The 127,808-nt window shown below is 44.4% G+C and overlaps 5 protein-coding genes and 2 pseudogenes across 25 annotated transcripts; 5 read left to right on the top strand and 2 right to left on the bottom strand.

Annotated features, from left to right (window-relative positions):
- Positions 1-6,170: 6,170 nt before the first annotated feature.
- On the top strand, positions 6,171-9,596 carry Foxn3-ps1 (forkhead box N3, pseudogene 1; annotated as a pseudogene).
- Positions 9,597-23,409: 13,813 nt separating this feature from the next.
- LOC120099502 (U2 spliceosomal RNA) lies at positions 23,410-23,587 on the bottom strand (annotated as a pseudogene).
- Positions 23,588-25,095: 1,508 nt separating this feature from the next.
- Positions 25,096-27,354, bottom strand: Ndufb11 (NADH:ubiquinone oxidoreductase subunit B11). The gene is made up of 3 exons (NM_001106756.1): positions 26,860-27,354; positions 25,487-25,617; positions 25,096-25,318 (listed from the first exon to the last, which is right to left on the bottom strand). Exons 1-3 carry the CDS (start codon positions 27,058-27,060, stop codon positions 25,195-25,197), a joined length of 456 nt encoding a protein of 151 aa, NP_001100226.1. The 5' UTR covers positions 27,061-27,354; the 3' UTR covers positions 25,096-25,194.
- Positions 27,355-27,610: 256 nt separating this feature from the next.
- On the top strand, positions 27,611-59,740 carry Rbm10 (RNA binding motif protein 10). 10 transcript variants are annotated; one of them, XM_087600645.1, is made up of 25 exons: positions 27,622-27,849; positions 29,811-29,951; positions 44,547-44,730; positions 46,273-46,506; positions 46,642-46,763; positions 48,340-48,409; positions 50,133-50,206; positions 51,771-51,857; positions 53,815-53,875; positions 53,991-54,167; positions 54,553-54,710; positions 54,884-54,981; positions 55,144-55,231; positions 56,238-56,421; positions 56,519-56,658; positions 56,774-56,891; positions 56,975-57,066; positions 57,167-57,331; positions 57,996-58,145; positions 58,248-58,313; positions 58,391-58,579; positions 58,665-58,739; positions 58,998-59,104; positions 59,182-59,311; positions 59,395-59,731. In XM_087600645.1, exons 5-25 carry the CDS (start codon positions 46,674-46,676, stop codon positions 59,518-59,520), a joined length of 2,445 nt encoding a protein of 814 aa, XP_087456771.1. In that variant the 5' UTR covers positions 27,622-27,849; positions 29,811-29,951; positions 44,547-44,730; positions 46,273-46,506; positions 46,642-46,673; the 3' UTR covers positions 59,521-59,731. The 10 variants fall into 10 exon arrangements, with proteins under 10 accessions (NP_001401325.1, XP_087456771.1, XP_087456770.1 ...); XM_087600644.1 differs by having other exon boundaries at positions 54,553-54,713; XM_087600643.1 differs by lacking the exon at positions 46,642-46,763.
- Positions 59,741-69,516: 9,776 nt separating this feature from the next.
- Positions 69,517-91,451, top strand: Uba1 (ubiquitin-like modifier activating enzyme 1). Of its 6 annotated transcripts, none has more exons than XM_087599825.1 (27): positions 69,517-69,622; positions 70,348-70,446; positions 77,515-77,631; positions 77,774-77,832; positions 77,918-78,086; positions 78,174-78,308; positions 79,322-79,428; positions 79,667-79,757; positions 79,864-79,996; positions 80,489-80,586; positions 80,821-80,967; positions 81,095-81,271; positions 81,368-81,472; positions 81,559-81,639; positions 81,747-81,902; positions 84,337-84,502; positions 84,735-84,931; positions 87,016-87,080; positions 87,317-87,512; positions 88,125-88,199; positions 88,321-88,510; positions 89,571-89,659; positions 89,888-89,980; positions 90,103-90,294; positions 90,659-90,760; positions 90,856-90,956; positions 91,120-91,451. In XM_087599825.1, exons 3-27 carry the CDS (start codon positions 77,515-77,517, stop codon positions 91,253-91,255), a joined length of 3,177 nt encoding a protein of 1,058 aa, XP_087455951.1. In that variant the 5' UTR covers positions 69,517-69,622; positions 70,348-70,446; the 3' UTR covers positions 91,256-91,451.
- Positions 91,452-95,445: 3,994 nt separating this feature from the next.
- Cdk16 (cyclin-dependent kinase 16) lies at positions 95,446-107,390 on the top strand. Of its 7 annotated transcripts, none has more exons than XM_087600843.1 (17): positions 95,446-95,650; positions 95,982-96,229; positions 101,016-101,223; positions 101,715-101,848; positions 101,947-102,072; positions 102,158-102,214; positions 102,301-102,415; positions 103,056-103,150; positions 103,245-103,307; positions 103,547-103,670; positions 103,876-103,996; positions 104,076-104,173; positions 104,259-104,364; positions 104,446-104,488; positions 104,641-104,731; positions 105,967-106,044; positions 106,125-107,390. In XM_087600843.1, the coding sequence occupies exons 3-17, from the start codon at positions 101,022-101,024 to the stop codon at positions 106,160-106,162; spliced, it is 1,491 nt and encodes a 496-aa protein (XP_087456969.1). In that variant the 5' UTR covers positions 95,446-95,650; positions 95,982-96,229; positions 101,016-101,021; the 3' UTR covers positions 106,163-107,390. The 7 variants fall into 7 exon arrangements, with proteins under 7 accessions (XP_087456969.1, XP_087456970.1, XP_087456968.1 ...); XM_087600844.1 differs by having other exon boundaries at positions 95,446-95,765; XM_087600842.1 differs by lacking the exon at positions 95,446-95,650 and adding an exon at positions 95,783-95,849.
- A 3,305-nt stretch (positions 107,391-110,695) lies between these two features.
- On the top strand, positions 110,696-126,873 carry Usp11 (ubiquitin specific peptidase 11). The gene is given in 21 exon segments (NM_001008861.2): positions 110,696-110,856; positions 118,446-118,555; positions 118,728-118,858; positions 119,025-119,142; positions 119,513-119,658; positions 119,800-119,861; positions 119,982-120,081; positions 120,426-120,599; positions 120,689-120,847; positions 121,188-121,412; positions 121,533-121,616; positions 121,710-121,804; positions 122,995-123,201; positions 124,080-124,129; positions 124,320-124,598; positions 124,683-124,753; positions 125,008-125,120; positions 125,408-125,557; positions 125,642-125,757; positions 125,945-126,033; positions 126,115-126,873. Coding segments are annotated over 21 exon segments (2,766 nt in total). The 5' UTR covers positions 110,696-110,704; the 3' UTR covers positions 126,250-126,873.
- Positions 126,874-127,808: the final 935 nt, after the last annotated feature.

Raw genomic sequence — 127,808 nt, 5'->3', positions numbered from 1 at the left:
ACACTCTTATAGTTTGGTTATTTGACAGACCAAATCAAGAAATGGCTTGAGTTCAGTTCTGGGCCAGCCTGGACAAATATAGCAAGGTCTGAGGCCCTGCCTCACCACCACTACTTATTGTACAAGTACCAAATTTTATGTGACCTAGTACTTGTCATAATAGGATAATAACAATAAGCCAAGATTGGGAGAGGGAAGATAAAAGTATATTTACCAGACCAAAATTGAGATAACTGTTGTAGTAAAGACTATATGCTGGGGTCATCAAGATGGCTCAGTGGGTAAAGGCATTTGTAGTCAAGACTGACAATCTGAGTTTCATCCTCAGAACCCACATGGTAGAACCCACTGCTGTAAGGTGTTCTCTGACCTCCAAATGAATGCTGTGACATGCATGCGTGCATACACGCATATGCACACAAAGAAAGAGAGAAAGAAAGAAAGGAAGGAAGGAAGGAAGGAAGAAAGCAAAATTTTTAAGATGACTATTGTATAAACTGACAACATGACTGATCCATGAGAAGATTTTTAGTGTAGATATGAGAGAGAGGTTAGCTAGAGACATCTGGAAGAGTCCAGAGCAGACAGAGAAAGAAGTAGACTGAACCTGATCAGCAGACTGGACCTGGCAATGAGAGAAGCAGAAGCAGAGACAGAGAAAGGAACTTAGAAAGAGGTAGAGTAGGAGAGCAGAAAGAAGGGAAGGAAGAGAGAGAGAGAGAGAGAGAGAGAGAGAGAGAGAGAGAGAGAGAGAGAGAGCTGCTGAAATAGGAGGGCTATAAGAAGACAGAGTACCTGGGGAGCAGAGAGGAGTCATGTTTCTAAAATACTGCTGTGGTGCAGGTCAACAGGGATAGAGCAACAAGACTCCATGAAGACAAAATGTAGGATTCTCCAGTCAGTCTTGGAAACAAGGTCTTCAAACTGGTGGGAAACAGCCTTGTTGTGTTCCCCAAAGAGGAAATTTGTCTTAAAAAAAAACTTGGTTTACTTAGCTTTAGATAAAGTTTAGCTTTAAAGAGTTTAGGGGGAGGGGATGAGTTGAAAAGAGCTGGGAAGCTAGAGTGGACTTTGGACTGTGTCACAGGTACTTGTGCTACTGAGGGAGCCTGGAGGCCAGCAAGCACTTTGGTATGCTAATAGGCACCACAGATAGCCACTTGTCCCTTCTGCCTTTTGGAATTTGGGGAAATGGAGTTGCTTTTAGACCTGACAGCTATAGGCTGGGGAAAGACTGAAACAAGGCAAGCTTTAATAGTAAACACATTAAGGATAACCCCAAAGGCACCAAAATGCATCCAAGAAATGTGACACTTCACAGAAATCTTTAACAAAGTTTACAAGGGAAGTTTACTGAATATATGTTGGCTCCATGGTGGCTCACAACCATCTGTAATGGGATCCGATGCCCTCTTCTGTTGTGTCTGAAGACAGCTACAGTGTACTCATATACATTAAATAAATCTTTTTTACAAAAAGTGATTGGAGCTATGCCTTTAGCTTAGGTTGTAAAAGCTGATTCATGGGAAATTCAAGGTAGTATGTTGCTCTCTCTTTTTTTTTTTTCTTTTTTCTTTTTTTCGGAGCTGGGGACCGAACCCAGGGCCTTGTGCTTGCTAGGCAAGCGCTCTACCACTGAGCTAAATCCCCAACCCCAGTATGTTGCTCTCTTAAAGGAATGTTAAAGACTTTTTTAAAATATTGTTGTTTGTTTGAGATAGGGTCTTGCTATTAGCTTTGACTGCTCTGGAACTCACTATATAGATCATATTGGTCTCAAATTCATAGACATCCACCTGCCTCTGCCTCCAGGCCACACACCACTACACCCAACACACCAGGTTACATTTGAGCAGGCTGAGTACACAGTAGAAGAGGTTAAGTGTTCTAGAGCAATTATTTGTTGTGAGGTCACCCAAAAATTCAGTCTTTGGGAGGGTGTGTCAAGAGAGATTGTAGACAATTTGTCATATTGTATGTGCCTAGTGCAAGAGAGATAATAGGGCCTCTCAAAGGAAATAGAGATCTTTTATATAACAGTTAAAGGAAATGAAAGAGCTCCTGTGTCATGCGCCATTTGTATGGGGATATCTGTGCAGGTCTGTGCTTGAATAGGTAAGAAACAAGCATCTCACTACTATGTTAAGATAAAACCCTTTGCCTGTCCTGAGACTGGACATTTGGAGTTCATTTGTTATCTCTTTGTCCCTGATGTGGGTTTTCTCAGAGCAACTAGCCTGTTTTTGGTTCTTAGTAATCTTAACTAAGAGTGCCAGAAGATCAAATGACATTATAGCCACCCTGAAATCCTGCTATTTTTTAAGACAGGGGCTTACTATGTATCCCTGGCTGGTTTGGAAGTTGCTGTGTAAATCCAGCTGGCTTGGATATGTACCTGGCTCAACCTACAGAGTGCTGGCATCAAAGGCTTGCACCACTGGAGCTGTGGAAACAACAGCTTTAACCTTGTTGCCTCATGAAACAACAAGAGTAATAAACATGGACAAGGAGTGAGCAGAGGCAACATAGAGTTATTAAAAGAAACTGAGGGGGAAAACTCCTGAGAGTGGGAGGGACTTTGAGGGAGAAATACTGATGTGATGCCTGCCAAGTGGCCTTTCATAGATCCTAGGGCAGAAAGTAGTCTGCATCTTTTTGTTGGAGAATTGAGATTTTTGATGGTGAGAAAAGTCAATGACCAGTGATTGTTCATTTCCTGTTATTTTGTTATTGATGGTGGTGATTATGGTGTGCATATATATACATATATATTCCTAATATAACCTGCTCAGTCTATATAGTTTTACTTATATGTGTGTTTTCAAGGCTGCCCATTTAGCAGTGAACAACCAATTGCTGTGCTCCTTCCTGAGGGAACTACCTCCCTGCCCCAGCTTTTCTCAGTTACCTATGGTTCTTTGTATATGGTTGACATCTTGTGCGCTTTTTCCCCTCCACTTTCGCATGCCTGTTAGAGTCATCCTTGTTCAGTTCATGTTTGAGCAGTCATGCTGGTGAGACTTTGTGGATATAACATCTGATACTCCTTATAGATATAATTTCACAATAAACTCTAATATCCTCTGGCTCTTACAATGTTTCTGCTCCACCCCTCACTCACACATCCACACACCCACACATACTTTGTGATGGTCACTGAGCCTTAGGTTTAGGAGTAGTATGTAGATGTATCCATTGAGACTAGGCTACACAGCCCTGCATTTTGACTGGTTTTCTATAGTCCTATCCATCTATTGCAAAGATAATTTTAATTAGCGAATGGTGAGAACTACACTTATCTGTGGGTATAAGGACAAATATGTAGAATTTAGTTGGCGATTCTACTAGTTTAGTAAAGTGGTTGTAGATAGGTAATTGTTTAGGTTTCAGGTATCAGGAATGATTTCCCTCTTATTAAGTGGGCTTAGTTTTATTTGAATTACGATTATATGTTTGTTTGGGGATGTGTAGCTGTAGAGTGCAGGTGCGTGAAGAATCCTGGAGAAGGCATCAGATACCCTGTAACTGGAGTTACAGGCAATTGTGTTCTAGGAACCAAACTTAAGTCACTTATAAAAACAATCCTCAATTGCTGAGCCATCTTTCTAGTCACAAGATTCTTTTATTCTAATCATTTTAAGTATATTAACTCTCAGATCACATAATACATACAATATAGCAAATATATACACATACATATATGTGTGTATATAGATATATATGTATATATGATATAAAAGTTAGAGTAGTTGTAAAGATTTCAGCAGAGTTCGAGAGTTTGTCAGAACTGAGAAGCACAGAAGCTGATGGAAGTTCAGATAAAGTCTGTATTGATAAGGTATCAACTGAACAAAGCTGAGAGCTACCTGCTGGCTACTGGCCTTAGATCTGAGCTACCGGATCAAAGATAAGCTGTAGAGTTTAGTGCTGCTGTGCAAGTGAAACAGTCCAGTTAGCTCAGAAGAGTGAACAGGCAGATGGATGAACAGATGGCAGGTTTGGATAGGTAAACAGGAGGTTGAGCAAACAGCCAGTTAAGAAAGCTATATCAAGAGTAGGAACCAAGGGGAGTTTGTGTTTCCAGGACAGTGAAAAGTTCTCTGCCCAGCAGTCATTGATACACATACCAAGTAGCTAATAATAAGTCAATAAAGGCTGTCACCATCTCATGCTAGGTGTTTACTCAGTGTTCTAGTGCTGTGAAGAAATACTATTCCAATCCCTGACCCCACAGAGGCTTATAGCCACATCATAATGTAACAGTGCATTCAGTCCAACTTCAAAAGATGCCATAGGCTTTTACAGTTTCAAGACTAGTTTAAAAGTCTAAAGTCAGGGTTGGGGATTTAGCTCAGTGGTAGAGTGCTTGCCTAGCAAGGGCAAGGCCCTGGGTTCGGTCCCCAGCTCCGAAAAAAAGAAAAAAGAAAAAAGAAAAAAAAAGTCTAAAGTCTCCTCTGAGACTCATGGCAATCTCTTAACTGTAAAATCAAAATTAAAAAAAAATCAGATTACATTCTTCCCACATACAATGGCATTACCATTCCAAAAGGGGGAGAAAGGAGCACAGTGAGGAAATCCTGGACCAAAGCAAGACTGAAAACCAACTGGGCAAACTCCACACTCTGCATCTCTATGTCTGTTCTTCAGATCTCCAACTCCTTTCAGCTTTGTTGACTTCAACACCTCTCTGTCTCTCTCTCTCTCTCTCTCTCTCTCTCTCTCTCTCTCTCTGTCTCTCTCTCTCTCTCTCTCTCTCTCTCTCTCTCTCTCTCTCTCTCTCTCTCTCTCTCTCTCTCAGGCTGCTCCCACTCCCTGTTAGCAGCTCTCCTTCGTAGGTACCCCACAATTCTGGCATCTCTAACATCTTGGGATCCTCAGTGGAATCCAGGCTTCACATTCACAGTATCCCACAATAGACTTCACTCAGGGACATCCCTGATACACAACCGGCTTCAGTAACTTTCCTTTTCCACAGAGGAAGATTCTACAACCCTTGACTCGAAAGCCAGAGCCACATGGCTGAAGCTGCCAAGTTCTGTTATGTGTGGGGAACACTGTTACAGCAGCATCAGCTTTCTAGCTTTGACGAGTTCCTTCATTGCTTCATCTCTGCATTAATTCCTTTTCACAAGTTGGAAGCTTAGTTAGGTGAGTTATTGTCCTGTGGTCAACACTCCCTCTATTCCATTTAGCATCAGGCTTTTCTTTGAATCTTTTATCTCCTTGAGTGCTGGATTTAGTTTGGCTGCATTCTACTTCCTGGTGCCTGTTTTCTCCTCAAACTGTATATTTTGTATTTTTCCTTGCTCAACTTGCTCCTTTCTATTATATCAATTTAGCCTCGGGCAGGTTGATTTTTATTTTATTCTATTTTATTTTATTTTAGTGGAACACAGGATGAAAGCAGCCACAATATTCACCAAAATATCACAAGAACAGTTTCCAGGCCACTTCCTAATGTTAAGAACCTCTGAAACCTCTTAAGATAGATCTTTATAACCAACATTGCTCCCAACACTACTAGTATGGCCCATTAAGCCCTGTTTAAAACATTCAACTGTTTTCCTAATTCAAAGTCCCAAAGTGTTCCATATTCCTCTACTAAGCATCATGGTCAGACCTATCATAGCAATATCCTGCTCCCTGGTACCAACTTCTGTCTTTGTCAGAATTCTATTGCCACGACCATGGCAAATGTTGAAAAGGACAGGATTTAATTGGAAAGTGCTTGCAATTTCAAAGGTTTAGGCCATTATCGTTGCAGGAAGCAGGGTGGCATGCAGGCAGATATGGTGATCTAAGTCCAAATTTGCAGGCCTCAGGAGAAGAGAGAGAACATTAGGCCTGGCTTGTGCTTCTGAAACCTCAAAGCCCACCTCCCCTTTCCCCAAGTTACACATTTCCTTCAACAAGGCCACACCTCCTAATCCTAAGTAGTGCCACTCCCTGATGTCTAAACATTCAAATACACGAGCCTATGTAGGCATTCTTATTCAGACCACCAGTGTCCAGTTCACTTAAGTTCATTGAATAGCACCCTTTTCACTCCTAGGAATAAGCTGTTTATGGTTTGTGCTATGTGGGTAGTGCAAGACGTATGTTACTCTTCATGTTTCCACCTACGTGCAATCTTCCTCCTCCTCCAAATGGATTCCAAAGCTGCTTGTAAGATGAACTCCCTCAGGCCAGCAGACAACTCACCAGGTAAGTGTTTGCCATACAAACCTAAGAATCTGGGTCTCATGGTAGAAGGGAATAACTCCAGGATCTCAAGGAAAACACCAACTCTTCATATGCTCCCACACTCATATATATACATACTACACACACAATAAATATATATTAAAATTTTAAATAAAGTCTTTCCAAGTATTTAACAGTCTGAAAAGACTGCACACAGTGTGTAGTAACTTGGAGCATTGCATAGCTTTATCTCAGCAGAACTAGCTAGGTTCTGAAAGGAACTTAGATTGGATTAAAAGCATAGCCATAATATGGCAGTCTTAACTATGATATTTTATTGCAAAGTGGACTTTTATAAACAAATAGGCCAAGGGACTGAGGTATCTTACCCACAAGCTTTAAGAACCAGTTTGGGTGTGGTGATGCAAAATGTTAATCCTAACACTATGGAGGGAAAGACTCTAAGTTTGAAGGCAGCCAAGGCTACATAGTAAAAGCTTGTCTCATAAACAATAAAAAAAGAACATATCCAGATTTATGCCAACAGTGTAGAATAGATTCAGGAATAGTGAGTGCCCTTCGTAAGTAAGATTAGTCACACCCAATTGGGGCACACAAATATCCCTTTAAGACAGTGGTTCTCCACTGAACTGAGAATAGGACCCCCGTTGAAGGAATCAGAGAAAGAACTGGAAGAGCTTGAAGGGGCTCGAGACTCTATATGTACAACAATGCCAAGCAACCAGAGCTTCCAGGGACTAAGCCCCTACCCAAAGACTATACATGGACTGACCCTGGACTCTGACCTCATAGGTAGCAATGCATATCCTAGTAAGAGCACCAGTGGAAGGGGAAGCCCTGGGTCCTGCTAAGACTGAACCCCCAGTGAACTAGACTGGTGGGGGGAGGGCGGCAATGGGGGGAGGGTTGGGAGGGGAACACCCATAAGGAAGGGGAGGGGGAGGGGGATGTTTGCCCGGATACCGGGAAAGGGAATAACACTTGAAATGTATATAAGAAATACTCAAGTTAATAAAAAAAAAAAAAAAAAGACAGTGGTTCTCCAACCAGAGCTTCCAGGGACTAAACCACTACCGAAAGACTCTATATGGACTGACCCAGGGCTCCAACTGCATATGTAGCAGAGAATAGCCACGTTGTGCACCAGTGGAAGGGGAAGCCCTTGGTCCTGCCAAGGTTGTACCCCCAGTGCAGGGGAATATGGGGGAGGGCAATAAGGGGGATGTATAGGGGGAATACCCGTATGGGGAAGGGGGAGGGGAGTGAATGGGGGCTTATGGACAGGAAAATGAGAAGGGGAATAACCTTTGAAATATAAGTAAAGAAATATATAATAAAAATTTTTTAAAAAAAGACAGTAGTTCTCAAACTTCCTAATTCTGCAACCCTTTAATGTAGTTCCTCATATTGTGGTGATCCTCAACCACAAAATTATTTTCATTGCCACTTCATAACTACAATTTTTCTATTGTTAAGAATCACAATGTACATATTTGTGTTTTCTGCTGATCTTAAGAGACCCTTTTAAAGGCCTGGTGGATCCCACCCACAGGAGTCATGACTCATAGGTTGAGAACCACTGTTTAAGGTATCCTGGTAAATCAGTAAAATTAAATCTTTTCTAATGGTGCCACCTACTGGACAAACAAGTTCAATATGCCCTTATTCAGTAATCTAATTAAGCTGTAACTCCACCTTGGAATTCCTGTCAAGAACTTGTTGGGAGAAATGTCACACTCATTAAGCCCAACATCTTCCTCTACATAAGACACTAAACAGATTAAGCAGAACCTGGCTACTCAGGTGGTTCTGAAAAATATATAGAAAGTTTTGACATATTTCCCCAAATGATGAACCTGTTTTTTGAAAGGTATTATTATGATAAAGACAGACCTTGATGGCCTGAGAGAACTAGAGTGCTGTACAGATGATTAGCACATGCTAGAGGCCAAGTATCCTGTAGGGTCTAAAGAAACACCGGGCCAAGATGGGATTGTGACATTGAGGACAGATCAGAACACTTAAGATGGTGTGTAGATATGTTAAAGTGTAATATTGTGTATATAGTTGAAGGACTAAAGTAAAATTAGTAAGTCGTACAAAACTGGCAACTTATTCAGGGACCTGACAGTAAAATTAGTAAGTTGTACAAAACTGGCAACTTATTCAGGGACCTGACAGAGGCAAGCAAGAGGTGGGACTACAGGGGTGGGAGAGACAAGGGCAGGAGAGAAGATGTGTGGACAGATGGCAGTGGCTGAAGGTCCCATGTGGCTCAGCGATCCCAGTTCCCTGACCTCCAGCTCCTGGGGCCCACCTGGGTGTTCCACTGCCCTGGGTGTGGCTCCTTTGTGGGACCACCAAACTATGTCTACCAGGAGCCCTCAGAAGTTGTCTGCTGCCCTGAAGAGCAATAGCGATAGTGTCCTGCAGTCTTTGAGACCCCTCTTAACCCAAAGCCTTCAAGTCAGTGAGTTCTGTCAGTCCTACCTCTAAAAAGCCTACAAGGTCAGGAACCAGTGAGTCAGGCAACATAGTCAGTGCCATTTTGACACTCCTGATAAGCCTGATAAGTTAGAAAAAAGGACTTGGCGAAATGAAGAGCTGACCAGCCTGGACTGGCTTCTCAAATGCAAGAAATTTAAGTACTTTGGGGTCTGTTCCAAGAACTAGACCGTAACACCCCACAGGTCCCCACCTACTCCCTTGTACACTGTAATGACAGTCGGAACTTTAGCTGCAAACCTTCCTGTTCCTTTAACTGCCTCATGTTTATGGCCATCCAAGACTCTCCAACCTGCCAGTGAAGGATATCTACATTTGGATCTTGGAACATTTCCCATTTTTTGAAAATGCACCAATTAGATGGGAAAACTGTAAGACATAATTTATCATTAAATAAGTGTTTCAACAAAGTAGACAAAGAGACAAATCAGAGTATAGGTGAAGAGTCTTTTTGGTACATACACCCATCACAGAGACAAAAATCTAATTCTAGCTTTGAAAAAGACACTTTAATACCCTCTTCCCACTCCTCAGATACATCAAAGGCCTACCCACCTGTGAAGAAAGTAGGTTTTTCAGGAAGAGCAGAGCCTTTCTGAAAGTTCTTGATGTTGATGCCGCCAATGTCATGAAACTTTTGAATACCCACCCTGAGATGTCTGCAACTCTTTCTCCAGGAATGATAGAAAACAAAGCTGACTTTCTGAGCAGAGAGTTGTTTCCTGGCATCCAGTTATAGCCAGTGACTCCCACTTGGAGGAGAACAGCTTTGAGGAAAGGGGTCACCAGACACCAACCAGGTAGGGACTAAAAACAAACCATCATGTGGCTTCAAGGTGGTCAGTAGAGACCCCAGGGAGGACCACAACTATAGTCACCTTACGTAGTCCTCCAAAGCCCTGGACATCTCACTCACCAGTGACTCCTCCTCCTCCTCCTCCTCCTCCTCCTCCTCCTCCTCCTCCTCCTCCTCTTCCTCTTTTACCACCACTTCCACTGCCACCACCACCTGCTCTGTTGATAACCTGAAGGGGAGCTTCCAACACCATGAAAGCCACCACAGAGAAGATGAGCAAGAAAGCTAGCCAGGAAGAGGAAACAGGTGCTCTGAGGACAATGGGTGCTTTGAGAACAGGTAAGGCCAGCACCTTGTGAAGGCTGGTAGGGTTCTGAGAGCCTGGTTGCCAGTCAAAAAGGGAAAAAAAAGATGCATAGACCCCACCCCCGGCCCCTGAGAGTGACTATGAGCAAATGAAAGAGGCAGCCTGGTCATTTCTGCTCTTGGCTGGATTATATTGTGTTTGAATAATGTCACTAATCCAGATGGCAAAGAGATAAAAAGGGGGCAAAAGGACAACATAAACAAGATGCTAATTTGTTTTGAGCTTATGACCATTTGATTTTATCATGGCAGAGATTCTAATAGTTTGTGATAAGATTGGCAATGTTTTCACGGGTTAGTTTGTTGTTTGTTCTTTTTAAAAACTCCCCCTCCTATGTTTCAGACCTTCAAATATTTTCTGTTGAGAGTGCAATCATAGACCTCCTTGACAACTATTTTTCAAAAGTTTCTCATTGTCTGACGACAAAAATCACAATCACTATTGTTTCCTGCAGCCTGTCACAGGGATGTCAAAGTTAATGCCACAGGAATTGATGGCACATGCAGCAGCCAGAAGGTAACAGTGCAGAATCATTCAGCCTCAACTTGTAGGTGTAAAAGACCAACACAGCAAACTATTAAAGCACATAGGTTAGAGACTGCCACATCCATCAGGAAAACAAAATGGACCCCTCTTACAACCCAGAATTTTGTTCACTAAGGACTGATGAGACAGCTTGGTAGGTCAAAGCATTTGTCACCAAGCCTGACAACTTGAGTTCAATCCCCACGACCCACAGTCAAGATATGGGGTCTGAGCCTTTCTTAATTGCCAAGGTCTTCATTACCACTTCAATCTCATTCTTTGCTATAGGTTGTTTGAAGGATTTTTCTATCCCCTTGAACTAATTTTATTAGAGCATATGTGCCTACAAATTTGTTACCTCTAGATGTTCTAGTGTATTGGTTTTTTTTGGTTTGTTTTTTTTTTTTTGGATCTTTTTTTCGGAGCTGGGGACCGAACCCAGGGCCTTGCGCTTCCTAGGTAAGCGCTCTACCACTGAGCTAAATCCCCAGCCCCTAGTGTATTGTTTTAAATACACATTCTCAGAAAATATTCATGCACAATCCTCCAGATTTCATTGTCATTTATTGTTCCCCTTTTCCATATTTACTTTAACAATTTGGGCCTTCTCATTCTTTTGGTTAGTTTTACTAAGAGTTTGTGAATCTTATGTCTCTCTTCGAAGAACCAATTCATTGTGACATTTATTACTTTTATTGTTCTTTCAGAATTTCAAAATACCTCGATCTTTATTGTTTCCTTTCTTCTGGTAGCCATTGGCTCAGCATGTTCCTATTCTAAGACCTTAAGGTGAAAGAAGGACTTATTTATTTAAGTTCCTTATGGTATTTTAAAATAATTTTTAAAGATTTTTTTGTTTTTATTTTATAAGTATGAGTGCATGATATCACATGTGTGCATGCCTGGTGCCCACAAATGTCAGAAGAGAGCATTAGGTCCCGTGGAGTTGGAACTACAAATGACTGTTAGCTACCACATGGACTCTGGGATCTAAACTCAGGTCTTCTGCAAAAGCAATGAGTATTTTTTAACTGCTGAGCCATCTCTCCACCCCTTTCTCTTAAAAAATATTATTACATTTATTTGTTTAGTATGTGAGTCTGTGTGTGTGTGTGTGTGTGTGTGTGTGTGTGGTGTGGTGTGTGCATGTGCACATGCACCATAAGAGGTTTTTGAGGGGATTGTCTTCCTCCATGTGATTTAGAGGTTGAATTTAGGTCATTAGACTTGGCAACAAGTCCTTTTACCCTCTGAATCATCTCATAGGCTCAAGTTCTCTCTGAAGTTTTGATGCAAGTACTCATAGCCAAAAACTTCTCTGTTAAAAGAAAAACAAAACAAAATTGCTTTTGCAGGTCATCAACATGGCTCAGAGGATAAAGGGGGCTTGCTGCCGACCCTGTTGACCTAAGTCCTATCTCACATACTGGAAGGAGAGAACCTACTCCCACTGGTTGCCCTCTGACATCACATGGACATTGTGACAAGTATACATTCATATACACCAATAAACAAACAAACAAATAGAACAGCTTTTGCTAGACAAGTATGTTGGTTCACACCTGCCATCCAGAAATTGGGGGGCCAGGGTGGGTAGGCAGCTAGGCAACAAGGAATTCAAGGTCATCTTCAGCTATATGACTTGAGATAGGGCATGAGACAATGTATCAAAAAAGAAAGAAAGAAAGAAAGAGAGAGAGAGAGAGAGAGAGAGAGAGAGAGAGAGAGAGAGAGAGAAAAGAACTGCCTTTTGTGTACCACAGATATTCTGATAAGTTCCATTTATTCTATGATTTTTTAAAGATTTATTTATTTATTTTATGCATATAAGTACACTGTAGCTGTCTTCAGACACCAGAAGAGGGCATCAGATCTCATTTACAGATGGTTGTGAGCCACCATGTGGTTGCTGGGATTTGAACTCAGAACCTCTGGAAGAGCAGTCAGTGCTCTTAACCACTGAGCCATCTCTCCAGCTCCTATTCTATGATTTTTAAAAGCTTCCCTCCCTCTATTTCTTCAATAGCCCACTAATGGTTCCTGAGTGTCTTTTTCAGTCTCCATGCATTTGGACAATTTGTGTTGCACTTAATTTTTAGTCTTATTCCATTTTAATTTGGTAAACATATAAGAAATCATTTCAATTGCTCTATATTTGTTAAGATTTGCTTTATCCCCTAAGGAATGATCCATTTTAGAGAAATACCCATAAGCTTCTGAGAAGAATGTGTATTCAAGCAGCTGTTGAGTGATTTTTCTGCAGAATTCTATGAAGTCGTTACAGCTACAGTGCAGTTTAGCACTAGAATTTCTTTGTTGCCTTTCTCATCTAAATAGTCTATCTTTTGATGGCAGTAGGGGTATTGCCACCCACTGTTACTGTACCTGAACCAGTCTGTCCCCTTGTGTCCAATTGTGTTTCTTTTATGAAATTGGGCTACCAATATTCAGTGTATCTATATTTACAATTGTTATATCTTCTTGATGTGATTATTAATATGCAGTAGCCATCTTTATCTCTTCTGATTAATTCTGACCTGGAGACTACTTTATCAGATACATGGGTATACCTGTTTCTGCTTATTTTGGGCTTCTACTTTCTTGGTATATCAGCCTCTAATTTTTCCCTTTTTGTCAGTGATCTGTGTTTCTTTCACACAACAAACAGTTGGATCTTGTTCTTTTTTGTTTTAAAGATTTTTTTATTTATAAGAATACACTGTAACTGTCTTCAGACACACCAGAAGAGGGCATCAGATCCCATTACAGATGGTCGTGAGCCACCATGTGGTTGCTTGGAATTGAACTCAGGACCTCTGGAAGAACAGTCAGTGCTCTTAACCACTGAGCCATCTCTCCAGCCCTGGATCTTGTTTTTAATCCTACTAGCTAGTTTGTGTCTTTAAAAAAATAACCAATCGGCAGCAGCTCTCTGCTCCCAGACCCCGTGGGAAAGAGACCTCACCGCCTGGTCAGGTGGGCACTCCTGAGGCTGCAGAGCAGAAGAGACCACCAACACTGCCCACCCCTGCCCACATCCCTGGCCCAAGAGGAAACTGTATAAGGCCTCTGGGCTCCCGTGGGGGAGGGCCCAGGAGCGGCAGGACCCCTGCCTGAGACACCGCCTGAACCTGAAGGAAACAGACCGGATAAACAGTTCTCTGCACCCAAATCCCGTGGGAGGGAGAGCTAAACCTTCAGAGAGGCAGACAAGCCTGGGAAACCAGAAGAGACTACTCTCTGTACATACATCTCGTACGCCACAGGAAAACACCAAAGGCCATCTGGAACCCTGGTGCACTGAAGCTCCCGGAAGGGGCGGCACAGGTCTTCCTGGTTGCTGCCGCCGCAAAGAGCCCGTGGGCAGCACCCTGTGAACAAACTTGAGCCTCGGGACCACAGGTAAGACCAAATTTTCTGCTGCAAGTGACCTGCCTGGTGAACTCAAGACACAGGCCCACAGGAACAGCTGAAGACCTGTACAGAGGAAAAACTACATGCCCGAAAGCAGAACACTCTGTCCCCATAACTGACTGAAAGAGAGGAAAACAGGTCTACAGCACTCCTGACACACCTAGGGTTTTGAATAACCCTATTCAAAAATGGGGTTCAGAGCTAAACAAAGAATTCACAGCTGAGGAATGCCGAATGGCTGAGAAACACCTAAAGAAATGTTCAACATCTTTAGTCATAAGGGAAATGCAAATCAAAACAACCCTGAGATTTCACCTCACACCAGTGAGAATGGCTAAGATCAAAAACTCAGGGGACAACAGATGCTGGTGAGGATGTGGAGAAAGAGGAACACTCCTCCATTGTTGGTGGGATTGCAGACTGGTACAACCATTCTGGAAATCAGTCTGGAGGATCCTCAGAAAATTGGACATTGAACTGCCTGAGGATCCAGCTATACCTCTCTTGGGCATATACCCAAAAGATGCCCCAACATATAATAAAGACACGTGCTCCACTATGTTCATCGCAGCCTTATTTATAATAGAACCCAGATGCCCTTCAACAGAGGAATGGATACAGAAAATGTGGTACATCTACACAATGGAATATTACTCAGCTATCAAAAACAACGACTTTATGAAATCCGTAGGCAAATGGTTGGAACTGGAAAATATCATCCTGAGTGAGCTAACCCAATCACAGAAAGACATACATGGTATGCACTCATTGATAAGTGGCTATTAGCCCAAATGCTTGAATTACCCTAGATGCCTAGAACAAATGAAACTCAAGACGGATGATCAAAATGTGAATGCTTCACTCCTTCTTTAAAAGGGGAACAAGAATACCCTTGGCAGGGAAGAGAGAGGCAAAGATTAAAACAGATACTGAAGGAACACCCATTCAGAGCCTGCCCCACATGTGGCCCATACATATACAGCCACCCAATTAGACAAGATGGATGAAGCAAAGAAGTGCAGGCTGACAGGAGCCGGATGTAGATCGCTCCTGAGAGACACAGCCAGAATACAGCAAATACAGAGGCGAATGCCAGCAGCAAACCACTGAACTGAGAATAGGACCCCCGTTGAAGGAATCAGAGAAAGAACTGGAAGAGCTTGAAGGGGCTTGAGACCCCATATGTACAACAATGCCAAGCAACCAGAGCTTCCAGGGACTAAGCCACTACCTAAAGACTATACATGGACTGACCCTGGACTCTGACCTCATAGGTAGCAATGAATATCCTAGTAAGAGCACCAGTGGAAGGGGAAGCCCTGGGTCCTGCTAAGACTGAACCCCCAGTGAACTAGACTGGGGGGGGGGAGGGCGGCAATGGGGGGAGGGTTGGGAGGGGAACACCCATAAGGAAGGGGAGGGGGGAGGAGGATGTTTGCCCGGATACCGGGAAAGGGAATAACACTCGAAATGTATATAAGAAATACTCAAGTTAATAAAAAAATAAAATAAAATGTAAAAAAAAAAATAACCAATCAGGGTTGATTTTCATTTTATATATCTCCTGTATAGGGGCGTGGAGACATGATTCAGCTGTTAAGAATACAGGGGTTGTACATACACACTCTCCCCTACACACACACACATACACACACACACACACACACACACACACACACACACACACACACACACACACACAAGCCACTGGTTGCTTATTCAGAAGACCCAGGTTTGATTCCTACATGTTGGTCACGACCATCTGTAACTCTGAATCTCACACCCTTTTCTACCCTGTGAGTGCAATGGATACATGTGGTGTACATATGTATATGCAGTCAAAGCACCATACATATAACATAAAAACAAAATAAAAATTGTGTGTGTGTGTATGTGCCCCAACACACATGTGGAGGCCATATGATAACTTGTGGGAGTTGGTTCTTTCCTTCCACTCAAAGATCCACCTGCCTCTGCCTCTGCCTCTTGAGTTCTAGGATTAAAGGCATGCATTGCCACCACCTGACTTACTTGGATATTACAGCATCCAAATATATATATTTGGAAGAGCATTTGACTGTATATATGTTTAAATGTTGTGTTTTAGTTTTCAGAATATTTTCTAAACATACGAAATAAAACGATTGGTTTATAAGTAAACTAAATTGAATGAAACTTACTTAATACTAATAATATTTCTCCTAATGTAAGGAAGAACCCTAATCTGTACTATACCAAGTCTTGCTATATAGCCTGGGCTGGCTCTAAAATTGCTATACTGACCTTGAATTTGCAACAATGCTCTGTTTCTGTCTCCTGAGTGCTGGGGCTACAGGTGTAAGTTACCATGCTTACCATTTTGTGTGGGACAGGATACTAGAATTGAACCCAGGCCTTGTACAAGCTATGGAATTGTTCTACCATTATCTATATTCCCAGTCCACTGATAGAAGTTTCATGAGCTGTCATCTATGCTGGAGTGGGCTTTTGTGACATTAGCTGTCTTTGAGTCATGTTTGCTTCTTATTCTTACTTATAAGGGATTACTTATAAGTAACACCTCACAGTGTTTAACTTGGAATACATGTGGAAGCCAGGTAATTAGAAATGAGACTTCATGGGTAGCTGCATTAAAGGATAGAGAGTAAAATAAAAGAACTAGGGAGAACTATACTTTTTATTGTAAGTATAATTTTTGTTCATAATTGCTTTGGCTATAGAAGGTATTTTGTGCTTCTATATGAATTTTAAGATGTTTTTCTGTTTCTATGAAGAATATCATGAGGATTTTGGTTGGTATTACATTGAATCCATAAATTATTTTAGGTAGAATGGTCATTTTCACCATATTAATTCCACCAATCCTGATAGAGCATTAATGTATAAAATATATAAAGGACTTTTTTTGCTTTTTTTTTTGTTTTCAATACATACCAACCTCAGTTTCCCCTCCCTCCTCTCCTCCCTGCCCACCCTATCTCTCCTCCAGATCCATTCCTCCTCTGTTTCCCTTCAGAATAGAGCAGGTCTTCCAGGGCAATCAAGCAAATTCAGCATTACAAGCTACAATTAGACTAGACACAAACCCTGGGTGAGGCAACTCAGTAGGAGGAAAAAGGGTCTCAAAAGAAGACAAAAGAGTCAAAGACACCCCAACTGTTGTGGTTGTTAGCTTGGTGGTTTTCTGGGACTCCTAAAGAACCTTTTTTTTTTCTAAAAGAAAAATGCCCATAGTCCAATCAATATATGGTATTTAGATCTGAATGCATAGTTTGCAAAAGAAATACAAAAGGCTGAGAGATATTTTAAGTCTTCAACATCCATAGAAATCAAGAAAATGCATATTAAAACTACTTGGAGATTTCATCTTACCCATCAAAATGGCTAAGATTGGAAAAACAAAGCACAGAAATTGCTAGCCAGGTTCAGGTGAAAGGAGAACCCCCATTCACTGTTGATGCTCACTGAAGTCAGAGGAAGGTCTCAAATCCCCCGGAGCTAGAATTATAGATGATTGTGAGCTGTCCAATATAGGAACTGGGAAAACAACTCTGATCCTCTGGAAGAGCCATCTCTTTCCAGCGCCTCAAAAATATTTTACTACATGAGCAATTTACTTTTAGTTCAGTGGGACTTACATATTTACACTTCCATATCATCGTTCATCATCAAAGGAGATCAGAATAGGAACTCAAACAGGTCAGGAACATGAAGGCAGGAATTGAAACACAGGCCATGGAGGAATGCTGTTTACTGGCTTGCTCCCGGTGGCTTGCTTATCCAGCTTTCCTATAGAACCCAGAACCACCAGTTCAGGGATGGCACCATTTACCATTGGCTGGGCCCTCCCACATTCATTACTAATTAAGAAGATGCCTTACAAGCCAGATCTTAAGGAAACATTTTCTCAACTGAGGCTCACTCCTTTCAGAAAACTCTAGTTTCTGTGTCAAGTTGACATAAGATTAGCCAACAGGGGCTGAGCACTTACTTGTCCTTTTTAAATAGCAAGGCCTCTTGGAGCTGAGTCTGCTGCAGTAATTTGTTTAAAATTCTTTTATATTGCATTGATTTTTTGTGTGCACACACATAAGCTACAGTGAACTTGTGTAGAGGTCAAAGAACAACTTGTTCTCTCCTTCTGCTGCAGGTCTGAGGAGTCAAACTCAGGCCATAAGGCTTAGAGGTAAGCACCTTTACCTGCTGAGTAATCTTGCCCACCCTGTTGCAATATTTGATGATGGTTTTTATCAAGGGACTGGGTGTTATTGATATTCTTTACTTCTGTATCGAAGTTAAAGCATTTGAGTCAGGTACCTATCTTGTCTGATTATTGCCATTTTAATATCTGTGCTAGTTAGGATTTGGGTTCCTTTGGTTTTGGTTTTTGGTTTGTGGTTTTTTGGTTTTTGCCAACCTGACACAAGGTATCAAAAAAAGGAACCTTAGTTGAGAAATGACTTCAGCAGATTGCCTGTAGGCAAGTCTGTGGGGGCATTTTCTTGATGAATGATTGATGTGGCAGGGCCCAGTTCATTGTGAGTGGTTCTACTCCTAGGTAGGTGGAGTTATATATGAAAGCACACTGAGCAAGCCATGAGGTTTTATATGCTTAAACTCCACCTAGTGTGACTCATTCCCTTGCTGCCAAATCTCTCTCTCTCTCTCTCTCTCTCTCTCTCTCTCTCTCTCTCTCTCTCTCTCACACACACACACACACACACACACACACACACACACACACACACACACACACTTTCTTCTCCCTGTCCAAAAGGAAAAAAACTGAGAATCAAAACAAGCAACAACACCAAAATAAATAATAAGACAAATGGTACCAAAACAAACCAAGAAGCACATATAAAGCATGAAATGCATGATATACTGGCCAACTACTCCTGGGCATGAGGCTTGCCCTGGGGTGCTTCAATTACACCCAGTGGCACTCCACTGGAAGAAATGGACTTTACCTTTCTCAACAGCTACTTATTGCACATAGCTTCTTGCTAAGGAGTGATACTTTGTGTCCACTTACCCTTCCTGTTGGGATTTAATTTAGTTTGAACTTCTGCAGGTCTTGTGTGTTGTCACAGTTTCTGTGAGTTCTATGTGCATCACCCTGTTGTGTGTGATACTATTTCCTTGGAGTCTTCCGTCCCCGCTGGCTCTCATAGTCTTTCTGCTTCCTCTTCTGAGTATATACTTGAGCCTTGAGGGGAAGAGTTTGATAAAGACTGAGTGTTCCAGCCTCTTTCTGAACATTGTCCATTCTGAACTCTTTCTGAGTCTCTTTCTGAACATTGTCCATTTGTGATCATGATGTTTTCTCACAGTAATAGGAACTAGAAGCTCTAACACAGGATTATTGCCAACTGTGTTGGGGAGTGACAGAAGCAAACCGAGAACAGAGATCTAAACTGGAGGACCAGACTCAGTGCTTCCAAATACTGTTTAGCTTTGAATAAACTGTGGAAGACAAGAGGCTAAAGAAGCAGTTTTCCCTCTTGAGTCCCTGAGTTCTCAGTCCTGCTAGCAGTGAATCATATGGTGGATAGGTGGCTGTAGAGGTCAGACCATCTGCTAACCTCACAGGATTTTAAGTCTTGGCAGTTACCCTCAAGTAATGAGATCTGATCCTTGTTACTGAAAGTGGAGCTACTAACCATCATGCCCTTCACTGGTTGAGCTTCCTACCACCCCAACTTATAAGAACCCTCTGCCTTCTCACTAAAGGCTGGCCAAAGCCAAATCTTTTTATTTTTCTTAATTATTTTATTGTGTGTATGGGTGTTTTTCCTACATGAATACCTGTGCACCACATTTGGGCCTAGGTGCCCACAAAGTCCAAAAAGAGGGCATCAGATCCCCTGAAACTAGAGTTGCACACAGTTGTGTACCACCATGAGAGTACTAAAAATAGAACCCAGGTCATCTGGAAGAAGTCCAAAAGCCAACACTTTTACTTCTTTACCCTCAAACCATTCTGATAGCTTTTTCAACATGAACAACAGTCTCCTTGAGATCCTCAAATTCAGTCTTGCAGTCCTGAATGACCCGAAGATGTAACTACATGAGGTCTGCCTTCTAGGCTGTGTGCATCTTCAAGAAGCAGCCTCGAGTCCTTCTGCTGCAATCATTGGTTTGCTGGAACATTTTGCCTATAGCTTCAGGTTTCAGGGCACAAGTCACTAGCATCTTATGAAATAGTCAGACCACATCAAACCATGTCTAGCCAAGGAGCACTTGGAAAACAGGGATAAATCTCATGCCTCCTTCAATATCACACGCATGGCACTCACAAGCTAAACAGACCCACAAATGGAGTTTCCCAGCTCCCAGCCTCCTAATGTGTGACCATTCTTCTCTTGTCACTGCCTCTCACCAACCCTGGTTTGCCTTGGTGAGCAAGGCTTGGGTCTGAACCCTGGCTAGGGGCTTGGAGGGAATGAAGAAAGAACAGACATACATACAATAAGTTGGAAAAAGTGGGGCTCTCTAACTACTGCAATGGGAAACAGTGTGTCAGGTACAGCATAGGGGGAAGGACTAGCTAGTCTCAGTAGGAGGTCTCTGTAGGCAAGCATTCTCAGGCTGTAAAATTCCTAGAGGAAGGTGCAAGTTGCTAGTTTTTGCACACACTGATCAACCATTCATAAACCTTCATACTCAGACTCCCAGGAAAACTTTGCTATCTCTCTTGAGCTAAGCCCATATAGGTAATGGCTTTGCAAATTTGCCATGGACCAACTGGCCTCAGAGTTCTGGACAGGACATGCCTATGTCAAGAGTACATGCTCAGGACTTCACTCACTCGGGGCTTCCTCCTCTCCACAATCTGGTCTTTGTAGGATTCCTACGAAGTCTCAGAACTGTGTGGGCTTTCCCTGAAGCTTTATGAAGGCCATAACATCATAAAAGACTCCATTCCCAAATATTTTTTCCTGGGGAGGAGGGCCACCTACACTGAGATGTAGCAATTTGACACAAATTACAAAGCAAAACCAAGTCCTTTTGGATCAGAAGAGAAGAAGGAGAAGGAGAAGAAGCATGTTCATTGAAGCATAGCATTTGCCTAGCATATAAGGTCTTTGGCTCCATTTCCAGCATAGAACTACTCATAACACATACACACAAAAGCTAACCCAAATGGCCAGTAACATTTGCATGGACATGATCTCTTTGTACAGTGAAATAGAATATATGAATGAGGGAAAGGAGACTAATATATGTAGCAACAACATAAATAGACCCCACAAACACTGCTTTGAAGAAAGACAGTGATCACAAAAAGTAATCCTATTTATAGGAAGTTCAGAGCCAGGCAGAGTTGCCTATATTTTAGAAGTCAGGAGAGTAGACCTGCAGGTGGCTAAGCAAGCAAAAGTACTTGCCATGTAAGCCTGGTGGTGATCTGAAGCCTGGAAGCCACAGTAAAAGGAGAGAATCAATTTTATAAAGTTGTCCTCTGGCTTCCACATCCTGGCCATGACATGCATTCATGTGTCCACACTCACCGGCTTGTACAAATACACAATACACACATGATGATGATGATGATGATGGTGGTGGTGGTGGTGGTGGTGGTGGTGGTGATGATGATGATAGTAATAATAGTAATAAGTTAACCTCATGTTCTGTTTCTTTATCTGAGAGCTAATCACATAGGGACATCTAATTTGTGAAAAGAAAATTAGCTTTGTATACATTTTTCTCTACATTAAATTTCCTTATTTAATTTTACTGAGCCAGGATAGTGTCACACTGTAATTCTAGTACTTAGGAGGCTGAGGCAAGAAGATCACATAATTCAAGGTCAGCCTGAGCTACATAGTGAAAACCTGCCTTGACAAAGATTTTGCTGGAGCTGGAGAGATGGATCAGGAGTTAAAAGCACTGGCTACTCTTCTAGAGGACCTAGGTTTGACTTCCCCAGGTTAGGAGTTTAGTCTCTTTAATTCAGCTATCTCAGGAACAAATTCCACCTTGCTGGCAGGATCAAAACTGAGCTCATGTTCCCAGGCCCCAGAACCCAATGCCTATCCTGCTTCTTCAGATGTTTCCTGTTTGTGTGTTAACCAGTAATGGATGTGAAGATGCTGCTATCCCATCATCTAAACTAAGGCACACAAGTCATGAGCATGTTGCTTGACTGTGTATGCTGCTTGCCCACTTCTTTGTTCCCTTAGCACTCTAAATTCCAGACTATAGTTCAAGGGGGGACCTGACTGCAAAAGCTGACTTAAGGACCCTGAAACCATATAACCTGGATAAGGATAAAGCCCAGTCATTAATGGTAACTTCCTTGCTTAACCCCATGTGTCAAAATATGATTGTTCAATGTAACAGCCCACCCCAACCCCCTTGCTTTTTGCATTTGCCTTCTATAAAAATGTCATAAAGTCTCCCTTCAGGGACTCAGTTCAGATATTTAACTGGCCATCTCCCTGAACGCTCAGAAAATGAAGCTTTCATTTTTTTTTTCCTTCGGAGCTGGGGACCGAACCCAGGGCCTTGCGCTTGCTAGGCAAGCGCTCTACCACTGAGCTAAATCCCCAACCCCTGAAGCTTTAATTTTTAAGCTTCAATATCTGTAGTGATTTTTCTCAGTTCATGACCATCTGTAACTCACAAAAGAATGTGGTACACAGACACACATACAGTAAAACGTCCATATACTTTTTAAAAGTTTACTGGGAAAAACTGCACTTTGAGCATGAGAACAAGAAGATTGCTTTTCCCATAATGAATATGTAACACTTTTTTGATTTGACATTTCCTTTCAGTGGATATATATTTCATTGTATGATTGAGTTTTGTCCATTTCTTTCAAGCACATCATGTACTTTGACCATATTCTTTCTCCCCTCTTCCCCTACCAAACCAGTGTAGTAGACAAGAACAAAATGGTTACTGTCAACCTGACAGTCCACTGAGAACTTGCCTTTTCTCTTTTTTTTATTGCTAGAGCCATAGAGGTAGATTAAGTAACTTTTCATAGCTAAAAAGCCATGGAAGATATAGTGGATGATATTGTTCACTGTCTATATATATATGCATATATATTATGACTTATGGGGGTGCATGTTTGTGGGTGCAAATGTGTATATGAAAGTCAGAGGTTAACCTCAGGAGCTGTCAGTGTCTCACTGTTATGAATTGGGTTAGACTGGCTGGCCGACCTGTGAGCACCAGAAATCCACCTCTCCATCACTAAGATTATAAGTGTATGCCATCGTGCTCAGGTTTTTTTTTTACCCGAGTTCTGGGTATTGAACTCAAGAGTCTTGTGCTCTCCAACTCTATATTTTAATTCAATTGCCCAAAGCAGACAAGCAGTATAGCTGGGCTGCAATGAGCAAGAGGAAGTGATCTTTATAGCCAGAATAGAAGGGCCTAGGGATGGATTTTAGGATTTAGTTGAAGTGTAACTTCTAGATTTTAGGATTTAAGTCTGGCTAGAGTGAAAATCTCTCAAGGGCTGAGAGCTTGATGAAGTAGGGCTTGGGAAAATGGAAGATATTCATTCTTGATCTATAAATCAGAAAGGCATAGATTGATGTCACACAAGAATGAACATAACCGCCTGCCCCCCTTCTGCAATGAAGGCACCATTCCTAGTGGTCCTGTAATACAAGATTCATGCATGGAGTGGACAGAGCAAGCTATTCCATCTCCCTGATCAAAAAAAAAATCATGTAATATATTTTCCTCAGATAAAGGATATCTTTATCTGATAGATACAGCACTTTATCTTAGCCAAAAGGCTGAGAAGTATTGGTGAACCAAACATTCAAACACACAGCATGCTGAGCACTGCTTTGCATAGAATGTATCTGAACACCTGTCCCTCTAGAATTTTATATCCTCTATCCAGAAGAACCCTGAACACTTCTAAGAGAGTGGTTCTCAATCTGTGGGTCGGGACCCCTTTGGCAACCCCTTTTACATTACATTGATTCATAATAGTAACAAGATAAAAGTCATAAAGTAGCAATAAAAATAATTTTATGGCTGTGGGTTCACCACAAAATAAGGAACTATATTGAAAGGTCTCACCATTAGATAGGTTGAGAACCACTGCTTAAAGAAGCCCAGGTTAAAGGGGAAGCCCTTGGTCCTGCTAAGACTGAACCCCCAGTGAACATGATTGTTGGGGGGAGGGCGGTAATGAGGGGAGGATGGGGAGGGGAACACCCATATAGAAGGGGAGGGGAAGGGGTTAGGGGGATGTTGGCCTAGAAACCGGGAAAGGGAATAACATTCGAAATTTAAATAAGAAATACTCAAGTTAATAAAGAAAAAATGAAAAAGAAAAAGGATGACCAAAATGCAGATGTTCCCACTCCTTCTTAAAAGGGGGAAAATATCCATAGTAGGGGATATGGAAGCAAAGTTTAGAGCAGCGACTCAAGGAATGGCCATTCAGAGCCTGACCCACATGTGACCCATATATATACAGCCACCAAAACTAGTTATGTTTGAGGAAGATAAAAAATGCATGTTGAAAGGGACTGGATATAGATCTTTCCTGAGACACACATCCAGAGCATGTCCAATACAGAGGTCAATGCTAGCAGCAAACCACCGAACTGAGAACAGGACACCCTTGGGGGAATTAGAGGAAGGACTGAAAGAGTTGAAGGAACTTGCAACCCCATAAAAACAACAATGCCAACCAACCAGAGCTTCCAGGGACTAAACCACTACCGAAATATATACATGGACTGACCCAGGGCTCCAACTGCATATGTAGCAGAGAATAGCCTTGTTGGGGCACCAGTGGAAGGGGAAGCCCTTGGTCCGGCCAAGGTTGGACCCCCAGTGAGGGGAATATGGGGGGCAATAAGGGGTTATATAGGGGGAATACCCGTATGGGGGAGGGGGAGGGGAGGGAATGGGGACTGATGGACAGGAAACCGGGAAGGGGAATGACCTTTGAAATGTAAGTAAATCTAATAAAAATTTAAAAAACGTTAAAAAAAAAAAAGAAGCCCAGGTTACTGTATTGAAGACTGAAGTGCCAGACATCATTTATTCAAACCTTGACTCTACAGACCAGAAACACTTCTGATGACTTTAGCCCTAGCTACTACCTAATAGCAATTACCTGAGATTCAAGAGGAGCCACATACCCTTGCTATACAATCCACAGAGTCATGGACTACAGTATTAAGCCACCATACCTTAGTGTTATATACAGTAATAGACAAGAGAGGCAGCAGTGGCTCTTGAAAGCTTGTCACACACTCATATCCTCTTCAATAACAAAAGCAACAGTAACCAGTCATATTTTCAATTACTTTAATAAGGTGTTCTGAGGAACCAGGAAATTAACAGAGAGGGGCGAATAAGTAATGCTTCTTAAGCCCTGCTCAGTATTTCGTCAGTCATCTTCTGGTAACTGGATCTTGCTGGGATCAAAATAGTTGGATTCCATGATGGGGAGGCCGTTGAGTTCTCGGTATTTCACAAGTCTCTCAGCTTCCCGGCGGGCCCACTCTTGCATCCTAGAAGCATCAACAAGTGTGGTGTGATGTGAAGGGACCTCACTAGACAGCAGCTCCCCAGCTCAGCACCCTATACCCCACCAGTATAGGGCAAGGATTCTGATCAGAGATGCTTCCAACCTCTACCTCTGCCTCTGCCCTCTCAACTTTCTTGGAAAACCTCTATACCTGTAATCAGGCAGGTAAGCCACAAAGGTGGTACCAAAAACCAGGACGATGGAAAAACCAAAGAAGAAGACAGCTCGCATATTCCAGACGTCCACCACAGGGTCACTGTCATAACCGTGAAAGTCTGGGTTCTGAGGAAAAAGAGAGGTCAGTGAGGGGTTCCTGTGCTCTATAAAATGACCTGGTCTCTAATCTGCCCTCTAATCCTAACCAATCTCTTAGCCCTCATTAAAGTCCTTTCCCTACTTTTAGGGTACATGAAGTTCCTTCCCATCACAGGGCTTTGACATTTGCTGCTTCGAGGCCTACACAGTTCTTCTTCCAAATCTAATCATCACTGAATCCATCACCATCTCCTCATCCAAGATTTTGACTTTATTTTCAAATGAATAATTGTCCTTACCTACTTGTTTGGGAGTACTCGCCCTGTCTGTTAAGCTGCACCAGAAAGTGCTATTTATAAAGGTTAAAAAATGTTTGGATGTTGGCAATTTCCTATGGGTTCACTTAATCTATAGCACCCTATACATTTAAGATCCTCAACTAGAGGTTAGGTACTTATATATTAGGTCTTTTCAAATACACAAACCTCCTAATATGCCCAGTAGAGAGGAAATGGCAATAATAAACACCTTATAATTCTGAGTATTTCTGAAGTAACAAGAGCTGCTGTGACCATTCTGACTCATTTAATGATATGAAGAATTCCTATTATCTTTTTTAGCTGTCCTATTTTTCTCACTTTACAAAGAAACCGAGGCACCAAAAGATTAAACTACTTGTCCAAGGTCATACAAGTGAATAATTTCCAACCCAGGATGTCTGTCTGACTCCAGAGTCTCTGCTATTCATAAAGCACAGAATTCAGTTCTGAATTCAAATATCAGCTCCATTACCTACTCAAGCTGTGATCTTGGGTAGCAACTTATGTTTCAGTATTCTCATCGCGTTATTGTAACAGTTACAGTGTCTACTTCTGAAACAGGTAAAAGTGCCTACTTCAAAATCGTGCTACTTTAGAATTTAGATGAGTTAATTGATACAAAGTGTCGAGCACAGCCTGGCACCGCACACCTGGCACCTCAGACTTTAGTATTACCCTAATTATAATGTTTCTAGCATGCTTTGAGTGCTGCCCACTTTCAGTGTGATTTCTGTCTACAAATAAAGCAAATCCCGCTTCGAGTCCTAGGTCAAAAATGTCAAAACAAAAAACAACAAAATAAAGGAGGAAAACAAGCTATGCAAATTTCCTGAATATTTGAACATCTTGTCCACTGCGCAAGCCTCGAGCCGGAGAATGTCCGCTTCGACACTAGTTTCCCTGTTCCAGATTGGCCCCTAAGGCATCCCGTTTTCCCCCTCCCTCTCACCTTCGCGTAGAGGTTTTCGTCCTCGGGTTCTGGGTCCTCCTGCCATACCATGGTCGGTTCTCTTTGCCGCTTTCTCTCCACACCGGACGGGGCGATTACAGCCCTGGAAGATTCCCAGCGAACACGGGCAGCCGGGACCTCTCGTATCGCCGCCGCTACTGACAGGCGGCGAGCATACAAGCTTAACAGCCGGGCCGCCATGACCGCTTGTACTGAGGAGTCCAGGGGGTGGGGGCGGGGTGGGGAGCCGGAAATACGAAGTGCGCAACTGCGGTTGATCCCAGCGCGAATTTTGTCACTCCGCCCTTACCTCGCTAAATAGATCCCGGGTTTAAGTTTGTTTTCGAGTGTGGCGAGGTGTGGACTCTATTTTACCTTCCACGCCGCGTCGCAATCGAATTAGCTTTATTGTTTCTGTTAGGCTGGAAGAAATTTGTTTTTAAGAGGTCTGTTCATTTTCTTCATAAGAAGAAAGCGGTGACATCTAGACCGCCCTGTAGGGAAAGAGGTGGAGCTTCTACTTGTCTTTCAACTTCAAAGGACAGCAAGCTTCTAAAAAGCGGCCTCATAGGGATAGCCAATAGCTACTCTTTTTTCAGGACTCCTGGGCCATTCTCACGGGGAATGGGGAGGTAGCATATGCTTGCCAATCAGAGAATGCCAGGGCCAGCCCATAGTGGCCGGCAACCAATCGTCAAGGCCGGCCAGAGCGCGCTCCCTTAGTAGGTGGATGGTGGTCGGAGCGCCGGCTCTCTTCTCGTCGCCATTTTGTGTTGGTGACTGTGGCCGGCTGGGAGGAGGCGGCACTGAGTTTCCTTGGGAGGGCAACGCGTTGGGCGCGTCTCCCTTCCCCCTGTCCTCCCTTTTGCCTCCAGTCTTGGACTTGGTAGTTGCATGCATTGGCTCCCGTCGAACTAACAGTTCTGAAGGAGGTAGTGGCGGGCGGAGGTGATGCCTGGGAGCCCTCCCTTGACAGCCCGGGCCGAGAAGGTGAGCGCCGTTGCTGGTCGTGGGGACAGAGGTTAAGGAGCTGGGCGCGTGGGAGAGGGAGGGGGCAGGTGTTCATAGAAGAGGCGCGGGGACGGACTGCACGCTCGGAGTTCGCACAGAGCTGAGGGATGCCTGCACCTGAGAGGGGTATGGTCCCCCCCCACACACACACACACCCCAGCTTTTTCTTATGAAAGCAAAAGCGCGTGCGCGATTGGAACGCGGGATGGGTGCACGCGGGTTGGGGGAAGGGAGGGACAGATGGGAGTGGAGTACTGTGACTTAAACTGTATTTGTCCACCGAACTTTTATCTTTTGGAACGCGCATGTTTGCGACTTTGCGGAGGTGTTCTTAGAGCCGAGGTGTGCTGACTGCCTTGTGTTGCTTAACTATCCACTCTGACTGCGGCCTCTATTCATTTATGTGGTGGGGATGAGGGTGGCGAGCGCGGAGAAAGAAAGTGACTATGTTTTTTTATCCTTGGGGTCTGTATCTGACTTCTGATACTTATCAGGAAGCAGTCTTGTTACTGATCGACCCCAACCTAGTTAGTTTGGGGCAAGGGTTCAGAGAATATATATCCGGCTTTTCTTTCTTCTTTTGGGAGTTGTATCTGTGACACTGACGTTCATGTTAAAAGGGAAATCCGTTTAATTGTGTTTCTTAAAGGTATCCTGTGATCTTGGCCCTTGGTTACTTGGAGACTCGTCTGTAACTTTGTTTCTTTTCTGTGCTGTGCAACAATGTTGGACACATTCTTTTGCCATTGAGCATTTTGTGTTAGATTCTCAGCCCCTGGGGTTCCTCGTTGCGATTCTTTTCCCCATCTGGGAGAAGTTACCTGGTCCAGTGGCTTGAGGTGGAAGAGAAAATAGGTACCTGTGTACTTAGAGGAAAGGAGAGGAAAGGTGGGGTGGCAACCTACCATTGGGCAAGTTACCCATTGGGTGGTTACCTATGTGGTTCCTGTACGATAGGTGACAGCTAAAGATTCAAGGATAATTCTGATCCCTGGTTGAGTCATATCACTCTCAGGTCTTGTAATTCTCATGGCAGTACCAAAAGTTGGATGAAGTAGTAGCTTGCTTTCACATAGTAGAAGAAGATGTTTTGGAACCACTTGGGAAAGAGGCCCCTTTTGCCTCTGGAAACCTTAGCCTAAGATCCCTGGGGAGAGATCCACCTGGGGAACTGGCTACACATTAGGGCTGAACTACTTGCTGTGTTGAGGACCAGAGCTGTGTTGGCCAAAACCCCAGGGTGGTGGCAGCTGTCTTGTTGCCAAGTTAGCACCCCCCCCCCCCAAAAAAAAGCCTTTCAGGATTTCTGACTGCCTTGTCAAGGGTATAATTGGTCTCTCGTTGTGAAGTTGAAATACTACTTTGACCCATGGGAAGGGGTCTGGGATTTCTTCTGTTGTGAAATCTTTTGCTACTGTTTTGTCTTTTGGTGTTTTGCTAGTTGTTTTTATGATGCTGGGGATGGGACTTCAAGACCTTAAACATGCTGAGCAAGTGTCCTACCCCTCAATTATACCCCATCCAATTTTTGTGAACATCTCATTTCTTTGACTAATGTGCCTAGTCTAGGCAAATCATTCAGCACTTGGCCTTCCCTTCCCAGCAACCAACCATGGGCCTACATGTGTCTCCCGATCTAAGAATGCAACGCCTGGGTAGTACAGCCAGTGGTTCCACCAAATCTCTATATCTTTGTTTGATGAGGGTTTTGCTGTTTTCTAGGATAGTGGAGTCTTGTCTCGAGCTTATGGGGAAAGGAAGGGAGAGAGCCAAGTAGGGGGTTGTCTTCCTGAACTGCTGCACAGGAGCACAAGGAAGTGGGAAAAAAAAAAACAATGTCCCTGGGCTATAGGACAATAGGGAATCTTGGCAATGACCATCTCCTCAAGGAGACCCTCTTTGCTCCATCTGCCTGAACCCCTTTCTTCCATTCTCTGCAGAGTCTCTGCAGGAGGTATCACCCAGACTGACAGATCATGCTGACAGCAGCAGGGGAGGCTGAGAAGTGAAAGGAGCCAGCTACTGAGGAGGGGCTCCAGTAGCTCCTAAAGATCCTATCAGGACATGGAGTATGAAAGACGGTGAGTTATCCCCTCCCTCCCCTCCCAAACACTATAGGTACATCCCCATGTGATCGCTGATTAGGATGTTGAAGGGCTGGGGTTGGGGATTTAGCTCAGTGGTAGAGCGCTTGCCTAGCAAGTGCAAGGCCCTGGGTTCAGTCCCCAGCTCTGAAAAATAGAAAAAAAGTATAAAAAAAAGAATAACGGGCTAGGATGTTGAAGGGCCCTTCTAGTCAGAAGAAATAACACAGCAAAGAAATGGACTCTCTTCAACACATGTGTATCTGTGCTCTGAGAGGTGAATGAGACATAATGACTGTAGGTCTCCCCTGTAAGAGACTGTCTTGCTACGTATAGTGTTACATAGAAGACCACATAGTTTACAGATGATTACCAAACAGCCTGATGAGTACCACGACTGGATGTGAGGGTGGGTTTTTTCTTAGGATGGGTATGGAGGCCAGAGAGTGGTGCCAGATGTCTACCTCATTTGCTCCTCCACCTTATTTTTGAGAATGGGACTTTCATTGAGCCCAGAGCTCACAAGACTTAGTGAGATACTGGCTGGCTAGCAAGCCTGAGGGAACCTCTTTTCTCTACCTCCTCAGCACTGGGATAACAGTTATGTGCCACACCTGGTGTTTTTATATGGGTCCTGGGTAATCAAACTCGTGCCCTCATATACCACAAGCAGTTTACTGATTGAGGCATCTTCCAGGCCTGTTTTTGTCTTGAGACAGTTTGTCTTTATAGTGGATACTGGACAACTTGTGCTTCTGCTGCCTCAGCTTCCTAAGAGCTGGGGTGACAGGTGTGTTCCACCACATCCAGTTCATACAGAGTGCTTTGTTTTTGTTTTGAGATGTATCTTGTTCTGTTATCTAAGTTGGTCTCAAAATCCTGGACTCAAGCTCTATTTCATCTTCCTGAGTAGCTAGGAAACAGGTTGTGACATCTCATGGCACATATAGTTTGGCTCTACAGCACTAATACAAAAAAAAAACCATTTAGCACACTTGGTAAAATTTAGAGATTGGGCATAAGTATAAGATCCTTTGGCATGGGCTGGAGAGATGGCTCAGCGGTTAAGAGCACCCGACTGCTCTTTCAGAGGTCATGAGTTCAATTCCTAGCAACCACATGGTGGCTCACAACCATCTGTAAAGAGATCCGATTCCCTCTTCTGGTGTATCTGAAGACAGCTACAGTGTACTTATATATAATAAATAAATAAATCTTTAAAAAAAAAATCCTTTGGCATTATAGTAGATTCCTGCCCCAAGGGATTCTGAAGTAAGTGACTTATCTACCATATTTTTTTTCCTTTTTTTTTTTTTTTTTTTTTTTTTGGAGCTGGGGACCGAACCCAGGACCTTCCCAACCCCTTATCTACCATATTTTAAGAAAACCCAGGAAGGCAAACCAAACTCTTACAGAAACCTCTTAATAAATTTGCTGGACATGGTAGTGTGTACCTAATCCTAGCACTTGGGAGGTAGAGGTAGGAAGATCAGGAATTCAAAGTCAACTTGTGCTACTTAAAATCTCATCTTGAAAAAACAGTCAATAAAGTTATGAAACATTAGAGAGAAAGCAGGTTTAGAAATGTCTTTGTTGGCCCAAGGAGCAAGGTACCGGGAGTTGAACCTACGGCCTTTCACTACTCAGCAAATGCTGAGTAAGCACTTGTAAGAAAATGCTGTGATATTTTATACCTTTACATTTTATTCTGAGATAGACTAAATTTTTCAGGTTGTCCTTGTACTCAATCTGTAGCCCAGACCAGATTTGCAGACATGACCTTGCAACTGTCCTATGTCAGTCTCTTGAGTATCTAGGTTTACAGGCCTGTCTATACCACTAGACCCAGCTTATAAATGCCATTTTACTTATTTATTTTATGTGTATTTGGCTGTATAAATATCTTTGTATCACACATGTTACTGGTGCCTACCATTGGATCCCCTTGAACTGAAGTTTTGAGTGAGCCACCATGTAGGTGCTGGAAATCAAACCTGTTCTCTAAAAGAGCAGTCAAGTATTCTTAACTGATGAGCCATCTCTCCAACCATATTTACTTATTTTTGAGATCAGGTTCCACTATGTAGTCTATATCAGCCTAGAACTCATTGCAAGTCCCCTAGCCCATCTCAGCCTTCCAGGTATGGTACTAACATATGCTACCATGGCTGGCATTGACCTTTTAACTGTCTTTTGAAAGGCATTTGGTGACTGGATATATACTCAATGGAAAGATTGATTTGATTGTAGAAGATAATCACTACAAGTAATATGTGATTGAGCTCCAAGTAGTTGTTGCCAAATAAAGATAATTGGTTTTTGTTTGTATTTTTTGAGTTGTTTTTGTTTGTTTTTAAATGATAAATGAATAGGTTTATTTAAGTTAATCACATTTTCCAGTTCTACAAATGTCTTACCACAGGTCATCCCAAGGCCTCCCATTACCAGGTTTATTTTTTTCCATTTATTCTCAATTCCCACCTCTGTAGGCAGCAGCTCTGTTGTGCATAATTTGTATCCTTTTAAATAGTGTTGTCTCAAGTATCTGTTTTCAGTTCTCATAAACAGCATAGTGCTACAGTCTTTCTTTTGTTTCCTGAACTCCACACTGCATATTTTGGGTGTCTTTATTGCCATTTGAATATTAATGTTTCATCTCTGAACTGTTGCCAAGGGCACCATGAGCTATGTCTGTTATGTTTTACTTAATAGTGTGTGACTACCAAAGATAGATAATGTTCTTTTTGTTATTGTTGAGACAGGATCTCACATTATAATTCATGCTAGCCTGAAACTTAGCATAGCCCATAGTCTTGTGGCAATTTTCCTGCTTCAGCCTGTTTTAAACAAGTCCTTAATTTCCTTGCCTTTTTTTTTTGAGATAATCTGATTGTACAGGAACTCCTTATGTAGACTGGGCTGACCTTGAACTCACAGGCTTCCACCTGTGCAGAGATTAAAGGCATTTGCCTCCATGGCCAGCTCTTCCTGTATTTGTGTTTTTCCAAATCTTTTCTTTTTCCTATCCCGAATCACATTCACATCTTTATTTAGTTCACTTAGAGTCCAGTTTTGAATATGGTGTAAGATATGTTTTAGATCTTTTTCCTTCACATAGTGGGCAGTTTGCTGAAGTAGTAGTTCATTCTTGCTCAATTTCCCTCCTTTACTTAGTTATACCACAACCTTACTGTTTTCATTACTATGAATTAATACAGTATCTTAATAGCTCCCTCTTTGTTCTTATTTTTTAAAGTTGATGTAACCATTTACGGAGATTAATTACATGTAAAAATTCATCAAGGGGCTTGGTGGGAAAGAGTTTGCTTAGTATGTGTGAGCCCTAGGTTTTATCTCCAACATTCCAAATAACGAAAAAGAAGTCTCTCAAAACAAGGTTTTGATCAAGATTATATGAAATTTCTTTATTTGGTGAGGGGGAAAATTGTCATCTTTGTAAGTTTATAAACGTCTTTTTCTTAGAACTGTAATGAAACAAACCGAAATGGCATAAAAATCTGTTTAATATCCTACTCTGTGCAATTCCCTAGGAAACTGGAAAGACAGATGGCTTAACTTTTAAGGGCACTTGATGCTCTTTCAGTTCCCAGCATCCATGTTCAGTAAGTGCTCTTTACTTCAGAGCCATCTCTCCAACCATAAGTGATTTTATTTTTATTTTTATGTATGTATGCATGTATGTATTTATGTGTGAGTATATATGTTTGTACCCATGTCAGCCTATGTGTATATGTGTGAGGGGCTGTGCATGTGTATATACATATTTAGAGGTCAGAGGACAGCCTTAAGTACCATACTTGAGTACTTTCCACCTTTGGTTTGAGATAAAGTCTCTCATGAACCTGGAAGCAAGTAGGCAAGCTTAGTTAGCCACTGAGCTCCAGGGATCCACCTTTCTCCTCTAGGCTTGCCACTACTGGATTACGAGCACACACTACTACACCTGACATTTTATCTGGATTCTGGGGACCTGAAGGGTCCTTATGTTTTAGAGGCAAGAGCTTTACTGACAGAGCCATCTCTAAAGCCATATACACATGGGTTTTTGGTTTTGTTTTGTTTTTTGGGGGGTTTTTTTGGTTTTGTTTTGTTTTTTGTTTTGTTTTGTTTTTTTGAGATAGACTTTCTCAGTATAATAGACCTGGCTGTCCTGGAACTCACTTTGTAGAGCTGACTCACCTTAAACTCAGATCTTGCCTGCCTCTGCTTCCTGAGTGCTGGCCACTATATATGCCACTACATGTGGCTCACGCATGAGATTTTTATAATAAAGGGTATTAGGTATAGTAGTGCATGGCCTGTAATACAAGCACTCAGGAGGTGAAAACAGGATGAATAGGTGTTCAAATTACTACATAGTGACTTCCAAGCCTGCTGAAGACCCTGCTTCCTATAAAACAGAACAAGGCAAATGAATACTGAGGGCTGACTGGGTGTAACTCAGAGATAGAATGTTTGCTTAGCATGTACAAGGAAGGCCCTGGGTTCTATCACCAGTAAAATGTGGAGGGGAAGCAGGGAAGAGAGATGAGAGTAGTAGGTGTCAAATTCAGTAAATAGACCATTGTCCATAGTCTTAAAGGGACATGTTCAAATGCCTCTATTTTTTCCCTTTTTTTCCTTTTCTTTGCTTTTTTAAAAAAATTAAGACAAGGTCTCACTATATAGTCCTTGGCAATGCTCTGAAACTACATAGGCCAGGCTGGCCTTGAACACATAATAATCTGCCTGCCTTTGTTTCTCAAGTGCTAGAATAAAAGGTATGTGTCACCCTGCCCAGTCAGAATTTCTCTATTGACTATGATTCATACAGGAATATTTGAAATAGAGCTTTTAATAAATCAAGAAAATTTTGGGCTTAAAGTGATGAATCCTATTACCCTACTGTCTAGACGCTGAGGCAGGCGGATCCTGAGTTTGAGAACAGTTTGGGCTATGTTGTTAGACCTGTCTCAGAGAACCAACTAAATAGAATTGTGCAGTACATTGAGCTAATATGTATTTTTAGTCTTCTTTAATCTGAATTATTCACTGTTTGTCTTCCATCTTTTTAATGTTTATTAGCATATATTTTATGTAACAATAGGCTTTGTGTACGTTCATATTTCATATTCACTCTTCTTGTTCCCTTCCTACTCTATTCTTGCTAATCTCCTGCCTTTTCTCAACTGTACTGTCTTCTATTTTCACATATTTAGAAATGTACATCTATTTATTTTGCGGGGGGCATAATTGTGTGGAGACTCAGTTCTTTCCTTGGGAATAAGTGCCTTCACCCTCTGAACCATCCTGTGTCCCCCCCCCCCCCAGTAATTTTCATTACGGTTGTTTACAGAGGCATTGGCACCTTACCAGTAACTATACCACTGAAGAATACCTTTCCCACCATCAACTATTAACTGCCTATAACCTTCATGGAGGGATGGGGACTCATGAGTACCTCCACTCCTGTAAACAGGGTGTGGTGGGCCCAATCATAAGGGAATGTTGCTCAGATGATCACAGCTGTGAGTTAAAAAAATGCAATGGCCATGTCATTCCCTGCTCCTCCCCCCAGCCTATACATACCTTCTACCTAGTATTTTTTTGAGACAAGGTCTCTCTTTTTTAACTCTGGCTATCCTTGGAACTCACAAATATCCACCCAACTCTGTCTCCAGAATGCTCACCTGGCCTGGTTTTTTTTAATTCTTAAAAAATGAACAATGTATTCATTGTTCATGGTAATGTTACATAAGGGCATTTAAATACAGGCATATAATATATGTTGTGCATGTTCTCTGCCCTCCCCCCTTTCACCTTTTGTATTAGTCTATCTTATTTCCTTAGACAATTTTGCTTCTACTTTCTTTTTAAATATATGATTTTATGTATCTATATAAAATATAAAAACCACAGAGAAAGTATGATGTCTATTATTCTGAAATTGGCTTGATTCACTTAATATGACTATACCCAGCTGCATCCATTTTTTTAAAAAGAGTCTAATTTCATTCTTTGTGGCTGGAAAAATTGTCATTATGTTTATATAGTACAATTTCCTTACCCATTCCTTTGTTGTTGGACACCTAAGTTGGTTTCATAAGTTACCTGTTGTGAATGGTCCGCAATAAACATTGGTGTGTAAGTGTCTCTGTGATTTGTTGGCTTACAGTCCTTCAGATAAATAGACAACATTGATAAAGCTGGACCTCAGGAGAGATGTATTTTTAGTTTTGTGAGGAGCCTCCATACAGAGTTACATTGTAGCTGGACTAATTTACATTCCCAGCCACAATCTTCCTGTTCTCCAAGTCCTCACCAGCATCTTATTTTAAAACTGCTAAATTAGTAATTGTATTAGTTTAGTTATTTGTATCTGTGTTGTATTTACCATTGGATCAAGGTGGCCTCATGGTATTAGATAGCCTTTGCTGTTTTTGGAGAAACTTGTAGAAAAGTTACTGTTGTGGTAGTGCATGCCTTTAATCCTAGCATTTCTGAGATAGAGGCAGGCAGATCTCTGGGTTTAAGGCCAGCCTGGTGTACATAGCAAGTTAGGCCAGCCCTAGTCAAGATCTTGTCTTTTAAAAAAAAGTTACAGAGCTGGAGAGATGGCTCAGTGTTTGAGAGCACTAGCTGCTCTCCAGGAGGATCAGGGTTCAATTCCCAGTACCCACCCACCCACATGATCGCTCACAACTGTCTAGAATCTGATATCCTCACCCAGACATGAATGCAAACAAAATACTAATGTACATAAAATAAATTATTATTTTTTAATTATTCTAACCTTAAAACTTAGTAGAACTTACTTTCGAAGGCGTCTATGGTCCTTGTTTTTTTTGCAGTTCTGGAGAGAGAACCCAGAGAGCTCTTCTACTGGCTATGCTCCAGCCTTTGATGCATGCTTATATGTGTACATGTGCAGTTGATGTGCAGATACATATGTGTGCATGTGTAAGCTAGTGGTCAACTTTGAACATTGTTTCTCAGGAACCTCCTACTTTTTCTTCTTAATATTTGTGTGTGGGGGGTGCACACATGTGTGCATATGTCATGACATATAGGTGGAGGTCCAGAAACAACTTTCGGGAGTCTGTTCTCTCCTACTATATGAGTTCTGGAGATTGAACTCAGGTTGTCCAGCTTGGTGGCAAGTACCTTTACTTTTTTTGTTGTTGGCGGTTGATTATTGTAGGTTGGTTGATTGGTTTGTTCATTTGTTGAGGCAGAGCCTCTCTCCACATAGCTCTGGCTGTCTTGGGATTCACTATGTAGACCAGGTTGGGCTCAACTCACAGATAGGCCTGCCTCTGCCTCCGCCTCCACACCCAGCAGATAGCAATGAGGTCTAGAGCGTCTGCCTCAGCTGCCTGCTTTGTTATATTCGTGTCGGACATCAAACACAGGTCCTTATGCTTATTCAGCAAGCACTTTATTGACTGAGCTCTTTCCTTCAGTACACAAACACATCATAGACATGCACCATGCCCAGCTGATTCTTTGTTCTTTCAGTATTTTATTATGAAAATGTAAGCATATAACAAATTGTAAGAATTTTACAGTCAATACCTCTCTATCAACTAGGTTCTGTCATTTGTCACTAACTCATCACATGCCTGTTTCCAAGTTTATTTCTGTTTACATGTTAGCTATTTAACTTTGACAAAGTCATACAGACCCATTGGGGTTTGTTGTTGTGCTGTTTTGTTTTTCATTTTACAACTTCTGGGTTTGGTCTCTTTTTCAAAAACAGTTAATGTGTTTAAATATATGATTTTATTTAACAGTACCATGTATGTGCCTGGTACCTGCAGAGGCTAGAAGTGGGCATAAGGTACCCTGGAGTTACAAATGATTATGACCATTCATGTAGTACTAGAAGTAGATCCTAGGTCCTCTGAAAGAGTAGCAAGTGCTATTAACTGCTCAGCCATTTCTTTAACTCTCAAGGTGTCTTAGGTGCTATGAAGAGACACCATGACCAAGGCAACTCTTTTTTTTTTTTTTTTGGTTCTTTTTTTCGGAGCTGGGGACCGAACCCAGGGCCTTGTGCTTCCTAGGTAAGCGCTCTACCACTGAGCTAAATCCCCAGCCCCCCAAGGCAACTCTTAAAAAGGACAACATTTAACTGAGGCTGGCTTACAGGTTCAGAGGTTCAGTCCAGTATCATCAAGGCGGGAGCATGGCAGCATCCAGGCATCCATGATGCCGGAGGAACTGACAGTTCTACATCTTCACCTGAAGGCTGCCAGCAGAATACTGACTTCCAGGCGGCTAGGTTATTAAAGCCCACACCCACAGTGACACACTTACTCCAACAAGACCATACCTCCTAATAGTGCCACTCCCTGGCCTGAGCATACACAAACCATCACACAAGGATTTGGTCTCTTTGCCATGGGAGACTTCATTTTATTGTTGTTTCTTTGTGTGTGTGTGTGTGTGTGTGTGTGTGTGTGTGTGTGTGTGTGTGTGTCCTGTATGCAGAGAGATCTGTCTTCTAAATGCTAGGATTAAAGGTGTATTCCTCCACCACCACCACCTGGCAAACACAGACTTTTTAAAATCCTGTGTTAAAAATGTCCTGGCTTTGAGCTAGCCTAGGAACTATTAACAGTTAATGGCTTCTTGGAAATGGAGAGTCTATTTTCTATAAAGGTATGGCTTCTGATAGGCTAACCACTCTTCAGTGGAGGACCCCACACCTATAAATATATAGGCAGTACAAATTAGAATCAGTGGGCTATTTAAACAACAAAAAAGAGGACATGAAATTGGGGGTTGTGTGGATCTGGGAGGAATTAGAAGTAGGGAATGAATGTGATCAAAATGCATTGGATGTATGTATGAAATTATTTTTTAAAAAAGCCACAAAGTATTATATTAGCAAAAGGTTCTGCCACAGATCTTCCTTAAAGAAAGCCAGGCATGGTGGCATATACCTTTAATTCTAGCACTTAGGAGGCAGGTAGGTAAATCTCTGAGTTTGAGGCCAGCCTGGTTGGCATAGTGAATTCCAAGTCAGTTGGGGCTGCATAGTAAGACCCTTTCTCAAAAGAAGGCAAACAATGGAATTGGGGGGGGGGCATGTAGGAACATTCCAAATAAGATAGATACATAGATATTTCTCACCAGGAAACATCTTAATTCTTCTCTTGAGTGTGAGGTGTTTTTAATGACTCTCCTCTAAGTATGGAGGAAAGAAAAAATAGAAATTTCTTTTTGAGATAGGGTTTGTAGCCCAGCATGGCCTCAAATTCCCTATATATCCAAGGAGCATCTTATGGTCATCTGCCTTGGACTCCCAATTGTTGAGCTTACAGGCAAGTACCACCATCCTTGGTCCTTACACAGGGATCAAACTGAGGGCTTTGAACATGTACACAAGTACTCTACCAACTGAGCTATATTCCCTAGTCCCTGGAAACTTATGTGGGTAAGAAAAATGAAAGATACCACCTTAACCACATGAAGGTTAACATCACCAGAGCTAAGTCATGCTCCTGCTAATTGATAATCCGGAGAACTCAACTTTTGTTATTGCTTCTCAACAAAACAAACCCCAAAACTTTAAGACTCATTAAAAGATCACATCAAATAAAACCACTACAATTCTTAAAAAGAGAAAAATAACTATAAAGAGGAATTTCTGTATATTAAAAACCTTTCACAGGCTAAGTGGTGGTGGTGGTGGTGCACGCCTTGAATCCTTAACACTTGGGAGACAGAGGCAAACAGCTCTGAATTCAAGGACAGCTATGTCTACACAGAGAAACTGTGTCTCAAAAAAAATAAAACCAGACAAAAGAACCTTTCACAGATCAGAGACAACTTTGACATCCTTCAAACAAGACATAACTGCAGATGGCTCAGTGATTAAGAACACTTCCTGCTTTTCCAGAGGTCCTGAGTTCAGTTCCTAGTACCCATGTTGGGTGGCTCACAACCATCTTTAACACCGGCTGTAGGCAAATCGGATGCTTCTGGCCTTCACCAGCAACTACACTCACATGTACACATACATGCACACACACTTAAAAACCAATAATAAAAATAAATCTTACAAGATGACATGCTGGTATGAGAAAATTGGTGAAATCCCAATGAAAGCTGTTATTTAGTTGACTTAGTACCATGGTTCTCTGAGTATTAGGGGAAGCTGGGCAGAGGTTTATTTGGGGTTCTTTTATCTTTGAACTTCTCTGTAAGTCAAAACATACTTCAAAATAAGTTTAACTTTATTAAGATTAGAAACTTTCACATCAATAGACACTCAAGATGAAAAGAAACCTCACAGAATGGGAGAACAATCTGTGGGTATCTGATAAAGGATTCCTATCTAGAACGTGTAAAATACTTTTGTAGCAAGAAAACAAAACAAAACAAAAAACCATGCCAACTCCAAAGTGGTAAGGGCTAAGGATATAGCTCAGCCACTGACTATGTCCTTAGACCTTTAGTTATTAAATTCTCCAGGGCTGGCCTTAAATTTATGATCTTCCTGTTTCAGCTCTCTTGAATGCTTGATTACAGGTATGAATCTCTGGACTATGTTTTCTTTCTTTTATATTTATTTACTTGTTTGAACTTTTGTTATTTGAGTCTTGGTGTCCCTCTGTAGTTGAAAATGGCCTCACTGTTTCCATCTTTCTGCTTCAGCCTCCTGAGTCCTAAGATTACAGCATGTATCACCACTCCAGTTTACTTCTTTGCATTAATTCATTTTTTTTATTTTCAGTGCTGGTCACAGGACCTAGGCCTTTGTGCAAGCTAATCACCATAGGCCTGCATATCTAGCTCTTTGTATTGTTTGTTTTTAAATGTAGCTCGTGATTGTGGATAATCTTAAATATTTTATTTTTATATAGTTCAATTAAATCATCTTTTTTCTATGCCTTGGGATCTGGGTTATTACTTTTTCCCATTTAAGGGTAGGGCTGAGGGTCTAGCTCAGTGGGTGGAACATATAAAAGATTATTAAGGGGCTGGAGAGATGGCTCAGCGGTTAAGAGCACTGACTGCTCTTCCAGAGGTCCTGAGTTCAAATCCCAGCAACCACATGGTGGCTCACAGCCATCTGTAATGGGATCTGATGCCCTCTTCCAGTGTGTCTGAAGTATACTCATATACATAAAATAAATAAATAAATCTTTTTTTAAAAAAAGATGATGAAGACTTTATTTTGTTCCTTATTTCTTTTTCTGATTTGCAGCCAGGGCTTTGTACATAAGAGACATGGTGTGTGCTCTATTGTGGAACTTTAGCTCCAATCATTTGGTTGTGGTCATAGGACAGCTTTGTGGCATTGGTTCTATCCATCCACCTTCGTGTAGATTCTGGGAATTGAACTTAGATTGTTAGACTGCAAGGTGGGCAGTAAGCACCTTTATTTGCTAAGCCATCTCTTCCTTACTCCACCTCATCCCCTTTGGTTTTTTTTTTTTTAAATATAACCCAAAATTGGCATCAAAATTAAAATCTTCCCTCCTTAACCTCCTGAAGGCTGGAATTATAGGCATGTGACACTACATCTGGCCCTTGAACTTCTTCTCTTATGGTTTAATTTCTTCCATCTACATCTTTGATCCAAGCTGGCATGGTGGTCCATGCCCATAATCCCAGAATTTAAGAGGCAAAGAAAGGACCCCGAGTTTCAAGCTAGTCTTGGCTACATAGTGAGTTCAAAATCAGCCTCAGATAAATACCAAAAAAATAAATAACCAAGTTACAGTGTCTCATGCCTTTAATCCCAGCACTCATCAGGTAAGGCAGTCAGATCTTTGAGATCAAGGCCAGCCTACTCTACAGAGTTCTAGGATAGCAAGGGCTACACACACAGCCCTGTCTCAAAAAAAAGAAAATAAAACCCCAATACAAACAAACAAAAGGTAGATACGTATGTAAGTAAATCATATATGTAAAGAATAGTCATGAGTTTTTACATGTGCATAGATATTTAATAATTAAAGATTTAGTTTCATTTCTGTGTATGTGTTTGCATGTGCGCATACAGATCCCAAAGCAGCTGAAGTTATATGCTGTTGTGAGCCACTGTGTGGGTGATGGGAATCAAACCAGGGTCTTGTGGAAGAGCAGTCAGTGCTCTTAACTGCTGAACCATCTCTTTAGCCCAATATTTAACCTTTTAGATGTAAAATCTAAAACCATTGTTTTCTAAACAATGGTTATTTGAATATAAACAAAATATGTATTTTGTATATTAATTTTATAGCCAGAATCTTTATTAAATTTATGTGTGTCTTTGTGAATGTATGCTTACATGTGTGCCTGTACCCCTGGAAGCCAGAAGTGGGTATCACACCTGGTGAGTGTGAGCCAACTAACATGGATACAGGGACTCGAACTAGGATCCTCTAGAAGGGCAGAAAATACTCTTAACCACTGAGGCATCTCTCTAGCCCCTGATTTTTTTTTTATCATCACATTGCTGTTAGTATTGGGGGTACTGAAGTTAGAACTTAAGCCTTGAATGCGTTGTTAGGAACTGTATACCCTATTTAGTACTTCTAATCTTCCTTTTTTTTTTTTTAACATGATTCATTTACGCTTTGCAGAGTTATTCTCATTGGCCACAAATAATGGTGATTTTTACCTTCATAGGTTTTTTTGTTTGGTTGGTTGGTTGGTTGGTTTGGTTTTGATTTTTGGCATTTCAAGACAGTTTTTCTGTGTCGCCCGACATCCTGGGCCTCACCTTTATGGTTCTTAATGCCTTTCCTTCCTTCCCCTTAACATGATTGTTTTAGCTAATGTCATTAGAATAATGTAGTCTAAGAGTGGTGTCAGTAATAGACATTCTAATGTGTGACTGTTCATGAGTGGAATCTTGTTGCATTCTTGTAATCGGCCTCATTCTTCTTGCTTGACCATGCTCTTTTTTACATCTTTTTTTTTCCTTCAATACTAGATATTAAACCCAGGGTCTTGTAGGTAGGTGGTCTAAGCCATAATAGCGTATTTCCTTTTTAAATGAACATGAATTGGTTCTTTTTTAAATACTTGTTTTTTAAAAACAGTCTCTTATAACCTTGGACTCACTTTGTACCTTGGCTAACCTTGAATTCCTGATCTTCCTACCTGCACCTCTCAAGTGTGTGATTATAGGTATGCACTGCCACGGGTATCATCACCACTGACCCCTGTGTATTAAGCTTTGAGGAGTAAGGTAGTGAGTCCAGCAGGCAGGTTCTATCATTTCCTATAACTTGCCTTTAAGTCATTTAAGGTTTTTTTTTGTGATGTGGGAAAAAGAACCCAGTACCTTTTATGTGGAGGGCATATGCATCACCACTTTATTACATCCACAACCCCAATTTTCTTTAGATGTGTGGTGGGCGAGTCTCACTATGCTGCCTTGGGGTCAAACCTCTTGTCTCAGTACCTTGAGCAACTAAGACTACAGACCTAGTAATTTTTCTCAGTCTGAGATGGAAACCAGCAATTTTCATATATTAGCCAAGTACTCTACTACTGACCTATATCCATAAAATTACTATCAGACTGTAAAGATGGCTCAGCAGTTAAGAGCACTGACTGCTCTTCCAGAGGTCGTGAGTTCAATTCCCAGCAACCACATGGTGGCTCACAACCATCTGTAATGGGATCCAATGCCCTCTTCTGGTGTGTCTGAAGACAGCTACTTATATACATAAAATAAATAAATCTTTAAAGATATTACTATCTTTTAACTCATCAAAGATTTACAATTAAGTCATCTTTGATGTAATTATTTTATAGTTAACTATAGTTAGAGAATTTTTATTTTTAAGTATGCGTATGTGCTTCTGTGTGGTGTGTGTGTGTATGAATACAGAAGTTGGAAGAAGACACTGGAGTTGGATTATAGGCAGTTATGAGCTGCCCAATCTGCGCACCAAATACTCACATCCTTCACAAGAGCTCCACAGTTGGAGTACTTCTAACTGAAGAGCTGTTAGTTCTAGCAAGATGGCTATGAAGTGGATAGTGACGTGCAAAGGGCAGACAGATAGAGTTTTGCAGAGACCTTACCCTGTAGGCTTGGTGGGATCTTGATGAATATTTGGGTGTTTATGTGTTTATTTAGGCAAAATTACTAAAGCAAATGATATGATTGGGTTGATTAACTTTATCATAGATAGTATTCATGTTTGGGTTTTTGGATTGCAGACACATAGCCTATGTAGGGGTGAAGAATTCAGTCAGGAAACTACACCTGATGTACATGTGGACTAGAGGTTAGGAAGGATGGCAGTAAGTGACTTGGCTTTAAAAACCTGTGATAGGGGCTGGAGAGATGGCTCAGCGGTTAAGAGCACCGACTGTTCTTCCCGAGGTCCTGAGTTCAAAATCCCAGCAACCACATGGTGGCTCACAACCATCTGTAATGAAATCTGATGCCCTCTTCTGGTGTGTCTGAAGACAGCTACAATGTACTCATATATAATAAATAAATAAAAAAAAAAAACCTGTGATAGTTAGCCCATGCAATGAAGTGAGACTGAGGCCGTAGAGAGAGGGTTGTGGGTTGACTTCCATATCTTGAGCTTTTTGGAAAAGATGGTTTTCTAATTCCTATCCTTCTAGAGGTGGTCGTGGTGACAGAACTGGCCGGTATGGAGCTACTGACCGCTCACAGGACGATGGTGGAGAGAACCGCAGCCGAGACCATGATTATAGAGACATGGACTATCGTTCATACCCACGAGAGTATGGCAGTCAGGAAGGCAAGCATGAGTATGACGACTCATCTGAAGAGCAAAGTGCAGAGGTGAGGGCAAGGCCAGGCCTTGGGGGGCAATGCTCCTGAAAGGCCTGTGTGTCTGGCTGCAGCACCAGGTGTAGGTAGCGCTCTGCTCCTGTGCCTTTGGACTACTCAGTTGCTTTGCGTCACCTAGGGGAGGGTCTGTCCCTGATCCCTTCTCTGAGGGCTCTTCTCCTGAGTTGGGTCTCCCTGGCTTTCACACTGCTTGACTCTGTATTTCTCAGGGCTCCTAGCCACTACTTCTTTCCCTTCTTCCCTGTTGTTCAGTTTTGGCCTTGGATTCACTGCAACCTCTATACTGCACCAATTTAGGGAACTCAAAAGGATCTTTTCCATGGGACCTAGTATCTAGGATTGAGAGGACAACCTGAGAACAAAATTATCAACCAATCCATACAACTCTGGGAAGCTAACACTGTTTCTGGTCTTGACAAAACCTCTAGACAGAAAGGAAGGAAAAGATCTTTGGGGAAGTCAGTCCCATGTAGGTAGTTAACCTCTAACCTAAAGGATAAGGCATGATGCTCACTATGAGAGAACCCACATCTGAGGGTTAGAAGCACCCTTGTCTTAGGGAATTTCAGTCTGAGGACCAGTCAGAGACCTAGTGCAAGCACGTAGGCAAGTAGCTCTCTGTCTAGTAGGATAGAAAAGGGTATACTTTTGTAAGCCCAGCCCTGAGGAGAAATTGTATTTAAACTATCTTCTACCTTCTGGGTATTTGAGGGACTATTTGAAGATTCCCCTGGTAAACTACTAGCTTTGTTTGGTTAGCCAGGGCTTACAGGCATCCAGGCTTCTCCATTGCCTGCAATTGAGCAGTATCTTTTAATGTCTCCATGGGTACAGTGGACCTTGTGAATGGACCATTGACAAGTGTAGAACACAACATCCAGTTGTCTGGACCTGTCCCCTACAGGTGGGAGGGTGTAGGGTCATGCCTGACCTGTTTAGTATTGAAATTAGTAGGTTGAATAACAACTAACAACTCAGCAACCACACTCTGTGTGAAGGAAGCTCATAGTAAACAAAGACTTTTCTAGGCCTGAGGACCAAGGACAAAGGAGGAGCATAATGGCCCATGAACTCCTGCTGGCTGCCTCAGGCCCATATCTGAAACTATTTCTGAAACGCTGGCTTGGTTCCAGGGCCCAACCTTAAGCTGGGAACTCTAGGAGACAGGTGTTTTTCAGTGGCACAGTAAACAATTGTACACACACCAGCTGAGCTGCCTAAAGAAGACAGTGAAGGCAAAGTCTAGTTTGCTGACCCCAGGCTAGTTTATCCCAAGGAGGTTTAAGCAGTGTTTTTTGTCAGCCTGCCTTTGGGAGTTCCTCCTCCACACCAGTACTGCCATTCCTTGAAGGCAGCTCCTAAAAGTATCCTGTGGAACATTTGCAGCCTTAAAAAGCCTGAGCCTTTAACCGGAGCCCGCCTGCCCACCCCTGGCTTTCAGAGCCCGCCTGTCTCAGAGAGCCAGCGGCCAACCACTAGGCCCACCCAGACTGACTGCCCGTCTGGTGTCTCTCATCTCATTCTGTCGGCCAGGATTCCTACGAGGCCTCCCCGGGCTCCGAGACTCAGCGTAGGCGGCGGCGGCGGCACAGGCACAGTCCCACTGGCCCGCCAGGCTTCCCCAGAGACGGCGACTATCGGGACCAGGACTATCGGACCGAGCAAGGGGAGGAGGAGGAGGAGGAGGATGAGGAGGAGGAGGAGGAGGAGAAGGCCAGTAACATCGTCATGCTGAGGATGCTGCCACAGGCAGCCACTGAGGATGACGTACGTGCCCCCCCAATGGCCCTGGGCAGGTGGCAAAGCAGGAGTCCAGGCTGGGTCTCCTCCAGGGCCCTCAGCTTCTCTCCACCCATCCTTTGCCACCAACCACAGCACCTTTCCTCTCTTCTCCCCCACCAGCTCCTGTCCCCCAGCACTATCCATCCTCCAGGATGGTCCCATCAGTTCCTGGTCTGGAAGGGAAGAAGGCAGCAGACAGGCTGGCTTGGCCCAGGGGCAGTAGCCGTGGGTGTCCGGTGCTGGTGGGTGTGAGAGAAGAACATCTCTCCTGCACATTCCATTGGCTTTCACCCTTTTTGTATATGTGAATGGAGGCCAGGCCCAGTGTCTGGTATTCTTCATGGCAGAAACCCATGAGAGTGAGATCTTAGGGCCCATGGGCTTTTCTGAACTTCCATATTCCTCCCCTTTTGTCAGCAGTGACAGCCTGGCCACAGCTGCCCATAAGGTGGCTCTTTGATAGCTTCTCAAGCTGTTTGCCTTTGTGACATTCTCTGCCTTCCATCTTCCTCTCTTCACTCGTTTCCTTCTCACGCAGATGTCTTATGGCAAGCTACATTCAAAATGCAAGAGTATTACTCAAGTTAAATTTTGACTATCCTCCCTGATCTTTGGTACCTCTCTCTACCCTCACCCCTAGTCAGTTCTCTACACAGTGCTTCCTTGGAAGCCTGGCAGCTGCCCATTTTCTAACAGTAGTAATCCCACCTAAGAAATGTGAGGGCTTTCAGGATTGGACTGATCGTTGACATTACCCGTGGTTTTATGGCAGGGTAGGCCACATGCCAAGCTGATTGAATCCTCAAAGAGGCTCTTTCTGGAAGGTATACATTGTAGTCAGTCCCACATAGCCCCAATCAGCAAAGTGACTTGCTTCATGTTCCAGCAAGTGGCAGAGTAGAGTTGGGGTCTAAACCTGGACTGCTGGACTCCAGAGTCCAAGTTGATATTTTACAAGTCCTCCCTGATTATTTGCAATCTTGATAAGATTTGTGTATCTTGACTTTTCATCTTCCTACGTACTTATGTGCATAAGACTTAATTTCTTGTTTTTTTTTTAACCCGGGTAGAGAGCAGATACCCAGAAGCACAGAGAGAGACTTTTACTGAAAAGTGTCTGGCATAAACTCCCCATTCACCAAAAGAGGTACTGCCAGCCTAGAGACTGCCTCACCTGGGCTCTTAAGTTGCCTCTCTAGTGTTCCTCAGGTTCATTAACTCAGGAAGCTGTCCAGATCAACCATTGTGCTATTTGTCTTTAAATTTCTCCTGACATGGCTGGAATGGCTCCGGCTCCTGTCCTTCCCTGTTTACTGTTTGTGCCATAGGTAGTAGCTTTTAGTACAAGTCACGGGGAGGGAGCAGTTCCTCTGTGATGGGCAAGAATTGTATTCTAGCTTCTATGCTTCATGGCTGCTACTAAGCCTCTTGTCAGATCACCCTGCCCACCATTCCTGATTTGCTGCCTCACTTGCTCTCCTGTTGCCTTTGTGCCCTGGGGGTCATCTTGCTGCCATCTTTTATTCTGTACTATGTTTTCTGTCTTTGTTTGACTCACTTTCTGCAAGTCTAGAACTGGAAGCGAGACTGAATACTAGTGTAGGCTGCAGTTGTTGTTACTGGGAAAGCTTTGAAAGAGGTAGAGGAAGTAGGTGTGTGGGTGTGGATGTGTGTGGGTGTGTGTACATGTGCGTGCATGCTCAAATGTGGGTGTGTGTTTCTTTCATGACCCCTTGGGGCTCAGAGGCCTTGAGTTGGCCTCACATACTCAGCCACTTTCTTTGCTGAACCTATCCCGCTTCTGTATTTTCTGAACAGATCCGTGGCCAGCTGCAGTCCCATGGTGTCCAAGCACGAGAGGTCCGGCTGATGCGGAACAAATCCTCAGGTGAGCTTTCGTTCCCAGTGCCCTCCCCTTCTGATGGCCAGCCTGAGCCTCCAAATCTCCCTCTGCCTCTGCCTCTGCCTCTGCCTCTGCCTCTCCCTCTCTCTTCCCTTCCCTTCCCTATTTCCCTCCTGCTACAGCTGGGAATGGGCAGCTTGCGGGGGTGGGGGTACCCTCTCATCTCTCTCATCCCCTACTCTCACAGCTCCAGCCAGCAGCCTCTACAGGGTTGCTGTCCTGAAGGGGATGCAGCTCTGGGCTGAGCTGACTACTCCCCAGGAGCAAGGTCAGAGCCAGGCTCTGGAAAACCTCTTCTTTGGGACTTTAAGTTTCTGAGGTGGTAACCCTTCCCAGGACATTCATTTCCTCCTCCTTCCTCTGCCCCTTGGTCTCCTCCCCTCTGACAACAACCTCTAACCAAAAGTAGGTCTGACATGAACCCACCCATATGTCCCAAGAAAGGGAGGGCAGGGATGGCTCTCATCGAAAGTGTATCCTAAGGAGCAGCCAGAACTTTCTGGCCTCACCTGTTCCCTCCCTCCCTCTTGCAGGCTGCTTGGAGCTGGCCTGGGGTTTTAGCAGGGTGGGGGGTGTTGTCTCTGCAGGACTACTGCCCAGGCTCCCCAAGGCTGACACAGTGGGGCCTCACTCTGCCTGGGCTTCTCCTTCAATCTCAGTCTCTTTCTCTTTCCTCCTTCTACCTCCTCCATCTCTCCATCCTCCCTTGCCTGTTTCCCTATACTATTCCATCCTCCCATGCACCCTGTCGGTGATTCTTTTGGAGATCAAGCATGCCCCTCCAGACCCCCACATCTAAAACCTCCTTTCATGACTGTCTGAAAGAGTTACTTTCCTACAACCTTAAGCCTCAAGCCCTTTCTCAGCCCTGGCCAGGCCTGGAGTCTGTGTCAGTGACATGTAGGTCTTGCTCTGCTTTACTCTACTTGTATCACTCACAGAATCTGTGTTTCTTTCCCTAAGGAGGCGTCCCAGGTATGGCCTCTCAGTGACTTTGGACATTTCTTCTAGGTACCTGCTGACTCTTACCTATAACATCCTCTTGGCCAGCTCCAGCCACCATCTGCCTATTTAGGAGAACCTTGATTGTCAGTGGCTATGGTCTCCCCACTGTGGCACTGAAGTGAATCCCTAGCGATTATCATCCCCTTCCCCTACACCAAGGTTAAGCTGAGATTGTGTTCCTAACCACCCCTAGTTTCCTATATGTTGGCTGGGAACCCCCAATAGCCTCATAGACCAGCTTAGCCTGGCTTCTCTTTTGCTCTTTTTATTAAACACCTGTTTCAAGACGCCTCCTGGCCTTGCTTTAGGCTTGTCCATGAGTTGTTTACTCTGGACTATATGGAGTCAAAGCAACCTCTTCTAGAGACAGATCTCTGCTTGTATCCCTTCCCTCTCAGTTCTCCATCTGTTACCCCAAGTTAACTAGACTGCCTGAGACCCATCTCATTACACACTTACACTGATCTGACTCATGCTTTCATTTTCTTCCCTCCCCTTTTCCCTCTTTCCTGCCCTTCCCCACCATCTACCTTGACTCCTGCCTTCCCTGTTCTTTCTCTCATCACTTTTTCTCTTCCTTTCTCCTCTTCCCCCTTTCCCTCTCTGCCCCTGGTCCTCTCCCCTCGGGTTCTGCCCCCGGGAACGCCGTGTGTCCAAAGCTGTTGACTAACCCACTGCGTCTGTATCTGAATGCTGTCTCCAGGTCAGAGCCGGGGCTTCGCCTTCGTCGAGTTTAGTCACTTGCAGGACGCTACACGATGGATGGAAGCCAATCAGGTTGCTTTGCCGCACTTGAACCCCCCCCCAAACAAATACTACTTTATAATCGAGCGCTCCCCATCGCCTGAATCTTATGGACACAGTTCCCTGCCCTGTGTCCCATACCCCTGCCCCTTTCTCCCCCCCTCCTGACCCCCACTATTTCCTCTTCCCATCTCTCACTACCCACTGGGCTTCCCATTTGGGGCCCAGTCTCAACACCATCCCCTGGCCCCCTTCCTACTGCCAGGCACCAGCGCTCCCTCACCTCTCCTGGCTGAGCTTTCAGAGAAAGAACTGCCAGGGGGTTCCTTTCCTAGCTTCCCACACCCCAGCAGGACCCTTTTGCTCCCGAGTCAGCAGAGCCAGAACTTGGTTATGCTCTCAGGACCACTGGAAGTCCTGTCACTGGGGGAACACAGATGTTGGCACATAAACTAGCAAGACTTGTTTTGCCAGTTCTCTCCTGCATGTGAATTTGGCCCTCTGAGTTCCATGCAGAGGGACAGCACTACTTTTGGTTGAAAGTTCCAGTCAAGTATGATAGTTTTATTGACACCCTGGGCTCAATTCACTGGCCCCTCCCATTCACAGCACCCTCCCCACCCACAGGAGGCTCCACCTCTACCTTCTCAATAATGAACTGTGCTCTGTCAGCAGTAGAGGGAGCTGGCTCCCCTAGCCTGGCACTAGGTCCCAACTCAACTGCGTTGGGACCTTCTAAGACTCAAGAGTCTAACCTGGCTACCCAACCTTATCCTGTCACTGGTATAGAGCACTAGAGAGAAGTGTTAGGGGAGGAAGGGGCAGCCATGGTGAAGTGGAGGGTCCTGGCAGAGGCAGCCCTGTGGCCGGCTCTGTGGGTCGGGTCAATAGGCTAGTGCGGTAGGCCCAGGACCCGGCCAGCCTTGGGAAGGTGGCCTCATGGCGGGAAATCTCCGTCTATTAAATTGGCTTTCTTTTTCCCCTTCTCCAGCATTAGCGCTCGTGCGCTCTTTCTCTTTTTCTCTCCCTTCCTCTCTCTTCCCTGCCCATCTCCCCTCATTCCTAGTATAGCCTGTATAGTGCTGGCCCTGGGTATGGCCTGGCACTGTCAAGGGCCAACTTGGGGTGCATTCCCAACTCAACAGTCGTTGGTCAACCAAGTACTATGTGCCTGACTGTGTGTGTGTGTGTGTGTGTGTGTGTGTGTGTGTGTGTGTGTGTGTGTGTACACACGTACGCGCATGCACACGTGTGCTCGTGCAAACGCGCATTTGTGCGTGCATTTGTGCATGTGTGTCCGTGTGCGTGTATGTATGTGTGTGCACTCATGTGCATATATGTGTATGTGTATGCACCTGTGTGTGTGCCTGTGAGTAAACAGCAAACAGCTGCGCCCTGAGAGCTGTGGCGCTTTCCTTCCCTCGCTCCCCCCATCCCTCCCTCCGTTCCTTCTTCCCTCCATCAGTTCTCCAAACTCCCTTCATTCCCTGTCCCTCATCCATCCAGCTGAAGGGCTCGCTCACTCTTTTCTCCTTTGCTGAAACGGTATGTGGGGCACTGCTACCTAGGTCTTACTGTGTTCTGCTTTTTCCCACAGCATTCCCTCAACATCCTGGGCCAGAAGGTATCCATGCATTACAGCGACCCCAAGCCCAAGATCAATGAGGACTGGCTGTGTAATAAGGTACAGGGGTGGATGGGTAACCAGTGCTGGGGAGAAAGTCAGCTCCAGCAGCAGCAACAGCTTATTCAGTCAGAGAAAGTGTAGTCTTGGAGACAGGCTATCTAACCCCAGTCATTTAGGCTCTGTCCTCATCAAACACAGCCTTGCCTAAAGCTCCAATTGAATTGAAAGAAATAATAGCATAAGTGACAGCACAAGACACACACATTGTATAGGACATGGGCTTCAGAGCCATGGTGCTTGTAGACTGTCTCAGGTCTGCCTTGATGCTGGTCAAGGTGCTTTTCCTATCCCTATATCACTTTTCTCATCCTAAGTGAGTAAACGCTAATTAGGTGTTGAGAGAATGAAATGTGGATGGGAAAGTAACACATAAAAAGCCTTCTGGCCCACATTCAAGTCTGTAAGTGGTTGCCGTTACCTTTGAAAAGAAGCAGAATGTTCTGAGGGTAACTCAGCCTTGATACAGAAGGTCCCTGCAGGTTGTCTCATCATCACCATATTCCCTAAAAATGAAACGAAGGCTCAGGTGGAACCATGCATGAGCTTTTAGCTCACAGGGCCACCTCCTTCCTTAGGTGGCCTTAGGTCTGCCCTGAGGTCAGCATTGTGATTCTACAGCCCCATCTCCTGGGGCTATCTATAGTCTTTTTTTTTAAAGATTTATTCATTTATTATATATAAGTACACTGAAGAGGGGATCGGATCCCATTACAGATGGTTGTGAGCCACCATGTGGTTGCTGGGATTTGAACTCGGGACCTCTGGAAGAGCAGTTGGTGCTCTTAACCGCTGAGCCATCTCCCCAGCCCTATCTATAGTCTGAGGAAAGCTGAAAGCTAGTGGAGGACCCTGTGTTCTCCCTGATGAGTCTGGTTAGTGGGAGAGTGGTATCTGTCATCTTTATATAGGTGCTCAGCCTTTCTGGAGGGAGAAGGACAAAATGATACTGATACTTTATCTTTTTTCATATTTTCCTTGAAGCTGGTGTTTGCTTTGTGTTCTCCTTTTCGTTCTACATGTCTTTCAGTTACCAGATCCTGTCACTTGCATTTCAGAATAGTCACTTTCCTTTGCTATTCTTAGAGTTCTTGCCAATTCCTAACCCTCCCATCTAGTTCCCACAGAGCCCTTTTGTTATGTTAGCCTCACCCCTTTCTCCACCTTTACTTGTAGCTCTGACTGTCCCTTACATTCTCTGCCTAAAATTACTAGTTTTTAGCATAAGTCTCTCCTTTAACTGTCACCGTCTTCTCTTGCCAGCCTTGGTTTTTCTCTCTCTACATGCCCCTCCCCACCACCACCACCCCCAGCTATAGAAAGTCTCTTAGTCCCTCCGAGCAAGACTAAACCTCTGGATTTCCCAGCTCTAACCTCCCTGCTTCTATGAAGCCCAGCTCAATAAGCTGTGGCCTTTTCAACCCATTCTCTGCCCCTAACTCCTGTCAGTGCAGTTGAAACAGACTGCCCTGAACATATGTTGTTGGGCCTGACACAGTAGTAGTGCTTAGTAACTGACTGGAACAGAGATAGAATGTCATGGAAGCTGAACAAGGTCTTTGGTAGCTGGAATGTCTAAGAAGAAAAAAGCTGAAAGTAGCAGAATTCAGCCTAGGCCTAGCAATAAGGAAGGAAATGAATCTGACTAAAAGAGGCTGGTTTTCCTTAGGAAACAGTGAAAGTTTCTGGTAGGTAAGCAGTCTCAGGAAGAAGGGACTGTGAGATAACATGCTGAGAGTTGATAGTCCCAAGAAGATAGATAGAGAAGGGAGGCAACTGCTATAGCATGTGAAAATTGCTGATTGCTGAAGAAGGAAGGTTGGTGCTGGGAACCAGTTGTCAGAGGTTTATAGGATCGAAGATAATAAAGTTCCAAAACTTGTGCCACCCCTGACCTTCAAAGTTCCCTTCCTCGAGATTATTATGTTGTTAACTCCCCCTGGCCTATGCCTCACAGTGTGGTGTCCAGAACTTCAAGCGCCGAGAGAAGTGCTTCAAATGCGGTGTGCCCAAATCAGGTGAGCTACTACATGGGAGTGGCAAGAGGCATGAAGGCCAGTGAGGGCTGGGGAGTATGACCAGCCGTGCATCCTCCACCTTTGTCATCAGCATATCTCCCACCATTCCTGACAGAAGCAGAGCAGAAGCTACCCCTTGGCACTCGACTGGATCAGCAGGCACTACCGTTGGGTGGGCGGGAGCTAAGCCAGGGCCTACTCCCACTGCCGCAGCCCTACCAGGCCCAGGGAGTGCTGACCTCGCAAGCCTTGTCACAGGGCTCAGAGCCAAGCTCCGAGAATGCCAATGACAGTGAGTCAGTTGTTCTTTCCCCCTTCCTTTATACCCTAGGGCATCTGGTATGGGACCTCTGAGGCCAAAGAAATGGTAATGAACAGTGCTTGATCCTTATTGAGGGAGAGTGTTTGTACCTGGTGTGGGGATAGATATATGCTAGAGAGAGAGAGCAGAGGGAGGAACTGTCCACACACTGATTTTAGGGCTATTTGAGAGGGTTCCTGTAGTTGAGAGACTGCTGACACCTGGGCTGACAAGCAGAGTTTATTCAAGAGGAAGAGTGAGAGGAAGCAAAGGGTACATGAGTACAGAAACAAGAGAACAGGAAGCAACAGGGATCTCTAAGTAGGCCTGAACAGACTATCAGAGGTGCTTCCTAACACTGGACCCTTTCCCACAGCCATTATTTTACGCAACCTGAACCCACACAGCACTATGGATTCCATCCTCGGGGCCCTAGCACCCTATGCGGTGCTGTCCTCTTCCAATGTTCGTGTTATCAAGGACAAGCAGACCCAGCTGAACCGAGGCTTCGCCTTCATCCAGCTCTCCACCATCGTGGTGAGGGCGGCACAGGGGGGGGGCCGGGCAACCATGGTCCCGGCCCCCAGGGTAGGGAGGGGGGACCTTTACCCCACCCTCACCGCGGTCCCAGTCTGGAAATGGGGCAATGGAGCCGGGGGGCCTCCCCGGGCCTGACCCTTCGGTCCCTGCCACCTCTCCACCCATAGGAAGCAGCCCAGCTGCTACAGATCCTTCAGGCCCTACACCCTCCGCTCACCATCGATGGCAAGACCATCAACGTGGAGTTTGCCAAGGGCTCTAAGAGGTCAGAGCCCCACCTAAGCTCCCTCACAGCTCCCCCCATCTCCCTGCCCCCACCCCTCTTATACCTTGGGGGTCCCTGTTTCACAGTATCCCCCTAGCCCACCCCACCCCCGTGTACCTTGGGGGTCCCTGTTTCAATTCCAGTTTCTACTGTCCTCCCCAGGGATATGGCCTCCAATGAAGGCAGTCGCATCAATGCTGCCTCTGTGGCCAGCACTGCCATTGCTGCTGCCCAGTGGGCAATCTCACAGGTACTTGGCCTCTGCCCCCATCACCCTGGCATCTAACTTTCTTAACCCTTCTGTATTCTTTCTGCAAACAACAAAGTAGACTTGTTAACAAACTGTTGTGCCCTGTTACAAGTGTTGTAGGCTTTCCTACCTTTACTCAGTTACTCCTGCCTTTCTAGATCCATCCCTACTCCATCCCTTCTGTCATTCCCAGTCACTTGTTAGACTTTTTTTCTTCTTTAAGATTTGTTTTTACTTTATTTTTATGTGTATGAGTGTTTTGCCTGTACCTATGCATGTGCACCATGTGTATGTGCAGTGCCTGCAGAAGTCAAAAGAGGGTGTCTGATCCCTTCAACCTAGATTTTTGAATGCTTGGAATAACCATATAGGTGCTGGGAACTGAACCTGTCTTCTGAGTCCTCTCTCCATCCCTGTCTCCTGCACTTTTCTTGCTAGCATTCCCTGGGTTGGTTGTCTATGCTGTTGGGGAGTACTTTTTTTTTAATTGTTCTCAGTTGGTCTAATATGTTGCATATTCTTTGAGTGTGTGTGTGTGTGATTCATCGTTTAAGTATATGTGCCATGAATAAAAAGGAATTTATAAGTATCTAAAAAGTACTTTGGGAGCCAGATAGAGTGATAAACACCTGTAATCCCAGTTCTTATGAGGTAGAGGCAGGAGGATTGCCAAAGTCCCAGGCCAGCATGGGCTACATAGGTGTAGGTGGGGGGGGGGTAAAGGAAAACAAAAGGGAAGAGATTAAGAGTGTCTTGCTTGGTATGAGGAGTAAATAACACATGTACCTTATCAGTATCAGTCTAGTGTACATTTGGACATGTAGCCTTTTCCTGTCTCTTTTCTTGTGACTGTTCTCTTATGACCAGGACCCCTTGATTTTTACTTAAGACTACATGCTTTTCTGTCAGGTAGAAATCCTAGCTCCACATGTAGGGACGGGTACTTTTAGCAGATTTCTTTATTTATGTTCCCTCCTGATCTAATGATCTCTCTTCTGCCCCTCAGGCCTCCCAGGGTGGGGAGAGTACCTGGGCTGCCCCCGAGGAGCCACCAGTTGACTACAGCTACTACCAACAGGATGAGGGCTATGGCAGCAGCCAGGGAACAGATTCCCTCTATGCCCATGGCTACCTTAAGAATACCAAGGGCCCTGGCATGACTGGGACCAAAGGGGACACATCTGGAGCAGGTGAGCCTCATCCTCTCTTGCTGAGCCTAATTGTGGGGCCTAGAGGCCATATGCTCTGACATTCATGGGCATTCATTCTCCTTGGTTTTCTTTTCAGGTCCTGAGACCTCCCTTGAGGGTGGGACAGACTCTGTGTCACTGCAGGCTTTCTCTCGAGCCCAGCCTGGTGCTGCCCCTGGACTCTATCAGCAATCAGCTGAGGGGAGCAGTGGCCAGGGCACTGCTACCAACAGCCAGGTGAGAATGGCATTGGTACTCTGGGGAGGCTGGTAGGCTGGCAAGGTGCATCCTGAGTGGGCAGGGTGGTATTAACAGACACTGAGTCCTGTTCCCTTATGTGACCCATGAGTAGTCATATACCATCATGTCACCTGCTGTGCTCAAGTCTGAGCTCCAGAGCCCTACTCATCCCAGCTCTGCCTTACCACCGGCCACCAGTCCCACTGCCCCAGAGTCCTACAGCCAGTACCGTGAGTATCCATAGCCTGTGGGTAAGGGTATGGACTTCTCTAAACAGAGAGGAATTCCACAACCTTGCCTTTGCTCCCCACAGCTGTTCCTGATGTCTCTACTTACCAATATGATGAGACATCTGGCTACTACTATGACCCCCAGACTGGTCTATACTATGATCCCAACTCCCAGGTAAGTGATAGGGTAGCTTAGGGAAAACTGGAGTGTGGCTTTGTGGTAGCTACCTCTACACATACTTCCTCACATCCCCTCTTCCCATTCTCTCCTTCAGTATTACTACAATGCTCAGAGTCAGCAGTACCTATACTGGGATGGGGAGCGGCGGACCTACATACCTGCCTTGGAGCAGTCTGCTGATGGACATAAGGACACAGGGGCATCATCAAAGGAGGGAAAAGAGAAAAAAGAGAAGCATAAGACGAAGACGGCCCAACAGGTGACCTTCCAGCCATCATCTGGTTGTTTGGAGTCTATGTTCTGTCACTTTTTGCTCTCACCTGCTTTAGAAAGAAGGGTGGTGGGTAGGTATGGACAGGGATAGTAACTGTTTCAGATAGACAGTACTCCTGAGCTAGATCTCTTTTGAGGGTACTATAGCAGGACCATCTGAGTGAACTCTGACAGCGTTTCTCTATCCTACAAAGGAACCTTCATGCTGGTGGTAGATGTGTATTGATCCCAGAGAAATTCTCATACCCTATAAGGAGTTGAGTAGGAGAAGAAACACTGCAGGGTTTTCTAGTAGAGAAAAATTAGAAGGAACCTCAGTCTCTGTGGAGAAAAGGTATGGCATTGAAGCAAACAATAAATATTCTCTCCACCTGATTCTCAAAATGTTTCATGCCCCAGGAAAACCACAAAACATTAATGTGACATGATGTCACATGCCTTAGTTAGGTTTCTGTTGCTGTGACAATCACTGACCAAAAAAAGCAGTATGGGTATGAAAGTGTTGATTCCATCATAAAGGAAAGTCAAAGGAGGTACAGATTTGAAGCTACAGAGCAGGAAGGGTTCTTGCTGCAGGGGCCATGGGTGAGAAAGTAGAGAGCCAAGCTTGAGGAATTCTGGAAACTGTAACCTCAACCCTTAACCCCTAGATTGCCAAGGACATGGAGCGGTGGGCCCGCAGTCTCAACAAGCAAAAAGAAAACTTCAAAAACAGCTTCCAGCCTATTAGTGCTCTACGAGATGATGAAAGGCGGGAATCAGCCACTGCAGATGCAGGCTATGCCATCCTTGAGAAGAAGGTATATTGTAACTATCCATCTGTACCCCACCATTCTTTAGGTTCTCTTACCATTCTTTAGGGTTCTCTGTGGAGCTTTGAATTTCTGTTTCTTCTGCCTCAGGGAGCACTAGCTGAAAGACAGCACACCAGCATGGATCTCCCAAAGTTGGCCAGTGATGACCGCCCTGTAAGTTTCAGGACAAAAGGGGTAGGGGTCCCTGATCTTAGCAGGTGTGACTGACTGCCCACCCTTACCCTCTACAGAGCCCACCTCGAGGGCTGGTGGCAGCCTATAGTGGAGAGAGTGACAGTGAGGAGGAGCAGGAGCGAGGGGGTCCTGAGCGGGAAGAAAAGCTCACAGACTGGCAGAAGCTAGCCTGTCTGCTCTGCCGCCGCCAGTTTCCCAGCAAGGAGGCGCTCATCCGGCACCAGCAGCTCTCTGGACTCCACAAGGTGATTGAGGAGAGAGTTGGTAGGATAGCCCGTGTCTAGCCCAGCCGAGCCTAGTTGCTTTACTCTATCCTGTCCCCCTTTACAGCAAAACCTTGAGATTCATCGACGGGCCCACTTGTCAGAAAATGAATTGGAAGCACTAGAAAAGAATGACATGGAGGTAAGATGTGACCCACTCATTGGCTCCATCTTGTCTGTCCCCTCCCAAGTTCCTGTTCCTCCAGCCAGTGGGACTTGAAAGTTCCTTAGCCCTCTATTGCTGTGAGGCTTCTTCCTAGTTCCCGTTCCATCATGTCCTGACCCTCAGGATCAAGGACCAGGCCAGACAAAGAGACTTGCATGGCCCCTTACCCATCCATGTTTGTGTTTGCTGAAAATAACAGCCAATTCCAACATCTTCACATGCGTAAATTTGTAGCAAATGAAGTATCGAGACCGTGCAGCTGAACGCAGAGAGAAGTATGGTATCCCTGAGCCACCAGAGCCCAAACGGAGGAAGTACGGTGGCATATCTACAGCCTCTGTGTGAGTGCAGGGCCAGGTACCAGGTAAGGTGGGGTTGCTGCTGGCAGACCACTAACACTATATGCTGTTCCCTGCAGGGACTTTGAACAGCCCACTCGGGATGGATTAGGCAGTGACAACATTGGTAGTCGAATGCTCCAGGCCATGGGCTGGAAAGAAGGCAGTGGTCTGGGCCGCAAGAAGCAGGGCATTGTGACACCCATTGAAGTGAGTCTCTATGAGCCCTTCTCATCCCCAACAACTTCCAGTGCACTTCTACCAGCCTGACTAAACCTGCTTCCCTTACACAGGCCCAAACACGTGTTCGAGGTTCTGGCCTGGGTGCCCGGGGAAGTTCCTATGGGGTCACCTCAACAGAATCCTACAAGGAGACACTGCACAAGACAATGGTGACCCGCTTCAATGAAGCCCAGTGAACAACTTTGAAAGCAGTTTCTACAGACAAGGGGTATTCATCCAGGGACAGAGAAGATGAGGTCTGGAATGGTCTGAGGAAGGCTCTTCTATCTACCAGCCTGCTGCCCAACCAGAGAGGCCCTCACCAAATTAGACTTGGAGTTGCTGACTTTTGCTGGGAAATTGGGCTCAAATCATGTTTCTTTTGTAATAAAATCTAAAAAGCCTGCATCTTCCATTACTACTTTCTCATGTTTTTTCCACAGGCACAGAGTGCATAAACAGCTATTAGGCTAGGCTGGATGGCAGTGGTGACTATAAATACCTGTCAAATATCTAGCCAGCAACCCCAACTGGCAAGGTTCTTGTTATGGGCCATCCCTTGTCAGAGACCTGAAGTTGGTTCAGAACCTGCATTGGGAATCTGCAGTCCTCTAGCCTCACTTAACCCTTACCTGCTCTTAGCCTGTGGTGCCTAAATTCAGCTTTGCCATTCTGGGCTGGAGACATTTCAGGCATCTCTATGTAAAACACAGTAGGTTATTAAGTCCTGGTTGTCCTTATACCCTCAACATGTTGATGACCCCAAAGGGATACAGTAATCTTTGCCTGTTTAATCCCCAGCCCAAGGATGTCTTCATGAGCATCATTCAAGTTCACTTTTGTTCTCTTCGTCCACAACTGTAAACATAGTGCCTCACTCTCTATGGCCTACAACCTGTGATTCCCAGGTTATGTTTCTGCCGTTGGCAGAGGCTCTGAATGTAGTGGGACAGGAAAGTTGCATTGCCTTCTAAACCCCAGTGAGCGGAGCTGCAAGCTAGGAATGTAGGCCTACTATTTCCTTCCTAACCTAGAATCCCTAACCTATTAAGATCCCCAGGGAACCCACACACCTCAAAGGCTGTAGGGTAAAACAGTATGGCAAACTAACTTCATATGAAGTTAAATATGCATGTGCCCTGTGATCCAGCAATTCTGTATCTAGCCAACACAAATGAAAATACATTAACAAAAGGTTTATATACACATTTCTACCAGTTACATTTGTAATAGTCCCAACTAGTCCAAGACTCCAATAAAACAAACAAGCTTGATGTTTTGTAGAATGAAGTATAGCAAAAAGGAAAAAAATACTGGTAGTCAAGTATCAACAAATGAACCTCACCAGTACCACTAGGTGAAAAGTCAGGCACAAAGGAACATATATTCGATGACTCCATTAATGTGAAACTCAAAACAATTTGGTGACAGTAGCTGCCAGAACAGGGTTGAGATAGAGATGGCATTTATTGTATTATACATAGACTATACAGCAAGTTAGGAAAAGACTACCAAAGTAAAAAGGAAAAGAAAAAAATGTCCCTTATTGACAAAAAGTTGGTTTCAGTATATTATTGCTCCCTAACACCTGAGCCAAAATGCCAGGATTTCCACCTGAAGTTTTTTTTTGAGACAGGTCTCACAACCAGACTGGCTTTAGATTGGATATGTAAACAAGGATGGGTTTGAATTGATCCTTCTGCTTCTACCTCTTTTTTAAAAAGATTTATTTTAATTATATGAGTACACTAGCTTTTTTAGACACACCAGAAGAGGACATCAGATCCCATTACAGATGGTTGCTGGAAATTGAACTCAGAACCATCTCTCCAGCCTCCTGCTTCTACCTCTTAGGTGCTGAGATTACAGACATGTGGTACTATGATCAGCTGAAGTTCCTTATACAAAAATGGTAAGAGTATGGGGTTGGAGAGATGGCTCAGCAGTTAAGACTGCTCTCCCAAAGGTTCTGAGTTCAATTCCCAGCAACCACATAGAAGCTCACAACCATCTGTGATGAGATCTGATGCCCTCTTCTGGTGTGTCTGAAGATGGCTACAGTGTACTTAATATAATTAAAATTTAGTCTTTTAAAAATGGTAAAGAGTATTTGTATAGAACCTGTATATACTTAAAATTACCATGGATGATTTGTAGTATCTGATATAATACATATATGTTCTGTAAGTAGCTAAACAATTTTAATTAGAGAATGAAGAATGAAAAGTTTGTGAAATGTAATTTCTCCCCTAGTTCTTTTATTCACTTATTGTCTGGTACTGGGGACAACCCAGTGCTGTCTTTGATCCTGCCAACTGTCTCCTGAATATTTTCTGTCATGGTTGAATCTGTGCATGAACTCATGAATATGGAGCACTAAATGTGAGCCTCCATGAAGGTGCTAAGAACCAAGCTTCAGTTCTTTCAGAGCAACCAGTGCTCTTAACTACAGAGCTATCTCTCCAGTCCCCAAAATGTACTTAGTACCGAGGAAAAAATAGCAACTGTACAGGATAGAAACCTGACAGGTACCATCTTTATGGTATATTAGAATTCTGTTTTCCAAAAAGATTGGGTAGGAAAGACACAGCATCATCTGATTGAGTTCCCTATCCAAGTCAGATGACGTTAGACAAACCCAAACAGGAGTGAGCTACAAAAAGGCCTATAATCTTCAAAAGCATCAAGGCCAGGAACATCAAAGACAATCTGAGCATTCTAGCAGTCCCTCCCTCGTGAGGTCTGCCCAGGCTTCCCCATGTAAAATTCTTGAACCTCCCCTCTGTTCCATTGTGCTACTTTTCACAACTCATGTAGTCATATAAAGTCTTATGTTTCCATATTTGTTGTTCTATTTTTGCTTGAATTGTAACAAAAGCACCATGATGTAAGAGACTTTTGTCTGTCTTGCTTCTTACTCTGTTGCCACTGCTGAGAACAGGGTTTAACATGTCAGACCTTAGAGGCAGGAGGAAATGCACACATCTCGACTTTCTGAATCCCTCTCATTCTCAGAAATCTGTTATTTTGTGTCTATGGTGTTTGAGGTTGAACCCATGCTATATAAGTGTTCTTACCACTGAGCTATAATGCCACCCCTAGAACACCATTTTGAACAAGGCTTTAGTTGAACATGGTAGCATACACCTGTAGTCCCAGCCACTGGGGCAGTGGATGAGGGAAAGTTGGGATGGGCCAGAGGCTTACTTGAGCCCAAAAGTATGAGGCTAGCCTGAGCATCGGAGGATGACGAAGACTACATTGGGAAAAGCAAAGAGGCAGGGAGGAAAAGTTCTGGTTGATATATTAAAGGTTCTTAGGGTTCCAGAAAGAAAAAAAGTCTCGAGGAGGCTATGAAGATACAGACACATTACTAGAGGGGGTCAAAATGGCATGGTATTCTTACCTCCCAATCCTGCACACTTTTCCAATTTCAGTTTGTCTTGAGTTGTCTCTTATAACCAATGCCCTTGCTTTGTTGTTGTTGTTGTTGTTGTTGTTGTTGTTGTTGTTGTTGTTTTGGTTTTGTTGTTTCAAAAAAGATATTTCCTCTGTATAGCCCCAACTGTCCTGGAACTCATTCTGTAGATCAGGCTCAAACTCAGATCTGTCTTCCTCTGCCTCCTGGGTGCTGGAAATAAAGGTGTATGCCACCACCTCCTGGCTTCCACTTGCTTTTTTTTTTTTTTAAGATTTATTTATTTATTATATATAAGTACACTGTAGCTGTCTTCAGATACACCAGAAGAGGGCATCGGATCTCTTCACAGATGGTTGTGAGCCACCATGTGGTTGCTGGGAATTGAACTCATGACCTCTGGAAGAGCAGTTGGGTGCTCTTAACCACTGAGCCATCTCTCCAGCCCTTCCACTTGCTTTTGTGAAGTCTAAATTCTGCTTCAATTACTGTATATGCAATATGGCTGTATATACAACATACACTATATCCTCAATGCATCTCCACCGGCAAAACTGAAGACAAAAACCCAGTCACTCGCATGGTTTCAATTGCCAGATCTTCTGGTCTTCAAATTCACATCCTGTGAATTTCAACCCTTATGATTTTTCTTCTGTTTTATTTTTTAATTGGATATCATGCAATCCAGGATAGCCTATAACTTCCTTTGTCATGGAGAATGGCCTGAATTCCTGATCTTCCTGTCTGTGCCTCCCAAATATTAAAATTGTATGCATTTACCTGGATGTTTTTGAGTCTCACAGTAAATAGCTCAGACTGAAACATAATGGTGTAGCTGGCCTCAGACTCTCCAGCAATCCTCCCGCCATAGCCTCCAGAATCTTGATAGTACAAGTCCGAACCACCAAGCTTGGTCTCAACTCTTCTCTAAAGCAACATCTCTCCTTGGATGTCTAACAGACATCTTGAGTGCGATACAGGCAAAACCAAACTCTTGGTCTTGCTCCCTGTGCCTGTGGATGACAATTTTATCCTTCCAGTCACACAGGCCAGAAACTTGGTGGGTCATCAGTGTCTTTATTTTTAATATCCCAAATCTGACTAAATTTAGCCTGTTTTAGTTTGAAATCAGGGGCTGGAGAGATGGCTCAGTGGTTAAGAGCACTGACTGCTCTACCAGAGGACCTGAGTTCAATTCCCAGCAACCACTACCATTTGTAGTGGGATCTGATTTCCTCTTCTGCTGTGTCTGAAGACAGCTACAGTGTACTTATAATAAATAAATAAATAAAAATAAATAAATAAATAAATAAACAAATAAATAAATCTTTTAAAGAAGTTTGAAATCAGTCCAGAATTGGATCCCTCCTCTCTGCTTCCATTTTATTGACTTGGGCTGCTCTTCTAGCATTAATTCTTAGATTCTTGACAGTTCACTTCCAGTGGTTTTCCTTCACTACTTCCTGTTGTAAATGTTCTTTCCACATCCCCAGACTGTTTTGTGAGTTGGGGTTGGGTGTGATTGAGTTGGTGGAGTGTTTTCCTAGCTTGTGTAAAGCCCTGGGTTCTCTCCTTAACGCTGCAATAAATAAAATTTTTTTATTACGTGGTTCCTACTATAACTGGGTATGGTGGGTCATGCCTATAACCACAGAATTGGGGTGGGGGGTAAGGCAGGAAGATTACTGAACATTCTAGGTCTGCTCTGGCTATTTATTTAAGGGTGTTCCAGGCCAGCCTGACCACAGTAAAATGCTGTTTCAAAAGCTAAAATCCTATTACGTATCTTATTATATGTGTGTGATGTGTGTATATGTGCAAGTGTGCAGACCAGTGTATGCATGTATGGAGGCTAGTTGGCATTAGGTATCTTTCTGTCACTCCATCTTATTTTAAATTACTACTACTACTACTACTACTACTACTACTACTACTACTACTACTGTGCATGTCACATGTGAAGGTCAGCAGACAATTCTTGAATTGGAATTGGTTCTCTCATTTCAATGTTATGTGGATTTCAAGGATCAAACACTCATCAGGTTTGTACGCCAAGCATAGCACCTTTACCTGCTGAGCCATTTCACCTACCTCATGTTATTATTTTATTCTTTAAAACAACTAGTTACATCATTTCCACCTCTCTCCATTCTCCAATTTATCCATGACATATACATATGCATGGGAGTTAATTTAGTGTTACTCATAAGGCTGATCACTTGGATAACCTGTCAAGGGGCATGGCCCAGAAGAAAATTGATTCTCCTCTTAGCAGTCACTGATTGTCTGTAGCTCTTCATCTAGGGGTGGGGACTTGTGAAATCCCCACCTCCATTCACATTGCCATCTGAACTGGTATTGTCATTATGTACACCTTGTTTAGGCAACCATATTGGGATTTCATGGAGGCAACTTCCCTGTCCTATATAGAAGATACTATCTAGCAGCAGGCTTCCTGGTCTTCTGCCTCTTGTAATCTTTCTACCCCCTTTCCCTGATTTTTTTCCTTAGGTGTATGAGTTTAGTTACAGATGTATCAATTGAGTATGAGCATCCAATAGTCATATTTCTGAATTTTGACCCGTTGTGGATCTTTATAATAGTCTCTGTTAGGGGACCCATCCCATATACAGATACCAAACCCAGACAATACTGTGGATGCCAAGAAGTGCATGCTGACAGGAGCCTGATATATCTGTTTCCTGAGAGTCTCTGCCAATGCCTGACAAATACAGAAGTGAATGCTCACAGCCAACCATCGAACTGAGAATGGGGTCCCCAATGGAGGAATTAAAGAAAGGACTGAAGGAACTGAAGTGGTTTGCAATCTCATAGGAAGAACAACAATATCAACCAACCAGACCCGCCAGAGCTTCCAGGCACTGAACCACCATCCCAAGAGAAACGGGGATGCACCTATTGCTCCAGCTGCATATGTAGCAGAGGATGGCCTTGTCTGGCATCAATAGGAGGAGAGGCCCTTGGTCCTGTGAAGGCTGGATCCCCAGTGTAGAGAAATGTCAGGGTGGGGAGGTGGGAAGGAATGGGTGGGTAACTGAGGGAGCACCCTCATAGAAGCAGGGGAAGGGGGGTGGGATAGCGGGTTTCTGGAGGGGAAACCAGGAAAGGGAATAACATTTAAAATGTAAATAAAAATATCCAATAAAAGAAAAAAATAGTCTCTGTTGCAAAAAAAAAAAAAGGTAAAGCTTTGGTGTGTGTGTGTGGGGGGGGGTGTGATAGCTACACTTAACCTGGATATAAAGGTAAGTGTGTGGAATACAGAAACTATAGTGACACCAGAAAAATGACAGTAGTAGGTTCTCTTCTCTCTAGCCACAGATAGTGGCTGGTTTACAGTACTAGGTATGAATTTCCTCACATAGATTAGACAGCTAGCTATTAGTTTAGTTATCCCCAAGATATAAGTGCCACTACTGTACCCTTGTAGTTATCTTACTAGGTTGGTCATTATAGTTCATAGGCTTTTCAGCTAAGTAGGACTATTCTTTTTTTTTTTCCTTATTAGATTGCATAGCACCTACAGATAGTGTGAGAACTAGTCCTCAGGGAGGGAACTTCTAGGTCAGTCATTCTCAATCTGTGGGTTGAACTCCTTTGGGGATTGAATGACCCTTTCACAAGGGTTTTATAGCAGATATCCTGCATATCCAATATTCATATTACAATTTGTAACAGTAGTAAAATTAGAGTTACGAAGTAGCAATGAAATACTTTTATGGTCAGGGGGTCACCATAACCTGAGCAATTGTATTAAAGGGTTGCAGCAGTAGGAAGGCTGAGAACCACTGGTCTGGGTCAATTTCAATCTAGTTCCTCCAAGTCCTGCATCTGAAGTATGTGGTATCTTCAGCATTAGGTCTTACTTTTAAGTTCCCAAAGGGCAATGGCAATGGCTTTCATTTGGGGGATTCTCTTGGACAATCCCCCTCCTCCCGACCAAACAATAAAAGGGAAGTTTCATTGTTTGGTGCTGGGGTTTTTTGGTAGTCTATGGCTCTGGGGCAGAGGGGATATCATCACTCCGTGTGGCTTACCTCCATTACAATATGTAAAGGTATGTATTACATATATGTATATATCACACACATGTGAGTGTGTGTATGTGCTAAGTATGCTTATAAAATAGTGTATTTCCCTATGGCTTTTTCAAACACCCTTAGTATTATTTATCTTTGCTTCTGTATTACCCTCCTTCCCACACACATACCTTATTTTTTAGACAAATTGCTTCTTCCTAAACCTGCAACTACCCGTTAGCTAAGCTGGCTGGCCAATGAGCTTCAAGTATCCTCCCGTTTCTACCTCCCAATATTGCAATTTACAGGCCCAATGTTGTATGCATGCTCAGGTCCTGATCAAACCTGGTTTATAAGAACCTGGTTGGGGCTGGAGAGATGGCTCAGCGGTTAAGAGCACCCGACTGCTCTTCCAGAGGTCATGAGTTCAATTCCCAGCAACCACATGGTGGCTCACAACCATCTGTAAAGAGATCTGATGCCCTCTTCTGGTGTATCTGAAGACAGTGACAGTGTACTTATATATAATAAATAAATAAATCTTTAAAAAAAAAAAGAACTTGGTTGATGGGTTGGGGATTTAGCTCAGTGGTAGAGCGCTTGCCTAGCAAGCACAAGGCCCTGGGTTCGGTCCCCAGCTCCGGAAAAAAAAAAAAAGAACCTGGTTGATCTGTCCCCAAACCTCATCAAATGCCCCTCCTTCTTCCTCTCCAACTCTACAAACCATTGTGTTCTTTTTCATATATGCCTTTTTCTTAAGGCTTTTTGCTCCCAATATTCTCTCTACACAACACCTTTCTTCTGTTCATATGCAAGAGATGAATAAGGGGAAAATATCTTTGGAAAGAATGTTCTTGACTACTGCAAGGATGGAATCTTTCTTGTGTTCCCAGAATTCTGTATTAAATAGGTGTTCAAGAAATCTTTCGGCCTGGAGAGGTGGCTCAGTGGTTAAGAGCACTGACTGCTCTTCCAGAGGTCCTGAGTTCAATTCCCAGCAACCACATGACGGCTCACGACCATCTGTAATGGGATCTGGCACCCTCTTCTGCTGTGTCTGAAGACAGCTACAGTGTTTTCACATATATAAAATGAGTGAATCTTTAAAAAAAAAAATCTTTCAATGAGGAAATGTGAAGGTCATTGGCAATATTTGAAATACCGAATCTGAGGTGATAGAAGCATTTTACGTTAAATACCTTTGCTTACACATCACCACTGTGCAAAACTGCAACCTATCCTAACAAATTCATTTTATTATGATCTATTTTTCTCCATAGCATTTAGCAACTATCATGTACAATGCTGTATGAACAAAAAGTATATTTGTCTATTCCCAAAAAATTAAAATGAAATTGAAAATTTCCTGTTATCCAGCATTTTGCTTCACATTACTACTACTACTACTAACTACTACTACTACTACTACTACTACTACTACTACTACTACTACTACTACTATTCTGAAGTGTCAAGGATCAAATCTAGGGTTTGCACATTCTACACAAGCATTTCACCACCAAGCACATCCAATATTTTCTAGCATTTTTTGCTGTAGTTTTACTATGCTTTGATGCAAAAAATACCACTAGTCCATTTTGTGTGTGTGTGTGTGTGTGTGTGTGTGTGTGTGTGTGTGTGTGTATTTGTAGCCTGGGAATCTTGGGCTAAACCATGCAACTTAGATGAGAAAGGTTGTGCCATTTAGTTTTATATAATTCATGCAAGACATTTCTTAGAAACTATCACTACTGCACTATTGTTAAGGGATGTACAGTTTGTTAGATTCATTAGCTATATATTATACAATATATACAATAGCTGGATATACAATGTTCAGTCAGTCATATGGTTATATATACAATGCATTAAATATAAGATACATTTGATTCAAACAGATGTAAATAATTTACATATTAACATTTGCAGCTGGGCATGGTAGTACATGTCTGTAAATAATCTCGGCACTTGGTGAAAGAAGGAGAATCACATGTCCATGATCAGCCTGGGCTGTACAGCACGTTCTGCCAGCTTAAGTTGCATAAAGAGTTCCTGTTTGATACATGCACACGTATTTATGTTCATACATGGTCACTTATGTGGTCACAGACTTATTATAATGCATGTGTATATGTGAGGCTATTGTTTGTTCTTATTTGTTATGTTTACGGGCTGTTTCTCACGATAGAATATTGTTCCATGAGGGCAAGGAAGAAGTGCCCGCAACTAGCCCACATCTTTTTTTTTTCCAGAGCTGGGGACCGAGCCCAGGCGCTTGCTAGGCAAGCGCTCTACCACTGAGCTAAATCCCCAACCCCCCTAGCCCACATCTTGAGCTCCACAAATGTGAAAAAAAAATGAATGAATGCTTTTGGCCACCGGAGTCCCAGCCTTCCCGCGCTTAGGTTGGATGTATCTTCTAATCTGGAGGCACTATCATATTTCGTTCTCTTTTCCCACCTTCACAGAGCACACAGTTATAGGAAATAAACCTAGGCTTACATTTTCCCATATTCTAGGGGCTGATGCCCACCACGTGCACCAGGCATTAGCGGGGCAGGACTACCACTCCCAGCATGCATCGCGCGTTAGGGTCGTACCACAACCTGTAGGGGATATTTGGTCCTGAAACCTTTGCCAGAAGCACAGAAGTAGGGATAAACTCCCCTCTATTCAGGTATGTATGGTACACCCCAGACCCGGCCCTCTAAGGCCCCCGCGCTTCCGAGCTCCGCGCAAACTCTGGTTCTTTTTGCACGACCGAGGTGGTTTGCTCTTCCGTTGCCCTGTGGCTTCGGCTTGTCTCCAGAAGGAAGGCGAGGCTTCCGCCCAGCACTGGGGGTGAGCGGGAGCACATTGCCCCCAAGCCCCTGGGCAGCATTTGGAAGAGGGTGCTTCCTTAATTCCAACTCCAGGGATCCCTAATGGGCATGTTTGGAGGTTGTGGGGCCCGGGTGGCATTCAGTGGGTGTCTACTTTTGAGGAGACCCTTAGGAAGCGGTGCTTGGGGACTCGGGTGGCATTTACGAGTCTGTTTTATGAGGTAGTTCTCAGACGCAGATTTATACCCCTTGGAAGCAGGGCTTAGGGGGCGCTTGGGGGAGGCTCGGGGTCTGTGTATTAGTACTCTGTTGGCGGGCAAAATTCTCAGGCTTTCCAAGGGAGAAAAGTTTGAAGTTACTAAAGTCAAGGCTGGAATTGGGGAGGGCTTGTCTTGGGACCAGACCGGGTGACAGTGGGAACGTTCAGCACCGACGTGGCACTGTGGAGGTATCGGTGGCCTTTATGACCTCTGACTAGGTGATGAGGTCTGCGCAGCTGGTTTACCCTGGGCTGTGAAACCCGGACACTTCAGGGGCCCAGACGCTTGGAGAGGAGCCTCTTAACGGAGGCCGGGAGAGACTGTCTGCCAGGGTCTTCCAAGCGGACGTTGGGCTACTGGGCCACTGAGCGGTCCTTGGCTGCTGCTTTATTCATTTTTGAGGGGTGGGGCTACGGTGTGAAGCCTCTTTCGCATCTGGTCCACTAGAAGTGCTAGAAGTGTCAGCTTATGAATTACTCTCTAGGGGGCGGATCAGCGTGCGGAAGGGGCGTGTTGACGGGGTATCCCGAAGTCTGCCTCACAATCTAGAGTTTATTGATAACCTATACAATAATCTGTGAAGGTGAGTAGCGCCCGGAGGGTTTTATAAAAAGCTTTTCTACGGGTGCTATGCATAATTTAAGAGGGGCGTGGCCTGGATCAGCAGTTAGCTTTCCCTCACAGGTTCCAGCATTTAAACCTGGCGTCTATTAGATAATGCCAGAGATGATGCTGCAGGTATTGTTCATGCCTTGTTTCAGAAATTGTTGATTACTAACCCGAGACTCTGGACTCAAGTCCCGTCTTTGGCAAGTCTTTTCAGCAGCCCGAAAAGTGGGTATGCAGATAAAAATAATTTACACCCATTTAGTTACTTTTATTAATCCATTTTATCTTCACAACTTCTCAAAAGTAGGTTTCATCCTACTTCATAGATGAGGAATCTGAGATACAGGACAGGTAAGTAATTTGTCCTAAAGCCAAACAGTGAATGGCTGAACTAGGATTCAAATCTGATCTGTCAGGTTTCAGAGTTGGATAATGTTCCCCGCCCCCAAGCCAATTTAATGATGCCATTACTGAATTCGAGCGAGCTCCATGACTCTTGTCCCTTCTCCTCCCTGCCTCCTCTCCCTTCTCCCTTCTCCCTCTCCCTCAACCACCAGTCTGCCGCTATGTTTCCCAAGGCTTGCAGAGAATTAGGGATCTGCCCGCCTCAGTCTGCCAAGTACTGTGTGAAGTTAGGAGTAGTTGACACTGAGTGAGGCATAAGGATCTCTTGAATAGGGAAGTTTGAAACCAGCATGGTCTCCAACCTTTCTCCCTCTTTCTCTTTTTTCCTTTTCCCTCTTCTCTCTGTTCTTTCTTCCCGCTCTGTGTGTGTCTACTTCTGTCTCTTTCTCTAGGGTCTGTTTTCCCTCAGACTTGCCAGGTACTAGTGCTCCTTTTGCATCAGCCTGCCAAGTACTGTGGGATTACAGGAGCTGTGCTAGCGCACACCAACAAACCCCGTCTTTTAAGAAAATAGTGCTGCTACCGCTCAGGCTAATTATACAGTACTATGTGCCAGGCACTATTTCTAAACCCTTTCTACACATTTACTCAATCACAAGGTAAGTTCTTGTTCTCAAATCTCATTTTCTGATCTGGAAACAATCAAGTTGATAAGTTCTGTAATAGCTGGATATACCCTCAAACTTAAGTAATTTTAGATTAATGCAAATATTACCTTTAGTTGCATATATTTGAACATTGTAACAGGGCCTTGTGGCAGCACTGCTCTAGGGCCCTTCTGTATTCATTCTCATAACACATTTCATCAGTCTTGGTTGGGTTTTTTTGAGGTGGGGATTGCTGTGGTTTTTTTGTTTGTTTGTTTTTTATGATACTATGGATTGAACCGAGGGTGTTGAAGTGCTTTATCCGTAGTCTACACCTCCAACCGAGGTGGATTAGTTTCATTACTATCATTGCCTTCAAAGGCATGTAGTGAGTCTGTATTTAGCTAAGACAAGATAAGCCCCCAAGTGGTCAAGGACTGTGCTCACTCTGGCTTTGCAGGGTTATCCTTTATATCCTTATGACAAATGCCTTGACTATTGTCTCATAATTTCCGCTTGTTGGGTAGGGCCACCTTGGATGGGAAGCTGCCCATCAAGCCTCATGAATAATTCATGAACTGGATGGGATTGGTACTTTTTTTTTTTGAGACAGGGTTTCCTGTTAACCTCAAACTAATGAGCCTTCTGCCTCCACTTTCCCAGTGCTGAGAGAAAAGTCCTGTGGCACCATGCATGTAAGCACAGCCTGTGCACTACCTTTCTTTTTGTGTCCCCACCCACCTCCACCACCTCGAGACTGGGTAGCTCTGGTTGTCCTGGAACTCCCTCTGTAGACCAGACAGGCCCCAAACTCAGAGATCCTCCTGCTTCTGCCCTGACTGCTGGGATTAAAGGTGTATACCACCACACCCAGTAGGTATAACCTTTCTTGACCTCTCTGTTTTCACATTGAGCTGGCTCCAGCAGCTTCCTTTAGTATTTAGGAGGCAGAGGAGTGCTTTTTTTTCCTGCAGTGACCCTGTTTCTTGCTTACTGGGTATTAGATGGAGCAATAAGGCAGGCTTGCTTCTTTTGTTCTATCCCACTGAGTCTCGTGCATTATTCATGAATAAGATGTAGCTTTGGTCTCCTTGATTCCCGCAGCTGCAAGATCATTCATTATTCATGAGCATTGGGTGTGGTTGGCATGCTTTAACATCTTCTTTCTGGTTGCCTAGTCTTAGTAAACCCATCACCTTGCTTCATAATTCACGATTAGGAAGAATGGCTTTGAGGTCCTTCCTTGATTTCTTTGACAGCTTAGCTGTAGTAATTCTTTATTCCTATTTCATGGGGCATGGCCTCATGCTCTACCTGTTTTTCTAGTTACTGCCTCCACAGCCACTTGGTGGAGCTGTTTTCCTTCTAGTTAAAGAAGTCCCAACCTGGGCAGGGAAAATACATGATTCATGAGTGGGCGCGGTCCTCTTGCATCCGGGTTTCTGGGGGTGGGGCTCAGGGTTTTGTTCCGGCCTTGGGCTCTGCCGCCGCCATCTTGTGTCGGCTGCTGGGGTGAAGGAGGGTGTCAAGGAAGACCACAACCACCGCGGTCGGGGGAGGAGAAGGCGACAGTGATCCTAGCTGGCCCAGGCGGCAGGGAGGAGAAGGAGAAAGAGGAGGGTGGCGGCCGAGCTTGACTTCGGCTCCTTGAGGAGTTGGCGGCGGCACGACCCGGGGAACCGGCATTGGTAATAGCTTTTCTCTGCACCTGGCTCGAAGCGCAAGGGCTCAGGGAGGTATGGGAGGGTCCCTGCTGGTTCTTTGCCAGCCCGATGTCTGAGTGCACTGCGGTGACCTGGGTATTAGGAATCACTAGACAAGTGGGTGTGGGGGTGTGCAAATCCTGGGGCGGGATGGATCATTTTTGTCTAGGACCACCCTATTCCCTTGGGCTCCGAAATCTGACCTTGACATCATACCCTTATCTCTGCTTCTGGAGGCTTCGGGTGTAGCACTATAACAAGATATCTTGATCCAATCCTGAGCCATGCATTTCCTATCAGAACTCCGAGCACAGTCTCCCATAAAGGCACCGGAATTCGGCGTCGCTGCTCAGGAAAGCCGTCCATACTTGTGTGCTATTTGAAGACCTGCCCCGAAATCTCCCTTGAGACTCTTCCTAGCCCTTCAGTATTTGCCCTCATGGCTTAAGAGGGGCCAGACTTCAGGAAAGGTCCGTGTGGCCTTCATCTCCGAAAGAAGAGCCTTGCCTAGCATTTTCATCCAGAGTTTCCCCCTCCCCCTCTCAGGATACTATCTGTCCTTAGAGCTGCCATCTGGATTAAACCCGGTGAAAAGCTCTGTGCCTGGCCTTTCCGCGGGAAACCCATTCCTACATTTGAGATATCCGAATACCACTTTGACATAGCATCCTCCAACATGGACGCCTGGCATTCTTAGACTCTTTTCAGCATCTACCTTTAGAGACTCTCCCTGCTTTTAGGGACTCCCCCCTTTTTCATGCTCTCATTGTTCTCAAAGCATCGTCTTCTCCATCAGCCATTCTTAACCTCCAGTATATTTCCTTTCTTCTCTCAGGGGACTAGACACGGGGGAGGACCTGTTTGGACATAGTTCTCCATTAGTGATCTCTTGCCACCATCTACTCTTTCAGACTCTTTATTTGTAGCCCCATCTGCCAGATGGTCTCATCCTAGACCCAAATTTTGCCTTCAAAGGCAGACCAGCATTCTAGTTTCTCTTTTTATAAATCCCTTAATCTACCAACAGGCCTCAGAATCTACCCTCATTCTTTTTAAAGGTTCCTAGTATTCAGAGACTCTTAGCATTTGCTTTTGACTTCACTCCCCTTCTCCCCAGCAGGCCCATTTATCTTCCACAGGAGTAGAAAACCTCAGTATCTATTTACTATGGAGTCACAGAATTGATTAGAGAAACCTAACTCTATTTGGAGATCTAGCCAATATTTGCTTGGTAACCTATTATCATCATTATTACAGAGTTTCACTGCCTCTGTCTGCCTCACTAGTGCTGGACTCAAAGGTGTATACCACCATGATTAGCTCTTTGTAACCTTTTTAAGGCTTGAACTGTCTGAAATTCATCTTCCCTTCACCCTATCAGCAGCTGTGGTACCTGTTTAGATCCACACAAGGCCTTTGTTGCTCCATTAGAAATCCCTCTCCAAGAGTCTGCCCTCAGAGACCTCTCTTAGCCTCTTAGCACTTAATCTCGTAGCTTCTTGTCACTACAGTGTCAACATCAAAGTCATTTTTCTGTGCATTCCCACTACTTTTGGTTGAAGGGTTTCTGTCACTAGAATCTAAGCCTGTCAGCCCCAGAATCTTCCTGTAGTAGTCTCAGGGTCTACATTCTCTCACCTCTTTCTAGAAATCCAGGTTTGAGTCTTTAATACCTCTGTCCAACACCCCCACCATTTATAAGGCCTCTTTTATTATCTCCTTCACAGCTCTTTGAGCTCAGTCACTTCCTCTGATGCCTTTCTTACACTCCTCAAGACTTCTCATTTAAAATCTCTCAGGAAGCTTGACAAGCCTCAGCATCTTCCCCTGTACAATATCTGTCAGCTGGCTCTGCTTCCTAAGCCTACCCAGATTCCCCTGCTCAGTCTTGCTCTAGAATATTCTCAGGCTTCAGTCATCAGTTTGGAGACCCCAGATAAGTTTGAAATGCTTTAATTTCAGCTTTGCCAAGTAGGTTTTAGAAAATAAATTCTAACAAAGAAGGCTGAGCACATGTTGAGAGAGAATGAATGGAGATTGGTTTTATTTTGTTTTTTATTGTTGGGGTTTTTTTGTATTTTGCTTTTTGGTTTTATTTTTGGATGGGAGTAGGGGAATCTCTAGCTCTTGTCCCAGAATCTCTGTCCCAAATTCTTCTGCTTGCCTTGATAAAGGGGCTTTCCAAAACCTGACATTTGAAATCTCCCTTCCTATATTCTTTTTTGAAATAGAGTCTCACTGCATAATTCAGACTGGCCTCAGACTTAAGAGTCTTCCTGGCTCTGCCTCCTAAGTGTTGTGGTTGTGGGCTTGTACTGCCACACCTGGCTTTGAAGTCTACTTTTGAACAGTGATCCCAAACCTGCTTACTTAGAGCCTTGCTGCCAGCACTGGGTGGGGGTGGAAAGGTTAAGGTCTGATAAAGAGCTCTCTGCTCTGGATTTTGTCTGATGTGGGGAGTAGAGAAAGAATATGCCTGGAACAAACCACCCAATGACAAGGGAAAGGAGATAACTAAGTAATGGAGGCCCTTGTGGGTGCCTTGGGAGGAGCCTCTCTCCTCAGGTCCTTGAATTTTGACCACAGATAGCCTCTTTAGCTTCATCAGGAGGACAGTTCCTTATCTCTCCATTTTTTTGGAGAAAATGGGCTTAGAGGAAATAAGATCTGCATGCCAAGTCACTGCCAGTAAATGCAAAATAGGAATTACCTCTGTCTCCATCCCAGTTTATCAATTCTCTTCCTACCCAAGTTAGATCTAAGCATTTCCAGCAACTTCACCAGCAGACTTCAACCCTAGGCAGCCTCCTACTTCCCCTCTTCTCCCTTCCTTTACCTCCCATCTCTGAGCAGTCTGAGCTGGACCCAAAGCCAAATTCTGACACTACTCATCTAGGAGAGCCATACAAACTGGACAAATGACATGAGCCAGGGGAAGTGAGAGTTCTCCAAGCTTTCACTTTCTATTTATGGTAAGAGAGTGGGCTTGTATAGTTCACGGGCATTGTTGGCATTACACAAAGCCCTTTCTCTTGTGACTGATAGGGTAGATAGTGAGGAGCGCTTGTCATTGTGTTCATATTAGAATGTGACAGTGCCAAGATGGAATCTTAGGTATGTTGGTGGTCTTTGGGGTCAGAAAAGGCTTCACTGTAAGAGTTGTATGAACAGAAAACTCAGGGTATAAGCAAAGGCTTGGTATGTTGAAAAGCTACTGGGCCTACAAAGAGATTCTAGGTCCTATCTTCTATTTATCTGAATCTACCACCATTAGACTTCACTTCCAACAGCAGGCTGTATTGTTATCTGCCTTCTCTGGGATCTAGTATGTCACTTGATCATATGAGTTCAGTTTTCTCATTTGTTCAACAGGGACTTTAAATCCTGCCTTGTAGGATCAGGACAATTGAGAGCATGAAATTTGCTAGCTCTGAGAAGTGGCTTGGACTTCAGAGTCATTGGATCTGGTCTGATCCCAGTTCAACCACTCTTCGGTGGGAACTTTGGTCAAGTCACCAAACATCCCCGAATGAAGTTGTTCCTTTCATGTGAGCTGAGTAATAGTTCAATTCCCACAGGGTTGCCCTGAGGACAGACAGAGACAAGGCTAGTAAAGTGCTTAGTGTGGCCTCTGACACAGAGAAGACTCCTAGGAAACAGTCATTATTATTACTGCTAACCTATTGAAGGAACGGACTTAACATGCTGAAGAGGCTTTAGAAGTGTGTATTTTCTCTCTTCATGCAACCTGCTTTATTGGCCTGGGTTATTGTCTATTCCTAAAACTGGAAGAAAGGTTTGGACTTTGTAAAGCTCTGCCTTGAGCCCTCCTAGGCCCTGTGGTCTGTATCTTTTTCTCATTTCAGCAACCCATAGAGCTATATCATTACCCATTTTACAAAGTGAGGGGACAGCTCTACATGATACCTATCAGGGACAAGATTTGAAAGCTGAGTATTTCCTGAGTTCACATCCAATCATCCCAGAATGATCTTCCTTTTACTCCATAGGATTGGCACCTTTCCCTTATGCTGAGCTAGGGAAAGATAAAATGACTTAGCAGTCAGCTGTGTGGATTTACAAGCTAAACCACCTTGGTTCAGATCTTAAGTCTCACAGCAGTGTGATCCTGGATAAGCCACTTCATCTCTCTGTGCCAGTTTCTTTCCTAATGTAGATTTGCTAATGCTTAAATCTTCCCCCACTTTTACCAGTAATACGTAGAAAAATAGTTCAAGGCCAATCAAGGCTACATGGTGAGACCCTGTATTTAAAACAAACAAACAAACAAACCAGAAAAATACCCATATATCCTAGGCTTACCTCTATCCTGTCTTTCTTCCTTAGATGTCCAGCTCGCCGCTGTCCAAGAAACGTCGCGTGTCCGGGCCTGATCCAAAGCCAGGTTCTAACTGCTCCTCTGCACAGTCAGTGCTGTCCGAAGTGTCTTCAGTGCCAACCAACGTGAGTATCTTCTCCCTGCAGACTGGCAGGTATGGTGGTAGGAAAGGGAGTCTTTTATATTATTCTCCATTTGCCCACACCCCACACCCCACACCCCACTCATGCATATTGTCCTGAACCCATTCTTGCTCTCTATTTCCAGGGAATGGCGAAGAACGGCAGTGAAGCAGACATAGACGAGAGCCTTTACTCCCGGCAGCTGTAAGTCAGGCAGGAAGGGGCACTGAAAGAACTTGATGGGGAAGGTGGGCTGGACCATAACCTGGAGTACCCTCTAACTTGACAGGTACGTTTTGGGCCATGAGGCAATGAAAATGCTCCAGACATCCAGTGTCCTCGTCTCAGGCTTGCGGGGCTTAGGTGTCGAGATTGCTAAGAACATCATCCTTGGTGGGGTCAAGGCTGTCACCCTACATGACCAAGGCACTACACAGTGGGCTGATCTCTCCTCCCAGGTATCTCTTCCCAACATCCTTTTCCCTGCTGAGATACCTACTTCTTTGTGCCACAGCCTAATCCTCCCACCCACCTGTCTCTTACAGTTTTACCTTCGGGAGGAGGACATTGGTAAAAATCGAGCTGAGGTATCCCAGCCCCGACTTGCTGAACTCAACAGCTATGTACCTGTTACTGCCTACACTGGGCCTCTTGTTGAAGACTTCCTTAGTGGTTTCCAGGTACTTGGTGATTGCTCAGCCTCCTGCTTGATTTTCATAGAAAGAACTCGTGTTTTGTATTGTTGGCACTATTCACTAGTTAATGAGTTGTCTTGGGCATCGAGCAGTATGCATGAGAGCAGAGAAGATGCACAAAAGATGAGACCTTGAGCCTGCCTTTGGGGAAAAGGTGGAGACAGTGTCCTGCTATGAGTGTAACTTTAGGCAGGTCACTTAGATCCTGGGCCTTGCTCTTTCCATTTCACAATAGGAATGGCAGCAGAACCGACTTCATGGAGTTCCTATGAGGAATAAGCATGGAAAATAGCAGTGTGGTCACAGGAAGGATGGCACAGGCATTTACTAGTTAAAAAGCCTAGGCTATGAGAGCTGCCTCAGGGGCTAAGGTCCCCAAGGGCTAAGGTACTGTAGCAACAACAATCAAACATAGTAGTAGGAGCTCATCCTGGTGGACAGAAATAGATATTCTTGGAGAAGGTAGAGAGAGCAGTTTTAAAATTGTGATGGAGTAGGCACCATCTTGAGACCCATCAACAGGTAGGTATTATAAGAGTGAGCTCAGGGGTTGGGGATTTAGCTCAGTGGTAGAGCGCTTGCCTAAGAAGTGCAAGGCCCTGGGTTCGGTCCCCAGCTCCAAAAAAAAAAAAGAACCAAAAAAAAAAAAAAAAAAAAAAAAGAGTGAGCTCAGACTTTGACTTCAGTTTCTTCCTGCCTGTGTCTCACAGGGCAGGGCATGGTTGTAGGCAGTTAGCAAACAAATGAGTCAGCTGCAGTCTGTGCCCAGTAGTACCATTCTACCTGGCCCAACGTGTTCTAAGCTTTCGTTTTCTGTCTGCTGTGTTTTCTTCTCATTGAATCTGATCCCCAGAAAGTCTTTAAGAGAGAGGTCTGGAGGACCAGGAGGATAACTGTCTTCAGGACTGCCTCAACCTCTTTGCACCAGTCTCTGCTATTCTTTTTTCTCCCCTTCCTCCTAGTTCTGGCCTCTTGACATGAACTCTATTTCTCCACAGGTGGTGGTCCTTACCAACAGCCCCCTGGAAGAACAGCTTCGAGTGGGTGAGTTCTGTCATAGCCGTGGCATCAAGCTAGTGGTGGCAGATACAAGAGGCCTATTTGGGTGAGTACCACTTCTGCATGCCTTTTTTTCCCCACGTCCTTTCCTTGGCCAAGACCCTTATCCCTCTTCTACAACCTACATTTCATATTGTGTGTCTTCATCTCTCCCTGCATGACATTAGTGCTGTTGTATCCCCTGTTATGTACCAAGTTGGTTCAGCACACATCCAATGTACCTTGAAAGATGCCTTGGGCCTTGTGTGGGCCTCAGACATCAGTCCTCTTGTCCCTTTCTATAGGCAACTTTTCTGTGATTTTGGAGAGGAAATGGTTCTCACAGATTCCAATGGGGAGCAGCCACTCAGTGCTATGGTTTCAATGGTCACCAAGGTAAGGAAATCAGCCCCAGGGGTCTTGGCAAACAGCTAGGCAACAGCAACCTTCTCTGTACTCTTGTACCTTGACTTGCCTCTGAGGCTCACTCCTTTTCAACCAGGACAACCCCGGTGTGGTTACCTGCCTTGATGAGGCCCGACATGGCTTTGAGACTGGTGACTTCGTCTCATTCTCAGAAGTACAGGGCATGGTCCAACTCAATGGATGTCAGCCCATAGAGATCAAAGTGCTGGGTGAGCTGGGACCATGGGGGTATCATAGGGGAACTGGCTAGGAGAGTTAAAAGAAAGGAGTTCAGAGTGATGGGCACTATATCTTGAGTGCCTGAAGTGGATCAGAGAATCCAGGATCCCACAAGAGCCAATGGACATGGGGAAGAAGGGCCAACTATGTTTGAATTGTTAATGAGCATGGGCCCCCAGGGTCTGAGTTGAGGAGAAGGAGCTTCTTGTGTTTTGAACAAACAGGGCAGATCAAAAGATCTGATCATGTCAGTGATCACCTGACATTAGTGTAGACCTGGGACCAATGACAAGAGAGTTTCATGGTGTCTGAACTAGCTCTGAAGCAGAGGGGAGATAGTTTCCTATCCCCAGTGGGGATTGTGGTTCAAAAAGTACCTGGTGTCTACATTGGGTCAGGCATATTTTTTTCCTTGTCTCTTGAGTTTTGTAAATTTAAGAGGGCATGCAAGATTGACAAGCTTCCCTATCTACTCTATCTAGGTCCTTATACTTTTAGTATCTGTGACACCTCCAACTTCTCTGACTACATCCGTGGAGGCATCGTCAGCCAGGTCAAAGTACCTAAAAAGATTAGCTTTGTGAGTATTGGTTCATGGCAGGTGGTTCTAGAACAGTGAGTAGTTCTCAACCTTCCTAATGCTGTGACCCTTTAATACATACAATTCCTTGTATTGTGGTGACCCCAACCATAAAATTATTTTCATTGCTACTGTTATGAAATGTAGTATAAATATTTTGCCAGAGGTGTGTGCCTCATACAGTTCTAAATTTACTATTCATTTCTTCTCTTTTTATATGCTGCCTTCCCACAGAAATCCTTGCCAGCATCACTGGCAGAGCCTGACTTTGTGATGACTGACTTTGCCAAGTATTCTCGCCCTGCCCAACTGCACATTGGCTTTCAAGCTCTGCACCAATTCTGTGCTCAGCACAACCGACCACCTCGACCACGAAATGAGGTAGGTAGTTGGGCCAGCTAGGATAGAAGTCCTTGGTGCTAACGACCTACCCATACCTGTGCTTGTTACCTGTCCATCCCTTGATAGTAGCCTGGGAAATCCTTACTTGTTTCCTTTGCCCTACCAGGAAGATGCAACAGAACTGGTGACCCTAGCTCAGGCTGTGAATGCTCGGTCCCCACCTGCAGTACAACAGGACAACGTGGATGAAGACCTTATTCGGAAGCTAGCTTATGTTGCTGCTGGGGACCTGGCACCTATAAATGCTTTCATTGGGGGCCTCGCTGCCCAGGAAGTCATGAAGGTAAGTGGGGTTTTGTCTTGCCTTTATTACTTGCTATCCAAATGTGTAAGGGCCTGATTAACACTGGCCACTTCCTCTTTCCTTCTCCTTCACTAGGCCTGTTCTGGAAAGTTTATGCCCATCATGCAGTGGTTGTACTTTGATGCTCTTGAATGTCTCCCAGAGGACAAAGAGGCTCTGACAGAGGACAAGTGCCTCCCAGTATGTGAATGGGCTGGAGGGAAGGCATTATTGGGGGTGTTTCTTGGGAAGCTTCTCTCTGACCCATCTCACTTCATATTCCTCAGCGTCAGAACCGTTATGATGGGCAGGTAGCTGTATTTGGCTCAGACCTTCAAGAGAAGCTGGGCAAGCAAAAGTACTTCCTGGTGAGTGGTCTCCTTGGACACCCTGCGTGGTCACCTCCCTTGATCTCTGGCCACCCCTTCTGGGATCATCTGACTTGCTATTGTATCTCTTCTTGGTCGTTTCTTAGGTGGGTGCAGGGGCCATTGGCTGTGAATTGCTCAAGAACTTTGCCATGATTGGGTTAGGCTGTGGAGAGGGTGGAGAGGTCGTGGTCACAGACATGGACACCATTGAGAAATCGAATCTGAACCGACAGTTTCTTTTCCGGCCCTGGGATGTCACGGTGAGAAGGATGGGAGTAGGAGATGGCTCTCTGACCTCTTGTTTTCCTATCTTTTTCTTACCTATATCTATGGTATTTCTAGTAGAGATATACTTATCTTTCCTTGGGCCCTTCTCATCCTCTGTTCTGTCATTCATTCAGCTCTACCTTGAATCAGGTCTTTTCATCTCTTTTTCTTTTTTTTTGGTTCTTTTTTTCGGAGCTGGGGACCGAACCCAGGGCCTTGTGCTTCCTAGGCAAGCGCTCTACCACTGAGCTAAATCCCCAACCCTTCATCTCTTTTTCTGAACAACCGTCAAGTCGGTTTATTTCTTTTTCTTTTTCAGTACTGGGGGGTGAATCTAGAGCTATCTAGCATGCTGCATAGCTAGCTATAACGACTGCCACTGAGCTGCCTTTTCATTTCATTTATTGTACATCTTTTTTCCCCATTAATTTATTTATTCACTTTACATCTCAATCATAGTCCACCCTCCCCCGACATATGCAACAGCAGTGCAGCTTGGTCTTCATGCAGGTCCCTCAACAACTGTGGCACATCTTTAACCCCAGCACTCATGTATATATGAGGGCCTACATGTATGTATGTCTACTGTGTATATGCCTAGTGCCTGTAGAGACTGGAAGAGTATGTTGGGTCCTCTGGAATTGTAATTCTGGGGTTATAAGTGGGTTGTGAGCCACCAGATGTGCTGAGAACCAAAACTTAGTCCTCTGGAAGACCAACAAGTCCTCTGGAATACCAACAAGTGCTCTTAACTGCTGAGCCATCGGTCTAGCCCTTATCACTGCTGCTTTGGGACAGTTGTCTTGTGGGTTTCCAAAAATATCCCCAAACTCGGTGACTGCCTAGGAGGACTAGTGGGTGATTTATTGCAGAAAAGGAACACAGCACAATCAACAAGGGAGGAACGAAGTCAGCAGCAAGTATTTTAAGAGTTATCTCCCAGTGGGGTTGCAGAAGGTGGATTTACCCGGTAACAAATATAATAATTCTCCTGAAAAGTTTCTAGCTAGAGAAGCCTGTTCATCTGTAACTAGGACATTTACTGGGATTTGGTTGTGTGTCAGAATTCCTGAATCTAGAGGGAAAGAAGGTGCTTAAACAAACTACACTGTTCACACAAACAGTTCTAGCACACTGAGCCATTAGTATTAGGTGGGGTAGTGATGAGGACTTTCCCTAAAATCTAAGTTCCTAGACTCCAGCCCAGGGCCACTTTTAGAAACAGGCCTCTGAAGGATGACATTGTAGTCAGCCAAGTGACTCTTGAGTTTGAAGCTGCGGTACCATATGAGGCTTTCTGTAAGCCAGTATTTGTTACTCACTGAATAGTAACTTTAGGAGTTAGGGTTTTAGATCCTTGAGCTATAATAAAGAATAAAATAAGGCAAGACAGGGTTCATATCTTTCTTTTCAGTGCTTGAGAGGCAAATAGATCTGAGTTCAAGGACAGCCAGGTCTACAAGGAAACCCTGTCTCAAAAAATAAAAATGAAAACGAAAAAAGGTTCTAACCGAGGAAGGTAAAAAATAAGGACAGATACATTATTTTTTTTAAGATTTATTCATTTATTATATATAAGTACACTGTAACTGTCTTCAGATACACCAGAAGAGGACATCGGATCTCTTTACAGATGGTGAGTCACCATGTGGTTGCTGGGAATTGAACTCAGGACCTCTGGAAGAGTAACCGGGTGCTCTTAACCGCTGAGCCCTCTCTCCAGCCCCAGATACATTATTGATACACCCAGGAGGCAGAGGCAGGCAGAGTTTGAGGCCAATCTGGTCTACATAGTAATTTCCATGACAGAGCTACATAGATAGAACCTGTCTCAAAACAATGAAGAAACCGTATAGATAAAATATAACAGTAACATACAGGGTCAATGTTGGCACTTGGCAAAGGGTAAAGGAGTAAGTTGCCCTTGGGAGTGGGGTAGTTTGCTGATTTCATTCTGCTCCTTAAGGAAGGTATCATTTCCACTCTGAGAAGTCCTGGGCAGCAGTTCACTTTACCCTAAGTGGGGATAAGAGCCAGGGAAAGGTTCTAAGCATAGGAGGGATATGACCTGACTTTGCTTTCATAACACTTACACTTATTTGTTGTTGAACCATCTGATTCTGTTTGGGGAAATCTAACTTGCAGTGCTACTCTCTAAAAGAACAGTAGGCTAAAAACCAGGTGGCTAGTCCATTGTCCACAATACTGTCCTGTCTTCTGCTTTCTTTTCCATCTCATTGTCACCATCTTTTCCATTTCAGCCCTGGCCATGTAGCATTATTTAGAATATTTTGCTAAGCCAGGGAGCCTCCTGAACTCAGGGCCTGGTTCTTCTAGCATTAGATGAATGCTCAGGGGGACAGTTCTCTTTGATGTTGAGTGAATACATCCACGTTCTACCCTCAAATGCATCTCCTCATTTCACAGAAGTTAAAGTCTGACACGGCCGCTGCAGCTGTGCGACAGATGAATCCTTACATCCAGGTGACAAGCCACCAGAACCGTGTAGGCCCTGACACGGAGCGCATCTATGATGATGATTTTTTCCAAAATTTGGATGGTGTGGCCAATGCACTGGACAATGTAGATGCCCGTAAGTTCTGAAGGCTGGTAAAGAAGGCAAGAGTGAGAATTTGGGTTTTTTTTTTTTTTTGGTTCTTTTTTTCCGGAGCTGGGGACCGAACCCAGGGTCTTGCGCTTCCTAGGTAAGCGCTCTACCACTGAGCTAAATCCCCAGCCCCGAATTTGGGTTTTCTTGTTCTTTCCCAATATGCCTTTCCTTGTCTCAAGACTCTCACATCCTTGTCCCCAACCCCATCATACAGGGATGTACATGGATCGCCGCTGTGTGTACTATCGGAAGCCACTGCTAGAGTCTGGCACACTGGGCACAAAGGGCAATGTGCAGGTGGTGATCCCCTTCCTGACAGAATCATACAGCTCTAGCCAGGACCCACCAGAGAAATCCATCCCCATTTGTACCCTGAAAAACTTTCCCAATGCCATCGAACACACTCTACAGGTGAGTGGTGCTTAGGGGAAAGGAAAGAGGGCAGACTGAGTTTACCAAGCCTTTGGCTTCCTGGTATTTATTTACAGGCCTAAGCATAAAATGTGTTTTCTTTTAGCACCTTTCTTTCCACCTGGAAAGTTTAGCATTTCTGAAAAGACTTACTCTTCTTGTGATTCCTACTTTTGAGGGTTTTTTTCCCAATTATGTAGAGAGGTAAAAATATCTTGGCTCATCAGTAGTTGAAAGGCTAAGGCAAGAGGATTGCTATGAGGTCAAGGCCACTTGGACTACAAAATAAGACCTTATCTGAGAAAAACAAATAAAAACAAAGGAAAGATTGGTGAATGCTGAAATATCATTCCTTATCTGAGTTTAACAGTGTTTTGCCATGTTTCTTATATTGACATGCTGGGTAGGGTTAGCATATACCTTTAATCTCAGCACTGAAGTGGCAGAGGCAGGTGGATTTTTGACTTCTACTCATTAGATATAAGTAAAACCATCCATAACAACTTAAAGGTAGCTCAGCAGTTAAGAGCAATGGCTGCTTTTCCAGAAGACCTGAGATTCCGAGCACCCACATGGCCATTCACAACGACAGTGGTGTTCCCTCCAGCTCCAAGGGATCCATTGCCCTGCATGGGTACTTCATGCATGTGAAGCACTAACATACATGCAGAATACCCATACACATAATTTTTAAAGTGGGGCTGAAGAGATGGTTTGGTGGTTAGAGAGCACTTGCTATTCTTATGGAAGATTCAGGTTCATTTTCTAACACCTATGTGGTAGCTCACAACTGTCTATAATTGCAGTTTCAGGGGATCCAATACCTTTTTCTGACCTCTGTGGGCACCTATAAACATAGCATGTATATATAAAAATCTTTGTAAAAAAATAACCTATTCCATACTTTTAGACTTAATACTTGCTGTGTAGGTGAGGTTGACCTTGAACTGATCCTTCTGAGTTCATTTCTGGAGTACTGGGATGTGCTAGCTACCGTGCATGGCTCCAAAGCACTATTTTCATGCTAAACAAAATAGTTCTTTCCCTCTCCTAGTTATTTGTCTCTAGCACATGATATTTAGGTTTCCCCATCTATCCTGCAAAACAAATTTGATGCTAGCATGTCACAATGATATTCTATATATGATACACATGGAACAGTGCTGCATATCATGAAGCTAAAATGTTATGAATTTACCATATCTATGTGATAAGTACCTAGGCCACAAGGATAGTAGTTTTCTCAGAAGAATTCTTTTTTTTTTTTTTTGGTTCTTTTTTTTCAGAGCTGGGGACCGAACCCAGGGCCTTGTGCTTCCTAGGCAAGCGCTGTACCACTGAGCTAAATCCCCAACCCCTCTCAGAAGAATTCTTAAGTTTAGTGCTGGAGTCCAACACGTTCAGGATGAATAGTAGGAATAGAGGGGTGGAAAAAGACCAATCCTATCTATCACATGCCCCCTTCTGATCCTGCTAGTCCAAAGTACCTGTGTCAATTTTGTGTGCCCACCAGTCTCACTGGGGCATGTGTAACCTTGAACTTATTTGTGCCTTAACATTTGTCCTCTCACTGGGCTGTTTTAAGTGGCACCATTTTAAGCATACATAGGGAAGAGGCTAGAGCCATGTCTTATTTCCTGAGACGTTCCTAGAGACTTAGATAGGATTTATTATTGGATTGGATCTATTTTTGTTCGATTGCTTGTTTGTATTTTGGCACTAAAGACTGAACCTAGGGTTTAGGCAAATACTTCTCTACCTTTTTTGTTGAGTCAGGGGTGCAGTTGTATCCAGCATTGAACTTGCAGCAATCCTGTTTTTAAGTTGCAAAATACACATAGCCGATACACATTTTTTTTTATTAAGGCATAGTACACATGTACAGGCCTTAATGAATTTTTCTCCATACATACATTGTAAAGTTATTTCCCAGGTCAGGTTCATTAGGAAATAGGAAAGATTGGGAGCTTCTGCTTTCCCAAAGTAGCTGTGTTTCCTACTTGCATTATCCATAATGACTTTCACAAGCCTGTAGAAGCTTATTTTGTCCATCATTCCATAAAATCCATCTGCTCTGCCTGCAGTGGGCCCGGGATGAATTTGAAGGCCTTTTCAAGCAGCCAGCAGAAAATGTTAATCAGTACCTCACGTGAGTAACTTCCACACCCCACCCTCTTGCCTGCCACCAAAGACATTCTCTGCTTTCTTCAGCTGTTACCCCTCAATGCTAGGTGTACACTTTTCAAAGGATGCTAAATGTTCAGTGTTCAAGCTGTTACGGAATCAAGATGAGGAGCTTTCTGTGGAGAAAGTGGGATTGCCCTGGAGCCTGGTTCAGTGGCCACTATATAATCTTGCCCCTTGGCCCCCTCTGCTCCCTAACAGAGACTCCAAATTTGTGGAGCGGACATTGCGGCTGGCGGGTACCCAGCCATTGGAGGTGCTGGAGGCTGTGCAGCGCAGCCTGGTGCTGCAGCGACCACAGACTTGGGGCGACTGTGTGACCTGGGCCTGCCACCACTGGCACACCCAGTACTGTAACAACATACGGCAGCTGCTGCACAACTTTCCTCCCGACCAGGTAACATGTCTGTTTGGCAGCATGAGTTTCCTTGCAACCAGTTTGCTGCAGACTCTTAAGTAGCTTCTCCCAGTTACTAGTCTAGATATGGCTGGTATCTGAGGCAGGAGATGTCAGAAAAATAAAAACTTTTTGTTTCGTTCCTCATTCCTTGAAGCAAGAGAACCGGTTCTCTTGCTGTTCCTGGTCACTGTGCTGTAGGCTATGTCTGACCTGATTTTTATCAGGGTTGTAGTGAACCTCGAGGCAGAGATCCTTGACATGAGAGCAAAGGAGTCAGCATTTATTCAAATCCCAGTTTTCTCTAAACTTGGCAAGTCATTTCTCTGTACCTTTCTTTAGCTTGAACGAGGAACAGTTAGATGTTCCACAGGGCCTTCTGTGAATCCACATTCGTTGGTATTTATTAATACTAAGTACATACCTGGCAATCTAGTACAGACCAGTAAGTAAAGCAAATGTCTAAGAATTGATGGTTTTTTCAGCCAGGACCTTGCAGTGTAGGTCTTAGATGATTGACTCCAGCCCTCTTCAGGACCCAGCCAAGGGTAGTGAGTTGGGGTGCATCTAGGATTGTCAGATCTTGCTCCTGAAACTCTTTCTTTGTTTTAGCTCACCAGCTCAGGGGCCCCTTTCTGGTCTGGACCCAAACGATGTCCACACCCACTTACTTTTGATGTTAACAATGTAAGTCTTCTTATTGGATTTTCCTGGGGTCATATAGAAAGGATGGGTAGGTGGGAAGGAGGTGGTGGCTTCCTGTCTAAGGGCAGATGTGTTAACCCTACCATGCCCTGCCTTTGCCTAGACATTGCATCTGGATTATGTGATGGCTGCTGCCAACCTTTTTGCCCAGACCTATGGGTTGACTGGCTCCCAAGACCGAGCTGCTGTGGCCTCACTCCTACAGTCAGTACAAGTTCCAGAGTTCACCCCCAAGTCTGGTGTCAAGATCCATGTTTCTGACCAGGAGTTGCAGAGCGCCAATGCCTCTGTTGGTGAGGGTGTTTGGCCATTTGGTCAGAAGTCACTTCCCGTATCTGTCCTTAGCTTCATTAGTCTTATATTAATAGCTTTGTGACCTCACCTTCCTTTGCATCTCCCTCCCTCTGAAATGAAGAGAATCTCAGTCCCTCCTTCTTTCCCTCCCTCCTCCCCTCCCTCCCTCCTTCCCTTTTTACCAGGAAAACAAACTTTGCTCTTCTTGCTTGGTACATATTTGCCTTGGTTTTATTGTTTTCTCTGCTTCTCCTCAGTCTATTCATCTAGGGGCAATGATCTCCAGCAGGGCTCTCCTCCTTTATTCTTGCCCACTTTGTCTTGTTCTAGTTGTCCCATGTCTTTCCATACATCTCTCCCCCCGATTCTCTGTATACTTGTTTACTCTAATGAAGCCCATCATAATTGAATCACCCTACCTTCCCTTTTGGAGATCTGTAAAGTGTATGTAGCTCTGTAACCCCTGTATTGGCCTCCCCTCTTCCCCACCCCCATCTTTTTTCTGAAAAACTTGCCTTTCATGTTCCTCTCTGTATATTTCCTTTAGTCTTTTCTTTCTCACCTCCTCCACAGGTTCCTTCTAACTTTCTTCTGGCACGTTTCCTCCTCCCTATCTCATTCTCCATCTTGTCTCAAATCATATCTTCTCCATCTCCCCTCAGATCCTTCGTGTATATTCATACTTATATACTTTCCTATATCCCCACCATGTCTTCAGTATCTCATATACATTATCTCCCCAAGACTGACTGTTACCCCATCCATCTGATCACTCTACTTCCTCTTCAAGTTTCTGCTTCTAGTGTCTCTCCAGATCTTGATAGCCTGCTTTTTCTAGGTTTGCTCTGCCTTTCCCATTTGACCCTTGACTCTAGGATATCTCTCTGTATCTGTATCTGTATCTGTATCTGTACCTGTATCTGTACCTGTACCTGTATCTGTATCTGTATCTGTATCTGTATCTGTATCTGTATCTGTATCTGACTAACCCTTTGCCCTCCCCTAGGCTTTCTACCTCACTCTTTGTATCTGAAGGGCTGTGTTTTCCTCTTTGTGCAGATGACAGCCGTCTCGAGGAGCTCAAAGCCACACTGCCGAGCCCAGACAAGTTACCTGGATTTAAGATGTACCCCATTGATTTTGAAAAGGTGTTTGGAAGGGGCCCTGGTTAGGATAGTTGGGGTGAGCTAAACACAGACAGGGTTGTAAAGAATGGGGATCTAGGACTGTGGAGCCAGTTCAAGCCTTTACAGTGATTAGATAGATCGTGGACATAGCTTTACTTCTGATCTGGGACAGACCAGTAAGTAATTGGCATTGGAGGATACTTATGTCCCAAGAGTCCAGAAAAACTTATCTGATCTCCTCTTATTCAGGACGATGACAGCAATTTCCACATGGATTTCATTGTGGCTGCATCTAATCTTCGGGCCGAAAACTATGATATTTCCCCTGCAGACCGGCACAAGGTCAGGAGACTTTAAGCCTGATGTTCTATCTACTCTCGGGCTTGAGTTCCATATACCCCATCCTCTTCTGTAGACCTTCAGTCTCTTATAAATTATAGCATCTTCCTTGGTCTATTTCTCAGAGCAAGCTGATCGCAGGGAAGATCATCCCAGCTATCGCCACAACCACAGCTGCTGTGGTTGGCCTTGTGTGTCTGGAACTCTACAAGGTAGTTCAGGGGCACCAACAACTTGATTCCTACAAAAATGGTTTCCTGAATTTGGCCCTGCCCTTCTTTGGGTTTTCGGAACCTCTTGCTGCGCCTCGTCACCAGGTAAGTGCCCACATACAAGATGGACCTGTAATAAAGTATATCTCAATAAAACTTGCTTTGGTTTGCATTAGACCTGATCATTCTGTCAGAGTTCCAATCGAAATATGCCTGCATCTTTTTTGCAAGAGTACTAAGGAAATAAGAGTGATTGAGAAGATAGTGGGTAAAAGATAAGACTAGGGTTCTCCTTATAGCATAGGACCTGTCATTGTAAAGGTTCAGTGTTTACTCAGAGTGACATGGGAGCCCTGAGAAAGCTTTGAACAAAAGGTTATGATCTGACTTAATTGGATTTGCATTAATAAGGGCAGGGAGGGCAGGGACTTCTGTAATGGCCCACATCCTATTCTCTTTCTTATTGCAGTACTATAATCAAGAGTGGACATTGTGGGATCGCTTTGAAGTACAAGGGCTACAGCCTAATGGTGAGGAGATGACTCTCAAGCAGTTCCTTGATTACTTTAAGGTATGTCCTTTCTCCTTTCCCTACACCTGGAGGACAAGCTGTATAGATAACATTTTAGTCCTCATAACACTGCTGTTTCCCCTCCTATCTTCCAGACGGAGCACAAATTAGAGATCACCATGCTGTCCCAGGGTGTGTCCATGCTCTATTCTTTCTTCATGCCAGCTGCTAAGCTCAAGGAACGGTTGGATCAGCCGTGAGTAGCCTACTGCCAGGCAGGCTGGGAAAGGCCCTGTGTTCCTTGTGTTGGGTGGGGAGCCTCTCAGCTTTTGAAGCTTTTCCTCTCCTGCCCTCACCTACCTCCCCTTCCTCTATTGTCTTCCTGGCTCACTTCCCTTAACCCTCACCCCTTTCCCTAGGATGACAGAGATTGTGAGCCGAGTGTCAAAGAGAAAGCTGGGCCGCCATGTGCGTGCACTGGTGCTTGAGCTGTGCTGCAACGATGAAAGTGGCGAGGACGTCGAGGTCCCCTATGTACGATATACAATTCGCTGATCTCCATGAATTCCCCTAAGCCCTAGTCCCCCTACCCCCCAGATCCTTTCCAGTCCTGGTTTCCATTTGGCCTCAGGCAGTGGTCCATCTAGCCAAGCCTGGACTTCCCTTATCACCCAGCAATCTCAAGATCCTCTCACCACTGCTTTGTACCTTGTTTGGAACCTAAATCCCAATAAAAAAAAGATAACCCAGATATAGCCATCTTGGCTGTCTCCAGGGAAGGAAGGAATATCTCTGGAGTTCTCTGGTTCAAATAAGAACCCCAATGGGCTACTCTAGCTATAAGATTTCTGGGAAGAGAAAAATGGGAGTTGATAACTCTTACATAACAGACATGAGATACCAGTGCAGTTACCAAACCAGTATCTGGGTCCATATGATTTTAAGTGACTTGAACTACATTCAGACTCTGCCTTCATGGAGATCATGGTGATCACTAGCTGCCTTCATCTGCTATGAAGAACACACTTAATGGTGATCAGGCTGCAAGGGCTAAATTAGCATGTTTTGGGCATTCTTCCTTGGGCAGATTCTTTCCAGCCCAAGACTCTGGAAAGGCTATCCTTTTGCTCTTTTAAGACAGTCTCTGTATAGCACTGGCTGTCCTGGTGCTCACTCTGTAGACCAGGCTGGCCTCAAACTCACAGAGATCTGCCTGCCTCTGCCTCCCAAGTGCTGGGACTAAAGCCATGTGCCACCACATGGTTGAGTTGACTGTTACAAGTCATAGTTCCCCATAGCACCAGGATTGCCTATACAGTTATTTGAAGTCCATGCTGAGGAGTCTTGAACAAACAGTCTAAGGAATACCAGTGTCATGAGGCACAACTGTAGTCTTTTGGACATACTTGACTAAGGATATCTGAAGAAGAAAGTATTCTTTTCTGCTTCAGTCTGCCCATACCCCCCCCCAGGAGGTACCTGGACCTCCTACCTTCCAGAGAAGAGTCGGCTCTGGGGCCAAGGAGTAATCAGTTAGTGCAGGAAGCTTACCAACAGCTTCATCCCTGTCTTAGCTAAATGCCAAACAGTTAGAAACACCAACTTGGTTGGCCATTGTGGATGTTTTTCCTTCATTGATTTCCATCTCCAACATAGCTGGAAACCAGTTTGTGTCTTATTTAGGAGCATGACCCTTCTCCACTGAAGTAAAATAGTTCATTCTGTCCCCAAACTTGGCCTAATTCCCATCACAGCCTGTCCCCACATCTACCTCCTGAATCAGTTCCTGGGCCTAGGCACAGTGTATGCTCTTGCTTACCTCTCTGCCTATACTTTTTTTTTCTTGGCCTGATCTGTTGGATTTACCTTATTCTTCCATATAGTTCCTTTTTAGTCTCCCACCATCCCACTTTGCCTCTGATGTCTCATAGTGATAGTAACTGTTCAAGGTGAGTGGAGGAATTTTCCCACTGTCAGCACTTTATTGCTGTTGCTTCTCCAAGAAGACACCTGACATCTGCCCATTGTCTCACTCCATTACAAGCAAGCACTACATACACTATCCTTTGTACTGGTTTTCCATCTCAGTTCCTTCATGAGCATCCTGCATACTTTATTCTTTAACTCTTCCATTACAGCTGATTCTCTAGATATTGCAGACTCTACCACCACTACTCCTGTATTCCCTTGATACTTGTATCTGACACCCTTGTCCATCAAAATCTGCTTCAGAAGTCACACATGGTCCATGCCTATAATCTCAGCACACTGGAGGTGAATCAGAAGTTAAGGCCAGCCTGGACTACATGAGACCCTGTTTTAAAAACAAAAGATTTAAAACAACAGTTTCCCCATAATTCTGTCCCCATAATTCTATCACTACCATGCATATCATTTTACTCTTGTGTGTATACCATTATAAAACCAGACTGATAGGAAACAGGGCTCAGCAAAGCCAGGATTGGATCACTGTTTGTGCCTCCTGTATCCAGCAGACTTGCCATCTAATTATTCAACCAGTTGTTTAGTACTGACTGCTAGGCACTATTATAGGTATTTGGTATATATTAGCATCCTAAGGCTTATAAAATTTAGACTAGACAATAAATACAACTAAGTTAAAGTTGAAGGACTTCCAGAAGACCTGGGTTTGGCTTCCAGCACCTGAATTTCTGCTAATAACCATAACTCCAAGGATCTCATGGCCTCTTCTGGTCTGGACACAAGGCACAAACATGTACATTGGTGTTCATGGATAAGGGAATCCGATACCCTGTGGAACAGGAGTTACAGCCAGTTGTGAGCTGCCATGTGGGTGCTAGGAAATTGAACGTGGGTCCTCTGGAAGAGCAGCCAATCATCTTCAGCATTGAGCCATCTTGTCATCCCTACAAATAGTTTTTAAAAAGATAGGCTAACATAGGCTAGAGCAGTAGCTATTGCTTGTCTAGCATGCACCAAGTTATGGGTTCAATCTCCTGTTCTGCATAAGCTGAGTGTAATGGTACACATCTGTAATTCTAGCACTGGGGAGGTAATTGGAAGAGAATCCAGTGCTCAAGCCAGCCTGGCTGACAGAAAATCTTGTCTTGAACCACGTTGGGCTGGTAAAAGGGCTGAGTTCAAGACCCACATGGTGGAAAGAGCCAATTCTTGCAGGTTGTCCTCTGACCTTCACTTGTGTGCCATGACACAAGTGTGTTCATACACAAACACAACTTTAAAAATTATTAAATTCAGGGGTTGGGGATTTAGCTCAGTGGTAGAGCACTTGCCTAGCAAGCGCAAGGACCTGGGTTCGGTCCCCAGCTCCGAAAAAAAAAATTAAATTCATTTAATTGGGGGAGGGGCATACTATAGTGTACATGTGTAGGTGCAGTTTAGTTTGGCAGCCAGGTGCCTTTACTTGCTGAGCCATTCTTCTGTCTTATCATTTTTCTTTTTTAAAGACAGAATCTATGGGTTGGGGATTTGGCTCAGTGGTAGAGCGCTTGCCTAGCAAGCGCAAGGCCCTGGGTTCAGTCCCCAGCTCCGAAAAAAAAAAGAATAGAAAAAAAAAAGACAGAATCTATGTACCCCTGGCTGTCCTGGACCTATGCAGGACAGGCTAACCTCAAGCTCACAGAACTGTCTGTGCCTCTTAGGAGTTCTGGGATTAAAGAAAGGGTTGCACCACCATGCCTGGCCTATACATTTTTAAAAGTTTTTTTAACGTCATTATGTATTTCACAAAATACAATAACAGCTTCCCCTGGAGCTGAAGATACAGGCAGTGTAAACCACTTGATGTGTGTACTGAGAACCAAACTCTGGGGGGAGCAGCAAATGCCTGTAACCACTGAGCCATTTCTCCAGCCCCAACACCATTAATTAATTTTTTCATTGTTTAAACATTGATCAATGAGCCTGGCACAAATGCAAATGGGCTGAAGATGGAGCTCAGTTCGTAGAATGCAAGTAAACCAGGTGTGGTGGAGGCAGGAAGAATCCAGACTTCAATGTCATTCTTGACTACACTGAATTCAAGACCAGACCGGGCTACAGAAGACCTTGTCTAAAAACAGAACAACAAAATGTTGACCAGGTCTGGGTATTAGCTCAGCAGGGAAGCACACACAAGACTGGGAATGAACTTTAACATTGCAGATAAATATCTAAATCTTAAAAGCCACGCTTTCAAGAGGGATAGAGCCAAGTGGGGATGTGGAATAATAGAACTGCAACAGGAAGAAATAAGTGTAGATATTGGGCAAGTAAGTTCCAGGCAAGAGAACAGCGAGTGTGAAGTCTGAGGTTCAACTGCCTGCTATATATTCAAGAACTAGGATATTCTGTTGTAAGAGGTAGGAGATTAAGTGTGTTAAATGATAGACCTGATGTCAGCCCTTGCAAGGAGGACATTCGTGGATGAAGAAGTACTTGTCAATAATTACCCTTGCTTGAAAATACTGTTAGAAGGCCGACCAAGGAAAGCCCAGAAGAGGCAAGGAAATTCCTGGGTCCAGTGTAAGGACGCCTCAGAAAGTCTGTAGAAGTGTTTGGGATAGAGACAAGAAAACGTGTCATTTTCTATTGAGAGAAAAGAGAAGTATGCCTGGCAATGCTGGTGGTGGACAAGATGAGGTAAATGAAAGGTGTCAAGAAAAGCCCAATTAGGGGAGCTTGTACACGAATGTTAGGGTGAGGCAGCAAGAAGCTCCGCCCAAGCCAAAGTTCCAAACCTGCGCCTTAGTGGAGTCTGCCCCCTCTTAAAGGCCCGCCTTTCCTCTCAGCCTAGGTTCCACCACACCAAGAAGCTGCCAGAGAATGTGGGAATGGTTAAACGAGGGACCCAGCTGATTGAGTCGTCTTTGGACCAATTATCTTATGGGATATTCAGCTATCTCCTGAAAAGCGCTCAGAACAAAAAGGCGAGCCCGAAAACCAATAAAAAAACGTACAGAGGAGGAGGCAAGCTGAGGGGAAAGCTAGATCACGCTTCTTCAGCTTTGCCACACCCTTCATTCTTGCTTGGCCTTGCCGCAGGGAGCAAATCTGATTGGCTGAGCGTCACTTTTTCAAAAGGGTGGGGCTTCTTACGTTACACAGTGGGGAACAAACTAGTGGTAGAGGGTGGGTGACAGGGCGGGGCTAGATTGATCTATCTAAGGTGGGAAAGGCCAATGGTAATCCAGGCCACCTCTCCTAGAAAGTCATTTCGAGCCTTTAAATTCTTGCCTCCTGAGGCACCACAAAGGACTAGAACTGCTTGGCTCACCTGTTCTTTTTCTCCTTGCAAAAGTCTCGTTGGCCACCATGGGGATGTACCAAGTGAGACTGTAGGGAAAGAAGGTGGCGACTCGCGTGCCTGGCTACTGGCTGCTGCTCACCTCGATGCTACAAGATTCCTAGCAAGATCAAAACTGACCATTAACCTACCTCTACATCCCCCTGGCGCCGTTCCAGGGCCAACGCCACATTCCCTGCTGGGCACGCAATGGCCGCACCCCCTCCCGCTACAGAAGGCTCTTTTGGTACACGCAGTCCGAGGTGAGTCTCCTCCTTCCTGCTTCACCCCCCTTTTTTCCCAGCGTGTGCGTGCGCATGCGCAGAGCGCGGCGCGCGCGGCTGTTGGGCCGCTGGTTAGGGGGCCCTGGGATCTGCTGCGTCTCCGCTAGCTGTCTGCCGTGAGTCACGAGCCGCCGTGAACACCCGGATTCCAGCGGGAGCTTGCGAGCACGGGGGCATCGCCCGCAGTGGCCAAGCTCATGGCTGGCTGAGCGGGACGCCGCCGCCGCCTCAGCCGCCGCCGCCGCCGCCGCCTCTTCCTCCTCAGCCGGCGGCGGCCCGGGCCCAACAGCCATGGCTGAAGACTACTGGGACGGGCGCCTGCGGCGAACTGGAGGAAAAGGAGGTCGCGCGGCCTCATCCTGGGCCGCCGCCCCAGGCGCCACCGCGCCGGCCCCGCGGCTCTGAGGTTACTCGCGCGCCCCCTCCGGTGAGCGTGTCCTCGACACTTAGGGTGGGGGCTGCTCTTACTAGAGAACCAACCGGACCCTAGGCAGTGCTGGAACAAGAGTTAGGGGGTTCTGGGCTGCTTGGCTATCAGGTGCTCCCTCCCCCTCGAGTTTCCCAGAATGCACCGGGGGGTCATTTGGGGCTTCCCTGACCTTGGCCCCGCCCTGGGCCCCTGTCCTAGGAGCTGAGGATGGGAAGTGGGAGATGCTAAGTGGGAGATGGGTGATTAAATGACTAGAGTTATGAGAATGGATTGATACAGTAGTGGTGAAAGACTCGAGGTTGCTAAAGGGGTAGGAACATGTAATAAAAAGCCTTATGACTTCAGGCCCAGTGTGCTTATGGAAAGGGGTTGCAGGGCCATGAGATGGTGTATAAGGGGGTTGCGAGTAAGGGCACTTCCAAAACACGCTAGTGGAGGTTGGAGCTGCAGAGGCCCAGTGTAAATGGAGAAAGGATGGTAGAGGTATCAGAAGGTGTGCCAATAGTTTCTGGGTTCTGAGGTATGTGGTGATGAAGGTCAGGATAGTGTTAATTAACTCTGTTTGTTCACAGAGTTGAGGGTGGCAGCTTCTCTGGGTTCAGGGTATGCTCATGGAGGTAGTAGAGGGTCCTGGAGGTAAGGGTATGGAGATGTAATAAAGGTAGTGTGAGGCCAGTATATATGCTAGTGAAGGCAGAGGACCTGAGAGTGTGTGTAATGGGGAAGAGTGGGGAAAGGCCTGCACTACTGGGTATCAGGTGTGTGCATACATGTGTATGGAAGATTGTCAGTAAAGGAAGTATAAAGAGCTTAGCACACTAAAGGTCGAGATGAGGTATGAGTGGGTGACCATAAAGGCCATGTTTTTTGTGAGTTTCCAAAAAAAAAAAAATGGGGGCAATACTATATATGAAGTTCTAGGGCAATGGTTTTCAACTTGTCGGGGTTGAATATCATATCCTGCATTTTTAGATATTTACATGACAATTCATAAAAGCAAAAGCACAGTTATGAAGTAGCAACAAAAAGAATTTTATGGTTGGGGGGTTACCACAGCATTCCTCATGTTGTGTAGTAAAGTGTCACAGCATTAGGAAGGTTGAGAACTACTGTTCTAAAGACTGCTACTGTGTGATTAGATAGATACAGACCCTTAATTGTAAGCTATTGGGGGAACAGCATGAAGTAAAATATGCTGATGAACATCAGAACACTGTGTTCTTTCTGTCCATGGCCACTGAAGTGTGTTGATTTGGGGAGTGCTACAGGAGTAGTTTTTTTGGGGGGAGGTGGAGAATCTAGTGGATAATGAAAGGAACACAGCTATGAAGGAAAGCATTTGTGAACCAAAGAGATAATGGTGGAAGTGGGAATGGTTGGTTGAAGCAGGGAAAGGGGATGGTGTGCCAAAGTGAATTGGAGCCATGAACTGAAGTGTGTGTTATTAGAGGTCTGGGTCAAATGGAGGAGCTGCATGCACTAATGAGGGTCAGACTGATACAAAACAGTATGTTTCTCCCTGGAGAATAGGTCTAAGTAAGGGTTCAAGGTGTGATAATAGAAAGTTAGGATTGGGTATGTGCTAGTCAGGGTCAAGATAAAGTGAAGGTTTAGCTCGTGCTGCGAAGGAACTGTGCAGTGGAAATACAAGAATGTATGTTAACAATGGTAATAACTCTGAAGGTAAGGGCTAGAGAGGTGGTTCAGCTGTTAAGAGCACATACTGCTCTTCCAGAGGACTTGAGTTCAGATCCCTGTATGCACATCAAGAGACTCATAACTGTGAAGGGGCCTAAGTGTGAACAGAACTGGTCAGGAATTGTACAAGATTCACAATGTACCAATATGATTCAGAGCCATGTAAAGGTCCAGAGAATGCTAATTTGGGTCAGCTATAAAGCACTCTGAGTGCATGTTAATGAGGATCAGATTCTAGAGGGGACACTGTTATTGGGAAGGACAGTGCTACAGAGGCTAACAAGTGTCTAGGCTAGGAAGGGACTCAATGTGGAGGTGCCAGGAGTTGCTTAAAGGGGGCAAATATATGCCAATAGATTTAAGGGCAAAGTTTTGAATGCTGGAGGGAGTTAGAAGTAAAAAGAGAAATTGTGAATGTTAGTAGGAGTTAATATGTAGTGAGCGCCTTCTTGAGTGTCTAGCGTGTGGTTATAGAGGTCAGGACAGAATGGAATAAGTGTAAGTATTGTATGTAGTATGACAACTGTGTGCTCAGTAGTTGGAGTTATTGCGAATGTCCTTGGTATGAGAGCCTGAGGACTGGTGAGTATGTATGTCTTTGAGGGATGCCAAGAAGAACAAATACCAAGTAGAATCCTATCTCCTGATTCTTGTTCCTTCACTTGTTCTGAAGTTTATAAGCTCAGAAAGCTGAAATTATGGTATTTGCTGCTCAAAAATGTTTGATTTATCTGTTTCTAGGAGTCTGTCTCCCCTCAAATGTTGGATAATACCCTGTCTTCTTAAAATTCTCCAAAAGATGAGTTCTGGGAAATGTCCATCAAGGGTTCCAGTTAGAAGTCATAAATTAATTTATGGCTCCCTCTCCATCCCTCATTTCCCCTAGCCCTTTCCCTTATCACTACACACCACATACAAAACAACTGGTACGAGTGTCATATGGGGATGAAAGGAAGTCCTTGGGAACTGGCCACTTTCTAGGCCTAGATCCAGTGTTCGTCTCCAAGGTCAGGATTTTATGGAGTTGTCCTGAGTTCTCTGTGGGTGGATCTTACCCTTATCTATGAGATTTCTTCTGCTAGGCTGTTTTTGCCTTCCCTTCTAGAGACAACAGATAGAAATGGGAGTGGGAGCTTCTGGGATAAGCATTTTGTTTCAAGGTAACAAGTGACCCATTTCTTTTGGATTCATCCTCAGCCTTATCCTCAACCCCCAATCTAGCTATACTTGGGCCCTGGGCCATCTCAAGGCCTGCTGTGAGTACAGATGGCTCCTGAGCTAGGTCTTTCCCCCTCCTTGCTGGCCCAGAGCCTAGGAGGAAGCAGAAGAATGCAGACCTAAACCTTTTGGTGGCCCCATTCCCACTAGCAGCTCATTTAGGTCAGCTTGTTGTCGATTCTAGCCTCCCTAGGTGTCTTCTTTGTGGTATTGTCTAAGTGTCTGGGACTTAACCTCGATAAAGGTAGGTCCTAGGCTCTCAGCCCCTTGATTAGCTACTTCTATATGTACTTTTTGATATCAGCCATTATTTCAGGTTCTCAGGATATAGCAGTGGCCTAAACATACAGAAATCTACCCTGCTGAAGCAAATCTTCTAGTTGTGGCGGTGGTAAGACAGACAGAAAAAAGGAAAGAAACCAATAAGCAGATGGTGTTATTTCTGAGGTGTGATAAGATCTGAGGGACACATTAGAAAGGTGAAGGAGTTCAAGATGGCTGAGTCTTTAAGTAAGGTCATGGAAAAGGTGATATTTGAACAATGGGTTGGAGAGAATGAGGATAAGATATTTTCCAATTTGGGAACCAACTCTTGTATAGATGCTGAGGTAGAAACTACTGGGTGTTGTGCAGAACAACAACTAGGAATAATGAAGGAGGTGGTGAGACTACAGGGGTAATAGAGGCAAATGAGGTATATAAGACAAAGGGGTCACATGAGGACTAGTATGTTTATTTGGGATGAGAAGGAAGATGTGGTGTATTCTCTAAGAGAAAAGGAATATGATCTAGTTTTGTAAAAACCTGGGTTTGGACCCCGTGGGTCCCAACCCTATAGAGCCAGTCTAGCAGCTCTGAGGATAACCCCCTCACCCCCCTGGCATCTCCATTCCAATGGTTGGGCCTGGACAATCCTCCCCCCTTTTGAATAGAGAAGTGGGATGGTCCATTAATCACCATGACAGTGGTTGCTGAGGAAGGTGAGAGGGTCCCTGTGGGCCACAGGGAGCATTCTGCCTGGCAGTTAGGGGTAATGTGGGGCTGGTGTCAGCGGAACATGCCATTCTATGGGCGCACTCAGGACTTTGTCACTAGTCCTTCAGTTCTGACTGAACCCCTTGTCCCAACTGTGGCTGCGTCTGTCACTGCTGCTGCACCTGAGGATAGTTGCTGTGGAGTGCTATGCTCCCACAGTGAGACTATCGCCTTAGAAACCAACAACCTACTGAGTGGACCCTTACCCTCAGCTAGTCACCCAAGTCTTAGTACCCAGGTAAGCTACTTTAGGGGTAGGCCAACAATGACAATGGATCTGTAGTGATTGGGCACCCGTCTCTGGGTTGTTGAGGTCTTTAAGGCATCTCTGATGACCAAGCAGGCCCTAATGTGGTCCCCATTTCTATTCATGTCCCTGTTCAGGTCGCCATGGATCGGATGAAGAAGATCAAACGGCAGCTGTCAATGACACTCCGAGGGGGCCGAGGCATAGACAAGACCAATGGTGTCCCTGAGCAGATAGGCCTAGATGAGAGTGGTGGTGGTGGTGGCAGTGACCTTGGAGAAGCTCCCACCCGTGTTGCCCCTGGGGAACTTCGCTCTATTCGGGGCCCACTCAGCTCTGCACCAGGTGGGTGTACTTTGATCATTCTTTCTTCCTGTCCCCGACTCCCACATTCTGCCTCCCAGACTCTTGTTTGCATTTTCCCTTCTTCCCTGTCATCCATTTCCAACACACTGTCTGTACTTCCTTCACTGTATCCAGGCCCCAAGATTGGGAAGAGTACCTTGCCTATTCAGCTGCCCCAAGGCTCTCTGCCTTTTTCCTGCACTCTGGTGGCCCTCTCAGTCTCATTGGATCTGCCTTCTTAGGGCTCTTGGCAATGTCTGCCACCACTAGCCTTCTGACCCAGGGGCAGCTGCCATCTCAGCTCTTCTCTGACAGAGTACTCCACTAGGTGACCACACTCCCTCCATATGTGTCCTGGGTCTACCAGTTTTTCCCGGTCTGTTTTAGGGGCCATGTACACAAACAGATATGATGAAGGAATATATCATATTGGGGGAAAGAGGGAGTGTTCTTGACTCCAAAGGCCTGGCCTTTCCCTCTTTTCACCCCAGAGATTGTGCATGAAGACATGAAGATGGGATCTGATGGGGAGAGTGACCAGGCTTCAGCCACATCCTCAGATGAGGTGCAGTCTCCAGTGAGAGTGCGCATGCGCAACCACCCCCCACGCAAGATCTCCACTGAGGTGCTTGATCTTTGTCCCAGTGTTGGAAGTGTTGGAGAATGGGGTTTATGTTTGGGAAGGTGGAGTTTATGATCCTTCTTATTCATCTTGGCTACTAGGATATCAACAAACGCCTGTCACTACCAGCTGACATACGGCTGCCTGAGGGCTACCTTGAGAAGCTGACACTCAATAGTCCCATCTTTGATAAGCCTCTTAGCCGGCGCCTCCGCCGTGTCAGCTTGGTAAGTATCCATTTACCACCTGTCCCACTCTCCTGGTGCCCCTATATATGCTACCCTGCTTCAACATACCTCCTTTGCTCCACAGTCTGAGATTGGCTTTGGAAAACTGGAGACCTACATCAAACTAGACAAGCTGGGTGAGGTAAGACAGTTAAGAGGACTGTGCTAACAACAGGGTTCAGTATGAACTCCATGCAACCTCATAGCATCTCTGCTGTTGTACTCCAGGGTACCTATGCCACTGTCTACAAAGGCAAAAGCAAGCTCACAGACAACCTTGTAGCACTTAAGGAGATCAGACTGGAACACGAAGAAGGGGCACCTTGCACTGCTATCCGGGAAGGTACAAACCTCACCCTAGACTTTCTTGGGTGCATGGCACATAGTCTCTATGGTGAGTGAGGACAGAGAGTGGGGTTTTTCTGACCTTCTCGCCTGTACAACACTGGTCTACCATCTACATGGTAATAAGCAAGGTAATTGGGAATATGAGTGGATTAAGGAAGGTGAATTATGGTATTTGCTTTCATTCTTCAAGCACTCCTTAAGGTGTTCAGAAAAATCACAGGAAGTAGTTTTGAATTATACAGAAAATGAGTATAAATTCCAGCCTCTCTACTTAGGTTTAAAACAAGGCCTCTTCCCAGAAAACAAAAGCAGATTATGAAAATGTTTTTTTTTTTTTTTTTTTTTTGATTTTTTTTTTTTCATCTTTAATGAAAATGTTTTGTCATGTGAAGTTGGTGCTGTGTCCCATGCTCTTGCTTGATACTCTTGTCTAAGCCTTCTGTTTTACACATGTACCATGGAGACACACCTACTTCTTAGCATAGTGTAAATCAGAGCTAGGTGCTTTGAGGCATTACCCTAAACTGCACAGGGAAAGAAGGAAACCCTAAGCTCATATCTATCTGGTCCTTATTCTCACCTTTATTTTGAGAATGGGGCCCTTAATCTTCTGTTCTATGCCATGCTTTCTATAGTGTCTCTGCTCAAGGACCTCAAGCATGCCAACATCGTCACACTACATGACATTATCCACACAGAGAAGTCCCTCACCCTTGTCTTTGAATACTTGGTAAGTTTGGATAGCAGTTGGACCCAGGGAAGTGGGAAAATGGCCAAGAGCCATAGTTTGTGACTTGTTCCTCCACCACCTCTTCTGTCCTCAGGACAAGGACCTGAAGCAGTACCTGGATGACTGTGGAAATGTCATCAACATGCACAATGTGAAAGTGGGTGTGGGACAGAAAGCAAGAGGCAGGAGGGGGCCCCCACTCACCCACTCACTGCACAATTCTCCCAGAAACAGCCTTTTCTTGTATGATGTTTTTGCTGGGAACCATTGGAGGGTATTGGGAGCCTATCATCTTTTGTGTGATAAGACGTTTGGGAGGGAACATTGCCTGCCTGCTGCCTGGGATTTTGATGGTGGATATCTTTTGACTTCTGCCTGCCATTCCTGGGTCTCTAGCTGTTCCTGTTCCAGTTGCTCCGTGGCCTGGCCTACTGCCACAGGCAGAAGGTGCTACATCGAGACCTCAAGCCCCAGAACCTACTCATCAACGAGAGGGGAGAGCTCAAACTGGCAGACTTTGGTACCAGCAGCCTTTCCCTTCTTCCTATTGAGTCCTCAGCATTATTCTCCAAGTAACCCAATTCCCTATGACCACCAGTCTTCCTTTCCCTTCAGCCTCTCCAGACTTTGACTATAGCAGGCATTCTTATCCCCAGTTATACTCTATTTTAGGCTTTGCCCACAACCTTTTCATTCCAGCTGCTTCCTTTTTTTGCCTCTCTCAGGCCTGGCTCGTGCCAAGTCAATTCCTACTAAAACATACTCCAACGAAGTGGTGACACTGTGGTACCGGCCCCCCGACATCTTACTTGGGTCCACAGACTACTCTACCCAAATTGACATGTGGTGAGGAAAGGTGGAAGTATGGAAGGAGTGGCTTTCCCAGCCAACTCCCCCCTATATTTATGGTGCCTTTTCTGCCCAGGGGTGTTGGCTGCATCTTTTATGAGATGGCCACAGGCCGGCCCCTCTTCCCAGGCTCCACAGTGGAAGAACAGCTGCACTTCATCTTCCGCATTTTGGGTGAGGAGGGAGTGTGTTTCTAAGGAGCTATAGGGACATGCAGGGAAGACCTGAGATGTGCAGGGTAACTTGTATTCCTTACTAGGAACCCCAACTGAGGACACATGGCCAGGTATCCTGTCCAATGAAGAGTTTAGAACATACAACTACCCCAAGTACCGAGCTGAGGCCCTTCTGAGCCATGCACCCCGGTGAGGCTGGTGGGTAGGTGGGCATTAGGGGCCAGAGTGTCTGAACTCAGTATAAAGCACATCCCCTTACCTTTGTGTTAGACTTGATAGCGATGGAGCTGACCTCCTCACCAAGCTGCTGCAGGTAAGACCATTTTCAGAGGCCAACTTTTAACAGGAATGGGGTTCCAGGTGTAGGAAAATGGGAACTCCCCCCAAGGGCAGGCTCTGAGGAGGGTAGGTAAAGAGACCTATGTGTTGAGACACCAGTATACTAAAACACTCTTCCTAACTCAGTTTGAGGGTCGCAATCGGATCTCTGCTGAGGATGCCATGAAACATCCATTCTTTCTCAGCTTGGGGGAGCGGATCCACAAACTTCCTGACAGTGAGTGGGAATGGGCAAAGTTGGGGGTTTGTGGAGCAGGCCACTGGAACACAGGGTGCTGGGTTGTGCCACACCTCAGGGAACATCCTCATGTACATGTGTCAGGGTGTATCTATTAGGAAAGAATTTTGTTTTCGTCTTGGATTTCTTTTACTTTTTATGAAAAATTTCATACAGTACATATAGATGAAATATCAAAAAAGTGTACACAGTTTTTGCAAACTGAACAGCCATATATAACTTTTACACCATTCAAAACAAATGATAGAAGTTCCCCGATAGCTTTCTTAAACTGTCTTCAGCGTTCCAGGCCCTTTCCTGGAATAAGAAATAGCAGTGAGCTTTGCATTTGGGGTTTCTTTGGAGGATTCTCTTAAGGCAGGGTTGTGCTAGGTAGCCCTGGCTTGTGGTGTTGTGGCTTCTTGAGACAATAGTCCTGTAAATCAGGTAAACCTCGGGCTTGCTATGTAGTTTAGGATGACCCCTCAAACTTCTGATCCTGTCACCACACCTATGGTGTGCTATGTAGCTTGGGCTAGCCTGGAAGTTGTGACAATGTTCCTGTCTCAGACACCTAAGAACTTTTAAATTACAGGCACGAGCCACTATGCCTGGTTTAAAAAATATCTCATCCTAGGCTTAGTGGTATACACCTTTAATCCCAGCACACAGAAGATAGAGGTAGGCCCATTTCTACGAGATCAAGGCTAGCCAAGTCTACATAGTGAATTCCAGGAGTGCCAGGGTTATAGAGACCATGTCTCAAATAAAGGGCCGGAAAGATGGCTCAGTGGTTAAGAGCACCCGACTGCTCTTCCAGAGGTCCTGAGTTCAATTCCCAGCAACCACATGGTGGCTCACAACCATCTGTAATGGGATCCAATGCCCCCCTTCTGGTGTGTCTGAAGACAGTGACAATGTACTCATATATAATAAATAAATAAATCTTTAAAAAAAAGACCAAAAACTTGAGCTCACCCTTTATATCTACCCACTGAATTAATAATTAAATCCCAAATTACCACCTATTGTAAGTAGTATTTATATTAGCATCATATATCAATACTTGATAAACAGCACATTTTTTGTCTCATGCAGTAGACCAGCAGTAGTCCATGTCCAATCTTCCTCCATTATAGGCAGTTTGACAGAAGAAAGTCAAGCTTCTCAAGCAGAGTTTATTCTGGGTAGACCCATGGCTCATCCCCCCACTTACATAATCTCTTTATTTACAGCTACTTCCATATTTGCACTAAAGGAGGTACAGCTACAAAAGGAGGCCAACATTCGGTCCACTTCTATGCCTGACTCAGGTAAGTGTGGCCCTCTTGTCTTGCTTTATCCACCTACCGGCTTGCCCACTAACAGCCATTCACTCTGCTTTCCCCTGCAGGCAGGCCAGCTTTCCGTGTGGTGGATACCGAGTTCTAAGCCAAGTTTTAAGCCACAGACCAAGGCCCCAGCAGGCAGCGGCTGGAGGGATGCCACACCCCTCACAGGACAGCCCCCATCTGCAATCCTCCCTGCTTGTTGCCTGCTTACCTGCCTGAGCCACACTCCCCTGCCAACTTGTCCCCTGCCACCTGTCCAAACACCGAACTACTGGCCTGGCCTGTTAACCCAACCACTGGCCTGTCTGCTGGGTGCTAACAAAGCTCTCACCACTACTTTGCTTGATGTGTCTGTCTCTGTCTTGGTAGATGCTGGTGGACCGAATGGCCGTGCCAGCTTTCCACACTAAGGCTAGGCCTTCCCCTCTTCATCACACTCTCTCCCAGGACCACTACCCCATGGCCAACCAGGGGTTTGGAGCTAGCCCAGGCCAGGCTCTCAATCGACTTTGACTAGAAGGTAGTGATGCCTTGGGTCTGAGGTATCATTTGCCTGCTTCCCATCTGTCCCACTTGCCTCTGTTGTATGGGCTTTTTTTTAGTTTCTTTTATTGTTTTTTATTATTTTAAATGAGGTTCTCACTTTTTAATGCAATATCTCTGTATACAGACTGGTTGGGCACTACTCCCTGAGTGTGGCCCTCCCACAGTATTTTGTGCAATGAAGTCCCACTCCCACCCTTTGAGAGGTAGGGACCCAGACCCTATTCAGATCCTGACCATCACTAGACCCTGGAATTGGCTATGGGAAAGCATGCCTCAGCCACTCACCTTCCTCCCCTACCTAGCGTTCCCAGCTATAGGGGGACCCAGAACTACCAGAGAGTGGGAGATGGACATGGTGGGGCCTACTTTTTCCCTCCTTCAGTCCCGTAGCCAGGGCCTCCTTCCTTCTCAGGGTCTTCCCAGCCCAGCTCTGCCTAGCCCTCCTGCCCTGTCCTACTCGGTGCTGTTGAGTAGGGGCTCTGCCAGGAATCGAGCAGCTTAGTGAGGAGCCATATATAATATGTATATGTGCACAAGCAGGAGGACATGTGGGAGCTTGTGCCCAATTGTTACACCCCAATCCCTAGGAGGGTCAGGCAGGCCAAGGACAGTCTCCTGGATGGATGGTTTGCTCCCCTTCCTCCACCTTAAGCCTTGGGACCCTTAAGCAGGGTGGGAGGGCAAGGGAGGGTGCCCTCCTAGTGGGGTTTGGGGGGGGATTGGGTTCCTGAATGCACCATAATCGCTGTATGAAATATTAAAAAAAAAGTCTAAAGTGAAAAGTCTGGTTGTAAATCATCAAAAAGGCAAGTGGGCTCAATCCACACCTGGTCTTCCATCAATCCATACCTGGTCCCATTAACTAGGAACATTGGGAAAGAGTTAGATGGAAGTGTCATGGGACTGGGGGGAGGAGGGATAAAAACTGGAAGAATTGCACTTAGAATGGTAAGATGAGTTGAAGCAGTAGGCTGGACTTAATTGTGTTGATGGGAATCAAGCATTGTGCATAAATGAGTTAGATTTATCTAGCATTGTGAACAAGCCTGAAAAGATGGAGACAGGAAATGTATAAAAAAGTTGTTTAAAGAAAGTTGGAAAGTCCAATAGATCCAGAGTGGTATGAGGCAGAAAGGTCCAGTCTAACTGACACTGAAGAGGTCAATTGGAGAGAATTAAAGTAGGGCTTTGGCCACTTGATGGAATCTAGTAGACTTCTAAAGGTTCAAGAGTGAGGCCATAGAGGCAGAAGTTTGGGCTGGTTTCTAAAAATTCTGGAAGTCATCTGCATGGTGAAATTTGCAACAACCTAAGCTTAGAAGATGGTTAACTTGGTAACATGCTTGCTATGCAAGCTTAGAAGCCTGAATTCCCATCACCACCACTCATTTAAAGGCCCAAAGGGTGGTGATGCATGCCTTTAATCCCAGCACTTGAGAGGCAGAGGCAGGCAGATCTCTGAACTTGAGGGTAGCCTGGTCTGCAGAGTGAGTTACAGGATAGCCAGAGCTACACAGAGAGACACTGCCTTGGAAAAACAGTGGTGGGGAGCACTTGTAATCTCAATCCTGGGGAGTGGAGTCAGCCTGGAGCTTCCTGGCCAGCCAGTGTAAAGAATTGTTGAACTCGTTGAACTCCAAGTTCAGAGAGAGAGACCCTGTTTCAAAAAAAAAAAAAAACAAAAAACAAAAAAAACCGAGATGGAGAGCAATTGAAGTTGGCATATGTTGACTTCTGGGCTCCACGTTTATCTGCACGTACAGTACACAAAAAAGGGGCATAGCCAATTAGCCTCAGGTGAGAGTAGGGCCTTAATTTCCTCTTTCCGTGAATCCAACCATCTTTGGAAGAGCCAAGAATAGACTTGCAGACAGAAAAGGGCATGGACAGGGACAGGCAAATAGCAAATATTAGCAAGCCTAAGTGGCTCTTTATGGAAGTACAGCAGTGGTGACCTAATGAACCTCTTAATCACTGTGTCCTTGTAAACATTGAAATCTCAATTTGAAGCTACAATGGCTGTCTAGTCCCAGGTTTGAAAAAGTAGGACAGCCTATTTTCGGTCGTGTCAACATGCTTTTAATCCCCGCCCTTGGAGGCAGAGACAGGCAGATGTCTTGAGTTCAAGTGCAGCCTGGTCTATAGAGTGAGTTCCAGGACAGAGAAACCCTGTCTTAAAAAACAAATAAAACTCTAGGACATCTCCCCATTCCTGTCATTCTTTTAGTTTTGTAATGGATAGGATGTCTACAAATTCCTCAGCAGACTTTCTATGCCCTCCCATTCTCTGCCCCAAAGTCATTATTTTGGGGGAGTTTGTGGGTTGTCAACAGGTGAAGACAGCCAAAAGAAAAAAGTAGGTGGGGAAGTACAGAGAATTAAAGTCATCACTGACCAGTAGAACTGAGAGCAAGAAAAGGGTAGCAGCCTAATAGGATGCTTCTCACCCAGAGAGACAACCTCCAGACTTTAAGGACATCTGGTAATATCTGGAGATACACTGCCTTTGTTCTGAGGGTTTTCTAGTAGTAGAGATCAGGGAACAGCTTAATACACCAAAGTGCTGCTTCTCACAAGAAAGAAATTGCAATGGTACTGAAGTCTGACATAGAGCCTGGTACACCTGTAACCTGTACTCCTAGCATTAGGGGGGCTATGGCAGGATGATCACCATGAGTTCAAGGCCAATCTGAGCTTCATGTTCAGAACTGAGACCCTATTTCAAAAAACACCAAAAGAACCCCTGGCCCATTCAATGGTTCTCACATGTTTGGCATTATATTTCCTTTATATTAAAGATTGAGGATGCCCAACGAATTTTTGCTTAGTCCAAGATACCCTCTGAATAATTCCACTGTGTATGCATGAAAATGAGTGAAGATACTGCAGAAATATTCTTGATTTTGTGAACCCTCCTGAGAGGGTTTCCTGAGCTGATAGCATGTGACCACAGTTTGAGGATCTACCTGGTGTTTAAGGACACAGTTCTGGAACTAGGTGTGCAGTGCTATGGCACATCCTAGCTGAGGACAAATGATATCACATTTCTGACTGTCGGCTTCCTGCATTGTTACTCATGGGCAAAAAACAAAATACACTTATCGCCATCCAAGGCTACTATTTAAATCCAACAAGTAAGTCACTTAAACTGGGCAGAGTCACTATTTGTTTTGCCTCCAACAAACACATCAGATTTGTCTCTAGTTCAAGAAGCTGAGTGTTGAAGTGCATGCCTGCAATCCTTCATTTTTGAGGCTGAGGCAGGAGGATCAAGGCAAATCATTTGCCATCTTGGGCTTCATAGAGTTGGAGGAAATTCTGGGCAATTTAGCAAAAGGCCCTGTCTCAAAGACAGAAAAGACAAACACACACACACACACAAACACACACACACACCACAGAGCCACACCCTAGTTCAGGCTCTCAGGCAGATAGTAAACTCTATTTGATAAAAACAAACAAACAAACAAACAAAAAACTACTTTACTTCATGTATATAAATGTTGTTTACCCTGTATCCATATATGTGTACCATATATGTGTACCTTGTACATTTCCTTATATCCGCTGTTATGGATGGTTGTGAGCCACCATGTGAGTGCTGGGAATTGAACCCCTATCTTCTTCGAGAGCAAGGAGTGCCCTTAACCTCTGAGCCATCTCTCTAGACCATACATTTTTGGTTTTGATGGACATGAAAGGTAATTCTAGTTAGGCTAACAGAAATGCTGCTTTCACAATAGGGGTCTGCAGTGAAAGACTTGCCCTGAGCATTCCTTGTGAGGCTCTAAACACACACATTTGCTCAGTTTGGAAACCTTTGGCCTCCACCTTTTCACCTGGTGCCCTGGTGTTAGAGAATTCCACAAGGCACTAACGTCTTAGTTCTAAACTAGAGGGTTAACCCCTGGTATTGGTTACAGAGACCACAGACCACCACCCAATTTTGACCAAATTGTGACGATTCCAAGATGGCAGTAGCCCCCTGATTGTTGGGGGGCTCTGCTTCCGTTTCCGGGACAGAATCCGGAAGTGCCAGTTGAGGGTCGTCTTCCTATCTTCAGTTGCGTCGGCAGTTGGAGGAGGACGGACGGTGATGGCGGCGGTCGCAGCGGACCCAGCTGCAGCTGCCGTCCCGGCCTCTGCTGAGGACAGAGAGACACAGCCCGAGGCAATGCCAGACCTGGATCAACAGTGGCGCCAAATCGGGAATGGGCGAGAGCGTCCACTGCGAGCTGGCGAAAGCTGGTGAGGCTGGGCTTCAATGAAGCCTTGGCCAAGGGGACCGTGGGGTTGTTAGTATCGCGGGGTACTTAGAAATCAAATTCTGAGGATGAAGCGGTGCGAGGCGGGGAAGGGGCTCGGGCTGGCGGTAGAGAGGGGGCGTGGAGGTGCTAAGTGAATGAATCTCAACCTTTAGGGAAGAGGCGGGGCCCGAGTGGGGCAGTCAGCCGCCTGAGGACAAAATGGGGTTTTTGGTAGAGGTGGGGTGGGAAGGGAATGACCATGGGAGTCGGGACTGCATCATTTGGGGAGGGGGGTGAGAGGGGACTGCGTCTGGGGGAACCTGGAGCCTGGAAAGGAGGCTGGCTCCATACTTAAGGCGGGGGCGTGGCGTGTGTTACGAAACGTTGCGTCGGTTGAAAGGAACGGCCTACGAGTACTCGAAGCGCCTGTGAACCCAGCGAGCTTGGTGGCGTCCGCTGAAGAGCAACTCCATAGCCTATAGCTGTGGGCCGAGGGGCGGAGGAGTGTGGTACAGGGGAGGGTGCCTGGCTCCTGGGAACGAGGTGAAGGTCTGGGGAGGGGCAAACTGTGGAGGAGGGGCAGTGCCTCGGGCAGAAAATGGCGCCTGCAAAAGAGCAAAGATTGTGACGCGGTATTTTTTTGTTTTTTGTTTTTGTTTTCTTGATTATTTTCCCCCCGTAGCTAAGGTCTCCTTCCTAGAACAGGAGAAAGCAAAGGCGATTTACAAAAGGTTATTTGGGAAATTTTCTTCTACGTGATAATATTTTGTAATCAGTAGAAATGGGTATTTAAAAAGAATCCACAGCTTTTGACAAATTGTCAGACCGATTTTTAAAAAATGCTAATCAGTGCCTCTTAAAATTTACTGCTCCCCGGGTTTCTTTCTGAGTTGCTTCTCGTTTATTTTTAAATTGTGAAAATCATAAGACCTACAAAGATGATAGTATAAAACATTTTACATAAATTGATGGACATCCTGCTGAAAGGAATGGTTTGTATGCTTCAAAAATGGCAAGGCCGTGAAAGACATATGCTGAAGAACTGTTCCAGATTGAAGGAATTAATGCAGTTTAACAATTCTATGCAACACATAATTTGGATCCTAGAACAGGAAAAATAAATTATTTTTTAAAATGAGGGTTCTTTCTCATAATTTATTTCTCTTTCACTATAAATTTTACTGGAAAACAATTGGTGAAATTTGACTGAGGCCAGTATATAAAATATTGGTACTGATAATTTTTTTGTTTGTGATAATTGTAATGTTCTGAAAGAATATCCCTTGTTTGGTGAAAAATACAGACTGAAAATTTAGGGATAAGGAACCATTCATTGTGTAAACAACTTACCAAATAATTGAAAAACTATCTTATGTTAAAATGCACATGGGAGGGAGAAAGCTATGGAAATACTACTGGTCATAGGGTGCAAATTTTAGTTAGACAAGAGGAACAAATTCAAGAGCTTCCTTGTACAAAATGGTGTTTAGAGCTAATAACATCCTATTCTATACATGAAAATTGCTTAATATTTACATGATCTTACACCAATAAATATGTGGCATAATTAGTATGTTAAGTAGTTTGACTTAGTGTTTTACAATGTATATATCAAAACATCATGCTGTATACCATCATTGCACACTTTTTGTCTAGTTTAAGATAAATGAAAATATCCTCAGAGATGATATGGGGAAAAAAAGAATAGAACAAATGGATAAAGTGTGTCCGATTTGGGGAATCTAAGGGCATACAGAGAAGTCTTTGTATTATTTTGTCCCCTCTTTTTAGACACAGGGTCTCTAGTCCTGGCCGTCAGGGAAGTCACTATACCAGGCTGACATTGAACTCAGAAATCTGGCTGAGATTACAGGTGTACTCCACCATGCCTGGCTTTTTTAAAAACCCATTTTCAGTGAGTTTACTTCAAAGAAAAATTACTAAATTTAAATGTGGATTCATCATCACTCATGTGAAGATTCAGAACATTACCTTAAAACAATCATATTGCTTCTCCCAGATAGAAATTCCCCTCCATTGTCATAGGAAACGAGCACCCTAAATTTTGAATTAAAGGTCTCTTTTCACATTTCATTATCATAATAAACTTCCAGTATTCATATATAAATTTGTATATGTAGACATATACTATATATACAAATGTGTTTATGAAATAGACCATATACATACTGTAAGCTCTTATATTATTACATGGTAAATAGTATCTTTATGATGTAATTTGAGACATTAACCTTGATTGGTTGGTTATAGCTCTGCCAGGTTTCTCAAATGTTAAGACACTGTTTTTCTCTTAAGCAGTAACTTTAAAATAGATATTTAAATTTTTATTTATATGTTATGTCCATCTGTTCCTCAAGATGTCCAAGAGCTTCCTGTCTCATGCAGTATAAATGGTAAAATCCTGAGTGACCTGCAAGGCTTTTGGAGGCTGGTACCCTTTCTCTCTAATCTCTCTCAGCATCAGCCCAAAAGCCCCCTTCCTCTCTCCATCAGGGACATCCACATTAGACTATTGATGTTCTTTACACTTTAGGACCTTTTCCAGGTTTTCCCACTTTACAGGCTTCCTAAACAACACTGCCAGTGAAATGTGTATGCATTACTAGGGAGATAAATTACAATTCCAAAACTAAAGGATATAGTGACGTCTTTCTGCCATTATCTCATAGTTCTCCAGCAAAGACTAGCCTCAATCCATCCTGAAAACAACAGTAACCATACTGTTTTTATAACTCATTTGGAGATGTACAGACAGTTCTCAAAGCTTTGGTTTATGCCTCTTTCCTACATTGACAGATGTGCCATGATTGTGTTAGTGGTAGATAACACATGATCCTGTCATCCTTACCAATAGCCTTTTAAATTAGCCTGCCAGGAGAGGATCTTTTTGGGGGTGAGGAGACATTTGAAAGTAAGTAGAGGTGGTGGGTACACAACATTGTGAATGTACTAAATGTTAATGATTGTTCACTTTAAAATGGGTTAATTTTATGTTAACTTCACCTCATTAAAAATAATTACCACACCAGTGTTGGTTGAGTATTAAAGCCAATTTGTTTCTCCTGTTGGAATTGTTATGAAGCATTTTGCCAAGCTCCACTTTTTGATGCTTATCTAAATTAGGTAAGAGCAAAGTATCTCAGAGTTCTATATGGGTTTGTGTCACAGTTGAGAAATATGTATTTATAAAGCATCTGAATTCAAGGACTAGCTTCAAATCATACATCTGTCAGTATTATCTGCACTTCCCACCCTTAGTTTAATAATAGATTAAAAACAATTCCAGTTAATTAATTTGGTCATGTTTACTGATTAAATTTCTTAGATGCATTTATTTGGGGGCAGGGTGGGGTACAGCATGTGCTGGAGGAGGTCAGAAAACTACTTGTAGGACACAGTTCCCTGTATTTTCTGGGGGATCAAATTCAGGTCAGCAAGCTTGGCAGCAAGCACCTTTACCTACTATACCATCTTACCCACCTTACACCTTATTTTTTGCTACAGGGCTTTTCATTGAACCTGGACCTCTGTTTTAGACTGGCCAGCAAACCTCTGGGATTTTGTCTCCATGCCCACCTCAAGTGTTAAGATTACCACTATGCCAAACTTTGTTTTTTCAAGACAGTAGCTTTGGCTGTCCTGGAACTCACTTTGTATACCAGGCTGGCCTCAAAGTCGCAGAGATCTACCTGCCTCTGGCTCCTGAGTGCTGGGACTAAAGGTGTACACCACCACCACCACTACCACCACCACCTGACTCGTGCCAGACTCTTTGCTCAGCTTTTTTTTTTGTAGATACTGAAGATCCAAACACAGCCAGCACTTGAGCCAGCCCCTAAAGAGCTTATGTTTTGAGACCACATTCCAATCTCTGAAAAGACAGCTTCCTTGGAAAGTTTTAGTTCTTGTGACAGTGAATTGTCTACACATTAAGTCAAGGATAGTTAAGACTTTGGTTAGATCTGTACAGGGTACAGACAACTTCCTAACCAGTAAAACAACTGAGGAGTTCTTAAGGAAGAAGGGTGGCTAGGTTCAGAGAGATGCACTAACAGCACATGAAGAGAAACTAGTTTCATAGGACCTTAAGAGTATTGGTGAAAGATATTTACAGTACCATATTCTATACAACTGAGGAAGATAAGCTTTATTTTTTCCCTTGAGGTCTCACACATAAACCAGGCTGGCCACAGACTTGTGAGAGTTCTTTTTTTTTTTAAATATATTTTATTTATCTATTCATTTAATGTATGTGAGCACACTGCAGCTGTCTTCAAACACACCAGAAGAGGGCATCGGATCCCCATTACAGATGGATGTGAGCCACCATGTGGTTGCTGGGATTTGAACTCAGGACCTCTGGAAGAGCAGACAGTGCTCTTAACCACTGAGCCATCTCTCCAGACCGAGAGTTTTACCCTAGCCTGTAAAGTGCATTTTTTGGATTTCTCATTTTCAAAAATATTTTAATAGGAAGAACTGGGCATGGTAACACATATCCTAGCTCCTTAATCCCAGCATTAGGGAGGTAGTGGCACAGGATCAGAGAGCCAAGGCCAATGTAGGCTACATGAGAACTTGTTTCAAAAAAAAAGTTGGAAAAGTGAAAGTTATTACAAGTTTCCCAGGTGTGGTAACACATGCTTTAATCCCAGCACTATAGAGATAAAGGGAGGCCTAGTTGTCTACACAGTGAGTTCTAGGCCATATAGTGAGTCCCTGTTTAAAAAAATATCTGGGAAACTTAAGATCTATATGATTATTCCTATTGCCTTTTTATAGGAGAAAAGCAACCTTATGTTATCTCCCGGAGATAATTATGGCATTTTCACAGTGTCATTATCTTAAGTTTGGAAAGACAGATCAACAGGACCTAGTTGTGGGCATGGTGACTCATTTGTCTGATTTCAGCATTTAAGAGACCAAAATGGGGATTGTGGCAAGTTTGAGGCCAGCCTTGGAAGAATATTTAGAAAACAAGATGAGCATGGTAACACAACATCTGAAGTTTTAACACTTGAGAACTAAAGCAAGAGCAGAGCAACACAAGTCCCAATCTAACCCGAGCTACCAAGTGTGTCTTGTCACAAGAAAGACAAAAAGTTTTATAAGAACATAGTGGTAAAGATTATTAGGCTTTTATGGTCATCTTCGTGTAGTTCAAGATCAGCCTGGGCTACATAAGACTTTGTCTCAACAACAAAAAAGATGAATTGAGTTGAATTGAGTATGTAGCCATTCATTCATAATGCATCCTTTTAGTCCTGGCACTCTGGAGACAAAGGCAGTTGAGTTCTAGGCCAACCTGGGCTATATAATGAGTTCCAGGCCAGTCAGGGCTACGTAGTGGGACCCTGTCTCAAACAAAAGATATTATGTAAAAAGAGGAACTGAAGAAATGGCTCAGCAGTTAAGAGTACACACTGCTTCTAGAGGCCCTGAGTTTTCTTTTTTCTTTTTCTTTTTTTTCCAGAGCTGGGGACCGAACCCAGGGCCTTGCGCTTGCTAGGCAAGCGCTCTACCACTGAGCTAAATCCCCAACCCCAAGGCCCTGAGTTTAGTTCCCAACACCCACATTGGATGGCACACAAACACCTGTAACTCTAGCCTCAGGGAATCTCATGCCTTCTAGCCTCTGAGGACCTTTGCAATTACATGCACATGCTTGCACCCAGGCACACATACACATTACTAAAAGTATAAAAAAGCACTAAGAACTGGCAATAATTTGGTAACAAGAAACAAGTGACTGAAGATCTAAGTCTTAATCATCTTTGGGTGTATTGGCCACAGGATAATGGGCAGTAAAGAACTCACTAGTATGCCTTTATGTGTATTTAGATGTATTTAAATAAACTTGATAGAGCAATGTCATATTTATCACCTATAAGTTTTTTAATTATGCAGGATGGTGGGGATATGAATAATGAAAGAATTCAAGGCAGAAAAGGGCACAAGAAGAGAGTTTATTATGTAAGAGATGGCTTTTGTTGAGGCAGGGGTGTTCTGTGCAGGTAGTTAAGCAGTATTTCAATGATGCAGTGCCCTGGAACATTTGTAGTTGGGGCTTATGGCAGTAGAGTTAACTCTTTCTGGCCAGGTAACAGTCAACAGTGGCCTTGCTTTGTAAAGCCCATCCTGCCCTGAGTCAATAGTGCTCTGTTGTGAGGCTGTCCCAGAGTGGTGTCTACATTTATTTTCCCCGTTTGTGTGAGGTTAAGTTTCTAACCCTGGCTGGGCTCACATTCAAAGTAATTTTCTTGCCTCCCAAATGCTGTAGTATCTAGTGTGGTGCACTGTGTGTGTGTGTGTGTGTGTGTGTCTGTGTGTGTGTGAGTGTGAGGAAGGAGAGGAGAGAGAGAGAATTCAATGTAAGACTTCTTATGTGTTAGGTAAATGGTCTACCACTAAGCTATATCCCCATCCTAAACTAGCTGAAGTTTTGCTAAAGAATGATTTTAATATTAATTTTCTTCTAAATCTGTGCTTTTAGGAAGATGAGGGGCTGGAAAGATGGTTCAGTGGTTAAGAGGGTTATTGCAAACACTCAAGTCAGGTAGCTCACAATTGCCTGTAGTAACTCCAACTCCAGGGAAGATCTGAAGCCCTTGGTTTCTGTGAGTACCTGTATTCATGTATACATTTCTATCCACAGACACACAGGGATACAATAATTAAATAAAATCTTAGCTGGATGTGGTGGTGCACACCTTTGATACTAGTACTTGGGAAGCAGAGGCAGGCAGATCTCTATGAGTTTGAGGCCAGCCTGGTCTACTGAACAAGTTCCAGGACAGCCAAGGCTGTTACAGAGAAATCTTGTCTTTAAAAAAAAAGCCAGAAACTAATAACTAATGTTTTTAATTGAGCAGTGTCCCTCTTTGCATTGAAAATACTATTACCTATAGCTTTATTAAGTGAACTTCATAAATGGTAGAGGCCAGTAAAGCTGGAAGGAGGAATGACAGTGTAGAAGTTGATAGGTTGAATGATAGATTTTCAGGCATGAGCTCCTAGGTAGGGATGTGTATTTTTTCTGGAATAAGTGATAAGGTCTGGGGAGTTGGGAGGGCAATGTACAGACAAAAAAAAGCCAACCTAACCAAACAAACACAGAAATACAAAGTCAAGTGTGATTTATGTCTATAATTATAGTTTGGAGATTGAGGCAGCCAGTTCTCTGCTAGCCAGGACTATGTAGTGAAACCCTGTCTCAAAAGAGACCCCAAATCAAACTCACAGCATAGCTGAGCCATGAGATTATGTACACAGCTTTTAATCCCAAGATTCAGGAGGTCGAAGCAGAAGGAACCAGAGAGCTTGAGTCCAGCTTGGGTTACATATGTAGTATGTTCCAGGCCTGACTAGACCTGGTACAAGACCTCATTTTAAAAAAAATGGGAATGAATAAAGAAAAAAATCGAGTTATCCAATACTGAAATGTGCATTTCACTGAATAAATTTTGCCTTTTACTTATATTTACATAGTGCTGCTACAAGTAACTGCAAGTGATGAAAAGTTGTATAGCTAGCTCCTGAATATGACACCTTTGTCTGTCTGGGTTCCAGGTTCCTTGTGGAGAAACACTGGTATAAACAGTGGGAGGCGTATGTGAAGGGAGGGGATCAAGATGCTAGCACCTTTCCTGGCAGTATCAACAATTCGGGGCTCTTTGAAGGTACTAAGCTTCTGCCTCTCCCCATTAACCTTGCCCTGGAATTCTGATTCCTTCTGTTCCCACGAGGGGTCATATTCCCATTCTCTATGCTTAGTCATTGGTAGGGTGGTCAGAATTAACAGTTCCTTTCTTAATTCATGTTTTACCTTGTCCGTACTCCCTACACCTGCAGATCAGATAAGCTGGCACCTCAGGGAGAGACTGGTAGAAGGAGATGATTATGTGCTGCTCCCAGCGCCTGCTTGGAACTACCTGGTCAGCTGGTATGGCTTAAAGGATGACCAGCCACCTATTGAGCGCAAGGTATATATGGGTGGGGTAGATACTGAGGGGGTGTGTGTTAGATATCTCTGGGAAGTTGGGGAAGAGGAAGGCCGTGTAGGCTCAGGGAGGTACAGAATTGTGTATACCTACATTCTTTTGTCAGTTGGGTGGGCTTTTGAGTGTTGGTGCTCCTCTGCCTTCACAGGTCATAGAACTTCCTGGCATTCGAAAGGTGGAAGTGTACCCAATAGAGCTGCTGCTCGTTCAGCACAGTGATATGGAAACAGCTCTCACCATTCAGTTTAGCTATTCTGATTCTGTCGGTAAGTCTCAGGGTCTCTGGAATAAATTCATGCTCCTAATCATGGGTTATATCTCAGTGAACCTGAGGATGTGTGGGGACCAGCCTACTGCATCCTGAGAAGGCACCAGTTAAACTGTGGGGGAAGGTGGCCAAGTCAAGCACAGATACTGGGTGTCTTCTAGAGTCTCCAGAAAATGGGCTATATTCCAGTTGCTTGGCTGGGGTGGAAAAGAGTGTTTATTGGAAAGGTCTCAAATTCTGAGTTTGTAAGCGTGAAGAATGATCTGAGGATACAAAGTATTGGCCAAGTAAGCAAAGTCTGTGAGAACGAGTTAACACTATCACATGGGGTCCTAGAAGATGTGGTCATGTTTCATCACCCTCTACAGACCTAGTCTTGCAAACAGCCCGGGAGCAGTTTCTGGTAGAGCCTCAGGAAGACACGCGCCTCTGGACCAAGAACTCAGAGGGCTCTTTGGATCGATTATGTAACACGCAGATCACACTGCTTGATGCCTGCCTTGAGACTGGGCAGGTAACAGTGGGGGGGGGGGATTCCTCTGTGCTGGTAGCCAGGTGGATGGATTCCTGGCACTAGTCAGACGAGGGAAGGGCAGGGTGCCCTTGAGGCCTTCCATTAATACATTCCTTTTTTCTTTCTCTACCTTATACCCAGTTGGTCATCATGGAGACCCGAAACAAAGATGGCACTTGGCCCAGCGCTCAGCTGTGTGGCATGTGAGCCCTTGGGGTGTCATGCAGAGTGGGGGCACCCCAGAGTAGGCAGACAGAACCTAAGAGTACAGAGCACCCTCCTATAGTCGACCTTAGCTCATAGGGTTTCTCATCCAACCCCAGGAACAACATGCCGGACGAGGATGAGGACTTCCAGGGCCAACCAGGCATCTGTGGCCTTACCAATCTGGGCAACACGTGCTTCATGAACTCGGCCCTACAGGTTGGGCTATTAGGTCTATGTCTGGCAAGCTATAGTGGTTAGGTATTGGGGACAGAGCTAGAGGTTGGGATTGGGGGAAGGAAGATTACAGTACAAGGGGTCAGATGGAGAGCTAAGGCTCCATGAATCTGATCTGGTGTGCCCACATTTGCTCCCTATTCTCCCTCCCTCCTTTGGCACCTTCCATTTTCCTTCCCCAGAGATACTGATTTTTCCTGATACTGCATTCACAATGGCAACCCCTTACCTTTCTCTCTCTCATTTCCCTCTCTCCCCCTTCCTTTTCTGTTTTTACCTATGCCACCCTACCTCTCTACCTCTTTCATTGGGCCCTACTACCACAGTGCCTCAGCAATGTGCCACAGCTTACGGAGTACTTTCTCAACAACCGCTACCTGGAGGAGCTCAACTTCCGGAACCCTCTGGGCATGAAGGGTGAGCTTGCTGAGGCCTATGCAGATCTGGTAAAGCAGACTTGGTCTGGCTACCACCGCTCCATTGTGCCGAATGTTTTCAAGGTGTGTCTCAACCCCATGGGCTCCCTCCCACCATCCTTTCTCTTGCTTCTCTTATCTCATGCTCACTCTCCTATCTACTGTCTCTTCAGAACAAGGTTGGCCATTTCGCATCCCAGTTTCTGGGCTACCAGCAGCATGACTCACAGGAACTACTGTCATTCCTCCTGGATGGACTACATGAGGACCTCAATCGAGTCAAAAAGAAAGAATATGTTGAGCTATGCAATGGTGCTGGGCGGCCTGATCTGGTAGGCTACCCATTAAAGCTACATGGCCACTGCCTTAGGAAGTCTCTGGTTTCCCCAGTCTATCTAATACCTTACCATTTTCTCAATTCCCTTACTTTGACCTTCACCTCAACCTTAGTCATAGCACTAAATCTGTCCCCATACCTATCTTAGAGTTAACTCCAGTCAGGCTCCTGTCCTTCATGCAAAATGCCAGCTCTGAAAGGGAACATGGGTTCCAGATAGATCTAGCTGTGACCCTGCCACTAGGCTTCAACAGAGTCCTTTACCTCAAACCCCTATGAGTCCATCCCCAAACTTTCCCCTCTTCCCCTAACCTACCATGACATTTGTTCAACAGGAAGTGGCTCAGGAAGCCTGGCAGAACCACAAACGACGAAATGATTCTGTGATTGTGGACACTTTCCATGGCCTCTTCAAGTCTACACTGGTGTGCCCTGATTGTGGCAATGTTTCTGTGACCTTTGACCCCTTCTGCTACCTCAGTGTCCCACTGCCTGTCTGCTCCAGGAGGGTCTTGGAGGTCTTCTTTGTCCCCATGGATCCCCGCCGCAAGCCAGAACAGGTGGGGTTATGGGAACACAATGAGGGACATTAAATCAGAATTTGATTGCCTTCCTCAAGCTTTTCTATATTAACCTACTATAAGTTCCTTTGATCTTCTGTGGATGTTATTTCTCCTCAGCACCGGGTTGTAGTCCCTAAGAAGGGCAATATCTCAGATCTGTGTGTGGCTCTGTCCACACATACAAGTGTTGCACCAGACAAGGTAAGACTTTGAAGAGGGAGGCTGGGCAGGTAGGGTTTAAAGGAAAAAGAACCTTGCACACTGACTGTCCCTATGTCCTTTTCCTATTACCAGATGATAGTAGCTGATGTCTTCAGTCACCGATTCTATAAGCTCTACCAGCTGGAGGATCCTCTGAGTGGCATCTTGGATCGTGATGATATCTTTGTGTAAGTGAGGAAACCGATACGAATAAATAGAGGATGGTTCCCCCACCTTTTGTTTTGCCCTACTGGGGATAGAACCCAGAATGCACAAGCATGTTAGACAAGTACTCTTAACATTTGAGCTACACTTACAGTTCAATACATATATATACTCATAAGTATATATAATATATACAATACTTTTATAAGTGTAGAAAATAAACATGAATATATATAAGTATATATAATATTTATATCTATATAATAGATCTGTATCATGAGAGAGAGAGATGGTCTCTCTGTGTAGCCCTGGCTGTCCTCAAACTTAGAGATTCATCTTGCCCCTTCCTCCCAGGTGCTGGGATTAAAGGTGTATGCCATTATGTCCAACAACCTGCTCCGATAAAAATGTATTCATTATTTATTTAGAGCCCAAGCTCCCTGCATATTGGGCAAGTGCCCTATCACGGAACTATGCCCTGCTTCCCACAACAGTTTTTAAATTTGGAGCAACTAAAATGGTGTGAGTAGAAATTTTCTTTGTAAATGAGTGTTTTCCACCAGAAAATGTTTCCATCCTTGTTTTTATTACTCTCCTCCAAGCATTTCCATGTTAGCAAGGCTCTTCCTCAAACGGCATATAAAAAAAGTGCTGTGGAAGTTGTCTGGTAGTTTATAAAATACCAAGTCCTTCATGGATTTTCAGACCCTTTAAAATATTTTGGGACAAGGCTAGACAGAGGACTAGCCTCTTTCAGAGGATCCAAGTTCAATTCCCAGCACCTACATGGAGGCTCACAACCATCTGCAACTCCAGCACCAGGGATGCCCTCTTTTGGCCTTTGCAGTCACCAGCACACATGTGATACATAGATGTACATACAGGCAAAACACTCATACACATAAAATAATGATAAAATACTTGGGGGAGGCAGGTAGAATGGCTCAGTAGGTAAAAGCACCTGCACAAACCCTGACAACCTGAATCCATGATGAGGGAAGGAACTGACTCCTGAAAATGTATTCTGATATCCACATGTGTATGTATCATACATGTGTATACTCCCTACAAACACACACAGACACTAATAATTCAAATGAAAATAACTCATAGTTTTTTGGACTGAGATGAATGGATGAAGCAACTGAGGGTTTATCTTTCTTGGGATGCCTCAGTCAAGAAAAAATCTAACTACTCCCCCTAACACACACAGATATGAGGTGACTGGACGGATTGAGCCTGTTGAGGGTTCAAGAGATGATATTGTGGTTCCTGTTTACCTGCGGGAGCGCACCCCGTCCAGAGACTACAACAACTCCTACTACGGTCTGATACTTTTTGGGCACCCTCTCCTGGTGTCAGTGCCCCGGGACCGGTTCTCCTGGGAGGGCCTATATAACATCTTGATGTACCGGCTTTCGTAAGTACCATTTTTCTAGGGGCAGGGAGAAGTGGATTTGAGGTAGGGGACCAAGGTCAGTACTCAGACTTCAGTTCTGAGTTGCTGTTTGGCACAGCCAAAGGATAGTTCAAATTGAACATGTCAGTAGGCTTTGCAGGGATTTTTCTTTTTCTAGACCTCTGGCTTCTCTAGTGCTTCTCTTTGGTCCTAGGAATACAGAGGTAGACAAGAAAAAGTAGAGACAACTTCATTTTGTATTTAATTGTCTCTACAGAGACATTTGGATGTAGTTTTATCCTTTTACCTAAAGTCTACAGTCCTTACTATGGAAGGCAAGAAAAGCTATATTATCTGGATTAATGCTTTATTCTAATTCAAAAGGCTTCTTTGACATTAATTCATAACTGATTGTATATCAGCTTTAGAATGTAGGCCCCGGGGTTGGGGATTTAGCTCAGTGGTAGAGCGCTAGGCCCTGGGTTAGCAACCGCAAGGCCCTGGGTTCGGTCCCCAGCTCTGAAAAAAAGAAAAAAAAAAGAATGTAGGCCACTACTGGTGTTTTCATGCACTGCTGTTTTACCACTTCCCAGGTTCATGATTAAGAACTGCTAGGTTTGGTGGTGCATTCCAGCTACTTGGGCAGCTGTGCCAGGAGAAGCCACATAGGGCTAGCTTGAGTAACTTACCAACACTATCTCAAAATTAAAATAAAATCAGAAAAGTGTTGGGAATGTATGAAGCATTCACATGGCATTTTAAAAAACAGACAGATTGGGGGTGGGAGGGAGACTTGCATGTGTGTGTCCTGACTTCTTGACCATACTACCAAGTAAAACTTTGGGATGCCCCTCTACCCTTGTGCCCCTGCCTTGGGAGTTTTCTCTGCTCTATTACAGACGATATGTGACCAAACCCACCTCAGATGACGATGATGGGGATGAGAAAGGTGAGTCCCCTAAAAGCTGAGAAGTGAGAGAGGCCCAATAAAGATGAGTGTATCTTACATAACAGGGGTGAAGGGCTGAGAATCCCTTTTGGGGGATATATATGACACACACAGGCTCCTCCAGATATGTGTTGAAGCCCAGTTCCCTGGAGTACCCACATTTTGATCTCTGACATTCTCCCTATCCTAGGTGATGAGAATGAGGATGAGGATGTCGAAGATGACAGCAGCAGTGAAGAAGAAAAGGAGGAAATGTCTGGACCTACCGATAATGATGGTACCCAAGAATCAGAGCAGGAGCAGGCTGGGACCAGCTCTGGGGTCACCGGAAGATGCCCATCCCTCTTAGACAACAGCCTCCACACATCGCAGTGGCCCCCAAGGCGACGACGAAAGCAATTGTTTACTCTGCAGACAGTGAACTCCAATGGAACCAGTGACCGGACCACCTCCCCTGAAGAAGCCCAAAGTATGTCACCTGGCTAGGGTTATAGATAACAGGAGGAAGGCTATCCTAGCAACAGGAGTGTAACCATCTCCTCTGCACCCCTAGCTCAGCCGTACATTGCCATGGATTGGGAACCAGAGATGAAGAGGCGCTATTATGATGAAGTAGAGGCTGAGGTAAATGGAAAGGGGACCCAAGGGATGGGAGACTCTTTTAGCTCACAGTGTAACTGTTTATACATCCTCCCTAACTCCAGCTAAGAATAGAGCCAAGAGATCCAGGCCCAGGGCTGGCCTGGCCTTGGCACCTGCATACCTCTGGGAGCACCATGGTCTCAGGTTCTGACCCACTTGGTCTGTGATTATACACTGCCCTATTTTTCTCTGCCTTCCTCATGTCTGAACCTCTGAACATTGACTCCCCTCCCCAGGGCTATGTGAAGCATGACTGCGTGGGATACATGCTGAAGAAGAATCCAGTGCAGCTGAAGGAGTGCATCAAACTCTTCACCACTGTGGAAACCCTTGAGAAGGAGAACCCTTGGTGAGAGCCTTGCATTCAGGAGAGATTTCATGAGTTGTACTAGCTAGACCCTTTAACAGAAGTCCTCACAGACAGGAGCAAATGAGTACCAGGCATACTGAAAGCAGAGCATCCTTTCTAAAATGACAACCAGTAGTGCATGCCTACAGACTCTTAGTGAAGCTGTCTGGGAGGAGAGGGAATGAATGGAAATGAAGCTTTGTAGGCTAGATGGGGTGTGTGAAGAACACATGCGGTGTGAGCCAGATGCTCAGAGTATTCATTCCTGATCTGGATTCTGTCTGTAGGTATTGCTCCTCCTGCAAGCAGCACCAGCTAGCCACTAAGAAACTGGACCTCTGGATGCTACCTGAAGTTCTCATTATCCATCTGAAGCGTTTTTCATTTTCCAAATTTTCCCGGGAGAAGCTGGACACCCTGGTGCAGTTTCCTATCCGGTTAGGAGCTTTGCAGAGAAAGGCTGGGAGATATGGGAAGGTACATGCGGAGCCCAGCAGTATTTACTGTCTTCTTACCCACAGGGATCTGGATTTCTCTGAGTTTGTCATCAAACCAAAGAATGAGTCTGCTCCAGACCTGTACAAATATGATCTCATCGCAGTTTCCAACCATTATGGTGGCATGCGTGATGGACACTGTATGTACCAGGCTGTGGGCAGGGGCATGCCCTGGTGGGGAGGGATCTAAGCTAGGGGTCAGGATGTACCCAGTACATGAGTAGGTATATGGGTCAGAGACAAAATAAAAGGCAAGAGGAGCATAAAAGTAGATTTGATACTCTAGAGATCCAAGAGGGTGGTGAGAATGGTTTCTTTTTATTTCAGATACAACATTTGCCTGCAACAAGGACAGTGGCCAGTGGCACTACTTTGATGACAACAGTGTCTCACCTGTGAATGAGAATCAGATTGAGGTATAGCTTCTGTGCCTCTTCTTGCCCCCATTTCTGTTACCCCATCTGACTTCCAAACTGACCCATGTCCTCTCTCTGCAGTCCAAGGCAGCCTATGTCTTGTTCTATCAACGCCAAGATGTGGGTCGACGCCAGTCCCAGACTGCTTCATCTGAGACCCCCACCTCTCCTGCTTCGAGTTCTACACCCAACTCTGACATCATGGATGTCAACTAAGGAGACCTGAAACCTATTGCAGAGAAGGAAGCCCCCTTTGCCACTCTTTCTTGTCTACTCTCTCTCTTACTTGTGTTCATCTTTCCCCTCCCCCCAACATTGCAGGCTTAGTCTGTGGCTACTGTTCTCTTGTACCGCTGTATTACTCTCTCAGAAAGAAGAGGCCCTGTGCCCCTGGCGGTGTGCTCCTGCCTGTGTGTGCCCGTACAGCAGTGACTTCCCCTCCTAGTCTTATTTATGCTCCCCTTCCCTCTTTTCCTCATGCCAAAGTGTTCTTAGTGGCTGATTCGGGGGGGTTCACATGAACACAGAGTGTATTTTCTTATTGAGACCATACCTTCTCTGTGTTAAGTATACATAAAAAGACCAAGACTCCTATGTTCAGCAGTGTGGTTTATTTCTTCGTATGTACTTATTATGCACCAGCCATAGGTCTTTGTTCTGTGTAATTACTGAAGGTATGTGGTTGATGCTATTCTGAATGGGTTTGTTGATTTTGAGACAGGGTCTGTCTGTATAGCTCTCGATGTCCTGGAACTCACTGTGGACCAGGCTGACCTTCAGCTCAGAAATTAGGCCTCTGCCTCCTAAGTGCTGGGATTAAAGGTATGGCTACAACACCTAGAAGTTTTGAGTGTTTATTAATCATCTGAGTAACAAGTGCTGTCTTTCAAAAGCTTTTAAAATACTTGCTGTAAGGACTATGAAGATCAGACTGGCCTTGAATTTGCAGCAGTCTTCCTGTCTCCTGAACACTGGGATCACAAGCATGCACTATCCCCTGGCTCCAAGCATTTTACAAATATCAATCTTCCTTCATAGTGGACTTTTGCTATAGTTGTCATCTCTAGTTTCAGATGGGGACACAGGCACAGAAGTGAAGAATGGCTTTGGTCCTGTCAGCGTATTGGTAAATCTGAATATTAGTCTGGATTCTTGAGCTGAAGATCTTTTGAGGGATCTGAGATGCAGTACAGATAATGAACCAAGAGTACACATGGAAGGGACAGGCATAGCTCTAGCAAACATTGTTTGGGGGCATAAAGACACTTGCCAGACCAACACTAACAGCCTACTTCTACCCTTCGAGAAGACTGTCTTCAGTACTATGGAGGTATACCTAAGCCAGACTGGCCAGCTGTTTCTATTGTCTCTGGGACTATACTCAGGTATGCTGACTAGTTTTATGTCAACTTGGCACAAGCCAGAGTCATTTGGGAAGAGAGCACCTCAATTAAGGAAATACTGCCACCCGATTGGCCTGTTGGAAGGCCAAGCCCATTGTGGGTGGTGTCCCCCTGGGCAAGTGGTTCTGGAGGCGCTAAGAAAGCAGGTTGAGCAATCCTTGAGGAACAGGCTAGTTAGCAGCATCCCTCCGTGACTATTGCTTCCATTCTTGCCTTGAGTTCCTGCACTGATTTCCCTCAGTAGGGACTACAAGTTATAAACAGAATAAATCCTTTCCCTCCCAAGTTTCTCTTGGTCATGGTATGTTGCACAGCAACAGAAACTCTAAGACCCTGGGGTCTCATGCACTGTAGGAATGCTCTAAACCAACT

Source organism: Rattus norvegicus, chromosome X (assembly GCF_021556685.1).
Source record: "Rattus norvegicus strain SHRSP/BbbUtx chromosome X, alternate assembly SHRSP_T2T, whole genome shotgun sequence".
Classification (NCBI taxonomy): domain Eukaryota; kingdom Metazoa; phylum Chordata; class Mammalia; order Rodentia; family Muridae; genus Rattus; species Rattus norvegicus.
The sequence above is the reverse complement of the archived record's forward strand: the minus strand, read 5'-3'. Positions and strand labels throughout refer to the sequence as shown.

Coding starts and splice junctions, on each gene's coding strand:
- Ndufb11 (NM_001106756.1), bottom strand. CDS start 27,060: ATGGCGGCCCGGCTGTTAAGCTTGTATGCTCGCCGCCTGTCAGTAGCG. Junction 25,618..26,859: donor ACGAAAACCTCTACGCGAAG/GTGAGAGGGAGG, acceptor CTTTTTCCTCAG/AACCCAGACTTTCACGGTTA. Junction 25,319..25,486: donor GCTTACCTGCCTGATTACAG/GTATAGAGGTTT, acceptor TGATGCTTCTAG/GATGCAAGAGTGGGCCCGCC.
- Rbm10 (XM_087600642.1), top strand. Junction 44,731..46,272: donor CTGAAGAGCAAAGTGCAGAG/GTGAGGGCAAGG, acceptor TCTGTCGGCCAG/GATTCCTACGAGGCCTCCCC. Junction 59,312..59,394: donor GCATTGTGACACCCATTGAA/GTGAGTCTCTAT, acceptor TCCCTTACACAG/GCCCAAACACGTGTTCGAGG.
- Uba1 (XM_087599824.1), top strand. CDS start 77,515: ATGTCCAGCTCGCCGCTGTCCAAGAAACGTCGCGTGTCCGGGCCTGAT. Junction 77,833..77,917: donor AGCCTTTACTCCCGGCAGCT/GTAAGTCAGGCA, acceptor CTAACTTGACAG/GTACGTTTTGGGCCATGAGG. Junction 90,295..90,658: donor TTGCTGCGCCTCGTCACCAG/GTAAGTGCCCAC, acceptor TTCTTATTGCAG/TACTATAATCAAGAGTGGAC.
- Cdk16 (XM_087600840.1), top strand. CDS start 100,555: ATGACAGTGGTTGCTGAGGAAGGTGAGAGGGTCCCTGTGGGCCACAGG. Junction 104,174..104,258: donor CTTCATCTTCCGCATTTTGG/GTGAGGAGGGAG, acceptor ATTCCTTACTAG/GAACCCCAACTGAGGACACA. Junction 104,732..105,966: donor GATCCACAAACTTCCTGACA/GTGAGTGGGAAT, acceptor CTTTATTTACAG/CTACTTCCATATTTGCACTA.